General features: G+C 48.2%; 4 protein-coding genes, 1 long non-coding RNA gene and 2 pseudogenes across 21 annotated transcripts; 2 read left to right on the forward strand and 5 right to left on the reverse strand.

The window, feature by feature from the left end:
• Positions 1–5,851: 5,851 nt before the first annotated feature.
• On the reverse strand, positions 5,852–31,697 carry Patl1 (PAT1 homolog 1, processing body mRNA decay factor). 8 transcript variants are annotated; one of them, XM_013067499.3, is made up of 19 exons: positions 31,477–31,697; positions 29,337–29,448; positions 27,092–27,309; positions 26,573–26,653; positions 25,784–25,978; positions 24,772–24,873; positions 24,178–24,267; positions 23,762–23,979; positions 22,491–22,580; positions 20,265–20,445; positions 19,282–19,405; positions 18,775–18,872; positions 18,204–18,263; positions 16,755–16,864; positions 15,139–15,298; positions 11,636–11,791; positions 7,750–7,841; positions 7,519–7,668; positions 5,852–7,268 (listed from the first exon to the last, which is right to left on the reverse strand). In XM_013067499.3, exons 1-19 carry the CDS (start codon positions 31,489–31,491, stop codon positions 7,247–7,249), a joined length of 2,274 nt encoding a protein of 757 aa, XP_012922953.1. In that variant the 5' UTR covers positions 31,492–31,697; the 3' UTR covers positions 5,852–7,246. The 8 variants fall into 8 exon arrangements, with proteins under 8 accessions (XP_012922953.1, XP_004869779.1, XP_021103971.1 ...); XM_004869722.4 differs by having other exon boundaries at positions 16,716–16,864; positions 31,477–31,695; XM_021248312.2 differs by lacking the exon at positions 31,477–31,697 and adding an exon at positions 30,864–31,035 and having other exon boundaries at positions 16,716–16,864.
• Positions 31,698–39,452: 7,755 nt separating this feature from the next.
• On the reverse strand, positions 39,453–41,509 carry LOC101716958 (ADP-ribosylation factor-like protein 4A; annotated as a pseudogene).
• An 8,383-nt stretch (positions 41,510–49,892) lies between these two features.
• On the reverse strand, positions 49,893–50,920 carry Or10v1 (olfactory receptor family 10 subfamily V member 1). Its single transcript, XM_004869721.2, has one exon. It carries the CDS (start codon positions 50,918–50,920, stop codon positions 49,991–49,993), a length of 930 nt encoding a protein of 309 aa, XP_004869778.1. The 3' UTR covers positions 49,893–49,990.
• A 15,795-nt stretch (positions 50,921–66,715) lies between these two features.
• Positions 66,716–67,693, forward strand: LOC106008144 (olfactory receptor 10V1-like; annotated as a pseudogene).
• A 6,989-nt stretch (positions 67,694–74,682) lies between these two features.
• Positions 74,683–82,649, reverse strand: LOC147820769 (uncharacterized). The gene is made up of 2 exons (XR_015448262.1): positions 82,173–82,649; positions 74,683–75,014 (listed from the first exon to the last, which is right to left on the reverse strand). It is a non-coding gene; the product is annotated as an uncharacterized LOC147820769 (long non-coding RNA).
• Stx3 (syntaxin 3) lies at positions 77,985–116,984 on the forward strand. 10 transcript variants are annotated; one of them, XM_021248299.2, is made up of 11 exons: positions 77,986–78,119; positions 91,442–91,525; positions 98,964–99,063; positions 100,896–100,970; positions 102,658–102,725; positions 104,237–104,345; positions 105,189–105,262; positions 105,414–105,548; positions 107,214–107,324; positions 108,751–108,864; positions 111,802–113,681. In XM_021248299.2, exons 1-10 carry the CDS (start codon positions 78,090–78,092, stop codon positions 108,829–108,831), a joined length of 867 nt encoding a protein of 288 aa, XP_021103958.1. In that variant the 5' UTR covers positions 77,986–78,089; the 3' UTR covers positions 108,832–108,864; positions 111,802–113,681. The 10 variants fall into 10 exon arrangements, 7 of the variants coding, with proteins under 7 accessions (XP_021103963.1, XP_021103962.1, XP_012922957.1 ...); XM_021248300.2 differs by having other exon boundaries at positions 111,906–113,681; XM_021248304.2 differs by lacking the exons at positions 107,214–107,324; positions 108,751–108,864; positions 111,802–113,681 and adding exons at positions 107,425–107,535; positions 114,136–116,984 and having other exon boundaries at positions 77,985–78,119.
• A 130-nt stretch (positions 116,985–117,114) lies between these two features.
• Positions 117,115–121,547, reverse strand: Mrpl16 (mitochondrial ribosomal protein L16). Its single transcript, XM_004869714.4, has 4 exons — positions 120,924–121,547; positions 120,770–120,835; positions 118,828–118,976; positions 117,115–117,743 (listed from the first exon to the last, which is right to left on the reverse strand). Exons 1-4 carry the CDS (start codon positions 120,976–120,978, stop codon positions 117,258–117,260), a joined length of 756 nt encoding a protein of 251 aa, XP_004869771.1. The 5' UTR covers positions 120,979–121,547; the 3' UTR covers positions 117,115–117,257.
• Between the last annotated feature and the right edge of the window lie 349 nt (positions 121,548–121,896).

Consider the following 121,896-nt stretch of genomic DNA (forward strand, 5'->3'; position numbering starts at 1 on the left):
TGCCTTGCCTGCTGCTGCTCCTGGCCCCACAGAACTGCCCCAACGTGTCGCCGCTTCTCAGGCCACACAAACCCTCTTGCTTCACACCATGAGTGCTGCTGTGTAGGTCAGAGAGGAAGGAGGCTGCGGGTGAATTTCCCAAAGTTCGTAATAATTAGAGATGAGTCTCAGAGACACGGCTCCTGCCCTTTCCTCTCCAGGCTGTTTCTGTACTGCAGTTGGCTTTTTCTCCAAGGGGGCTGCCATAGCGCCAGTCATTGCAGCTGCCTTTCAGGCGGGAAGAGGTAAAGAGGGAGGACAAAGGGGTAGGCCCTGCCTTTTAACGAACATTCTTGGAACTCTCCCACGCCTTCTTACTCTCCTCTCGGGTGGAAATGAATGGGAAATGATTGTAATCCAGGTTTTCTTTTTCTGCCACTCATTGCAATCTTGGACAAATCATATGTGTTTTCACTCCTTTCCCTTCCTTTACATATAAACCTATTATATCTTCATTGAAAAATATTTAAAGTACACAGAAATATAAATACAAAAAATGGAAATTCCTCATAATCGCACCTTCCTGAATAACCATGGTTTTCAGTGTTTGGTAGATATTCTTCTACTGTGTTACAGAGTTTTAGAAATAATTTAAACATTTCAAAGTGATGAACTGTCTGATGCCTGCACTGTTAGTTTGCTGGTGCTGCGGTAACAAACCATGACCTGCGGTGACTTAAACAGAACGGGGCCTCACGCAGCCTGGAGGTGCGAGACCCGGAAGACCCCGTCTTCCCATACAGTCAGACCTGAAGGGCTGGCGCGAGGCCCTCAACACAAAAGGCTGTGCCGTAAACTACGCAGGATGCTGGGTCCCCGGAAGTTACAGAGATCAGCGGAAAGCGCGCGAGCCACCTCTCAGCCCAGAAGAGTGTGACCAGTTTCCTCCATGCGCCCCCAAGCTCACCTCTCTGAACGCTGCAGAGAACGGCTATGCTCTCTCCCTTCAGCTAAAGGATTCCCTCCACCACCTTGCGTTTCCGGGCCTGGCTGCGGGTTCCGATGGGGCCCTGCCTTGGGAGTGTGGCTGGTCCCTGCCCTGGTAGCCGAGGAATGGTGCTGAGAGAGTTTAAGATGTAATTAGGCTGTGGGGCCTCCACCCTCATGAAAGAATTAATGAAGCCTCCCGAAAGTGGGTTAGTTATCCCAAGAGCGTGCTGGTAGAAGATAGGTCAGCTCCTCTGGCCTCTCGTTTTTCCTTTTTCCAGTACCGGCAATCGAACTCAGGACCCGGTGCTGCCAAGGCAGGTGCAGGCCACTGAGCTACATCCCTGGCCCATGCTCCGGCCTCTTCTGCACACGCCTGCTCGAACGCTTCCCGTCAGGCTTGGGGGAGCACCTGGCCTTGCCCTGGGAGTCCAGAGCTGGGCACCAAAGTAACTTCTTTAGCAATTGCCTGGCCTCTGCTATTTTATTGGAGCCACGGAAAAGACGATTTCTGCCTCCACTCAGCACAGTGATTTCTAAGGGTGGGAATCGGGGTTGGGTTTGTGGTGAGGATAAATCCCTCCTGGGGCTGGGTGGCCACTCCGGCCCCTCCATAGCAGCGACAGTGACTTTGGGGCCCTCAGCGGCCTCTCTGTCCTGAACACTCAGGCAGCCGCCTCGAGGTCCAGGCCACAGAGCTCTCAGCCTGCCGAGTCTGTGCTCAGCACTCGAGCAGGACAGCGTCAGTTTGGGTCTGTGGCTGCCCCTCCCAGTGTAACCTGGGCCACAGCACCCCTCTGACTTAGTCACCAAACTGTTCCTGCCCCGTGGCTGTGATAAAATATGTGGCACTGTATTTTGAGATGGGCCTTGGGAAACAAACAGGCTTTGGCTGAATCAAGGTCGGGTCTCCGATAACCCCGCTAGGCTTTTGCTTTTTGTTTTTTGAGCCAGGGTCTCTCTGTTCTAGGCTGGCCTCACACTTACTGCAGAGCCCAGGCTGCATTCAGTCTTGTGACCTCCTACCTGAGCCCGGCAGAACAGTGGGGTTATGGGCACGCACTACCACAACCCGCTGAACCTCTGTTTCTTATAGTGTAACTATTTCATCACCAGCTGTTTGTCAGTTTCCTTCTGGGTGTCGACCCTGTGCTGGGTTTTGGGGAACAGCTGTGGCGAGACAGCTTCTGAATTTGGGGGCTCACATATCAGTACAGTGAATTAATGAGAGAATGCATCCCCTGTGACTGAATATATTTAATATGAAAAATGCATTTCAGAACAGTGGATGCTGGCATGGTGGTGCACCTCTTGTAATCCCAGTTACTTGGGAGGCTGAAGCAAGAGGATTGCAAGTTCGAGATCACCTTGGGCAACTCAGCAAGATCTTGTCTCTTTTCTTTCTTGGTACCAGGATTGAACTCAGGACCTTGCACTTTCGAGGAGGGGGCGGAACCACTGAGCTAAATCCCCAGCCCAGCAAGATCCTGTCTCAAAATAAAATAAAAATGGCCAGGGGTGTAACCCAGCCCTAGAGTCCTCGCTCAGTATTCATTCACAAGGCCCTCAACCCTTGTATCATAAAAACAAAGTAACATCAAAGAGCCATGGTGGGAAGGAGGAAGAGTGGAAGGAAGGAGCTGTTTCTTCTTTGGAAACATTTAAACGAAAGAGCCATACAGATGCTGCCCGCTGCACTAATGATTCTGATCATCCTGTGTTGCAATCAGTCCTGTAATTAACCGGAACTGCCCCTTTCCAACATTCCCGACAGGCAACTGCTTAATTCGCCTGCCAAAAGTGAAGAAATTAAAAGCCAATCAGAAGAGGTTGCAGATGTGGCCTTTACGGGTGTGAAGCTTTCTCAGCTGCTCCGACCAGAAGCCCGGGTCAGGGAACAGGAGGCTTCTAACCCTGACAGGAGACACGGAGCTGGAAGGCCAAGGCATAGAGACCAATTCTGGCCTCAGCAGCTGAGTGGTCGGCTGATCGGTTTTGGGGCTACAATTATAGGCGCTGTCCTAGTTCAGGTTATAGAGAGGATCTATGGGTGGAGGAAATGTTCCTGGTGCACAGCTCTGCAAGTTTACCTGTGTTTCCTGTTGGATGAACGCTGACTGAAGTTTGGACCCCATTATCTGGGGAGCAGTTTAAGTAAGTTATGGCACAGTGGCACCCTGTGGCTCCTGTGGAACCCCAAAAAGGACAGGGCTGCTCTCTATCTATATACTGATGTGTAGATCCATGATGTATTGGGGACCGATGTGTAATGCTACCCTCGGGTGCCTCTGCACAGGACAGCCACTTGGAGGACGACAAACTAAACTATCAGCAGTGCTTTTCCTCAGGGTGGAACTTGAGGTGATTTCCCTTGGTCCCATGCAGATTTCTCATTCTTTAGGCTGGTTAGTGTAAGAGAGTTTATATTCACCACTGGCAAGGTGCACACATCAGTGGTTTCCTAGCTCCTTCCTATTTTCCAGATCTTGGCTGATGCTGCTTTGGAGAATGAACATGCTCCATGGGGGCTGGAGAGTCGTGCTAAGTGGTGAACAAGGCCCTCAGCACAGCCTTGGTTTGCTAAATGGAGCCGAGCAGGCACAGTCTGTCACAGCTGTGCCTCTTCTGCAAGGTGACGCAACACCGCTACAGGTGATTTGACACTGAACCCTCAGATTAAAGACTGTAACGTGCTGACTTCTTAGGGATCACAGTATTAATCTACTCAATGCCCTTCCGCCGTCCTGCTTCTGCCTCGAGCACAATGGACCTCACCAAGCCCCAGAGCAGAATTCAGAACTTGGGTCTTGGACATCCCGATTTTTACCAGAGGAACTTGGGTGATGCAGTGGTTTAGAAAAATGCAGTAAGCGTCACCGTGGACGCTTCCTGGGTGGGAGCCAGGGCTCAGACTTGTGTGCGCTGGATGGTGATGAAGACAGCAGCCTCAGCAGAAGTGCCGCCCAGGGCTGACCAGCACCGTCAGCACCACACCAAGCTGTCAAGTCCAGCGCATCTGACCCAGAGCAGGTTTTCTGCCTGGAAATAGAGGGATGCTATTTGTAGCAGTTTTAGAGCATAACCGCCTCTTATGGTTGGAACACATGCTCCAGTGAGCACAAATTCGGAAATATGGACAGGAGGGGCAAGGACCTGGATGCAACCCAAGGCCTCCTGCGAAGGAAGGCCGCTCCCGCAGTCTGGTCACCCTCAATTCTTTTCCTGTTTTTCCTCCTCGATTGGCAGGCACACGTATAGAATCTTTTTTTACTTAACATATTCTTAGTACTTCCCCATGTAACTACACTCTTCAACAATATTTTTCAAGAATATTTTTCTAAGAACATAAGCAATGTATTTTCTCAGTGGAAAACCTGAAAGTTACTGAAAAGCAAAAGCATATTCCCCCAAATCCCGGCCCCCAGAGCAAGACAGCAGTAACTTTTAAGAGCGTGTCTTCCAATAATCCTTTCCTCACCACACAACTATTTTTCTTGTAAAAAATGGATTCAAAGCATATAGATACGCTTCTCACACCATGATTAAACAAAATTCTAGGGGCCGGGGATTTAGCTCAGTGGTTTCACCGCCTGCTGCGCAAGCGCAAGGACCCGAGTTCAATCCCTGGTACCAAAAAAACCCAAAAAAACCAAAACATTCTAGTTATCCATGCCACAGAGATGAGCATTTACTGTGATGTTGTACATTCACATTATGTCTAGCTTTTCTATTACAAAGCTGCAGTAAGTTCCTTTAAAAAACAGGATCTTGCTAAATGACAAGGCAGGCCTTGAACCTGCAGCCCTCCTGCCTCAGCCTCCCGAGTAGCTGGGATTCTAGGTGTGCCACACCTGCCTGGCTGCCATAAGTGTCTTTGCTTGGTCGTTTCCTTAGATTTCAAAAGCCAAAGGCCATGGAAAGTTCTTTACATTGCCAAAGAACTTTCCAGAAGAGTAATTTATTCTTATCAGTGAGTGGCAGCCCCAAATTCTTATTAGCATTGTTTTAAAATAATTTTATAAGCTAAAAAAATGACGAGGCTGGAGTGAATATTCACTTAGATTGCACTTGTGACCTGTACACACATCTTACGTCTTCCAAGACCTCTGAGGTTCACTGTCACCTGCCACTTGCCAGGGTCTCCTTACCTAAGGACACTGCATACCTTGATGTCAGTTCCTAACTAAGCCAACTGCTGTCAAGTTATTTTAGACAACTCAATGTGATTACTTTTGACATACATTTATTTAGTGGGGAAATTAATATTGCCTTTGTTACCAGGTCTTTAAGAAATGATTTTAAAGCACCTAGAACAAGAGCTAGTACATACTGCACAATGCTAGTGAGTGTCACGTGAACTGTGGTCACATTCATGGTGAAGTACTCAAGTTTTCGGAACCCAGGAACTTCACACTGAGCTACATCTCCAGCCCTTCTTTTGGAGCCGTCTTACTAAGGTGTCAGGACTGCACTTGAACTTGCAATCCTTCTGCCTCAGCCTCCTGAGTGCTAGGATCACATGTGTACGCCACCGTGCAGGCTGTGAGCCTTTTACTACAGGATACTTTTCTTACTCCTTAGCAGTCGCCTGGTGGGGTCCCTGCTGGTCTCCTCACCTCAGGACTTTCCATCAGGAAAACAAGCATTGTGCAAACAGTACCCCACGTTACAGGAGCTCCTGTACCAGTTTTCTGTCTACTTGTTTGCCTAATCTTTGACAGTGAGCATTTAAAATGAGTCTGAAACATACCTCAAATAAAGCAAAGCATCAGGCAGCTATATCCTTACCGTCCCCAGCATCAGGAGCTTTGCTGGAGCATTCGACCACGCCCGGGCCACATTAAAGGCCAGCTCAGGAATAACAGGAACATCAACAGGCTCTGGCTTCAAGTATACAATTTGTTTTTATTTACAATACCCTATAAAAATGTAAATTTAGAAACCTTTATTTTCATTAATTAAACCAAACAAGATAAAGTACAGTAAGGAAAATAACCATCAAGTGTTCACTTGATCGGCTGAGGGAGGCCGGGGTGGGGTCAGTAGATGACGTCGGGCGGGGACGCGGGGTGGGCGAGGGCAGACCCGGACAGCGACCCAGAGAGCGACCAGCGGCGTAGGGCTCCCGCTGTGCACACCGGATGCCAACCGGCCACTCGGAGACGCTGGAACAGAAGCGCCTCGGCCTGACGAACTACATTCGCAAAGGGCAGGGCAGCAAGAGTGGGGGCGGGAAGGCAATGCGGGTTTCAGTTTCTCCTCGGGCGGCAGCCGGCAGGATCCGATCCCATCCCAGCACGGGCTGCTGCACAAGGTGGGGGGAGCGACGCTCCAGGTCGAGGTCACTCAGCTGCCTGGGGTTAGGGTTAGGGCGGTGCCGGGCACTTGTGCGGGCCCAGCAGGGGAGCAGGGCCCGAAGTCCCCGTGGGGAGGGGGAGAAGGAAAGGGGAGAGGCGCACTCTCCAGCGTCCAGAGGAGCTCGCCGGGGGTGGACCCCGGGGTGTCCCCACCGACCCGTGCGCTTGGGACCGAAGGAGGGGGGCGGGGGGGGGAAGAGCCGCCCTCTCAGCCCAGAGCCCAAGCGGCCAGGTAAGAATTCGGATTTCATCCAAAGTGCTGCGTACCCTGTATTTACGCTTAAAACGAGGAGGACCCACCGCCACCGCCACAAAGACGACTCGGCGGAGGGCACAGGGCAAGGGCATGTCTGCTGGTCTGTGTGCAGGAGGTATGTGTCAACTGGGAATTTCTCAACCTCAGACTCCTTCTTTAAGGGCCCCCTGGGAAGCCAAGTCAGTGCACACCCAGGGGGGCGTGTGATTCATCAGCCCTCGAAAGCCAAGTTCATACGGGACAATGAAATCTTCAGCAGGATGAGGATGAGGATGGGGATGAGGAAGGACTCCTTTGGCAGGCTGCGATCTACTTTGAACTGCAGTAGTGTGGTGGAATAAAGGGAGATAACTATCTTTGTGGCTCTAGGGCAAAGAAAATGCAGAATTGGGAGGAACTGAGTGAAGGACATGCAGAAATGCAACACAGAGGGTGAAGAGGAGACCCGCAGGAGAATCACCCGGCCACACCACACATCCTGGAGCAGCAGGGAGGCCCCTGCCTTGGGATGCGACCCCACACGGCATGTGGGCTTGGGGACAGGCTGCCAGCCCCCTTTGCAACGACACTCCCTCGGTGTGCGTGCGACGGCATGGAGCAGTGCAGGCAGCATGGAGCAGTGCAGTGCAGGCGGCAGCCACAGGAGGTAGGGAAACAGCCAGAGGCCTCATCGGATCCCCTGAACCAGCCTGAGGGCAGAGACAGACAGAGTAAGCTGAGACAGAAGACAGTCTTCTCCATCTATGTCACACACCGGAAGAAGTCCGGTAACAAGACACCCCGGGGCCTCTGCCAGCCCTGCATGGCTTCTGGTGGGCACAGACTCCCAGTGCAGTGCTCCTACCAAACACGTGGTGAGCCTCTGCTCCTTCTCCACATTCAGCTTTCCCCACCCCCGCCACACTTCTAGCACAGAACTCTCTCCTGGACCGAACTTACTGCAGCTTTGTCTCCAGCAAGTTCAGTTTCTGCTGGTCAACGTAGCGAGAAAAAAGGGACACTAGGTTTGTGGGTATAGAGACGGGCTTGGCCAAGGCTGCTTGGGGAATCCGTAGAAGTTCTCGGGTGGCCATAAACATCACCTCTGTCCTGATGGGGAACAAAGCAACAGTGAGAAGAAACACCAGAGCGTGGACGATCTGCAGGGCTGGGGATCGGAGCCATACTGACCACTGGGCACTCTGCGAGGACTCTGTCAGAGGCTCCGAGCTCTGCAGATCTTCAACTCGGCTCAGGAGGGTGAAGAGCAGCGAGAGGCCGAACTGTGGAGACAGGGAAGCGGCCTCAATGCCTCGCCTCCTCCCCGCAGCCCAGGCACCTCCAGGGTCCCCTCCAGGGTTCCCTTCACACAGCAGCCGGGATGGCAGCCAGGAAGCGGCCTGGTGCCCAGTGCCCTCTCCACCCTCCCGGAGGGGAAAGCAGGAACTTGCCCTGCCGTAGAGACGTGGGCTGTTTCTGCTTTTCTCTTATTCGGAAGAACCAAAGAGATAAAAAAGGAAAGTCAAGAAAAAGTTCATGGAAAAAACATTAAATGAGAAAGATATTTAGAATGAAGAAAAAAAAAACAAAGATTTTAAGAACTGTAGGAAATATACCAAGAAAGGTAAAGGAAATGATCAGATCAGTATATAAAATGAGAAAAGAGGGATAAACATCCAAATACCATATCTACAATCATTAAAACTCAGCAGCATGATGTACAGACTGAAGTACATGAAAATTTGTTTTATTCAGTGGCAGTAATAGCAGTCTAAAGGGGCACAGAATGAAAATACAATTAGGGGCCTGGGATTTAGCTCAGTGGTTTCGACGCCTGCTGTGCAAGCGCAAAGACCCGAGTTCGATCCCCGTTACCAAAAAAAAAAAAAAGAAACTACAAATAGGGACAAGAAGCAACAGGTTAAATGTATGAGATCACATTTTTGGCAGTATTTTGAGATTCCAATCACCTTTCTGAGTTTACCTTCCTGAGGATAACCTTACCTTTCCACAAATTACCCTCATGAAAGAAAAATCAGCATCAATGCAATTAGAAAGGAAGAAGGTAAAATTACAACAGACACTGCCAAAATTCAGAGGATTACAGGAAACTATTTTGAAAATTTATATTCTAATAATTGGAAAACCTAGAAGAAATGGAGAAACTGCTACATGCACGACTTACCAAAACTGAACCATGAAGACACAAAACCCCTGAGTAGACCTCTGTAATAGGCAATGAGAAAGAGGTGGTAATAAAACCCCATCAACTAAGGAAAGCCCCAGAGCCCATGCACTCGTTGCAGAACTCGACCAGAAGTTCAGGGGAGACTTAGCACCCACACTCCCCAGCCTTGTCCCCCACACGGAAAGGGAAGGGGCACCGCCAAACTCAGTCTGGAAGCTACCGATACCGTGGCACCAAAACTGGACAAGGATTAACAAAAAAGAAAACGACAGACAAATCCCCTGAATGAATACATATGAAAAATTGTCAACAAGATACTGACAAACAGAATGGAGCAGATCATGGAAAGGTCATTCATCGTGACCAAGCTGGCTTCAACCCAGGGAGGCGAGTGGCTTAACATGCGTACGTTAATAAACTTAATACATTACATACAGACAAAGCCACAAAATCAGTGGTGCTCCCATATAACTAACAGTGAATCTTCTGAGGAAAAAAATGAGAATGATTCCACTCAGAATAGCTTCAAAAAAATTACATGCCTAATCAAGGAAGTAAAAGACCTGTATAACGAACACTATAAAATGCTGAAAAAAGACTGATGATGACATCAGAAAATGGAAAGCTGTCCCCTTTGCCTGGATGGGGAGAACCATTACAGTCAAAACGGCTATGTTCCAAAACATGATACACAGATTTAATGCAATCCCAATCAAAAGACCAACAGCATTCTTCAAAGAAAAAACTGTCCTAAAACTTACATGCAACTAAAAGAGGCCCAGAGTAGCAAAGGCATCTTGGACAAGATGCCAAACAAGAGCAAAGGAGCAGGCATCACAATCCTGGATTTCAAGTTACACTGCAAATCTGAGGTGATAAAAACAGCATGGTTCTGGCCCAAAACACACATGCAGATGGATGGAATAAAACAGAGGGAGCGGAAACAACCCCAGGCACATTCAGCATCTGTTCACTGACACAGGGGCCAACATATGCTGGACAGAAGTCAGCCTCTCTCGCAAATGGTGCTGGGAAAACTGGCTCTCCACATGAGAAGACTGAATCCAGACCGGTATCTCACCAGGTGCTAAACTAAAATCAAAATGGATCAAAGACCTAAGTGTAAAATAGAAACACTGAATCTGCTGGAAGATAACATAGGTGAAAGTCCTGCAGGTGCAGGGGCAGGCCAGGCCTCCCTGGACAGCACCGCAGCTGTGTGTAAGAGTACCAGCAAACAGCAGGCACCACGCCAGGCTTCTGCACTGCACCGCACCGCACTGCACCAGGGACCTGGCACAGAGTGCAGACGCAGCCTACACCCGGGGAGCACGTCTGCCAGCCCACCCTCCTGCACGGAGGGCCCATCTGTAGAATATGGAAGGGACTAAACATCTAGACCCACTCCCTCAGTGTAAGTCCCAATCAAAAAATGGACAACTGATGAACACACTTCTCAGAAGGGCAACGGAAGGCATGAACGCGTGCTCAGCACCTCTGGCCATTAGAGATGTACAAATCAGAACACCAGGATCCCGTCTTACTCTACCAAGACATCAAACAACGAATACAGCTGAGGCTGCAGGACAGAGGCGCCCTTTACATTCCCAGTGCTGGTGGAGTGTAAACTAGTACAACCACCATGGAAAGCAGTATGGAGACGCCTCAAAAAAGCAAGGCTAGAAATGCCATGTGACCCAGTTATTCCCCCTAGGTCTCTTCCTGAGAGTGAATGCGATCATATTACAGTGAGCTATGCACTCAGCGTCTACAGCAGAATTCCCAAGAACTAAATTATGGAAGCGGCCCATATGCCCATCAGCAGGTGAATGAATGGATAAGGAAAAGATGGTATTTACACACAGTGGAGCATTTGCTACTCAGTCATTATGAATAGATCTGAGTCATCTGTAGGAAAATGGATGCACTCTGAGACCATAATGCTACGTGAAATCAGACAAAGGTGGTCAAATACTGCACGGTTTTCTCTTATACAGTAATGGGTGGGGGGTTCCCGCCACATTAGCTGCAGGTAAAAAGCACCGGGCAGAACCATCTTGTCTGACCCCATGGTTTTCTCCTGCCTCTGCCGCATTTGAAACAGACTGAAGAGGATGCCGCATGGCTGGCGGCTCCACGGCTGCCCTGTCCCCAGGCGCCGCACTCCCGGTGCTGCCCTTCAGGCCGACTGCAAGGTGCCAGGGTTCAGGCGGCCCTTGGGGCACCCACTCCAAGCCGAGCCACCCACAGCCACCTCCTTACAGTGCTAGGTCAGCGGAGACTACATGGCAGAGCCAGAGCGGGAAACTGGCTCAGCAGGGCAAGGTCCAGACCGGACTGCAAGAGGGCAGGAAGGGCTGAGATCTACGGCAGTCACGCTCTCCTCCTCACTATGCTTCCTCGGTCTCTGGATCTTTAACCGGACGCGGATGATGCTGACAGGAGGTTCTACCAGCTCTGGCAGGCGCCTCCGGCCGCCTGTCTAACGTAACTGGCTCGACATGTGGAGACAGCGGGGTGAACTAAGCCTGCGGCTGCTGGGGCTCACGTGACCCAGTCCTGCACCGGCACGGAGAAGCTGGTGAGAACTCCCGCAAAGCTCCCAAGGAAGAGGACAGACACCCAGGCCACACTTTCTGACTTCTGCACCCCGAGTCAATCCTGGGTCTTAACACTCCACAACCATCTCGGACCGTGCAGGCAGCCGGATGGCTAAGCTGACGTAGAGGACAGGCGCTATCTGCCTCACATGACACGGAGGGCCCCGCTGTGTCGGAACCACTGGTACAGGAGCTCATCAGATCCTGAGCGAGACAGAGGCCTCTGTCACCAGGCAGTGCAGCCCAGCAGCACCGCTGCCCCGGGATCGGACAGGCAGGGGCAGCGCACCTTGTTCTGGAGCACAGCGGTGAGGTGAGGATTGCAGGGCGCTGGCGCGGCTGCACTCTGAGGTAGGTTCATCAGCTGCTGCAGGAGGCCTGTGACCGTCACCGGTGGAAGGTGATAGAGGAGCACGGAGAAGGGACGCAGTAAGCACGGCAGGACCTGCAGAGAAGAGCAGAGCATCACATCCTCGCTGCGCCTGCCCCACGTGCCCTGCCTTCCAGGGGCCTGGCAGGAAGGACTCAGCTGTCTGCGCCCTGCTTGGCACTGGCGGGCGCTAAGGGAGGAGGACGGGATAGACTGGCGGCCTGGTGGCCGACCCCAGTTTCTACTGAGACCTCGGTCTCCTCAGTGTGCACCGGAAACACCGCGACTCGTGCGAACCGAGCGTGAACTCCCTTCCCAAAGACCGAGGCTCACAAAAAGCAGTACTGCTCTGTCTCACTGCACAAATATTTCAAGGTCTGCAGCGCGCCAGGCACCGTCGGCAGGGAGGTGAAGTGCAGCGGGTAAGACTGGGAAGGAAACTGGCACCTTCACTAGACAGAGTGGTCTAAGGTGGACTTCAGAACGCTACACGATCACGAGCAGGATTTTCAGATCTCACTGTATCTGGTGTGTGCTTTATAAAGTTCAGTGAAGAAATGCAGAAACAACTGACAATTAGAGAAGCTCAGGAAGCAGCGCTACGTAGCTTCTAGCTAAAATCAGACGCTAAGGACGCTGGGTTGTGGCCTTCTGCTTTTACTCCTTTGTGTCACGTAGCCCAGACTAGAAAGCTAAATAAAGTAGAGAGACACTGGCGAAACTAGGCGATACAACATGCAGGAAGCCAGGCATGCTTCCGGGCTGCTCAATACCCATACTATGAAAAAGCTGACTAGTATTTTAAATGACATGCAGGGCTGGGGAGATCATTTTGTGGTCCACTCTAAGCAAATGTGCTTTCTATTAGCCATTTATAACAACGTGAAAAGGTCCAAGGTGACAGCTAATCCAACCCCAACAGCCGAATCACCAAGGTTCCCCCTCTCAGGAACCTACCTACGGTCCTCTTACAGCAGGTAAGATTCACCCAGATTACCGCAGTCTGTATCGCTGACACCTCTCACAAGGGCGTACCTCAGAAAATCAACAGTAACTCCTTAGCAGCCACTAATAGCTACTCCAAATTCCAATTTCTCCAACTGTGTCAAATACATCTTTTAGCAGTTGATTTGTCTGAATTATGATTCAAACAAGATCCACCCGATGCACTGGGCTGATAAGGCTTTCAAGACCCTAAGAGGTCTTCAGCCATTAGCCATCTCCTCTTCTCCTGCCTGTTTATCTGCTTAAGAAACTATGGGTCATTTGGTCCCTACTTTGGATCTGGCCAGCTACAGCTCTGTGGCTTCCATTCAACAGGTCTCTGGATCTGTTAGCTGCTGTCTGCAGCTATTTTCCCATTCACTGTGTGATCAGATTCAGGTTCTGTGGAGGGGAGGGCCGAGCTGTGTGCTTTCCCGAGCACCGTCAAGAAGCGCACAAAGTGCTTGGCTAACAGTAAAGTTTCCCATCCACTTCTTACCCAATGCTTCTTGTAGCCAGTAACGACTGCTGTCTAGATTATTTTTCCATTAAGGCTTACAATATGGTTATTTTCTATTTTTATTGTTTCCATGAGCTGAACTTCTTCTATCAAGAAGTCTGTATTACCAACCTGCTGAATACCATGACATCTGCTTACAGTGGAAAGGCGGGATAAATGCTTGACATTCTTTACCAGTTTTCAGGATGAGTAGATGGCTTACCAATCTCAAAGGTGATCAATGTATTTTTAATATCATTATGAATTCATTAAATTGAATACATTTATTTTAGGCCACTACTGTAATTTTCTTCTTGATGCAAATTACCCATTTTTGGTTAGCAGGACCCTGGTCAGATTAAACCAACTTTTGCTGGTGCCTCCCCAGGATCCTAATAATCTATTACTTAATTTGTTTGCCTTTTTTTTTTTTTTGCAGTACCGGAATTGAACTCAGGACCTTGAGCTTGCAAGGCAGGCAACAGCACTCCTGGCTTGCTTTTTTTTCAGGCTGGCCTTGAACTTGCAATGACCCTCCTGCCTCGGCCTCCTGAGTGCTGGGACGATGGGCGTATGCACCACATGCAGCTACTTCACTTGCTTTTGACATAAGATATTCCAGCGTTTTTCTGTACCTTTCAGGCCTCAGACCTGGAACCAGCTATACCTTCCAGAAATGCTTTTCAGAGATACATTCTACTTTCTTTAATGCACAAGGGTGGAAACTCGGCCTCTATATTTAACCTTGTTTTGCTTGCTGTAGGTGAGCTCCAGAAAGGAAGGCATTTTTGTGTTCCTGGCTTTTTGCACCAGAACAAGGTGCTCAATTTCGGAGTCGTGAACGAGAGCCTGGGACTAAGGAGTATGTATTCACATGATCTGCTCTAGAGTTGCTGTGAGTTTTCAATCTGGCCTTCTATTTTCCAGGATAAACCTCACCTTGTTAAATTTTCCTTTGACCTATTTTTTGTTCTTGGAATCTTTTAAAAATACACTTGTCTCATCCTACTCTCATTTTCTTTTTTTTTGGTACCGGGGATCGAACTCTGGTCCTTGCGATTGCAAGGCAGGCAGCGGAACCACTGAGCTAAATTCCTGGCCCCTCTCATTTTCTTATGATGAGACCTAAACTTACTTACTTTTCTGCTAAAATTTCAAGGGCCCGCAGAAGGAGCAATTTCCAACTCTTTCATTCCCCGCTTCTAAGGGACCCTGGCATCCTGCTTTTCTTCGGACTAATCACCCAGATGGTTACTACTCAGCTGTAGTGGACAGTAACAGATTTGCTCACATATATTTTATTATTCTGAATCTCTTGCTTGGTATTTGTCCTTTCCCCTACCTTTATCAATTTCTTGTTCTGAACTTCCTAAAAGTACTATAAAATTTGCTAGTTTTTCAAGAGATGTGTCAGGGATCAGCAGAGAGATTCGTAAACTTCATGATGGTCATGTTTTAAATGTCGATAATTTAAACTCCACAATTACTGAACCCTGGCCTGACCCCTGTGGGACACCTTTCCACTGGGGCTGCAGGCCCACTGACAAAGGCCCCTGAATAGCGCTTTGTACCCGTGAAGGAGACAAGACAAGGACCCAATTCAGCTGCAGACCTTGTTAGAAATACAAAAGCCCTGATTCATCGGCCACAACTCTGAGTCAGCGTTCTGAGGAAGGGCCACGTTACTTCGTTTCCCAAGCGGTTCTGTTAGCAGACTGCATCTCCACAACTGTGTCAGGCAGGGGGGAACTGTTACCTGCGCACGTTGAGGGACATGGTCTACTCAAGTAGATACAGAACTCAGAACAGCAGTCCTGGGAGATTAGGGGTCAAATCATATGGTGCAAGACCAGAGGGATGAGAGGAAGTCGTTTGCATCCTCGCAATCCCATCAGTTACGGAGCCAAGTCTGAGGAAAGATGTCCCACATGGTGCTCACCTCATCTTGGGAGTCCTTCTTGATAAGGAAAGGGAGGTTCCTAGCAGTCGTCAGGAGAATGTCAGCTGCCTGCTCTGTGGAGAGGAAGGGGAGGATGCGGGCGACCATTCTCTTCCCTTTCCGGATGCACATGATCTGCACGAAGTGGTCGTCACTCGGCCTGCGGGACAGAGGCTGAGCTCAGGCGAGCAGCGAGCAGCGAGCAGCGAGCAGCGGGAGCCGACTTCTCCCCTGGCTGCTGCGGGTGCAGTGTGCTCCTCCTCACGCGTCTCCTTCCTGCAGGCGACAGAGAGCTGCTCCTCCAGCTCCAAGCACCATCAAAGGTGAGCTCCCAAGCTGCACGAATGCGGCACTTATCATCACTTCGCCAGTCTCATGCCAAGCACACCTGGCCCAACCGCAAGCGTGGTTCCCAAGACTGACTTGCAAGTGACTTCCAAACAGGACAGGTTAATACGACAGGACCCAGAGATATAAAAGCAAAATACCACACCTTCACAGCCTGACCTGCGAGTTAATTTTAGAAGTGTTAACAGTTTGAAGAGCTTTTTTCTGCTGTGTATTACATATTTTTTCTTTCATAAAACAACAGGCCCACAGAGTTCTTATGGCTTTGTAACTTGAGGTTTTTTCATTAACTGTAAAAACTTTTGTGTTAAAAAATGTACTTCAATCATCCGGATCTAAAAGGCTGCAGACCGCGTCAACCTGTGGAGACCGCATTCGCTCCCCATGGGCCTACTCTACAGAGCAGGTGCGGAAAGTGCGTGCCTGGCCTCATGCTCTCAGGACGAGAAGGAGAGGGGTTTGGGCAAAGGAGTCCTCTTGTGTGCATTTAGGGTTTACAGAGCGGCCACCGTCAGCAGGTTTCTGCACCAGTATGGGGGGGAGAGACCACAGAAACACATAAAGTTAAAGGCACGGTCTCCATGGACACGGTCCCTGCGACGCACACATTCTATGGAAATCCGAAGGACAGAGAAATGCTGATAGTCCCCATCTTAGTAAGAAAGCAGATATATAAAGATTACAAGGCTGAGGAGCCGGCATGGTGGTGCACGCCTATAATCCTAGCACTTGGGAGGCTGAGGCAGGAGGATTGCTATGAGTTTGAGGCCAGCCTGAACTATACAGTGGGATCCTGTCTCGAAACACCAAAAAAGGGGGCTGGGGATTTAGCTCAGTGGTTCTGTCGTCTGCCTCACAAGCGCAAGGTCCTGAGGTTTGATCCCTGGCACCAAAAAAAAAAAAAAAAAAAAAAAAAATCCCACCAAAAAAAAAGGATCCCAAAGTTGAGCATAGTAGTAATCACAAACCAGACATAACTTAATAGCTCCAAAACAAATCCAACGACATTCCCTAATGCATCTCTGGCACCCAGCACAATCCCTGGCAGACTGTTTGTTGAATTCAGGAGAAAAAGTGTTTTCTCGCTCTGGCTGGGAAGGATCACAAAACCTTTCACGTGAAATGCCTCTTCAGCTTGGCCAAAACGTGCTTTCTGAGCTGAGAGGAAGCAAGGCAAGGCAGAGAAGGTGACATTCCACCCAGCGCTCTCCTCGGCGCTCAGTGCCCACCTGTCTTGCCCGGGCAGCTTGGCCCGCAAGTTGTCGTACATGCCACAGACTTTGTGCTTTCTCTCGTCCAGCAGGGCAGGCCGTTCCTCTTCCAGGCTCAGGAGGTAACGCCGTTCGTAGTCCTCCACGTCCAGGAGCAAGCTGTAGGTCTGAGGAGATGGGCACCCACAGCAGCAGGTCAGGCGAGCTGCCACAGAGCCTCAGGCCACAACGCAAGTAAACTCAAGTAAGGAAAAACTACTCTTTAAAATACAGGAAACTAGGAAGCAACGCAACCAACTCTTCAGGCACCATTCTCTGTTCCTCTCTGATTTAATCTAGCAGCTGAAGACAGTGAAATAATTACTTTCCAAATTGTCCAGCAGCAACACCAGCGCTGCAACTGTAACATTCTGCATTTCTGCACAAGGACTCCTGCATCTATGAAAATGTGAAGTGCTGCCTCTCCTGCGGGTGCTCACTGGGCAGCTGCTGCACCTCAGTGAGAAAAACACGGTCAGCACCTCCATTACAGACAGAAACAGAACGGCAAAGGAGCCAGCCCTCCCCATCCCTGAGTCAGGCCCTGCGGCATGCGGCTGGCTGGGTTCAAGCCTAGCCTGGACAGCCCAGCAAGACGCTGCCTTAAAAGAAAAAGTGGGGGGCCGGGGATGCAGCTCAGTGCCTCCACCGCCTGTCTCGCAAGTGCAAGGTTCTGAGTTTAATCCCCGGTACCAAAAAAAAAAAAAGGAAAAAAAAAATGGGCTGGGGTGTAGCTTGGGACGAAGGCCCTGGGTTCCATCCTCAGTGCCACAAAAGCAAGCAGCAAACAAACAAAATCAAAAACAATTGACCCCAAGTCACAGATTGACTTAGAAACAGAAAACAGGATTTGTATCCTGGACAGCTTGTGTTCTAATCGACTACATCCTATGGTTCTGCAACGTGGTATTTACGTTTTACAAACCAATTGTCAAGCTGGGTGTGGTGTTGCCACCTATAATCCCAGAGCTCTGGAGGCTTAGGCAGGAGTCTGAGCCAGCCTGGGCTACACAGCATGACCGTGTCTCGAAAAAAACAAAAAAACTCAAAACCCCAAACCAGCTGGCAATGTGTGTGTGTATTCTTTTTCCTCGGTACCAGGAATGTCCAATATATATCTGTGAACTGACTTAACTGACTTAATCAATGGGCAAAACAATGTAATTTTTAGTCCCATTTTACAGGCTTGGAAGCTGATCTTCCAGAGATGCTCAGCCCCTAACTGGACCGCGTCTGAACAGAGCCCCCACATCTCCAGCCTGAACCGCAGTGCTCTCCCCAGGACTCCACAGGCAAGGGGCACCACCGGCCTGTCCCAGTGTGCTTGGAACACAACCCGCACTTCCCAGGACCCTGTTCTTAAGGAAAATCAAGCTCTGCCGCTTCACTGCTTGCCCTTCACGTTTGGGAGCACGTACATTCCACAGCTCCTTATCTGAAACCCCACCAACAAATTCTAAAACTCACTTTCTCAATTATGACAAGTGTTTTTCTTCTCTTGTCTCGAACTTGTTTTTCTTTTGTCTCCTAAAAAAGACAAGAATAGTCAGTGTAAACTCTGTCCTTAAGAACAAATCACCAGCTATGCATCTGTAGGGTCAATTGTTAAAATACCAAGACGTGCAAATCATCCTGACTTTCTCAAACCCTAAGCAACACTCGCATGGACAAAGGTCAGAGTTCACTGGACCCAGGTGTTAAGAAACTATGAAAATGAACTCAGATGCTAACAGTGACTACCAAGTGTAGCAGAGAACGGAGCTATCATAGGAAAATCTGAAAACACACAGGAAACACAGCAGTAACGGTTTCTAGAGAGCAAACTGGAGTAACATGCTGTCTGTGGCCCAAGAGAACCAGTCTAAAGCCTGCCTCCACTCCAGGCCCCGACCAGCGGCCCTCATATCTGAGCACATCTGAGGAAAACCAGAGCGACAGGATGTGCCAGCTCCGCCACGCCTGAGCACACCCCACAGGCCCCAGAAGACCTGGCGACAGCTCCGATGCCCTTCAAAACACACGTCCGCAGCATACTTACATCGTCCTCACCCCGCGACGGCACCACCGCATCGATCATTTTTCGAGGGTTATTCACACTGGAGACAGTGAGCTTTCCCAGTGAGCCCTCAAACTGCACTGCAAGGACAAACATGGCAACAAGATAAAATGCAGCAATGCCAGAGGCCGCATTCAAAGATCATTACTTTCCTATTTTTTATTAGTGGCTTAATAATTTACCACGAAAAATCTATTATCAGAAAGTAACTTTTTTCATTTTTTAGTTGCAATAACTACAGAAAAAACTAAAATATCCCCCCTTATCTATTTCAGAGGTAGTTCAAATTGTAACAGGTTTAAGAAAATGATGGAATCTCAATAGAAAAGGACCCAAGGGGTCATGTGTCAAGCCACTCGGCCTCTGCTCCAATAAAGGCCGATCTCTGCAGCTCACTCTGCAAATCACCGCCAGCATCTCTGTCCCGCACAGTGCGAGGTGCTTCAGGCCCGCAACACCCACCCCTGCCCACCCCCGCCGGGCCCTCACCTGGCTTGTAGGCCTGCTCCAGCTTGGCCACCTGCGGGGTGATGAGCTTGGTGCGCTCCTTTTTAGGGCCATCACCTTGCATTTCTTCAGCAGCTGACAGTTTCTCCAGTTTCTCAAAGTAATTCTGCCACACGAGAAGACCATCAGTTTGGAAACACACACAGACCATGGCTGCTCGTTATCATCACGTGACTAATTTATACCACCGGCAGTAACACAACTTGAACCCTAAAAACGTGCACCTTTTCTGTACTATTTTGCAGGGCCAGGGATCAAACCCAGGGCCCTGTGCACAGGAGGCAGGTGCTCTACCACTGATTTAGAGTGCACTCTTCCATATTTTGGGTTCACGTACCCTGACAGTTCCTTATTGAAAACTCTGTCCCTATGATGACTGTTATCATTCTGTGTATCTAAAATGTAGCAATAAAAATATATACAGGAGGATGTTAGAAAAAACAAAACAAAACTCTAGCAACAAACTCTAAAATTCCAGCCCCATGTCTAGTTTTTGTTAGACTGCTGTAAATTCACTTTGTTAAAAAGTTCTAGGGCCAGGGATGTAGCTCAGTGGCACCGTGCCTGCCTCAAAAGTCCAAAGTTGAGAGTTCAATCTCCAGTACCAAAAAAAAAGCCTTTGGTCTGGGGGTATAAGTAGCTCAGTGTCAGCATGACGGAGGCCTCGGGTTCAAGTCACAGCGCTGCAGTCTTTCCTGTCAAAATACACAAAGGCACCCCCAACCCATGGCCTTCCAAACTGTTACTCAATGAAACTGGGTTAGTTAAGACTTGCTGATAACCTTAATGGGAAGAACTAGACTACTGACGCTAGAGGAACTGAAAATATAGCTTTGACAGCAGACAGCTCAAGAGTTTCTGCCTTAAAAAGATGGAATTTGCTAAGCCCCCCAGTATTTATGTGAACACCCTAATTAGCGCAAGGGGTCAAACTGTTATTCTCAAAACTGACACTGAGAACTCACCTGGTAATAAAAATCATCCAGGTAGGGGTCAGTGCTCTGCAGCTGCATCATCTGGATTTTAGAGACCCAATCCTTTTCCCGCTGCAACATGAGGTTGGCGTAGGGGTCCTTCCGGAGGTGATCCTGCTGACTGCATCGGTGACTTCCTCTGTCTCCAGCACCATTGAGGCTCCGATGCTGACTGAAAAACAAGGGGCACACGGACCATGCCGTTTCAGCAATACGGGAATAAAACAGGCCAGTGGAAAAAGCTCCCCATTGCTTTTGCTAAAGGAGGAGGGAAGAAGAACTGAATCTTCAGAGTTTAAGAGAAGAGAGGTCTACAATGACAATCAAGGAAATGAAACTAGGGTCTAAGGCCTGTGTGCTCTGCACTTGCATCTGCAGACTTCCATGCCAGCTCTAGCAAGCCCATGGCAGACAGTTTCCTTTGCTCCATTTGAAGGCAACAAACAGCAACCAATGGCAATCAGAGGCATCCTGGTGCAGAGTGGGATTTCATTACAGATATAACTGTGACATCTATGGAATTTTCCTCTAACTCACTGAAAATCATGAAATACCGACCCACTATCAAGGCTTAGTGGAGAAATCTGGCCACATTTGCTTGGCTTTTAGACAGTATTAAAGTAATAAGCTGTTACGCTGACGGTTCGCTGAAGGCCCTCTTGTACCCTCCAGACTGAAGTTTCCAGCTTCTTTACTTTCACTGCTGGGGATGGAAGCTAGGGTCTCACAGAGCTAGGAAAATGTTCTGCCACTGGGCTACCGCCTCACCCAGGTGCCTTCACAGCGCAACCACTATTCCGCCCATGATAGGGATCTTCCCCAAGAGGTAGTCACAGGCGGATTACTCATGTGTCTGTCTTTCTGCCGTGTGCGAATCCTCCCTGAAATGTTTTCGTGCCTGGATTACTCACGTACCTTTCACTATTATACATTATTTTTCTGTATGTCTTTAAATTTTACATAAATGGTAGTAGATGTAGTTCTGCTCCTTGCTTCTTTACTCAATATGATGCTTTTTATGTTTATTGATGTTTATAATATACCTTGACATACAATGAGAAGTGAAACTGCTAGGATGTGGCATAACCACATTTTCAACTTTTATTATCTATTGCCAACTTCTCAAGAAGTTGTACACTGCAGCCTTACCAAAAACAAGTGGTGAGACACCTGGTGTTTTGCCTGTCTGACGGTGAGTGCTTATCCAACCTTGAGGTGCATGTTTCCAACGTAAGTGAGCTTGAACACCTTTTCATCTTTAAGACCAACTGGGTTTCTCCCACCAGGAGTTACATGTCTGTATACAACTTTTGTTATGCAGAAGTTTAATAATTTTTGTTTGCTTTGTTTTTTTTTTCTGGTACCAGGTATTGAACTCGACCTTGAGCTTGCAAGGCAGGGGCAGTGCCACTGAGCTAAATCCCCGGCCCTGACATTTAAGATTTTAGTATATGTGCTGCCAAAGCGAGCATGAAGTTTAATATTTTAATGCAGTCAAATCCATTACTCTTCCCCTATGCAGTTTGTACTTTTTGAGTCTTGTATAAGACTCCACCTCCATGCTGGTTCTTCTTTTCCCCTGCAAATATAATTCCAAGATATTTCTGAAAGTGAGAAGGAATCACATAATACTCACAGAAAAATAAAATTGGCGGGTGAAGAAACCTCACAATTATGTTTAGGTTCCTTATTTGATATAGCTGCATAATTATAGAATGACTTTATATAGACCATGAAGGCAGAGGCTTTATCTGTCCTGTTCTTTTTTTAACCCTCACAACCTATCACGGTGTCTGTTACACAGCTGGGGCCACATATATAAATAAATGTTTATATTTCTGCAGTAAGGGTTACACAGTTTGAGGTAGAATAAAAGAATGACCGCTACAGGGTTCACATGACGCCTGAACTCAAGGATGGCTGCTGCATTTTAGGATCACCTCTGAGCTGAGAAGGCAACGTGACAAGGAGTAGAAAATGCTTTCTGAAGAAGAAAAATCAGCTCAACTATGATTCTGATCTATGATCAAAACAACTGTGATAGGCTGGAAACTCACTGATAACTTTTGATTAAAAAAACACAAAATGACAGTATTTATGGTATGAATTTATCAGCAAAACAAGCTCCATACTGAGGAAAGATACTAAGAAAATAAGCTAAGTGGATAGCGTCTCGCTGCTGTGTCAGAGAAACCGGAGGAGGGGGGTGGTACTCACTTCCGGCTCTGCTGCTGTCGCTGATGCAGGAGTCGCCGGTGCTGGGGGTGAAGGTGAGTTGTGTCTGCTCTAAACATTGGGGCCTGAGACCTAAGGAAAAGGAAACAGGGCTTCAGTTCCGTCATGCTGAGGATACGTAATTTTTAAATGTTGTCAGTATGGAGTAACTTTACCCAGGCTCATTCACGGGACTGGGCAGAGTCTATTCTAGACAGGCTTTCACAGCAAAAGACAGATAGATAATTTTTACACATCTTAAAAAGACCAGTTCTTAGCGTCTAAGAGGAAGGTCATGAAATTTCAGGGAATTAGTAGTAAACAGTATACAATTTTTGGGGGCGGCGGGAGAGGTGTCCCTGTTCAATAGAAATCTGTAAAAAGGTTTAATATACTTGGCTTTACATGAGAATGACAGAAAAAATATGTGGGTGAGGGTTAATTTCATGCTGGTCTGGCTATGCTACAGTACCATTACTTGACTGTTGCTGTGAAAGCATTTTATACACGTGATCAGTATTTATAATTAGCTGGGTTCAAGAGAAAGAGACCATCCTCCAAACCTCCAGTGTAGGTGGCCCTGGCCAATCAGGAAAAGGCTTTAAGATACACAAATTTCTCAAGGAAGACTCTGCACCAACTGGACCACAGAAGTCCTGCCGAGTCTGCAGCCTACACACTCAAGACTGCGACTTCACCTCTTACTAAGTGTTTGGCCTGGTGCCTGCCCTATGGATTTATGACTCGCCAGCCTTCGTAACCACCCAGCCAACTCCTTAAAATAAACTCTATTTATGTACCGTCCATTGGTTGTTTCTCTTGAGAACCCTTTTCAATATATACAACAAAACACAACTTCGCCAAAGCAGGAACTTGAACCCCTCACTACAAACCAGAGGGTAGAAGAAAGCAGCCTGGTTAGCACAGGGGTTAGCTAGGTTCTTTCTAAGCATCGCTTTCACAGCTCCTTGTTTATAGTCAAGAAGTGATCAGCACTGTGTATCCATCAGATGAACACTAAGGGGGACACACAACTCATTTTAAAAGAAGTATCAGGTAATTCACTTGCAATGTTCACAGGAAGCGTGAGACTCTTGGGGAAAATGTAAGAAAGCCTGCCGACTGTCAAACATTTTCCTGATTGCCAAGTTGAGGATCCAAAAGCGTCTTCAAACATTTCACTCAGCAAACACCAAGGGGCTTCTGTGTGAGAAAACGAAAGGGCCGGCCAAGAGACAGGCGCGCTTGTCCGTCCTCAGCTTGTGCGTCCTCACCGTAGGGTTTGCAGAGGTGGCCCTGGGCCGGGAGGGCGTGGCTGCGAAGGCGGTGTGGTGGGGGGCGGGCCACTGAAGAAGGCACGGAAGCCGGGGGCCGGGGGGAGCATCTGCCCAACTCGCCCTTGCAGCAGCTTGGGGTTCACGGCAGCAAGGGGGCTCCCAACGAACCCAGGAACTCGTGCAAACTGGCTGGGAGACATCCGTCCAGGCTGCAGCTGCAAACGGGACAAGATCTTAGAGCCAAGTAATCCGTAAGGCCCCCTGCTTTTGACCACGGCAAAGCGGAGACTGTTCCCGTCCATAGCTGTGTGGAAAAGGAAAAGAAACGAGACACAGGAGAGGTGAACCGCAAAGGGGCTCTCGTCCCGGGGGGACAGCATGGAGTCCCTTCCGGCGGGGCCGCCCAGGCTCACCTGAGCGCCTCCAAGAAGCTGTGCTCTCTGGAGGGGGCTGAGGACCGGAGGGACGCTGGGAGCAAACGGGTGACCCAGGAGGGAAGAGTTCTGCAACGAAAACCAACATTGTATCTGCGTTAGGAGAGGCAAATCAATGTGGACATAAAAACGCAAAGCAGGAAAGCTTCCCACGGAAGGAATATAAAAAAGTAATGCTAGAAATTATGACCATGAAACACGAAAAAGAAAGCAGAAGACTGAGGAACTGAAGTAGCAGGAAACAGGCTGACGAGAATGAGCTTTGTTGTTTTGTTTTTTTTCTCCCCGGTACCGGGGATCGAACTCTGGTCCTTCCGCTTTCGAGGCAGATGGTGGAAGCATTGAGCTAAATCTCTGGCCCCCGAGCTTTGTTCGTTTTAAAGAGGTGAGGTAAGGAACAAGTGAATGAGGTATTCTGACTCAGGGATGCAGAAATTCAAATACAGAGATTATTTTTTGAAAGGATAAATGACATTCAGGAGATGCCAGCGCTTCTGCACCCTAGCAGTGATCCCATGGGCAGTGACCGCACGATGGGCACTGCACGGTATGGTCAGGCTGTACGTGACATACCGGGACACTGCAGAGCTGGTTTGGAGACATCCTCTCGCCATAGGGAGCAGGATAACGTGGTGGCATCGGGGGCCGGACATGCACAGGCTTCGGACACAGAATCTGTCAGGACAAACACATATACAACTGCACTCAATAAAATCAGCTTTTCTTCACCTGCACGCCCCACCTCCAGCACTGGCAGACACAGAACTCAACGCAAAGCCCTACCTCTACGCAAACTGCTACGGCTATGAGTTCAGACACAGAACCTCCGGCCACTTCCTCTCACGTGTCGACCAAAGTGTCACTGTAACTGAGGAAGACGCAGCTAACTCTCCAGTTGTCCCCACCCTTCCATGCTACCTGAGGGAGGGACCAGCAGATGTTCTGACCTGTAGCTGCTCTGCAAGAGGATCTACTTGCTAGCAGTGGGGGAGAAGGAATGGTAAGAAAGCTGGAAGAGTAACTAGGTCCTATGCCGAGGCCTGTGATGTGGCCGCCATGCTCAGCACTGTCGTGATACGTGTGACTCCACCGGGTCACAGGCCAAGAGCCTGCCTAGGCCATTCCGACACCACCCTCCCCCCATACCTTCCAAATTGGCCTTCCTTTTCAGCTGCTGGTTTCAGGTGGAGGAAAGTCTATGGAACAGGACTGCACAGGCTCTAGGGAAAGCAGGGATATCTTAAAGGTAAAAAGGGGTGTGGACCATGCTGAGCGTTCCCACACCCCCCCGCTTTCACTCGTCTCTGCCAGCCTGGAGGGCAGCCGGAAAGACAGTTCACAAAGGCGGCTGCACAAACGTGGTAGCTGCCCTTTTCTCCCCCAGTGGAAAGGCGGCAGAACAGCAGTAGCAAGGGTACTAGGGACTGTGTCTCTCCGTACTAACTTCTCCTCTAATAGCTATTTTTCTTTCTAATCGAACGCCTACCCCAAACTTCCCCTCCTCCCACCCGGCATCAGCCATTCCCCGAATAATTGTGCGCAGACCCCCAGTGGCCTGGGCTGGGTGCCTGTTAGTGAGAGGTACCTGCTGGCTAAAGCTGGGTATGGCCATCTGCTTAGGTGGGGTGCCTATGGGCACAGCCCTCACGGGGGGGCTCCCGATGACAGGTGAAGTTGACCTCCGCGGCAGGGCGCGCTCAGAGAGATCCCGATCGTCCTCTGGGCCCTGCGGGGGCCTCTGCGGCAAGGCATATTCTAGCACAGACACTGTAGGCATTTCCTAATCACAGAAGTGGGTAAAGAGCCAAGTGAAAAATCAGCTACCTTGAAATGCTTTATTAATAATCTCTACAGATGTTGAAAATACCTTGAGTAATTATTCAAAAAATTTCTCTTAAATTTATGCTTGGTAAAATTCACTCTCTTTGGTACATAATTCTCTGAGTTTTGTTAAATACACAGAATAACATGAGTTCGATCCCCAGTAAAAAAAAAAAAAACCAACACAGAATAACAGACCTGCCGCCCAATGAAGACACGGAACAGTTTAACACTCGAAAAACGCCTTCGTATTGTCCCTCTACGGTCAACAACCTGTGCCACATCCAATCACTGGCAAACGCTTATCTCTTCTCTGCCCCTAGAGTTCTGTCAAGACTTTTTAAGTCATTCAAACCATATGCTGACAGATATGAGTTCTAGCCGCTCCCTTTCAACTCCTACCCGGGGGTTCAAGGAAGGGCACACCGAGTGCAGCTGTGTATGCGCTGCAGGCAGCAGTAGACACGGTGCTGGTGAGCGATTGAAACCCATGTATTCTTACCACAGGCACCAACTTAACATCTCCAGATAGTACAGAGAGCATGCATAATACCTGAGCAAGTAGTGGGCCTCGGATTCGCCTCAGAACTTCGGATCCATCCCAGATGCTGGAATTCAGACTTCCTGGTTGAGGCTACCAGGAAAGGAAAACATGCACACAAAGTCTGGAATCATGCAGCTCTCAGAACGACTCATTTGCTGGTGCGGATCACAGGTCCAAAAGAGGCTCAACTACTTTTTTTTTTTTGAGACAGCGTCTCACTCTGTAGTTCAGGATGGCCTTGAACTCACTACAGAGCCCAGGCTGGCCTTGAATTCAAGGCAATCCTCCTGCCTCAGCCTTCCAAGAGCTGAGATGACGGGAGTGTGCCCCCACACTTGGCTTTCAACTACTCCAGGAAGAAATTACAGGGCTCCAGGGCACACGATTCTCCAACTTTACCATCTAGGATTGCCATCGTCCGAAACTGTATTGTCAGTTTTCTGTGGCACGTGTAATTTGTAAAGACAAAGCTTAACAGCTGACTCTAATTGGTCTCTTACAGTTCTTAAACCAGGGTAACTTACTCACTTGCAAAACTGGCCTGGTCTGCACTGCTCTCATGATAGCTGGATCTTCTAGCTCATTCTCAATCACCATCTTGCTGAGCCTTTCAGCCAGATTCTCCTCGTGGTCACCGAGCAGGTCCATCTCGTCCCTCTCCCCATTGCCTGCTTGCTCATTAGCTGCCGCCGGTAGCTTCTCTTCCAACTCGGCCAGGCGCTCGTGCGCTTCCTGCCAGTCATCGTCTGTAACAGTGCAGCTCATGTCAGCAGCAGCGCACACTGAGCCCACAGAGGTTCCTGAAATCCTCCTGTTAAGCAAATGCACACTCCCAAGCCAGATGGGTAGAAAGCTCACTTTCCACTTAGAGACATGCATGAAGTAAGTTTAAACAGAGGGACAACAGAGTGGGCTTTTCAGTATTAAGAGCAAAAAAATATACCAGGAGAGGGCCAGGGATTTAGCTCAGTGGTTTCGCCGCCTGCTGTGCAAGCGCAAGGACCCGAGTTCGATCCCTGGTACCAAAAAAAACCACCAAAAAAACCAGGAGTAAAAGTGAAGCGTTTGGGTCAACAGGCCACAGCATTACCGCAGTGTTCCAGTTACAGGTGGAGCTGAGGTCTGAGCTGCTGACACACGTGTACACTACCATCGTGTTTGTAATTCTACTCCGCACACTTCTCCTTCGGTCTCCATGGAGAGCCCGTGGCATCCTGGATCCCATCACCCTGAACTATGGCTCTACCCCAAATCGTCTTTAACTCCCCCTGCAACGAGTCTAGCCTCTACTTTCAACATTTCTTTTGCTGCTCTCAGCGAGGACAGTGTTTCTTTTCTTTTCCAGTACCAGGGATCAAACTTAGGACCTTGCACCTGCAAGGCAGGCACAGTGCCACCGAATTACATCCCGGGCCCCATGAGGACAGTTTGAGTTCTCTATGGACCCTTCGCATCCCTGACAATGGTGAACATTTTCATCTTGGCCAGTCCATTCACCTCTGGGCAAGCTCAGTTAATAAAGGTAAGCGGTTTGCTCACTGCAAGCCAGTACCCATCAGAACACCTGCAGACACTGACTCGTTTTTGCTACTGAGCCTCTTGGGAGCACTCACGACGCCAGACCCCCCTTCTAGCTTATTAACTGGAGAACTGGCTGTGAGACGGAAGTGCTGCAATTTCAAGGGCATCTCACACACTCACACACCCCAGTAATCACTGAAGTTGCAGCTTTCCATGCTGAGTCAAAGCAGAACTATCTGCACTGACTCTTACCTAGTCATCTTTTGAAAAAGTACATTTTATTAGTTCACTTGCTCCAAAGTTGTTCGAAGTAAACCTGCTTTCCAATTTTACCACACAAAACTGCTCCTTCACTGAAGCTCTGGCTGTCAGCTCAATTTAGCTCTTTTACTCTTTTCAACTCCTATACTTTTCTGGGTGTAGGGATGGGAAAGATTTTGCCCGTAAGTCATGAAGACTTCCTAGCACAACAAATCTTGGTACAATAAGCTGTTTACTGAAGATACGCTAAGATAACAGCAAGGGCTATGCAATGCAGTATCAACAGGCGGAATTTTCAAACATACATGTCTACACACTAGAATCTGGATTTCCACTAGTTTGATAAAGTTGTGCACCCTGCTATTAAAATTTCTCCTCACCTAGGAATATCCCTTGTAAATGTCTACGTTCCTAAACATGAATTCCTTAATAGTGGCAACCAAATGGCATAGATCACATAGCTGAGAGGCACAGGACTTAGAGAAGAGGCCTCTAACCTTTCTGGTACCAGAGACCAGTTTCACAGAAGACAGTTTTTGGGGGTGGGGGTGGGGGATATGGTTTGGGATGTTCAAAGAAACGCGCAACCTACAGCTGTTGCACGAGAAGTTAGGGTAGGGTCAAGCTCCCTGAGAGTCTGATGCCACAGATCTGACAGGAGGTGGAGCTCAGGTGGTGACACAAGGATGCGAGCAGCTTTCCTGACACTCATTTCCTGCTGTGCTGCAGGCTTCCTAACAGGCCACTGACAGCTACCAGGGTCGGGGACCCTTGGCTTAAAGAAGTGGTTTTATTGCGGCAAAAGCAGCCCAGAGACGAAAGGCAGATGGATAAACTATTCTAAATGAAGGGTGTATTATTTTGCCCAAGATCAAAAGGGATCATGTTGTCAAAGGAATGAATGAGGTCACTCCCAAGACTTGAAAGACTCCAAAGCACCTGAAAAGAAGACAGGCCAAGGTGATACCATTAACAGAAAAATGTCACTTACCAATTGCACCTGACCCAAATGTATCATCGTTGAACTGATCAATCTCCTCATCTTCTTCTCCAAGGCCCTGAAATGCATCTTCATCTTCATCTAGAGGACAATCCTCCAAAGACTGAAACAAGAAAAAAAAAATTAGCTTTCATGAGTGAAATTCACATCCTCCTTTAAAAATATTCTAAAAATGTTCATCTTCCCTTCTCAATGAATGCAATAGTTTCATTATGATTTTTTAACAAACCTTTGTTTTTAAAAAGAGACAGGGTCTTACTGTTTCCCAGGCTAACCTCAAACTTCTGGGCTCAAGGATCCTCCTGCCTCAGCCTTCCAAGTGTGGAGACTACAGGTACATTATGTCACTGCCACCTAAATATTTTTTTCCCCAGTTCTAGGGATCAAACCTAGGTGTCCTAAGTGCCAGGCAAGCATTCTACCACTGAGCTTGCAACCCTAACCAGCTGACCTTCTGTAAAGATAACATTTTTTGCCACTCCCTAATGTCCCTGACCTTGGAAGTTTCTAGTAGCTTCTTTTGATTTCTATTTCCTATTCCTGACTTCACCCGCCCACCAAGCATTCCACTTCTCCAGTTTACCAAGAACCTATTGTCAGTATTTCCTCAGATCTCTAAGAAAAGAAGTGCAGCACAACATTCTTTACATCGCTGGTTGGAATAGTGATAGCAAGTAATACTAAACACTTACCACCTTATTTGAGTTTTATGCACCTTTAGCAACAATTCCCACTTTCCTAATTACATTCATGACATCTTTTCAGCTACTTCATGATTGTTTAAAGCTTTATTTTCCTTTCCCCGTTTCCTATAAACCTAAACTCTGGTGATAAAACAGCTAAATTTTCAACCACAATTAAGTGAACTCTAGAAAAGCTGTGATCTGTCAAGCGAAAGCTCTGGCTCCATCTTACAGGCAGTGTGAACTCAGGCAAGTCGCTTTTCTGATTAATAATTAAATATCTTTTGAGAACCTACTGTGGCTCAGACTCTAGGCCTCAATTTCTTAAATTGTGGCGCAGGGACAAATATCACTTCCCTCCAGTGTGTTGCGAGACTCAAACAAGGCAAAGATTGTCTTGCCTAACAAAAGCTAAGACACTGCCACTACATTTTAGGTGTGTTCTATTTTAACCCCCCCCCCCCATTTTATTCATCTGATTTATTTTCAAAGTTTTCTTTTCCTTTGGCAACTTCCGCCCACATTCATGTTTACATAAAGTCTGCTTGGTCGTGGAGCACTCTTACTGAGTGTACCTGTCCTCAATTTCCAAGGATTCAATCACAACTCCAGTCTATTCGTGGGTTCATTTGTGATCCACCTTGCCTGGCTACCTCTACCCATCCCTGCGGCCTCTCAAATTAACACAAAACAAGAAAGCAACTGCCTCCAAATCAGAGGTAACTTCCAGCGGTACTCGCTTCCAAATCACTAAGATCTACTTAGCCAAATCACTGCTTTTTACACTGCAGTGACCCTCGGGGATCACCTAGATCTTTTCTTTCATCTCACAAACCCAGAAAGTTCAGGTACAGATTTGAAGTCGCTCAAGGTCAACAGCGAGCTGGGGACGGGGTCAGGACGGCCTGGCTCGGCGCCCCGGCGGTCACCTAACCAAGTCCCGGCGCCGGTGCCGGTGCCGGTGCCGAGGGAACTTCTGCAAGACACACCCCCCCTCCGGCGCGGCCCTCCCGAGCCCAGGCCGGGCTGCGGGACCCGGGGCTGCCGGGTCGCGGGCGCCGGTGCAGCTGCGCGTGCGGGGGGGGGGCGGTTCCGGCCCAGGGCGGGAAACTCGTCTCGGGCTTTCCCGGGGCGCCGCTTCCTCAAGGCGAAGCACCGGGTCGGAGCAACGCGGAGCCCGGCGCAGCTCTGGGGCCGGGCCGGGCCGGGGAAGGTCACTCACGGCGCCTAACGGGTCCCCGCCCCCAACAGAGCCCCGCTCCCCGCCGCGTCCCAGGGCCCCAGAGGGGCCCCCGCAGCCCGCCCGCCGCCCTCGGGCGCCCCCCACCAGCCCAGCGCCCGGCCCGCTGCCCTCGGGCGCCCCCTCCCCCCAGGCGCGCGGGACCGGGGCAAGGGAGGAAGAGGGGGCGCGGGGCTGGGAGGGGTCACTTCCGGTCGCCGGGGCTCACCTCGTAGCGGAACATTCTCGGGGAGGGGGAGGGAGCGGGGAGGGGAGTGGGGAGGGAGGGAAGAGGCGCTGCGTCCCCGGGCTCCTCCGCGCGCGGGTCCTCCACCGGCTCGCGACCCCTGGCCGCCGCCGTACGCTGGAGCGTGCGTGCGAACGTGCGCAGGCGCGCCTTGGGCCGGCGGCTGCCCCGCTCAGCGCCCGGCGGCGGCGGCTGCGCGGGGACGGATTTGGCGTCCCGCTCCCTAGTCTCCGCGGCGGGAAGGAGGTCCCGTAGTGAGAGACTGCGCACGCGCCGCCCGTCGGGGTATTCGGAGCGGGCCGGAACCTGTAGCTCCGCCCCCGAGTCTGGGCTCCCTCCCAGCGCTCGGCTCCGAGCCCGGGACCCGGTCACGAGCTCGCGGCCGCGGCGCGGGGCGGAAGCCTCGTGACAGTCACGGGATGCGGCCCTCGAGACCCCCGGGCCGGCTCGCGTGGGGCTGGCGGAGGCCGCTCCTCCGGGCCTTTTCCACAGCCCGGTGCCGCTCGCGTTCCGTGAACCGGGAGAAAGGTCAAGTTCGGGCCCTGAAAAGGGGCCCGGCGCCCGCGGAGCGACGGCGACCTCAGGCTTGGGCGGCCCAGCGCGATGACGGCGCCCGTTGTTCTATTACTTATCATATTTTACTGGGGATTGAACCCAAGGCCTTTGTATGGAGATGATTTCCAGCTCTATTTATTACTTAATTTTATTTTGAGGCAGGGCCCTGGTAAGTTGCCTGGGCTGGGCTCCAAGGTGCGATCCTTCTGCCTCAGCCTCCCAGAATGCTAGGATTTACAGATGAGCGACACCATGCCCAGCTGGCGCCCGCTTTGCAATAAAACCCAGAGCTCGATCCGGGATGTTTAACGGGCGATCATATTTTCAGGCTCCAGGCGCCTCAGGCACGTGGAGCCTGCTGGAGAGCCCGAAAGGGAAGCCCAGCCAGGGCCTGGGTCACAGGCAGCTGCGAGGCCGCCGCCGCCGAGCCTGTCTGCACCGCTGGGCGACATCACTTCTGAGAGCACCAAGCCTAGAGCAGAATGAATTCCCCCTGTGAACCTCTGCAGCCTGGATCTGAAGTCTTGGTGGTCTGTTGCTCTTCCTTCTCTCCGTACCCGAGAGTCCCGTTTGAGGCCACGAACTCTATTTTTTCCTTTCAGGACCAAACCCGCACCAGGAAGCATTTATAGTCTTGTGGATTTCACAGCCCCTTTTTCTCTGTGTCCTAAAATGTGGCCTTGCCCGGGAACAGCCTGCTGTCAGTTCCTTGTGTGCTGGGAATGTTGGATTTGGAAATAGAGGGCTTAAGTGCTTCACGGGTTAGCTCCTGGAATCATTCCTTGTCTTCACCCATGGAGTTGGTATGTTACTTTCTGCACTTTATAGATGAAGAACTGGAGAGTTAGAGGCATGAATAACTTGCTTCATATCATCCAATCGCAAGCGGCAAAGTTGAAGCCCATCTTCTGAATCATGGTGTCAGAATAAGGAAAGCACATGCTTACGTGGCTCAGACTTCAGTTTAGAGAAGTGGAGGCTGGCCAGGGATGAGAAAATTGGTTCTCATGCATGCTTGAAATAGCATAAATCTTCGTGTACCAGGCAGCAGCGAATCATTCACCAGAGAATCGATGGCACATAGACCATGTGCTCTCAATAATGATGGCCCGCAGCTGAACTTGGGCAGCCACCCTGTTTTTGTAAGAAAAGTTTTAACTGAAATACAGCCACCTTCATTTCTTGACAAATTGTCTATGGTCACTTTGGGAACAATACGAAGAGATGGAGGAAGGGAGATGGGAGGGGTGAGGAAGGGGACACAAAAAGAAGATGCGTGGGGCCAGGGATTTAGCTCAGTGGTTTCACCGCCTGCTGCGCAAGCGGAAGGACCCGAGTTCAATCCCCGGTACCAAAAAAAAAAAAAAAAAGATGTGTTATGTACTTGTGCCCACTCCCCCCCATAATGTAATCATCATGTACTGCAAACATGGACTAATAAAAATAAAAGTTGACTGCAAAAATGTGAGATATTTATTCTGGTCCTCTATGGAAAGATTTTGCTGACCTCTGATGTTACAGATCATGTTTTCTGATCATTATAATAGAAATAAATAGGGCCGGGGATGTAGCTCCATGGTTCCGGTGCCTGCCTCACAAGCGCAAGGTCCCGAGTTCGACCCCCGGTACCAAAAAAAAAAAAAAGAAAGAAATAGATTAGAAAAAAATCTTAACATTTTCACAAATTAAAAAGAAAGCTCTTACCAGGCTGGAGGTCCAGCTCGGAGGTACAGTGCTTGGCTAGCGTGTACCAGGGTCTGGGTTTGAGCCCTAATGTTGCAGATAACAATGAAACACCCAGAACGAAACACACATGTACACAAAAACCCTAATATGTGTGTGTTTATATATTTATATATTTTAAGTTGCCTCATAGGCCCCTGAACATGGAGAGAGTACAAGTTCTTTCCATAAGTGATTTTGTTTTGTTATTTGTTTTGCAGTATTAGGAGTGAAATTCAGTACTTCACAAATGCCAGGCTAGTGCTCTACCACTGACATCCCAGTCCTCACAAGTGATTCTTTTTTTTTTTTTGGTACCAGGGATCGAACTCGGGTCCTTGCACTTGCAAGGCAGGCGCTGGAACCACTGAGCTAAATCCCCGGCCCCTCCCAAGTGATTCTTTAGACCAAATCTGACACCCCTGGAGAGTCCCTGAAGCATGTAGAACAGAGCTCCCTCCTTCATGCCAGTAGGTGGAAGGGGCATTTGAAAGCTGCAGGAAGATAGCATGTCAAGAAAGTCACTACCTGGGCTGGGGATTTAGCTCAGTGGTTTCGCAGCCTGCTGCGCAAGCGCAAGGACCTGAGTTCAATCCCTGGTACCAAAAAAAAAAAAAAGTCACCACCCTGGGTTTCTTTATCTGTGCTTTCTGCAGGAGTGATTGCTAATCTGTCACAGTACTTGCAGACTGTGTTAACTTTTTGTTACTGTGACAAAATACCTGAGAAAATATAAAAGGAAAAGTTTATTTTGGCTCAGGGTTTCACAGGTTTCAGTGGATGGTCAACTTTCAGGCCTGTGCTGAGGCAGGAACATCATGGTGAAAGGGTGTGTGGTGGAGGAAAACTGCTCACCTCTTGGCAGCCAAGAAGCAGAGAAAGCAATAGAGGAAGGGGCCTGGAAAAGGACAGTGTCCAAGGGCAAATAGCCACGACTCACTCCAGTAACTAGGCTCTGCCTCCTGGGGCTCTATCACCTTCCAATAATGCCATCAACTTAGGAATTCATCAGTGGACAAACCCACTGTCGAAGTTAGAATCCTCATGATCCAATCATCCGAACACAACACCACTGAACATTGCCATGCTGGGGACCAAATCTAATGCACTGGAGCCTTTTGGAATGTATTGTTGACTTCTTTGACTAAAGAAATGAGAAGAGATCTTGTGCTTTCTCTGTCTGGTCTTTAAGAAGATCTGTAATATAGTAAGATAGCTGGCCCCTTTGCTAAAGAGATTACATGGAGAGGAAGGGGTGCGGCTGTATTCAGCTTATCAGCCATGCCAGGAAAGACCAGGTAGGTGAATGAAGCTGTATTGGTTGCTCCACACCAGCTAGGCTGGCACCCAAATATTGAGCAACTCCACTGAGTGTCATATGGAGCAGAAGAATCACTCAGCCAAGCCTTTCCTAAATTCCTGACCCATAAAATCGTATATATAATACATTTTCAGGGTTTCACTTCCGCCCTGTGGAATCCAAGCCAGGGCTGCATGCTTGGTAGCCCAGTGCCCTACTGCTGACCTACACCCCTAGTCCTAAAAGGTTGTAGTTTTAAGCCATAAAATTTTGGATTAGTTCATTACTAGTAGATAACAAGTCGGTTTAGAATGGTAATACAATGCTTGAAATAGGGAAAAAGGATTTTTTGAGCCCTTTCAGTGTTGTAATGAGCATTACCTAACAAGTCTGCCTGAATATCATTTGAAGTTCTAGTGAGAGGTCGCTTTGTTTGACTTAATGAAGAGTCAGATTCTACTAAGTTAAATACTAATTTATAGATACAAGTCGCAAAATATTTGTTCAGAGAGTGGTTTCCTTTTCGTGGAAAAGATAATCTCAAAGGGGACAGTTTTATTACACTGCAAGACACTAAGCAATGTTATATTTAAGTCCTCAGTCTTATTACATAAAGCACTTTAGTTCTTAGTTTCTTGTATCCTCTCTGAATCAGCTTTCCCAGCTTGTGTTCTCTCAGTGAAATACGTAAATCTTTGATACATGCTTGTAATATATTTGAGAGAGAATCATGTTTTTAATTCTTTGGAAATTATATTTTAGCCAACTTGTTTATATCAAGCATTTTTGCAGGCTATTCAGTTCAGTACATATTTAAGAATTGAGTATGTGAAAGATTGAGAATCTTTTGGAAGAGGTCAGGAGCTAGGGCTGGGTCGTTTATTAGGGATGAGTGAAGTGCTGATCTGTGGTATATTAGTTTCCCATTACTGCTGTAACCAGTTGCCACACACTTAGTGACCAGAAGCATCACAGATGTATTCAATGATAGTTCTGGAGATCAGAAGTCTAAAATGGGTTGCAGTACTACATTCCTTCTGGAGACTCTAGAGAATGTTTTTCTTCTTTTTCTTCTTAGCTTTTTTTCTTTGCTTCTTTTTTCAAAGCTTCTAAAGGCTATTTACACTCCTTGGCTGGTGTCCCCGTCCTCTACCACCAAGGCCACCAGCGTACATCTTCCAAACTCTGCTTCTGTAGTCACATTTTCCCTCTCCTGCCCTCCTCTTTTCCTGTGATAACACTGGGTGTACCTGATAATTGAGGATGATCTTCTGTTGTGGTCAGGGTTTGCAAGGGAATAGATTTAATATAGGGCACAACCTTTATAGGATTATTTTTATAATAGTCACCCAAAAAGTCAAATGCAAAGGAGTGGAAGAGATCTAGCCTCACATTAGAGGCCCAAAGAATCCAGCCAAGCATCTGGATCCCACAGCAGTGTCCCACACAAGTCCAGCTGAAGGCCTAGAGTCCAAGGCAGTGTCCTCCACGAGTCCAACCAGAGGCCTAGAGCCCACGGCAGTGTCTCATGCTTGTCCATATGGAGGATCTGCTCCTGGAGGCCCAAAGGCCAGCGGTGGAAGCCAGAAAACCTGCGCTAGTGGGGTGAAGGATTTGTGCCACCAGGCTGAGGGATCTGCACTGGAGCCAGGAAGTGACACAGTGCAGATCAGAGGTCCCCTGAGGAGAACAGCAGCCATTCCCAGCAACAGCGAGGCCCTGAGCTCCTCCTCCGATGAGAACAGCCAAATTCGCATCTGGAAAACCAGCCGCAGCAAGCTTCTAGAAAATCAGCAGCCCCTGATCTTCCCCTCCAGGTCTCTTTTTATGCCATTGGCAACAATCCTCAGGTGGGTTTTCCGTGCTGAGACCACACTGACTCAGTTCAGCTGGGCGTTACAAGCTGACCATTAGTTAATCCACCTCATCCTTCCATCTCAGGATCCTTAGCTTGATTCCATTCTCAAAATCCCTTTTGCCATGTCAAGTGACACACTGTACATACAAATTCTGGGAATTAGGGTGTGGATATCTTTGGGGAGCTACCACATGTAGTAAGTATGAGTTATTAGGGTACTCAGAATGATTTTTGGTAGTATAATGAGAAAACATTTTAAAGTTGAAGTATTTGTTTATGTGCTACTTGAAAATGGAAAGTAGAGGATGTCATGAGATAAACTATGAGGGACAGCAGCAGTGTGAGCCCTGGATCTGCAGAAGAGGAACGCAGGCCTTCAGTAGAGTAAGTTGGAGGGATAGCCCTCTTGCATTATCATGCAGTTAGCTATCATGTGGAGGTAAGGAATACAGTGGTTTTCCAGGGTAGATCGTGGCATTAGAAGATAAAAGGAAAAAGCCAGTTTGCACATTTTTCTTTTACTGAACTGGCAAAAGAAGGGGAAGTTTTCAGTGCTTGAATTCTGTGAGAGTTCATGGCAGGGAAAGGGCATAGGGAACAAATCCACATTATTTTTACAACCCAGGAAAAGGTCAGTGGTCCCCTCCTCCTTGGCCTGTCTCAGTGAGAATAAGTGATTGAAGATAGGGAAAAAAAGTATACATTTCTCATTCATCATTTTATTTTCACCACTTTTGCACTTAAGACTAATTGTGTCAACATTTTTGCGTTGTTCTTTTAAGGATAAACCAATATATGAAACAGGAGTGACGAAAGAAATTACTACTTGTTCATAGCAAATACTGTTTCACTCACTAAACCTTGTCCATCAAGGTCCTCCTCAAGAACCCTTTAGCATTTCCTTACTTTGCTTTCTTGTGTTTTCAGAACAGAGTCAGAGTGGCAGAATACTATACAAAATGTATTCTTGCCCATTCGACTGGCAATACTGGTAGTTGCTGCTAAGGAAATGGTATGAGGGCAGAGAAACTAAGAAGGGTTGAGTAGTAAAGAATCCACACAGGATTTTAAACAGCCTCTACTGTCTAAAGCACTGTCAAATACAGTATCTTGGCCTAAGGCTTACTGGAGCGAGCGTGTTTGTGGCATTAGACTCCCGGGCTCACTCTTACCTAAGCGGAGAGCATAGTTTAGGTTCCAGTTTCTGGCCTTTTCTTGGGGCAACTGGGTGAAGCAGAGAGGTTGCTGGATAGAAGGGACCTTGACTCTGTCTCCCTTGGGCAACCTTAGCAGAAGGAACAGAGACTGGCTCAACAAAGTGAAAACTCGTCAAAATTCCACGACCAACTGTTAAAAGTCTAGAGACATCGTATGAATAGTGCAGCGGCCCTGTAAACTACAAAGGTGTTTAAGAACTGTGGTGGGGGTGGGGATGTAGCTGAGTGGTAGACACTGGTTCCTGGAGCTGCTGGGTATTGTGGGCAGCCTAGAGGAAGGGGCTTCTGGGCCACTGTTCCACCACTCCCAGTGGCACCAATAGCACCCCCCCTCCCAAAATGAGAAGACACATAAACAAGTCTCAAAACCAGACTTCCAGATCACCTACAGCAACCCCAAAGGGAAACGAGATGGAACACTCTATACTCAACCACCTGGACTCCCCGAAATGGGAACAAAAGGGGATCTGGGAAAAATGAAATCAGAAATAATTTCTCTGATAACAGCAGAGATTGTGCCCATAGTACAAGACATGATTAATAAATCTAGAGAGGGCACAGATAAAAAAATAGAGGAGCTGAGGAACACGATGGAATCCCAACATAGGAAACAAATGGAATCCATAAAACAGATGCAAATAGATTTCCAGGGGATTAAAAACTCCATTGAAAGTCTCCATGGCAGAATGAGCCAATGTGAGGACAGAATTTCAGATATAGAAGATAAGACTGCAATTAGTGACCAGGAAAAGAAAAATTGCTTCAAAATTGTAAGGGACCACAAGAAATCAATCCAGCAGCTGCTAGACGATTCAAAGAAGAATAACATAAGACTGATTGGAGTCAATGAAGAAACAGGAGACAGTGCAGATGACATAAAAACACTGTTCACAGAAGTGATGGCAGGGACCGGGGATTTAGCTCAGTGGTTTCGCCACCTGCTCCGCAAGCGCAAGGACCTGAGTTCAATCCCCAGTACTCCCCACAAAAAAGAAGTGATGGCAGAAAACTTCCCCAGCAGGGGAAAAGAACTTGCCATACAGATAAGTGAGGCATATAGGACTTCAAATAGCCTTGATAAAAAAAAAATGTACACATAGGCATATAATTGTTAAGATTCCAGAAACCCAACAGAAGAACAAAGTTCTACAATCAGTTAGAGAAAAGAAACAAATCAATACAAAGGAAAGCCCATCAGGATCATAGCAGACCTCTCAATACAAACCCTCAAGGCAAGAAGAGCTTGGAGTGACATATTCCAAGCCCTAAAGCAAAACAGCCTCCAACCCAGATTGATGTACCCTGCAAAACTATCTTTCAAAATTGATGGAGAAATAAGATACTTTCATGACAAAGAGCACCTCAGGAACTTCATGAATACCAAACCAGCACTCCAAAAAATTTTAGACAATACCCTAGGAAAAGACAATGAGGATCACAACCCCAGGAAGCACAGCAGAATGAACCCATCAGGTGTGACAAGAAATTAAATGTAAATGGGGAGAATCCAACAAAAGAAAAAGTCATGAACTTCATCTCCCTAATGAGTGTATAATTCAATCTTGTTATTGTACTGATTAGTATTTTTCTGATTCTAGTGTTGCACACCTTTCCTTGTGCTGAACTGACACTGGTTCCTAGTGTGTGTATGGCCTTGGGTTTGATTCCCAGCACCACTGGCCCGATTCTGGCGCTATTGTTTCCCTCATTTTTTTTTTCACTCTTCAGTGTTTTATTTCACTAACTTTAGGTTGCATTTCCACAATTCTCTTCTGGTCAATGTACTATCCTTGCTTGGCTTCCCAAAATGTAGTATGAAAAGATTTGTGGAGTAGGGAAAAGACACCACTTTAAAAAGCATTGCCTTTGCTCACCTTCCACAAGGCAGCAGAGCTGGGCATCTGATTGTTCAACAAAACAAAGCTTTCATCATATCCAGGAGGGCAAACAGGCAAACCAGGCTGCAGATACTCCTGCATTTGGCTGACTCAGACCAGAGAAAACCCACTCCACACAGATATATAAAGTACTGACATTCACCATCTCTTTTTCAGTTGCTGCAACATTTTTCTTCTTGGGATGATCATATCATGTAGTCTTTGAACTCTTCCCTTGAATCCATCTCCTGTGATTGCTCAGGTAGGCTGCAAATGCCAAGGAGTTGATGAGCTCTGTTCCCTCATTGCTAACAATTTCTCAATCTCTGTGAGTTCTTCAGATCTTGTTAGCGATAATGATAAGTACAGGAACTCCTTGATTTTCAGATATTCTAGTTATCTTATGATGTTCAGTTTTGGCTTCTTCCATCCCTTCAACATCAACTGAGTCCACAAAAAACACGAGGCCACCTGAGTCTCTGGTGTAGGACTTCCACACTGGCCTCAATTTCTCTTGCTCACCTACATCCCAGAAGTGAAAAGTGACTGTTTTAGGTTTTCCAAAGTCACTTTGCTTTTTTCATGGTAAAGGCTTTGGTAGGTACAACATTTAAAGATTCATTCAACTGCAACCTGTAGAAGGCGACAAGGGATGAGCCCCGCAGGTTCGAGAGATGGATGGCACCTGGCACCCAGCACCAAGCACTAAGGATGCTCGCCCCACCCCGCCCTCCCTGCCAGTTTCCCTCACTTATTGGCTGACATTTAAGGCAGGAACATTTTGATTGGAGGAGAGACATCGGTATCATGGTTTTATTTGATTTCTTCTCTATTCACTGAATTAGGATACCTATAATGTAAAATACAGCATAGTCAGAAATTTGATGTTTAATTTTGGGGGATTTGCACTTGTCTGCTGCACATAACAAACCATCCTGGATTTAGCAGATAAATTACAACAGTGATTTATTCCACTAATGCTTCTACAAATTAGCCCAGACAGAAGAGGATGGCTGCTCTCCACTCTAGGGGCCGTCAGCGGGAGGCTGAGCAGAGATGGGGCACTGACTGTAGAGCTTTCTCTAGACCATTAGAAATGAGTCAGGATGGAGTAGAACCTCAAAGAGCAACTAGAGAATTTAACACAACCAGGGTCTTGATTCAGGTGCTTTGTTTGTTCTGGCTCTCACACCGATGCTGATTCTAACAGCACCGTGGACAAAGTCACCTGAAGCCACATGCGTTTTGCTAATTACTGCTTGGACCTGGACCGAGCTTGTCCATACAAGAAGGGAGGTGGACATCAGTAGCATTTGAGGATTGTTTTTTTTTTTTTGGTACTGGGGATCAAACTTGGGTCCTTGCACTTGCGCAGCAGGCGGCGAAACCACTGAGCTAAATCCCCAGCCCGCATTTGAGGATTCTGAAAGACCCGAATTCATAAAATTAATTTTTCCCTGCCAACAAGAAAATGTACCCACCTCATGTGGAAATGTGTGCTACGATGCACTGGGGGCAGGATTGTAAATTAAGAGCATCGGATGTAAGATTCCTATATTTGTCAGTAATGTCTCACCGGATTTTATTTGCAAAAATCAATTTGGCTTCTCTTTCCATCCCTGAACTGGGAAAATTCTTTAGAGATCTGTTCCTGTGGGAAGATGAGAGTGACATGACCTGCTGAAGATGGTGGAGAGTGAACAGATGCCCAGCAGCAGCTCAAGGACAGTTTGTTACAGATGTCTCATGCTCTTTCAATGTGCATGCGTTATCGCATTTAATTTTCCTAAGCAGGTCAGCAGGTAAGAAGTTAGATATTATCTCCCTGTGCTGGGTGGGCACAGGGTTACCAACTCACCGATTGTCTCAGTGACTTAGAGGTGGAAGAGAGGCTAGCAGTTAGAGCTCTTTGTACCTGTCAGTGATCACCCAAACCTTGGCCTTACTCTGCTCACAGGACCACGAAGTAGCTGTGATCTGTCACCGACACACCTGCTGAACTCAGGACAAAACAACAAATGTCTCTCCCCAAGCTGAAGCCTTCGTGTATATGAAAGGAGGCCCAAAGGATGCCAGAAGAAAAGACAAAGGGAGCGCCACTTGGAACTCCTAGCTCAACCCCTGGATCTACAAGGTTCCTACTCTAAAAATACTACTGATTCAATTCAAAATTATGTGGATGAGACTCAGATGAGCCTATTAGGAGTTCAGATCTATTCATAATTAAAACTGAGTTTTATTATGCTGGCCAGCATTGTTCCCTGGCTGAATATATATATATATATTCATATGAATACATGTATATAGCCACCGCCTGGCTCCACTATTTACCAGCTGTGTGATCTCCACAACTTAATCTCTATGAACTTTGGCTTCCTCGACTTCACAGTGCAAATATTATTAATATCTGTGCCTTTAAGTTGTACAGACTCCATGAAGTAATGACTGTAAAATTATTTGCATAGGGCTGGGGATGTCGCTCAGTGGCACCATGCTTGCCTGGGAAGTGCAAGGTCCTGAATTCTATCCTCGGTACAAAAAAAAATATCTGTACAGTGTCTGGTGTTGGTAAGTGTTCATTAAAAGCCAGCTGATACCATCACTGATTTTCTAAATAGCTGTACTAATGCCCCTCTGTGTTCTTTTGATATAGTTTATAAAACCCCTGATGATCCCTGTACAGTAGCATGCCGTCCTGCAGTGGTTACCTCCACAGGGCAAAGTGTGTCTTACATCCTCACACCAGTCTCACAAGGGTGAGATTATTATTGCCATTTTCAGACGAGTCAGTAGAACATCACTCAGGCTGCAGAATGTGTTCAGCGTCCACAGTGCGTGAGCCTCAGCTGAAGTCTAGATTATTATGACTTGAAATCCTTGCTGTTTCATCTTAGTAAGCTGCTGTTGGTCGGGACTGTGATATAGTAATTGCTACTTCTCTTTACAGATATTGAGCTACAGTAATTTTGTTAGACCTTTCTAGTAATGTGCTCCCCCTCCCTTTGTCTTTTTCATCCTGAATATTTCTTGGTCATACATTTATAACTCATAGAGGGGATCATTTTCAGGGTTACATGGCTCATAAAATGTCTTTGTCATAATTAGTGAGATGCTCCTTTTTCAGTTTAAAAAATCAGATTTAGCAAGTTGTTTCTCAATAACAGAGCAACCATGAAGCCTTTTTGGGTCAAGTATACTGATCAAATTTTGAACATAAGTAATAGAAAAATGGAATTTTTAATAGTAATAAATATGAACTCAAGCTAACAGGAAATCAGTTTCTTATAAATCATTTACAAATTCTTGTTTTCATGAAAAGGAATTTTTATGAATATTTTACTGCATATCTGTTATAGTATTTCTTTCTTTCTTTTTTTTTTTTGGTACCAGGGATCGAACTCCAGTCTTTGCGCTTGCGCAGCAGGCGGCAAAACCACTGAGCTAAATCCCCAGCCCTTCAGTTATACATTTTTATAATGGCTATAGTCGTTCACTTTCTTTTTAATTTTTATAGTGTTTAGTATTTGCCACTATCATTGAATGCAATAGTTCTCCAATTTTTAAAAAGTCTGGGATCCTTTTGGAAATGTGATATTTACAAGAGCTTGACTATTCAGATAAGCACAGGCATGTAGGTAGCTGAGGAATTTTTATACAAGTTCAGAAGGTTCATGAAGCCCATCTTTGAACTCCAGGTTATAAACCCGTAGCAGGAAAAGGAAAAAATAAGCATGACTGTTTATTCCAGACTGAGGACTAGCAAAGCAGCTGTGAAAGAAGTGTAAAAATAGAGCATATTTCAAAAATCTCCATCCAGTTACCTACTCAACATCTCCACCATTTGGATACCGAGGGAAGTCAGTTTCCTCCTCCCACCCCTCGCCAGTTACTGGCGCTGCCACCTCCCTGCCCCTCAGTCCCTCGGCCAGCTGGCTCTCAGCTTTACCTCCATCATGCATTCTATGGCCGTCAGAGTCTCTTCCTCTCTCTTGCCGCCTGTTTAGTCCAGGCCGTGTGGACAGGTTGAGAGAATGCCTCAAAAAGAGATGACACAAAAACTGACCCTTGGAAAGGCATTTCAAAGTCATCCAGGTAAGCCTGCTGAGAGGCAGGGTGGCCTCAGCTCCGCACGCACGAAGCAGAATGGGCAGCGTGTCTGCAGTGGGCAGAGATCTTCCTCTCTTCTCTTCCTTTCCTTCCCTTCCTGAACAGTTCCGTCCCCAAGCCAGTAAGTGTCAGGAGCACGGTGCAGGGGAAAGTTGCTTGTTTGTTTGTTCATTTGTTTCACTTTAGCCTACTGATAGAAAGCTGAGTTTGATGACCACAAATAGTGGAGGAACTTTACATACAAAAATGGTCATTATTTTTATTATTTAAAAACTGGAAAAGCCTGAAATGTTTAGTTTGGGAGGTTTGATTGTCTCTATGAACAGCTCTCGCATGGTGCATAATAAACTAAGCCTAAACCCAGTAGCTTGAAAGCATTTATTTTTTATTTTATTTTTTATTTTTTTTGGTATCGGGGATTGAACTCGGGACCTTGTGCCTGCGAGGCAGGCACTGGAACCTCTGAGCTAAACCCCAGGCCCATTTCTTGTTTATTTATGTGCCTATTTATTCAGGTTATTTGCGTCAACAGGGGTGGCCTGGTCCTGGGCTGAGGGTTGGCTGGGCTTGGCTGCAGACTTCAGCTGTGCTCAGGTCTGCTGCGCGTGTCATTCCAGGGCCCCTCTGCAGGGTCAGCTGCTTCCTGGGTCATGCTGTTCTTTAGGTATGGAAGGAGAGTTACCCAACGAAGCAGCCACATCTGAAGCCTTGCTCTTGTTGTGTCAGGTCACATTCCACTGCTAAAAGAGAGGGAGTCCTGTGACCAAGGCCCACATGAATGAAGCTGGGCTGGGTACCCTGTACCCTCTGGGACTTTGGACGGTTACATGGCCAGAGGGAGAGAGTGAAGTATTGAGAACAACCATTGAAATTAATGGCACATTTTACAGTCACGTGATAGGGTGTTTTTCTTTTTTAAAACTCTTTTTATTGTAGATGATATCAAAATATTAAAGTAGGAAGAATAAATGAACCCCCATGTACCCAGCATTCAGCCTCAACCTTCAACAATTATTGACTCTTGGCTATGGGTCTTGCATCTGTCTTCCACTTACTCTCCTGAATTGGGTTCTCTCAAGCTCTAAATATCACATTCTTAAGGATTTATCTCTGTCACAGGTTATTTATTTATTTATTTGTTTTTGGTACCAGGGATCGAACTCGGGTCCTTGCGCTTGCACAGTAGGCAGCGAAACCACTGAGCTAAATCCCCGGCCCTGTCACAGGTCATTTTTTTAAAGCATAACCACAACTCCTTGAAGAAATAATTGTTTTGAGAAGACCATAACCAGCTGCCCAGTTATACAAACTATGTCAACAATTAACTTGTAATGACAGAGGAGATGAATACACATTCAAGTGAAAGAGGCGAGTATGACAACTACGTTAAAGACAGACCGTCCAAGAGATGAAGCAGAAATTTAACAAACTATTAATAATTTGCTCACTGATGATATTAGTAACAGTTGTTCATCGGTGCTGATTCCTGTTGCCAGCTCACCAGACAGGACACAGAAAGTAGACAGAGAGAGACATTTGCCATCAGAGGACGTCGGGGACGTTGTCCCAACCCACAGAAGCTAGGCATACTTCTCTGTCGCCAACTGTGGAAAATATAACACCAAGCTAGCATCATTTTGATTTTGAGACTCAAGTACTAAGAACAATATTTTGTAAATAAAAACTTACTACATAAATGTAAAATATTATTTCTTAGACCAGATTCTTATCTAGGACTTGAATGCTGATGACCATAGTGGGATGTTCTAGACAGCAGGCTGTGGGAAATTGTCCTGGTCTCTGGGTTCATACGGTCCTTTGGGAAGGCCATGGGGCTGAGCGATGACTTGGCTTCCAGTCTTGTGCTGCCTCTAGCTAGCCTTGTCCCAGGGTGCCTCCTGCTAACTTCTCTTCTCTCTTCTCTTCCTCCTCCTCTTCCTCCTCTTCTCTTCTTCTGCTCTATGTCTCTGTCTCTCTGTCTTTTCTCTCCTCCCTCCCTCCTTCCCTTCCTCCCCAAATACAGCAAAATAAAGATCTTAGGTTAGATCATCCTAAGGGCTCTCCATCTGTGACATCAGGAGGGCCATCCAGAGCACTGGAACCAGTAAGGGGGTTCTCACAGAAGTCGTAAGGCCACATTTGCTCACGGTCGCTAGACTGATTGGGTGAATATTCATGCAGTCTGTGCAAACCTACTGCAAGAAGGTGCATGGTTGAAATGTGAGATCTGAGTTTTCACTAAGCAGATGGCAGAGCAGGTCATGGGTTTCATACTGAGAACCATGTAGTTCACACAAACAGATACTTTGGAACACAGGCTGCCTTCAGCGTGAGCTGGACTTAATTAGAACATTTAAGAGTGAGTTGAAATTCTGCCTCTTGCCCTTACTAGCTGGATGACTTTGGGTAAATCCTCTAACCATGTTGATGCTCCATTTCCCAATCTGTATAGAGTGTGTATTATAATTTTAGTTTCATAGAGGTGCTGATGAAAATAGTAAAATGATAATGTTCTTGGACAAGCTTTGCATGTGTACACATGTGGCTTGTTATTACCTTGATGTCCAAGGGGCGTGTTGCCGAAGAAACACCATTGCCTGTTTCCCTTCATCTTAGTCAATGAAGCTGATAAAGGGAATTATCAAGGGGTATAGGTATTTTAAAAAGGAAACAAAAGAAATAATTAGTTTCAAAACTTAGACACTAGCCGGACATGGAGGCTGCGGTTTTGAATGTTGACATTGCAACAAGAGATTTGTCAAGAGACCACGCCTGAAGCATAAAGATCATCCACTCCACAGATGCATTACCTAGGGGCTTGTTACATGAAGCAAGTGCCTTTGGGGACATACATGAGGGCATGACATAATAATTCTCCACTGACAGTGTGTGGCCTTTAGGCATAATCGTGAGGCTCAAGAATAAAGCTGAACTTCTGTCAAGTTAATTCTAACAATAGGAACTCAGTAGACTGGAAACAAGAAGCATCCTTAAATAAAGGATGGCAGCTCTCAAATATTAGAGAAATTGCTAACATCAATAACACCAGCTTCAAAGCAAGAGCAAGTTAGAAATTTACAAAATTTTCCGAGTGAAGATGTATCTATTTTAAACAATTGAACGCGAGCCCTTCACAGTAAGCCACATCCCCAGCCCTTTTAATTTTTTTACTTTGAGACAGGGTCTCACTAAGTCACTTAGTTGTCCAGGTAGGGCTTGAACTTTGCATCCTCCTGCCTCAGCCTCCCTGAGCGCTGAGATTACAGGCATCCAGAAGCATTCCTGGCAGGAACATACAGTCTTTATGAGAAATAAGATGCATATTTCCTAAGAGGTAATGTATTTCTTGGTGATGGATCACCTGGGTCCATTAAGTGCTACCCACTGTTAAAGACATTCAGAGGTGAATGATGTAGTTTTCATTTCCAAAGCATTCACAACTAATAAAGCATTTCTTTTCCCTTCCAGGTGAAGGGCAGATACAAAGTACACATACAACTTTTACAGGGTTTCAAAACAGTAAGATAGCCATCTCAATTCTAACCCCTAGTAAAATTCTGGAGGATCTGAATGGTTAAGTTGATTAAACAGATAATTTGTAAGCATTTTGAAAAGACTAGCAATTACTAAGACTCCATATGAAGTGACCCATGCTAAATCATGTCAAATTCATCTCATTTTAAAAATAAGGCTCTTCATGGCTAGATTTCTAAAGTGCTGTAGTGTAATTTAGTTATATGAAAACATTTGTTTGGATGGTATCCTTATGGAAGAGATGGTTAATTATAGATTAGATGGTGGATCTGTTTATTGTTTCCTGCAAAATAAACGATTCTAAACAATGGCTTAAAATATCAGTCATTTATTTGCCCCGGATTCTGGTGTGGGGTGTGTTGGTCTTGCTGGAGTTACTACTATGGGTAAAGCTGTCTGGTACATGAGGTCCAGGTGGTCTTGAAAACATCAGCTTGGACTGCTTATCTTACTCTTTGGGATGTCATCCTTGCGGATACATCCTTCATGTATGACTGTGAGACATGACAGTCCCCAAGGTGGTGTGTGTAAAGCTATGCTTTGCTGATTCCCGTTGGTTGAAGCAAGTCACGTGGTCATCCCTAGAGGGATGGGAGGGGCTCGGTGAAGGCATAGGCATAAGGAGGTGGGACTTGGCGAGGGCTGTAATTCTCGAAATCCGCCATGGCATGAAGTGAACAGATATCTAATTGAACAATTCCTGAAGAGGAGGACTATAAGACACTCTGTCTTCATGCTGTCCCACTGCACACCTTGGTCAATGATTTGGCAAAAGAAATAAAATACAACTGTAATTTGATCATGATGTAAACTATGATGAATAAAACAGAGCCTCAGAATGACTTTTGCATTACTTGGCCTAAACCAGTAAAACTCAATTTATCAATGATAAATAAAGTCTTAAGTTTATGCTACTAAAAAATAAATTATGGTCAGATAGATCTAAAAGTAATGCAAAAACTGTATGGAGCTTCATTTGATACCAGATTTATGAGTGTAAAATAACAAGATGAATTAATAGAAATTCAGCTGATAGGTCTTGAAAAGTAACAGTTCCTCAGAACAAAATCTCAGCACGCTGTAGTTATTTCTGGGTGAAAGTTTGTAGAAAGTGATGAAATTAGAGGAAATCTAGAAGGTGGCTAGTGTGAGACCTCAAACAACCTCCCAGAGGAAGAGTTGGAGTTGCTCTAGAGGAGAGAGGGGCGAAGACGTGTAGAAGATATAAAGTCTGCCCTGATACGTTTGCAGAGCTGTCCTGAGGGTAAACTTGGGACCAAAGGAAAAAAATTGTTTGTAGATAGACTTTTGCTCAAGATAAGATGGAGTACTTCAACAGCTTGAATTATCCAGTAAGGAATGGAACATTTAAGAGTTAATAATTTCTTTCCTTGGAAGAGTCTCGCCTTGGGAGCTTATCCAAGTTACTACAGAAGACTCTTGGAAAATGTAAGATTCAGCGATGTCCACTTTATCTTCCCTGATTTCACTTATTAAATTAAATAACATTTCCTTTACTATTATCCTTTGTATCATAGGGATGCTCTTCAAAAGTTATGGACACTGCTGTGAGTTTTCATTTTGGTTAACAAAACAAGAAATGCTAAAGGAAAGTTCCCTTTCACATTGTACTGTAGTCTTTTTTTCTTTTCATTTTTTGCCACTTAGTACAGATTGGCCAATATTTTAGAACATAGCATTGTGACATTGAAATGATGACACGTAGAACCTTCTAGTTCAGCCTGGCCACTTCAGAAATGAGGAACTGGAGTGGAGAAGTGGAGGCTCGCCTGGGGTTCTGAACTATGCCAATGGCAGAATGAGTCTGTACCAGAAGATTGGTGGAGAGAGCTCGGTCTCCAGATTTCTAGGCACGGTGTGTTCTCATCCTGGACACAGCTTTTGTTAGCGATTTTAGTTTGCTTTTCTGAAAAATGAAGATGGTGATATTTACTATGGGTTATAAACTAGATAATCCATTTAAAGTGCCTAGTGTGTAGTAGCTCTCCCATAAACTTTGATTCTCCTCTTTTCATTCTTTTGTAGGACATCATATTGCCTTATGTGACATAGCTTTATTTTCAGGAAAACAATACTATTAGTTTTTTCTGATAGTCCCAAAATATCAGGTCACATATCTAAGTTTGCTCATTACATTCTTGTCTTATGCATGTCACCACAGCATAATTACTTTGATTTTTATTTACTTAAGTTTTTGAAGAGCTGGGATCAAACTCAGGACCTTGAACATTCTAGACCCTACATAGTTATGAATAACATGGCATTTCACCATCAGAAGGGCCTCCATTTCAGAAAATCACAGGATCTAGAACTTTCTCAGTGCTTTCTTTAGGGCCTCTTTCAGTTCCTTGTTCCTCATACTGTAGATCAAGGGGTTTAAAACGGGGGTGATAAAAGTGTAGACCACGGACACAAGCCGACCCATCTCAGGAGAGTAGCTGGAACGGGGGGACAAGTAGATAAAGCTGGTGCAGCCGTACTGCAGGAGGACCACTGAGAGGTGGGCAGAGCAGGTGGAGCAGGCGCGGTGGCGCCCTTCGGCCGAGCGCATCTGCACAATGGCTGCCATGATGAAGCCATAGGAGATGCAGATCAGCAGGAGAGGGATGCTCAGGGCGATGAAGCTGATGACATACAGGGCCATCATATGCACACGTGTGTCCGCACAAGCCAAGCGCATGACTGCAGGCATGTCGCAGTAGAAGTGGTAGATCTCATTGTTGTGGCAGAAGGGGAGGTGGAAGATTAAAATGGTCAGTGGCAGCGACAGCAGGAACCCGAGCACCAGGCACCCTGCCATCAGCTCCACACACAAGGACCAGTGCATGATGAGAGTGTATCTCAGTGGCTGGCAGATGGCGACCAACCGATCATACGCCATGACTGCCAGCAGGACACAATCTGCTCCTCCCAAGAAGACGAAGAAAAACATTTGGGTTCCACAGCCTGCGAGGGAAACAGGAGTTTTTCCCATCGAGAGAAGGTTTGCCAGGGCTAGAGGTGCGATGGAAGATGTGTAGAAGATTTCCAGAACTGCCAAGTTGGCTAGGAAGAAGTACATGGGGACGTGGAGGGAAGGGCTGGTCTGGACAACGACAGCAACCGTGGCATTGCCGCTAAGGCTGGTCAGGTACATCAGCAAGAAGGGCACAAAGATGGCCTTCTGCACCTCAGGGTCAGGTGAGAATGGACGAAAGAAGAATTGTACCTCTGCAGTTGCATTTACTGCCTCCATGGGTCGTTATTGGACCTACCAAGAAGGAAAATGACATGGGTCTCAAGGCACCTCACATTTAATGAGATGTTTTTCCAGTTCTTCTGTTCAATGTTAGAGCAGTTCCTGAAGGTCCTTGGCAATGACATATATAATTTCATTTTAGAAGTTATATAATATTAAAATTTATGCTTGCCACCCATTCATCTTTCCTCTCTTAGCCCCAAGTACCAAGGACTTAAAAGTCTTCGGCATGGTGGGGACTTCAGTAATTCTTGATTTAATCCCAATCCCTGAAGCAGAAGAGTTTCCAAGAAATATTTGCTAAGGAAATTGATGAATAATCAGCTTAAAATTTGATATAAAATGGACAAGATGGGGTACCAATTCATCATGTGAAACGCATATTAAGGAATTTATAATTGTGTAGGCAGCTGCAATAAAGAGAATTATTCTACTGGTGTTGCATATTATAACGTCATATCATAAACTCTGTTACATATCTCAAAACCTAGAGATCTTATTGACATATTCTACTTCTTCCCCCTTTTTTCAATTTGACCCTGAACACGGATAGTTCACCATTCAGAAAGGTTCCTGTGTCTTTTGCTTTGGTCCTTTTCCGGTGACTCAATCACTTCTACCTACTGCTATTTTACAAGTGGATTTCCGTGATAGTTTGCCATTTTCCTTCTCTTCCCTCTATAATCCACCCTGTTCTTTATTGTCACGTCACCCATCTTCTTAGAAATTTCCACTGACCTTCTAATGATTCAATTTCAATCTTCACAAAACTCTGCCAGTTAATCCCAGTCTTTCTTATTACATCTGCTTTTCAAATCTAATTCCACTATGGCACGCACTTGTCTGTGTTATGCACATGGTCTCTTCATTGGCCTCTCATCTAGATCCTCCTCCCTGCTTTGTAGACTTCTGCTTTTCCATCTATACAGATTGCCTCCTCTCTTTGCTTAGCCCAAATCCTAATCCATTTTCACATTCTAGGATATGGTCTTCTTTGTGAAATCTTCCTAAAACTCAGCTTAAATCTCTCCTTTCTCTGAAATTCTATACTGCTTGTCATGTTACGATTTTAAAGTACTATGTTTTACTGTATCTGTAAGTGCTGTCCCCATTATATTTTAGGTCCCTCAAAGATAGGCAGCGAGGCTCTGAGGGCAGGGACTCTCTCTCATGACAAATTATCATTTCTGTCGTGCCAAGTGTGAGGCATGATGAAAAGTGCTTTATTACTCATTAGCTGTCTTTATCTATAAACTTCTTTAATAAGCATGTCCTGACATCAACTCCATTTAACCAGTAAAGACACGTAGCTTAAAGGAATTAAGAACTTCTCAGAAGGCTCACAGTTGGAAAGTAAGTCAGGTTTGACTGCAGTCTGACTGCAGAATGTTTGTGTTCAACCTCAGTCTGTACTACACTGTTTCAGCCTACACTGTGTTTCTCTCCCAAATAGTTTTGCTCTGTGATTGATCACAGTCCAACCCTAGAGTGGACTCCAGGTGACCTGCTAGGCAAAGAACACCCAAGATCAGAGACTAGAAGTGTTGGGTTACGGTGTTTCCAGACTTGAGAGACACAATCACAACTGAACTGTGACTTACTTCGTAAATGCCTCTCCTGGCAGTGTAACAGCAACAATGACAAAAACCCTCCCTTCGCTTTTTTCTAAGGAGGAGTGGGGATGTGTGTGGCTAAATGCTTTGAGGCATTGGGTAGAGATAGAGGAGGGACAGTGGTTTTATCATCCATGAGAGAGAAAGGAAACCGAGAGAAGGCAGAATCCTCCATGACCAGCACCTGCAGTCCTGTGTGATGCCCCGAGGGAGTGCATGCGTGCCTGCAGTTTCAAGTTCCTGCTGACAGGTGGTCAAGAGTCTAGTCTCCAAATCAGGACAGTGTCCGGGGATTGAATCGAGCCTTTACAGTCAATGTACCCTGAGCACTCAATTCATGAGGATGCTGGGGATCAAAGTCTCAGAGGGACCTTCCGTCCATGTTCTCTTCAGGCTCTTCAGGCTCAGGAAGTCCACTCTGTGTGCTGGGCATAAATCCACCTCCTCTCAAAGGGATTGTTTCTCCATAGACTGAGTAGCTTTCATTTCACCTCAAGGCCAAATAAGAGAAGGAGAAATCAACCATGGACATGCAGCACATTGTGAAATTCAGGGTACCGTATAGGAAATTCAAAAGCTTCAGTGTCCTCTACCTGGAAGCTGTTTTAACTTTAACAGTGCTCTTGTTATTGCAAGGAACAAACCAACCAGACACAACCTTCAGGGGATGGCACAGAAAAGGCAGATAGAGAGTTCATCCTTATTTTGGCAAAATGAAGAACCAGATGTTATATATCCTGCAACCAAATAGCTACATGCTTTGCTGACTTCACTCTTCATATAAATCCAGGGGTGACAGTGGCTATTTGTTCCAGGGATGCTTCCTACACTCAAATGTGTGTATTCTAGAATTTAGAGGGCACAAAGCTATATCCTGGGAGAAAGTGAAGTTCCAGGGTCAAAACAGCATAGCTTTTGTAAGGGTCAATTTTGTTTTTTTTGTTTTTTGGTACTGGGGATCGATCTTGGGTCCTTGCGCTTGCGCAGCAGGGGGGCAAAACCACTAAGCTAAATCCCTAGCCCTGTAAGGGTCAATTTTAACTTGAAAGATTTGGGCTGTGTGTGGTGGTGCATGCCTGCAATCCCAGCACTCTGCCAGGCTGAGGCAGGAGGATTGCAAATTTGGGCTCAGCCTGGGAGACTTAGCGATTTAATGAGATCTCATCTCAAAATATAAAAGGGCTGGAGATATAGCTCAGTGTGGAGGCCCTAGGTTCAATCCCCAGTACACTAGAAGAAAAAAGAAAACTTTGGGGCCACAATTTAACATTGAAACAAACACGGAGACAGAACAGAGTTGGAAGAAGATTTTCTTGAATTCGGAGCAGGATAAAACATAAGATTTCAAAGAAATTTCTTCCTTATGGATGAACACTAAGCCCTTAGGAATATAAACTGTCTCTTGTTCTTATTGCAGTGCTTAAATAGAAAAGCTTTACATTCGTGGGTTTAGGCCATAGATTGGCTATTTCCCAGTGGAGAATATGGTTCCCTAGGGTTCCCAAGTCTAAGATCTTAATTTGAAACAGCTCACCTTGTTATTTCAAAGAAAACAACTAAAGTAGCAGGCAGTTTCTTCTAAGATAGGTGAGCCCAGAGAAAAACTCCCAGGAGACAATTTTCCTCAAGCAAAATGTCTTTGGACAGATAGTTGATCATCTTGAGGCTGCTTACCATCAGCTCGCAAGCGCAAGGCCCCACCAGTTCTTTGTCCCTCACTCAACCCCTGCACAGGCTGATGAGTGGCCTTAGAAGGACCCAGGTGCACAGTCGGAACTGTGCCAGGCTACCCCGACCACCTCTTCTACAGAGAGTACCTGATCTGTCCAAGGTTGCAAAAGTGGGTCGATTTTAAATTTGTGGCTTAAATATCCAAGGTACTTGGCGGGACTCAAAGGTGACTGAGATGCAGTCTACTCTGTGGAGTCAAAGGGAGGAGGCTGTCAGCCAGGTTTCCTTTGTTCTGGTTCTGTTTTCCACACCTTGGTCTGCTCCCCCCTCTCACCTTGCCAGTTTCTCTTAGTTTGAATTTGTGGACAACATTTAATCACAGGGAGACAAAGGTAAATTGCAAAGAATTCCAGTTTCCTAAGAACTGCAAAGAGAGGAGGGAATATCTGAGTGGATGCTTGGCTGAGTCAGCAACTGTCTTTGTGGTTATATAACCAGATTTTAGAGAATGTATATGTGTACACACATACGCACTCACACAAATGTGGGGACGGGATGCTTCTAAGAAAGACAGTACAAAGCAGGCTATGTTGGAATTAAATGATGTGTCTTCAAATTCCAGCTTTTCCACTTACTCGTGTATTCAGAATGACACCTCAAGATTGTGGTGAGGAGCAAATGATGTACAACATCCATGCAAGAATCTTTTAGAATTCCTAGCACTTATTAACTGCTCAATAAAGCATAGAGGTTAATTGATTCCTTTATTATTCATTCTGAGACTGCAAAGTATATCTGAGTGGATGGACTGTCTGGCAGTCCTGTTTAATATTTCCAGGAGAGATTTCAGGTCACATCTAGTTCTGCTACTGGTTTCCTACCTCACTTATACTTCAGAATCCCTCTTAAGTAGGCTGATGAACGAACACTCTTTAATCTACTTATAAAATGTCACTCTTGAAAGACAGAGTATATAAAACATCTTGACTGCAAACACATCTGCACGGCCTAACTGATCAACGCAGTATATCTTTGAGCATAAATCTGGAGTCACCTGAAGAGAGGAATGCAATCTTAACTGGGGGTTTTGCCTGTGGCCTGACAGAGGAGGAAGAACAATGCTACAACCATAATTCCCAAGGCACAGGCTCTGCCCCGAGCATAGGTGGTTGGGGTTTCTGGAATACTTACCCTGGCTCTTGCACAGTCGTGGAAGATCTGTTGATGTGATTCAGAGAACATGTTTCAGTACATTTGTATTCAAACACAAACACAATCTATTCTTGGATAGCATTTTATATATACCAAAAGAGTCTCTTCTGGATACTGGCTGGAAAAAACGCCTCTTACTTTTTTCGGCAGCAGCATCTAGCAAGAAGGAGAACCAAGGTTGAATCCATTTACCATTACTATGTTAAGTCACACGGAATTGGTCACTGAAGGTCTACAGTGATCACATATAGGCAAGTCACATGACTCAGCTGACACTTTGACGAGTGACCCGTGAGAAGGTCATATGAAACAGTCAGACATTTAACAAAGGTTATTGTCTTCCTATTACAATAATAATGGGTGATATGTGCAGGGTAACTAAGATCTGTACACTGCGCTGATCATTTTACAGGCATTATTTTACTTGAAATGGTCCTTCAATCCTATGTAACAGGTAGTTTTATTGTTAGTATTTTTAGATAAAAAAGAATTTTAAAATGCCCTATATGCCATCAAGAGATGAATGGATAAAGAAAATGTAGCATTTACACACAACAGAGTACTACTCTGCCGTAAAGAAGGACAAATTTGAGTTACTTATGGGAAAAAGGATGATTCTTGAGACCGTGATACTAAATGAAACGAGTCAGACACAGAAGGTTAAATATCACGTGGTTCCTCTAACATGCTAGACCCAAAAGAGAAATAATTTAAAGCGCAAATAAAAGAGACATGTTAAGCAACAGGGAAGTAGCCATTATAGAGGTGGAAAGGGACTCTGAGGAAGGAGGGAGAGGACAGCATGGGGAAGGGTGTGCAAACACAGTCAGGATGTGGTGCTTTTATGTATCCATCCTCCATGACAGCTGTGATCACCATGAATGGCAAACATAGGCTAACAAAACAATTTTAAAAAGAGTTTAATTAAGTTGCCCTGTTGGTAAATGACAGAGCAGGAATTAATTTCTAGGTCAGTCTGTCTCCAGCCCTAAAATCAAGCATATCGCACTTCGTCCTGTGCTATATGTGAGGCTGAATGAGAGGTGATCCGTGAAGACAGGACACTTTCATTCCAGTTGTCCTTCAGCCACTGTGTCACTGCGAAGCGATGTGCCCACACAGCCCTTCAGTCATTCCCGTCATCCGAGTGTACAATCTCGCTTTCGTGTTCTGCTTTTTCTCCGCTCATCCCCTATTCATTTAATCAACAGTACTTATTTTAATAAATCTCTCTTACAAATGCCAATAAGGCCTGGCTCTAGATTCTGGGAGAAGAGGGACAAGAATGGAAAATGAGAAAACTCAAAAGTGAATGAGAGATATAGTAATGAAAATAATGTAAGTCACATTCGGTTAAGTGCTGCCGTAAAAAGACAATGTGCTGAGTGACAGAGCCTCGGGGGTCAGTGGATGGGACCGTGTCTGCTCTTCCAGTCCCAGCAGGTGAGCAGTCACCTCCTGACTGACTGGGGTAGTAGAAAGGGTGGAGGCTGTAAAGAAGGGAGAATGGCGGCCTTCACTGCTTGCGGTTGTACCCTGGCCAGGTGCTCATTTCTCCAGATCTCCTGACCCCCGATCCCTCTCTGTGGTCACCCTTATACCTAGGAGTTGAGAGGACTTTCCCTGAGGTTGAGAGTGAGTGTGGCCATTATGGTTCCCTACTGAAGTCTTTGGGGCTCCAGCTGGTAGGAGTACTTCAGCCACTCCTTGCGGTCTGCAGCAGCCCCCAGGTCTCATTCCCCAAAGCTTGTTCTTTGGCGAAGGGACTTACCTGGTGAGCTGGAAGGAAGGAAAAATCCCTGGAGGCAGAGGCATCTCCAGTGAGATAGGCTTGGGAGAGAATACACCGATACAGCCCTCACTGCAGTCACTGAAAAGCTTCCTTCCAAACGTGCTTTCTCAGTAATTCTAAGGGTTTTATCTGACATCCTTACCAGAGACGTTCTGTGGATTTTCACATGCTTCGGGTGGGACTAGAAAGTGGGGATTTTACCATTTTCTTCTCCAGGAGAAAAGATAGTCGAGGAAATAAAAATGTACTATGTTAAAAAAAAAAAGACAGTGTGCTGGGGGAATACAGGGTTATCTCTCCTTTTGCAATACTGCCTTTTGAAAAATTTCTATCATTGCAATTATTTTTTAGTCTCTACTTCAGGGCTGGCTGGTATTGAGCTCATTTTATCTGATGTAGAAGGGGATCCTTTGGCCTTTTGAACAGATGCTTCTCCTTGGCTTGCATCAGTTTGAAGAGCATGGGTTTTATAGAATGTGTTCCCGAGGTCCTGTTAAGCCACCTAGTATAAACACTAGCTCTGAGTAGGAACTGGGCTCAACGCTTGGTCTGGAAAGTTCCATCCTTAGCCTCTGTTCCCTGGCCAATGTCTACCTCAAGTCTTGGCCTAAGTACACACACAAGATGTTTCTAATATTGAGATACGAGGTCTGGGAGGAGCTTCTTACCTTTGGATGGGCTCATGTGGACTTGAAGCCATGGCGGGCTTACTTGGATCCTTGGCTGAACAGGAGGGTTCCGGGGTCTGCCCCAGGGTTTACCATCCAGGAGTGGTGTCCAGGCCGGCATGCTGACCACTTCTAGACCACAGTTGTCACTGGTTCAGGGGACTTGGCTGAAATGCTTCTTAAGCCAGACCCGATCCTTATCATCAGAGCAACTCTTAGCCGAGGATAGGCTTTGTCCCACCCTTCTTTGTACAAGATGACAACTGGTTTTGACGTATCACATCTCTGCACCTTGGAACTTACCTCTGAAGTTGTGCTTGTAGTCAGACTGAAATTATTATCACAAAATGACATTCATAACTAACCTGGCTAAGGAAACATTTCGGTCCCTTGAGATGACGGAGTTCTGCTGAGGCAATATAAACCCACAAGATTAAATACAGTGTAGATAAGAGTTAAAATTGCATCAGGACTACTCCATTGGTGCATCCTCCCTAGGGACTGCATTTTAGTAACCCATTCATATTTTCAATGATGAGGTCAGTTGGGAGAAAGAAAAATAATTTTCACTTGATTTATATAGAAATAATTTTTAAAAAGAAAACTTCTACTTGCAATATTTTTTTGCATATTCCACAGTACCTGCTATTTTCTTTGCTTTGAGGAAATAATTTCCTCCAAATTTTTCTCCTGTCTCTCTGACATTCCTTTTTAGACTGTTTTCTGACTTTCTCTATTTCCCTAAGTTCTACCCAACCTAGATCTTGGTCCCAGATCTTGTTTTCTATTCACATATTTTTGCAGATGATTCAGTTTAGTTGTCTGTCTTTAAATGTAAGAATTAAGCATCATGATAACCCCCAAATGTTTGTCTCTTGACAGCTTAACTTCACCCCTAAACTCTAGACTTGTGTATGAACTTGTCGGACATATTCACTTGGGTCACTAATAAGTATTTCATAGGATTTATGGGACAGAATTAAGAGATCAAATGTTCAAGTTATTGATGCTCAAGAAGAAGTACAGTTAGAAAAAAAAAAAAGGAAGTACAGTTAGAAAAGGGAGTAGAAAGAGTATTTAAAGAAATAATAGCCAGACAGTTTGTGAACCTGGAGAAGATATAAATACCAGGTACAGGAAGGTCAGATTCAATCCAAACATGAGTATCTCAAGAAATATTATAATCAAACTTTCACAGATCAAAGATAAAGAGAGGATTTTGAAAGCAGCTTGAGGAAAGAGTCAAACAATAGCTGAAGAAGTTTCAAATACCTAGCAGAGCCTTCTCACCAGAAACCATATAGGCCAGGAGATAGTGGAATGATATATTCAAAATGCCGAAGGAAAAAAAAGAAGACTTCATCAATGAAGAAGACTGTACGTAGGAAAAACTTACATCAGAAATGAAAGAGAGATAAAGACTTTTCCAGACAAACAAATGCTGATGGAGTTCATCACCACCAGATCCGTCTTACAAGAAATGCCAAAGAAAGTTCATCAAGCCAAAAGCAGAGGAAGCTAATGAACAACATAAGTAATCTAAAAGCATAAAACTCACTGGTAAAACCATGTAATCAAATTTAACATAGTCTCATATTATATGAGTGGTATATAAATTAGATCTTTAATATAAAAGTTATAAGAAAGCCTTTAAAATAATCCTAACTACAATAATTTGTTAAATGATATGCAATATCCAAGGTGGAAACTGAGACATCAAAAATTCAAAATGTGGGAGGAAGAGTTGAGTGAAAATATAATATGTTTTTATAATTAAAGTTAACTTGTTAATAACTTAAAATAACCTGTTATAAGAGAATTATAGATACCTATAATAGATACACAAAAAATAAAAAACAAGGAATCTAAACATACTACCAGAGAAAAATCACAAAGGAAGAGAGTAAGAGAGAAATGAAGAAAAGTTCCACAAAGCTTTTAGAAAATAATTAAAAATTGTCAATAGTATGTTATTATCTGTTAATATTACCATCAGTATAAATGTATGAAATTCTCCAATCGAGACAGAATGGCGAAATGGATGAAAAAACAAGAACCCACTGTATGCTTCCTACAAGAGATCCACCTCACCTGTAAGGAAACACACAGGCCGATTAATGTCAGATAAAATAGACTTTAAATTGAAAGTTGAAAGAGAACTCAAAGATGGCCATTATATGATGATAAGAAGCCAGTTCATCAAGAGGAGATAACAATTATGAATATGAATATGTATAACAATTATGAAGGTGTATGCACTAGACATTGGATCACCTAAATGTGTAAAGCTAATATTAATATATCTGAAGGGAGCGACTAGAGTACAATAATATTAAAGGACTATCATTCCACTTTCAACAATAGACAGATCATCCAGAGGGAAAAATCAGACTTAAATTGTTCTCTATAGATCAACAAAATCTAACAAGACTGCACACAATGGCATACAGAACATTCCTCAGGATAGATCACATATTAGTCCATAAAACAAGTCTCATTGAAGACTTGAAGTCAAATCGAAGATTGACTTCTTAGTTGCTTTTCTTGTTGCTGAGACAAAATAACTGACACCTAAAGTTAAAGGAGGAAAGGTTTATCTAGCTCGCAGTTTGTAGAGGTTTCAGTTCATAGTTGGCTGCTCCAAGACAGAGTGGCACAGAAGAGGGGCATCACAGAGGAGAAACAGTTCATGGCAGGCAGAAGGCAGAAGTTGCAAGCAGTAAGTCCAAGCAACCTCAGTAGCGTCTTTCTGCCCCTTTTATATTCTATCTAGGCTATCAGGCTTAGGATGGTGCAAAACCAATCAGTAGACTGATTTAGTAATCACACTCCCTTAATCCCGGCATCACACATTCTAGATCCAGCCACCTCTGAAAAAGCTCCCCCATGACTGCATGGCCTTTGTGGGGGACATCTAGACACAAGGCATAACGTTCCACCTCTGGCCCCCTAAAGACTCGTGCATATTGCTTTATGCAAAGGGGATTTAGTCCATCTTTAAGAGTTAAAAGTGGCTTCCTTTAAAAAAAATTTCATAACAAAATCCTACCTTTTAAGAATGAACTTTATTGGGATGTGTTTGTGATACATAATAATGGCATTTGTTTAGGAGAATTGCTACACATATTGAATAAAATATTTATTACAGTAAAAGACACATTGCCATCAATCCTCCTCAGGATATTCCCTTTGCTTTGAACACATTTATCCTTGGCACTTTCTGAAGCATTTCTGAAGTCATCCTTTGTGAGTATTTTATGAGATGTGATAAAAGATATGGTGAATGTTTGTTTGCTTTTTTTTTTTTGGGTACCGGGGATCGAACTTGGGACCTTGTGCTTTCGAGGCAGGCACAGGAACCACTGCGCTAAATCCCTGGCCCTAAAATATGGTGAAGGTTGCTGCTGAGTGCCATCTTATGGAAAGGCAGGCTTGTAAAAACATTATTCTCCGAATCTAGCACCTTGTGACTTCTGGCCCTTCCTCAAAGTCACAATGACCATGAAAGGTCAACATTTTGAATCCATTCAGGACACTGAGGCAGCCACATCAGTGCACCTAAAGACTCTCACAAAAGAGGACTCCAGAACTGCTGCAGAAAGTGGCAAGAACGATGGGATAAATGTATTTAAAGCAAAGGAGGGGATATTTGAGGGAGATTCATGGCAATGTGTCTTTTACTGTAACACATTTTAAAACTTTAAAGTTACTGTATTCTTCATGACTGTCAGTGTCCTGCATGACCGCTTGCTACCCTTCCTCTCTAATTTCCTCTCCTCTCTCCCCATTGCTTATCCTCTACCAACATGGCGACTGCTGTGATTTGTTAAACTCTAGTCTCAGAACATTGCACAGGCTGGTTCCTCCCTTCAGAATACTTTCCTGGTCCTTATTTTACATTTTCAGGTCTCTGTTCAAAAGTCAATTCCCTACATGGATCTTCCTTCAACTAAAATTGCCCAAAGCCCACCCACATCATTGTCCATTTTATGACTCTGCTTTATTTCCCAACACAGCACTTATTCCCTAGAATGTCGTTATTCATTTATTTTGCTAATAATTGTCTGTTCTCTCTCACTAGAATGTAAACTCATCAGGTCAAAGACCTTTTCTGTCTTCTCTGTTTTATATTTACACCCCCAAGATGAATGCCAGGAACACAGGGTCAGTAGGTGTTCAATAAATAAAGTGGTTGAATTCAGTGGGAATTCCTATGAAGCGAAGATATGGATAATATCAGGCCCAGCATCCCTCAGAGAGAAGTTTCAGGAGACTCCTGGAACTCTGCCCCTGGCCCTGAGATGATACAGAATGTCTCCCAGCTCCGAGGAGCACGTGCTTGAGACATCATCTGATAACTTCACCTCCCCATGATTTTCAATCAGCCTGAGGTAAGGTTTGGATTTGTTTGGAAAAAACCTCTCTGATTATGGTTTTCCTTTTTAAAATTTTAATTTAGGCAGATAAATTTACAAAAAATGTTATAAAAATACATGTGAAGGTTCTTATTTCTCGTAACAGCGTATACTTACACCTGTCTATGATTTCCTATGACTTGGCCCAATTACAAAGATATTTCCCACTGTTGTGATTGTGGTTGGTAATAAGCCTTCCTTGCTTGTTTTTAAACTGACATTCCCATATTTATACTTCCACATTTTATCATTGTCTTCTGGCTTTTCTTAGTTTTTGCCTTTTAACCAATTACATTAACAAACTCTAGTGTTTAATTTTGACCGTTGGTTATTTCAGTTGCTATGGATTGAATATTGGCCTCTTCCTTCCAGATCTAGAAATGATGCTGCAAGACGGGACTCACAGACTGCCCTCTTGTTTCTTTAGAACCGATTCCCAGCTGTGGGAATACTAGGTACTTTAATTTCTCTGACTGAATTCTTTTTCCCAACTGGTAGGTGATGTGTTTTTTCATATAGATGAAACATGGTAAGTAATTATTCTCCTACAAGATCATATATGTAAGACCGACACTTGCAAAGGTGACAAACGTAGAGATGTGGCTATTTTGAGTCAATGTGGAGTAATGGGTATTAAGTATATGCGGTCTGCAATCTTTCGCTGGAGTTAGAATCTGTGTTTTGGTTTTCCCTTCCGTAACATGAAGATAATAATAGCATTTACTTCACATGTTTATGGTGAGCAGTGAGTTAGTTGGCAAACTGCTTAGAATAGTGCCTGACACCCAGTAAACACTGGGCATAACTCGTGATGCATGGAACATCAGCGAGAACCAATATAGCACCGCTGCTAGCATTCTTTCTCACCTTTTTTTCTATTTGCTTTTGTTGAGGTGGCATAACTATTAAAAGAAAGTGAAGTTGCGATTGCTTTATCCAAACTGTGTGTGAGTGTGTAGAAAGACAAAATGTAGAGGCTGTCTTCAAAGAAGCAGAAAGCATACAGCATAGCCAGGAAGGTGGATATGACAGGCATAACTCGGGAGTGAATGAAGCAGTGAAGGAGTGTGCTGACCGTGTCCGAGTGTGAAGCAGCTCTTCCGGCTTCCTGGTCTGCACTTTTCTGGTCTGAGGTGCTCATGCTTCTTTTTTTTGGTTCCAGCTATCGAACTCGGGACCTTGCGCTTGCAAGCAGCCAGCTGAAACACTGAGCTAAGTTCCCGGCCCCTCGTGCTTCTCTGTGTATGGTGGCTTTGGTGAAGCAGCATCCACAGAGCTGTCGATGGGTCCTTGTTCTGTAGTAGGCAAGGGGGAAGCAGTTGCTCAGAAAGCAAACTTCAGCTCCATTTCAGGGATGACTGATGATAAGTGAGGTGAATCAAGGACAAGCTGAACATTCATGCAATGACATTTCTCTTGTTGGAAATACAGTGATCCATTGCAATCTGATGAACATGCTTCTGAAAAGATCTGGGTAATTTGATGACTATGTTAGTTACCTTTCTCTCGTGGCTGAGACAAAATACCAGACGCTCAAAGTTAAAGGAGGAAAGGTTTATTTCGCCCACAGTTTGCAGAGGTCAGTCCATAATTGGCTGGCTCAAGGCAGGTGGCGCATGGAGGAGGAGCAATGGTTCATGGCCAGCAGAAGGCAGCAAAGGCAACAAGGGCTTCACAGAGTCTTTGGCCCCTTTTATTCTACCCAGACTACCAAGATTAGGATGGTGCCTAACCAGTCAGTGTGGTGGTGCAGTAATCACAGGCCCTTAACCCCAGCGTCACACACTCTAGATTCAGCCGCTGTGTGAGGCTTTTGGGGCACACGTAGACCCAAACCATAACGATAACCTTGATCTGAAAATTTGCAAAGTGCTATTTTTCACAGCCTGAGGACAACTTCTTGCTTCTCTTTTTACGTGCTCTATTTGTATGTAAAATCATAAAAATGTTGATATTTATTGAAGAAGACTGTACAAAACATAACAGGAAAAAATCTTCAAGGCTCATCATTCAAAATCTGGATCTTGTTTAATGGGGTGGAGATTATAATCTCTTCATTTGTTTTTTGTTTACTATTATACCATAAATATTCACGTTATTACATTGTTTCATAAATATAATTGTAAACACTTGTATATTATTTCATCAACTTGATCTAGCATTCTACATTAGGTTGTTTTCAGGATTCCCTATTAAAGTTATGTTGTGCTTTTTATCTCAGCTATAAGGCTTGTTTTGTTATATTTCACATTCATTTCTAAGCTTAGACTCCTGCGATGTAATTACTAAATTTAAAGTGAAAATGTTCACTTTTATTTTGGAAATCTCAAGCATACAGATGGCATAATGCATGCAATCACTACTCAGCTTGGAAAATTGTCAGTGTATTGATAAAATAAGACCATTTTAGACATTATTAAATTATCTCCCTAAAGTTTAAAGCCTTCCCCCTTTCTACCAACCAGTGTGTGAGCGCTGGTTTCTCCATAGCTTCACCACTACTGATGATTATTATTTTTAATTGACCCAAACAAAGCACAATATTAAAATTTGGCTTATTTGGCAAACGAACAAATGAAAGATGATGGTTGAATATTTTAACTTACATTTCTTGGCCCCAGTGCTCTATGTTAGCAGAATGGTGTTTTGGGCCCAGCCTGGGCTCTCAGTATCCTCTGAGAAGACGAAGGTAATGGCTAGTCTGACCGCACCCTTTGGCCGTTCGATCCTAACTGAAAAGATCAACCATACACACAGGAAGCACTGGTTGGCACGTGCAGGTGGCATCTGCAATGCATTCAAGCGCAGTGACATTTAAAGATCAGAGAAGATGTAGCTGGTGAGACAGGACCGTGAAGCATGTTCATTATTCTCAGCAAGTGGTGCTCCTTTCACTTATGAAATTGTCGTGTGAATCGGGCTGTAATAATTCAATGTGATACCACATGAATAAGAAACATTTAAAGGGCTTTTTAGTTTTTAAATTTATAGTCAAAGTGGAGGAACACAACTGAAGTGGCATTTAAGAGAAATGTGTCTAAATATAAGTTCAGTTGGGTTCATGAGAGGAAGCACATGAGAAGCATGAAAATTCAACCACGTGGGCACCACAGCGGTATAGATGAAGGGAAGGCAGACATGTGAAAGGAGGTGGAATAGGGTTAGGGTTAAGATTTGGTGCAACAAAGCAGAATGAAACCAGGTTGTTGAATGTTTAAGGAAAAAAAATAACCAAATTTCCAAATTGGAGGGATAGGGTTTGCAAGGGAATAGATTTAGTACAGGACATAATTTATAGGATTATTTTATAATAGTCACCCCAAAAGTCAAATGCAGAGGAGCGTGAGAGATCTGTCTGCACACTGGAGACCCGAATAATCCAGCTGAGGGCCTGGATCCCATGGCAACGTCCTGCACGAATCCAGCGGAAGGCCTAGAGCGCAAGGCCGTGTCTCATGCAAGTCTGTACTGAGGATCTGCACCTGGAAGGCCCACGGCCAATGGTGGAAGCTAGAAGTTTGCACCAGTGGGGTGAAGGCTTTGCACCCCCAGGCTGAGGGACCTGCCCTGGAGCCAGGAAGTGATGCTCTCGGTGAAGACCAGAGCTCCCCTGACAAGGACAGCAGCTGTCCCCAGCACAGCCTCCTCCAACGAGAACAGCTGAGTTCGCATCAGGATGACTAGCCTTGGCAAGCTTCTCCTAGAAAATCAACAGCAAATGATTTTTCCCTCCAGCTCTCTTTTTATGCCATTGGCAATAGTCCTCAGGTGGCTCTTCCATGCCCAGAACCACTCTGATTCAGTTCAGCTGGGTGTTCCAAGTTGACCATTAGTTAATCCACCTCAAAGAGTGAGAACTGCTTCACTTCCCCAGGCTTCGAGTTTCCGTGGTAAAATGGGTCACGGGACTGTCGGTGCTGCCCGTCTGCTGGTCTTGATATGAGAATCACAGGCCTTTTGTAGAAATAATTTTAAACTATTCTTGGGGGTGGGTATAAATCATAGTAATGAAGAATGGGAGCAGAGTGTCTGCTACCAAAACAAACAAACAAACAAACAAACGAAGATCAAGGAAAGAATGGAATCGGAAGGAAACGCTTATTGGGAACCTACATCATGCCTGGCCTTGGGCTTGGCGCTCTCAGACGTGGTGTCTCATTTAATTTTCACCACAGCTCTGAGGCATGTGCTACACTCTTCTGACTTTACAGGGAGAAACTTGAAGTTCATAGCTTCTCCGAGGTGCATGGCTGGTAGGTTAAACAGCGCAGGAGGCGAGACAACAGACCGAACATGCAGGAAGCCATGAAGACAGGCACTCAGTGATTACAGATCATGTCTGTGACAGAGCTGGTCCTGCTCCCGGCATGGCGACACATGAGAGTGACTTTGCCCATGACCTCTTCCTTGTACCAGGGCTAATGGAAGAGGAAAACCAGACAGGAGTGGCATACTTCCACTTCCGCTCCTTCCCGACACACCTGACAGGGGCTTCCCTTGTGTTTGTGGCATTCTTGTTGTGGTACCTTGGAAGCCTCGTTGGACACTTCCCCACTGGGCTCACAGTCTCCACACCCTGAGGTACGTCTTGGTTTTTGCCTTGGTTTTGCTGGAGATGGGGTACTCTGCCAACATTGCTCTGTTGCCTCTGGCCGGTGTCCTTTCCACGGGCAAGATGCTCATCTGTCTCCCTGGCTGTGGAGACCAGATGTTCTTCTTCGTCCTTCTGGGAGGATCTGGCTGTGTCCTGCTTGCTGTCGTGGCCCTTGACAGGTATGTGGCCATCTGTCATCTCCTGCATTGCAGCCTCATCTTGAGCTGGCAGCTCTGTGGACACCTGACTCTGGGTTCTCTGGGCCTGGGATTCCTATTGTTACTGCTGTTGACCATTTCATCTGCCACCTTCCATTCTGTGGCCAGAATGAAATCTACCACCTCTGTGACATGCCTGTGGTCTTGTGCCTGGCCTGCATGGACACCCACACGGACGGGGCAGCTCTCTTTGTCACCAGTGTGGCTTCAGAGGTCATCCCCTCCTCTCATCTGCTTCTCCTATCGTTGCATCGTGGCCGCCATCCTGAGGATGGATCCAGCAGAGGTAAGGTGCTGGGCCTTCCCAGCTGCTCCTCCCAGCTGCCTGTGGTTCTCCTGCAGCATGGGTCCTGTACCCTCATCTACCTTCGCTCCAGCTCTAGCTACTCCTCAGAAGAGGGCCCAGCAGCATCGGTTGTCTACACCTTCTCTCTCCAGTGCGGAATCCCTTGATCTACAGCACAAGGAGCCAGGAGGTGACTGATGCAGTCTAGGAACTTATGGCTAGAATGTTCTGGTTCAGGAAACCAGAAATATTCTTTCCTCTAAAAAATTCCCCAGGGCAGGACAAGGGACATGATGTGTAGGAGAGGTGGCTCAAAAGATGGAAGGAAGGATTGGTCAGCGACTCTCCTGGCCCAAGAAAGTCTGCTCAGCACTCATTTCTCCACTCTGTTAAAATCTGGAAGAAGACCTGGTCATTTCCCGCCATCGTAGCTGACTCCTGTCCTCCGTCCCAGAGGGCGGAGAGTGAGGATGGGCACAGGAAAGTCAGAGAAAGAGCAACAAATGGGTAAGAGGTTGGGCACAGTGGGTGACAGGGCAGATGCCATGTATTTCACCTCTTTTAGGCCATTTAGACACAGGGGATTTAATATCCAAATAGTTTTTTGGCCTTTCTCATGCCAAGGTCTGCTCAAGTCCCACTGTCCCAATAAAATCTGTCTGTCTCCTCTATCTGACAGAGATCTTTCTCTTTCCACTAAATCATACTTCTTTTACTTCAACAGAGTTCAGTATATTTTGTATTATTGCTATAGTAAGACTATAAGGCCCGCTGGGGCAGAAGAAGCAGCTTATTCTTGCTTTCTATTTTCTTGGGAGAGTTCAGGAAACTTTCCTTTCTGTTACAGGGAACAATAATACATAATGACAAATCTCCTACATCAAGGAATTGGAATGATAATCAAATGAGATAATGGGTATGCAAAAATATAATAGGAGAGTATACAGTAAGCCATTGTATGTATCTACATGTGTGTGTGTGTGTGTGTGTGTGTGTGTGTTCTCTGGATCCAGCTGAGGTGGTACACAACTCTAATTTCAGCAAGTTGGCAGGCTGAGCCAGGAAGATCACTTGAATCCAGGAGTTTGAGATCAGCCTGGGCAGCATTGAAAGACCTCACTCCCAAAAGAAAAGAATACCTGTTTCTCTGCAGTGCCCAGCCACTTGCAACTGAGTGGCTCTCACTGAATTTTCAGTCCCCCTTCCTCACGGTCACAGGAGCTTTCCCCACAGAACAGGGTCGGCTGCTTCTCATTGGTAGGTCATCGTGAGTCCTGGCTTGCTCGCTGGGAAATCCCAACCCATGGCAGGCAATGAGCAAGGCAGTTATGGAGCCTGGTGGGAGGACCAGAGGGGGCCTGGGGTGGGGAGGGAATCTTTCAAGGTACTTTTCTTGAAAAGTTAAGAAGTAACTTCTAAATAACATCTCTTCTTGATGTTGCAATACAGTGGAGTAGATAAGAGACGCCTAACCCCTCATCCTACTGTGCAGCCCGAGAGAAAGGGAGCACAGTGTGGAACCCAATCGCAAGAGTTCTGGGGTCCTCGGGGGGCCATAACCGTAAGCAGCACAGAGCTGCACAATCTCCATTAGTGCTAATGTGGAGGATCCAATAGATACTGCGCTGATAGCCATGGCATTTGTTGAAAGTAATAAACTGCTTCTTGATTATCTTTCTACAGATTTGAAGCAGCATACAGATAGATTTCATACAAAAATTAAACACAGAGTTCGTTCTCTTTATGTACAGGTATCCAGTACCCACAATGAATATGATCATTATGCACTGCAAACTTGTACTGAAAAATTAAAAAATAAAATAGCCAGACAAGGTGGTGCATCCTAGTTATCCCAGCACTTGCGAGGCAGAGGCAAGAGGATCGCCTTGAATTCGAGGCCAGCCTGGACTACATAGTGAGTTCAAGGCCATTCTGGAGTTCAGAGTAAGTTAAGAGATTGTTTCAAAAAGCAGCAAGAAGAAAATTACTTTTTCTTTTTTGAGACAAGGTCTCACTATGTCATCCAGGCTGGGCTCGACTTCAAGGCAATCCTCTTGCCTCTGCCTCCTGAGTGCTGAGATTATAGGCGCGCACCACCACGCCCAGCACAAAGTACTTATTTAAAAGTAATACAGAGCCAAGAAGATTGAGGCAAAGAAAAAGCTGTTTCAGGCAGGACTGTGAAGACTGCAGCAGTGAGGCTGTTGTGCAGAAGCGCTCCCTCTGGTCCCAACAGCGTCTGGGGGTCTGAGCTGCCCAGCAGCCAAGAGAAAGAATAAAACACCATTCATTTTGAAAAGTTCAGAGCTCGTTTAATAATACACAACTAATGGAGAAATCTAATACTTTTCTTCTTCAAGACTTAGACGTATGAGGATCTTTCCCCACATTTTTCAAAGGAGAATATAGTATATACAAGAACACACCAACAGTGACACTACCACTAGCTATCCTTCATGGAACCTTTGCGTATGCGCCAGATGTTGTTTTAACTGCTTCGTACGTGTTAACTCACTTGACTGCCACACAGTTGTACGGAGTAGGTGCTGTTACCCTCCTCATTTTACACATGAAAAACTGGGGCTCGCTAGGCTAATTTTCCTGAGCTCCTGTGGCTACTGAGTGTGCTCACAGTCTCGGTGCAGAGCCCTGTGTGGCCTTAGCCATTCTAAACGCACAGTGAGTGTGAGGTGCGTGTTCCAGGGCCATTCTCAGTCTGGCCCACGGTGTGACACTGCCTTGTACGACACTTCTAACAGCTCCAGGTGGCCTGTCGCAAGCCATAAATGGATGGGGCTCTTTGATTTTCTAAATTGACTTTAGGGAATAAATCTGAACTATCAGAGCCTGATTAAGCACCCTGTCTTTTGGGAAAGGCCCCACAAACACTATCTCATACAAGAGGGACTTGATAGGAATGGCGACGGAAAAGTTCCTGATCATAGCTTCCATCCACATATTCTGCAATAATAATGAGCTGAGATGTTTCATACTTAATTGTACAAGGTTTGGATGTGATTGTATTTTATTTCTTTCATTACATATCCATCAGGGTGCCCAAGTTTCATAATGGAATTACACTCGAGCAATGGAAAATAATGTAATTATGTTCTAATTTAATTTACTCATAAATAAAATTGTGGTTTAAGCCTGCTGGAGTAAGTTTCGGTGGCACTAGCTATGTGAAGAAAATGTTGCTGCTGCCTAACTAGTTTATAGAAGATAGCTATTTAAGAAAACTTTTAGTTTTTTTGAACTAAAAATGCAGGCAGGCTGTAACTGAGCGCTAGGGGAGTCCATATTAACACCCACGTCTCTTCTTGCTGGTCATCCACACTGATGAAGGAAGAAGAAATTCAAAGTCAGAAGTTGGGAGGTTAACCTCCCGGGGCTGGTGAGGTTTGCACAGCAGACATTCCCCTGCTGAGGATGAGAAGCGTGGGCTTGTCTCTCCCTAGAAATGTGATGATGTCCCAGGTTGCCTGAGAATGAGGAGGAAGTGTTGTCTTTGGTCCTCCACAGAAGCACACACTTTGTTGGGACACTCGGGCTGTAAGCAAAGCTGTTGCTAAGTTACACACTCAAAGGCTTTCCGAGGAAGGAGGAGTCCTGGTGGATGCGGGCCAAGTCTGTGGAGGTGGTGCAGCCCCACAAGAGAGCCTGCCAGAGAAGACACTGTTCCTGAGCATCCCTGTTCCGGGGAGAAGGAGACGCGGAGTTTACCCACCCCTCCCTGCAAGTAGTGAGGGATTTTGCAGCAGCAAAGGAAGCATAAAAAAGAACCCCACAAAGAAAGGAACAACTGACTCCTACAGATTCTCATGTTACTGTCACCCTCCTCCCCTTGAGAAGACCTCAGAGGAAGAATAACCCTGAGAGTGGGAAGTGGGGAGATTTCGTGTTTACTCATCAATGCCTTGTATAAAGACAAAAAAAGACAACAATATTTTCATTTGTGTAGTATGTTTATAATTTTTGAATGCTCTTGGAGAGTATCCTCTCATGAAACACTGATATCAAAGCCAACTGCATAGAATCAAAGACAAAAATTAAATAGAAGTGGAGATATCTGTTTAATTCAATTGGGGCTGAGAAGTACTTAACTCAGTATAAAGCTTAGTTTTGGGCTTCCTAGCAGCTAATGTAAAAAGAGAAACACGAGGGCCGGGGATTTAGCTCAGTGGTTCCGCCACCTGCCTCAAAAGTGCAAGGTCCTGAGTTGGATCCCCGGTACCAAAAACAAAAAAGAGAGAGAGAGAGAGAGAGAGAGAGAGAGAGAGAGAGAGAAACATGAACTATGCGGCAACCATGGTGAATGGGACGCTGTGTGTCCAACCACAGAGAAGCGTGTCCGGCAAGGCTGGGGCCCAATGCAGACTCTGAACGATGTGCTTTTTTATAAAAGTGAGCTCTGCAGGTTTTAAATGTTCCAGAGATGTGCTACACAGAGCCCTTTCTTGTTTAGAAACGGCTTCGTGGAGATCGACTCCGCGTACCAAGGTAGCTCTGGGCAGCAGTGACTCCCTCAGTGGATGACGGGGAGAAGCGGTTACTTACTGGAGCGGAGTTGGAATTCTTCACCAGCTCGCAAAAGGCTGGAAGCTGCAAAGGGTTCGTTTTGAGAAGAGGTGAAGGCAGAGACAGGAAGGAAGCAGGAGAAGGAAGGCAGTTATATAAAAGGCCAGTTACTGCGGAGAGCCAGGTATGAGGGAAAATGAGCAAATATATCAAGCATCTGGATCTGGCACCCCCGAGCCACCCTGTTATCCAGTGCAGAGATTTTGTGGCCGTGCCTGAGTCCTCATTCTGGCTTTCACAATCACCAGTTGTGGAACTACTGGGTTCTTAGGCCACTTCAGTTTGTAGCCTCAAGTGGAAATGAAAACGTCAGTAACATTTTTATAATTTAAAGAGACAAATGTTCTTTACATAAAATGCAAGAGAGAGAGAGAGAGAGAAGCATGAAGAAAACAACAGTCTCCTAATTCTCTCCACAACACTGTTAGGAGTTTATAGTCTCCCTGTGGAGTACTAACAGAGTTGACGTCACACCATGCAAAGCTCTCCCATCATTCAACATAAAGTCCTTTGTGAAGCCTCTTAAGTACAACAGTGTTAATTTGAAAGTACTAACCTTAACCCTGAACCTAATCTCCCAAAACTGCCTGGAATATTCCTTTTGTTACGTAGTTGTTTTGTTTTCTTTTAAAGAATTGTTAAACTCTACCGCACACAGATTTATCCATTGGTTCCATATTCCGGATCACTTCCTTAGAATACTTTCTTTAATTAACATGTTGAAATTCTTCTAGAATATTGCTGACTTTCTATCTGCAAAGGAAAGGTCCCCACAGCGTGGGAGTACTAAGATGAAGGTGATCTTTTCTCGCTGAAGGTGATGAATGTGAATCAGGGCCTCCAATTCTCATGCAGGCCGCCTCACTGTTCACATGGGCGCAAAGTTACACAGGCTGGGCATCATGGTCAGATGAGTCAGTGTGTCTTCACCTGGCTTCCGGTTATTAACAAGTGAGCACAGAGGAAGACAAATCACGGAGAGAGAGCCAGGGCCCTGTGGGAGACTCCACTTCTCTACAGCGCCAGGCTTCCCTCAGGTTCAGCTCATGAAGGTCAGGTCTCAGGCAGAGTCCTGATGGGAGCCCGAGGCAAAAGCCTTTGGGAAAGGAGAGGAAAGCTCTGCATGCCAAGTGGGCAGGGAGTCACATGCAAAAGGACTCATTTGTCGGACCTGAAAACACAGCAAGAGTTGAAGGGAAAACTGCAGACAGATCAGCAGGGACACCAAATGTGCTTTCCTCTCCTGCTGGAAAGCAACCATGTCCCTGTGTGATTGGTCGTGATGTCTCTGCAGACAGGAGCGTGGCAAAAATGAGCCAAACTCATTCCATGGGGGTGACCCTGCCCATCTGTGGGGTGACCCTTTTAACTACCTTCCGGCCCCTTGTGGGAGGCTTCACCAGCCGAGTGTCACCGTCCCACTCGGCTGCAGCTCCCCACCGGATGGCACCGAGCGTGGGCCGGGAGTCAGCCGGTTAGATGAGGTCACCGGAGCAGCCGTCTGGTCCAGGACAAGCAGGGCCTCGCCTGCAGCCTCTTGCACTGTAAGCCATGTGTCTGCTGTTCTGGCCACCCCTGCCAGGATCTTCCAAAGAGTGTCCCGATCCCACAGGACAGGCGTTTGCTCACACCTCAGCTGCGTCAGTGCCCCGCAGGGCATGCGTGCCGACTGTGTGTACGCTGTGTGTTTGCATGCACGGCTCCTGCATGTGGCTTTAGACACCGTGTAAACCGGCCGTGAAGTTCATCTCTACGGACTGTGAGCAGTGGGTAGAAAACTAGATAAAGAGATGCTAAAATAACCTGAAATACAAGATAGTTTACTTTTAATGTCACTTTCCGCTCCTCGTCTCAGGTTCCCCATTCTCCAAAATGGAGATGACAATGCCTCAGCTTGTAGATTCTGAGGGATCTGATCGTGAGGGTCGGAGGCAGGCGGAGCAACACTTTGTGGCTATTAAGAGACAAAGCGGTGAATGTTGGCGCCAGCCCAGCCGAACCCGGTGACGTCCAGGTACAGGGCTCGGGATGTCAGCAACGCACATGGGGATGGGGCCATGAAACCTGAGGTGAGCTGCAGATCAAGCTGGGAGCTGCCCAGCCACGCTCTCAGGATTCCCACGGGCTGAAAAATTACTAAACTTTCACTCTAGGATTTTTTTTTCAGGGATCAAGATGCTGGGAAAAAATTTGGACTTTAAGTTGTTTTTTTTTTAAGAGTAGGAAAAATGCATTGAGAGAACGATAGCTTCTAAGAGAGACAGAAGGGGGACCAGAAAATGGGTTTCCCTGGACTTTAAGTTCCGTAGTTTCTATTTTCTTACCTTCATGCTTGGAGCTGACCTGTCTTCATCTCAGTCTCTGGTTCTCTCTCTCTCTCTCCCTCTCTCCCTCTCTCTCCGTTACTCCCTACTTATGGGAAACTTGCTTGGTTTGTTGGGTGTCTCTGGTCCTCTGAGCTAGGAGAGGAGTAAGTTGACTCGACTCTAAACTCACACGGAGCAAGGCTGGTTTGTGAAGACACACGCTGGACACAGTGAGGCAGGGAAGTGCTCATTAATATGGCTTTTGACGTGATGGCGGTCATTTACCTGACCATCATTTGTCTCCAGGAAATGGTGTCAGAACACAGGTGTTTGCCATCTTTTCACAAGGCCTGGGACACTCCCTTCTCCACTCATGATGGTTTTGTGATTATTTACTCAATGACACTCAACGAGGAAACAACTGTTTATCAGAATCTACTGCTTGTGCACCAACTGTTGGTAACTGGAACAGGAAGCAGAAAGGGAAGAAGTAGGTCCTTCTCAAAGGAAATGTCCAGCGGGATTTGGGAACTCAGACCACGACCACGGCTTGGACCAGGTGGCCCTTGCTGTGTGACTTTGGTGGGGGCAGCCAGGGCACCAAGGCTGGTGTTTCGGGATCGGGACTTGGTCTGCACAGGGCCAGGCCTCTGGTCTCTGGAGCAGGAAGGGCATCTCTGAGGAGGGAAATGGAAAGGCATAGAATAGAATCTTCTCCCCACGTCTTTGTTTCCTTATCTGGAAAACATAAAAAGGGTAGCGTAAAAAACTTTTTTGAAACAGTTTGACAGGACTGAAAGGCAATAACTATGGCTGGGATTCACTTCCTCTGGAAATAAAAGTTTGCCTTCTCGGAGAGACAAGAACCCAGAAAGTGTCTCCCTGGTTCATTCACAGATGTGTGCTTCTTGTCTTTGTTCTGGTGCAGTCCTCAGCCAGGTCCTGTGTGGTCTGGCAGAGCCGTGGCCCCTGGATGTCAGGCCCTGGGGAGGAGTGTGCAGGGCACTGTGCTGGCCAGGGTCCTGCTGGTGGCCCACAGCAGGCCTGCTCGATGTCTGGAACATGGAGATGCACGGCTGTGGCACCCGGTGATGAAGGATGCGCACCATGTTTTCCAATTTCTTTTTTCCTTTGAGCCGCTTTGAACTGTGTCATTTTTGGGCCTCTTTCGAAATGTGCTTCAGCAGCTGATGCTGGCTTCGAACACCGAGAAGGTGATTTCACAAGGGCCTGAACCAGCCCGGCCGTGTCTCAGCTCCCCATGCAATTTGAGAAAGCACCCTGGGTCAGTCCTCATCACGGGAATGAGTGGCTTTCATAGGTGAACTTATCTTCAGAGCCCACGAGATGTGCATCCCTGATATCTCAGTTTGCAGATAAGGAAACTGAGGCAGGAGGCGATTAAACGAGTCTGAGGTCACAGAGGAGAAGTGAGATTTGACCGTGTGGTTTGGTCTCACGGCTCTAGCAGACCTTGTCAATATCACAGACAATCTGAGAAAAACCACCTTATTCTCCATCCTTAATCTATTCATAATGGAATGGCGCGATGTCTACTCGACCTGCCTCCCTAAGTTATTGGGAGGTACTGAGAAGCAAGAAAACTATAAAAATGCAGTGAAAGATTTTGCACCGTTATTCAAATGTCCAAAGGGAGGAATCCAAATGGTTTGGCCTTTTACTGAAAGTTCAGAGCTGTAATTATTCAGTGCCTTTCGCCTGTGCTTCCCTGTGATCACCCTGCAAAGGAGCAGCAAGAAACAGTCTCCTGCACTGCAGGACCTTCCGCCTGGGTGCACTTCCCTCCCAGACACTCTGGAGCAGCACCTTAGGCCTTACGGCTCCAGGGAGAGGGTTTGTATAAAAGCAAAAGTGCGGAATGAATAATCGACCTTGAAAACGCAGGCACCGGCATATGACATCTGCAGATTACTGCAAGGAAAGCATCCCAACAGCATGCTGTAAGAGAGCCTTCTAACTAAAGCACGTTATTGTAAATACAGCGCTCGATTTGGGGACGCAATTCATCCCTCAAGTGGTGTGGGGTTGCAACTGCATTGAGTTTTAGGAGCCAGGAGCCAGGAAAGAGCTTTCCTCAGGTACAGAGGAATAAGCCCGTGTGTGTGTGTGTGTGTGTGTGTGTGTGTGTGTGTGTGTGTGTCAATTAAAAAAAATTCATTCTCGGCAGCCATGGGAGATAGCCAGGAGGGAGTCGTGTAAGCAGTGAGGTAGAAGGCCACGTAGAGGGCACTGGGGAGCCCTGCCCGGGTTGCGGGGTGCCGCACAGAGCGGCTGGGGCCGTGACCCCGCGAGTGAGTGCAGGAGTGCGGACTGGTCAGACGTGACCTGGAAGGAGGACATGGCAGGCAGAGGGAGGGGACAGGAGACAGGATGGTCGGGGTGCAGCTGGGTGTCCCGGATGGCGGTGTCAAGGTCGGGCGTCGGGGCAGGGCCTGGAGGCCGTTGGGTTGGTTCCGAGGAAGGGCTGCCCTGTCTTTGTAGCAGAAGCCACTGCTGGGGTTTTAGAAAGAAGAGACGAGAGCGCCACCCCTATTTCTGGAACAGTATTTAGTAAACTGACTGCGCGTTTCCGAGGGCCTGGTGCGCGCGGGTGCTCTGCTCAGGGCTGGGCCGCTGCCTTCCCAGCCTCGCAGTGTGGGAGGCCGGTGGCCAGGTACTCGTGTAACGCTCTGGGGTCGGGCGAGGAGCGGAGGTGTCGGGGACGCTACTCCTCTCACTGTCGGAGGGAAGCGCTTTCCCTTGAAGGCCTCCCCCGACGCCGGGGCGGTGTCCGGGCTGCACACAGGGCAGTGGAGAGACGCGAAGGAGGCAGCCATCCGGCCGTCTGGCTGTGCTTCTGCTTCGGGTTCTTCTCGGGCCAAGCCTCGCTCCTTATGGTTCCTCACCGCTCAGGCGCTAGGAAATAAACTGGTGCGGGTTCGCTTTCCGTCTGCACGACGCCGTGGTTCTGGAGAGGCATAGAGTCCAGGCAGGGGCCCCGCGCGAGCGAGGCGCAAGGGATCCCTCGCTCCTCGGTCGGGCGGCCTCAGCGAGCCCAGGGTGCCCCGGTGGGCCAGGCGGGCGCTGCTTTCCCACTCGCCGCCAGGGGGCGCCTGTGGCTCGGGGCCCAGTGCAGCGGCAGGGAGCCCGGCCGGCGGGGTGAGGTCGGCTGCTCCTCTCTGCGAACCTGGGCGCGAACCTAGGGCCCCACGCTGCTCGGGGGTCGGCGCTGCCCGGAGACGCGGGGCGGGAGGGCCGGGGACCCCGCGGCCGCGCTGCAGCGGGCGAGCCCGGGTCTGCCCTCGGCCAGGTCCTCGCCCGCCTGGTCTGTGGCGCCCTGCTCGTCCCCGAGGGCGGCGCGCGTCGGCTGCGGCCGGCACTGTCGTCCCCTGGAAGCGAGGCTGGGCCCTGGACGGGCCGGGCACCGACCTGCGGCCCCGGCCCCTCCGTCGCCGTCTTCCCCCGCCCTCCCTTTTCCCTCAGCTCCTTTTCCGGTCCTGGGCTTGGAGCTCAGGGCCTCTGGGCCGAGCCACAGCCTCTGCCCCTTCCTTCGAGGCAGGGTTTCGCTAAGTGGCCGCGGGGCCCAGGCTGGGCTCGAACCCGCGACACTCCTGCCTCGGCTTCCCCGGGGCCCTGCCGGTCCCAGCCTGGAGCCTCTGCACTTCGGGGGGCGCTCGCGGTCCGGGAGGCGGAGCGGGAGCCCGCGGGCCCTTTAAGGCAGGCGGGCGGGGCGCAGGTGCGGCGGGCGGGGCGCATTTCGGGCGCGGCGCCGGCAGAACCGCGGGACTGCAGCTCCGGGCTGCCCGCGCCAGCATGAAGGACCGGCTGGAGCAGCTGAGGGCGGTGAGTCCGCGGCCGGCTCCACTCCGCAGTCGGGCAGCTCGGCGGCCGGCTGGACCCGGGCGGCGTCGGGTGACCGCGGCTGGGAGCGCGGGGCCGCTTCCGGGCCGGGCAGTCGCGGGCTGGCCACGCAGGGCGCTGCCCCTCGCCGAGGTCGCGTCCCTGGAAGCGCAGCCCGGGAGCCTGTGAGCCCCGGGACCCCAGCGGGGTGGCGACCGCCGGCTCAAGCTCGGGAAGACGCCGCTTCCCGCCCTTGCCGGGGACCTCGGCGCCCCTCGCGTGCGCCCGCGGCCTGGGGCCGGGAGCCTGGAGCCGGGAAGCCGCTCCCTGCGGGCCGAGCCTCGAGGCCCCACAGCCCGGCTTCGTCACGAGCCCCGGGGCGTCCCGCTTACGGAAGGGCAGGATTTATGGCCCTGCTTTATGGAGGACAGGCGGGAGCTGACCCCGGGTGGGGAGAGGGCGACGCCCGGGCCACAGGGTCGGCCCGGCCTCCCTATCTCCTGCCTTGGACGCAGGCGGGTCGGGAGCTTCGGAGACCGGTGTCGGCCCCCAGCAGCCATCCGAAAGCCCGGGACAGAACCGCAGACCGGGCGGCTCCCCGCCCAGGCCAGGAAATCCGTCACCAGAGGAGACTCCGAGGCCCATTCAGGCGTTATCCGCTCGGCAGTCTTAACTGAGCTTGGAGCCCAAGGATAAATGGGGTTCGCGGGAGCCGCAGCTGTCCCTTTACCCTAGCGCCTCATCTTCCTGCCCTCGCTCGGTGGGGAGGCCGGGCTGTCGTTACAGGCGCTGTTCTGAAACCTCAGGTGGCGGGCGTGCGGACCGGCTTCCTGCTCAAAGGCTTCTAGTCGGGGCCTGCCACCCGCTGGCGGTGTCCCTTCCCCGCTGGCGGCGCCCCTGGCCCATACTTCGTCTCCCATCTCAGCAGCCCCTCTGGTGGTATCAGTGGTTTCTGGGAAGGAAATCAGCTCTGCTCTAAGAAGTGCCGTCTTCCCCTGCAATTCCTCTTATCAGTGAAAAGCATTTGTTAACCTGCACGAAACAGACTTCACACTGAGCAGCTTCTTTCTGAAACCAGGGGAAGGGAGCCGATAACTGCCGTCAGAGTTGGAGGACTGTCCTGCGGATGCCAGTCTCTCCGTGGGGACAGGAGGGGCCACGGGCCACGGTGCCGGACAGGCCAAGGAAGGCGTCCGTGGGGCCCAGAGCTGGCCCAGGGCGGGTGGTGAGGTCTCCAGGAGAGAGGCAGGCAGGACGCCTGTGGGCGGTGAGTGTGCTAGGGACTTCAGCCCCCCTGTGAGGGGGGGAGGTGAGCTCGAAGACTGCAGGCCTCCGTTCTGAGCGCCTCCTGTGAGTCTGCTCTTGTTCCCGAGCTTTTCCTCAGGCCTTGGAGGCCCCAGAGTCCGCCGTCCCCAGGGTGAGGGGAGCTCTCCGCCTTGGCCTGCACCCAGCCTCTCCGGAGCCGAGCCGACCCAATCCGCTGAGTCTGTGTAGTTGCCCGGCCCCTTTCCGTTCGTCAGACAAGCCCTGAGTAGCTGCCATGTGCTGGGCTCTGCCAGGGTCCTGGGTGGTGGTGAGCTGCTCCTGTCCCTTGGGAAGTTCGCGATCGGGTAGGAGACTGCTAGGAGCCAGGCTCGGTGATAAAGGTGACCCGGGAGGACCCTGAGGGCCGGCCTTGGAGCAGAAGGTGGGGCCCCCAGAGGTAGCGTGGTGGCCCCGGCAGGGCCCTCCCAGACCTCTGCAGATGTGTCTGTGCTCAGGTTTCCTCAGCCACGCTCCCATGGTGAGGCTTCACGTGCAGCCATCAAGGCATAAGAAGTGCCCAGGGCGTCCACAGAGGTGTGGATCACTGTGGCCCGCGTGTTTTGAGCCCCAGGTGCCCTGCATGTAACAGAATTATTACATAAAGTCTTGGCCGTAAGAGTACACAGCTGCATAGGGAAACAGATGTGAATTTCATGAAAAGACAACACCGCCACCTACCACAGCAAAAACCCAGCGGTAAATAATGGCGGGGCAGGAGCCAGCGATGTGTGGGATAGGGAGGACTTGGGGCCCTCTTGGAGACTGAGCCAGGGAGGACGGGAAGTGACGCGGGTGTCCCAGACCCCCAGGACCAGCACCAACAGGGACGCTGATGAGGCAGTGGCTGGGCTCTGAGGGCAACCTCCCCTTGCTCCGTGGCCTGCCTGTGTCGTGCTCGCCCTCCTCACCCTCTGCACGTGTCTGTGGGGTCAGAGCCCCTCAGGGTGGCTTATATCGTGACCCGATCCCCAGGGGGAGTTGTGCTGCCTTCTCCCTTCCGGCTTGAATCAGTCAGTAAATGTTCACTGTGTCCATGCCCTCGCCAGACCTCAGGAAGACGCCATCCTCCTTTAAACGAGACATCTTGTTCGTCAGGGCTACTTCGCGCCTCCTGCCTGGGCTGTGAAGACCCGTGTCTCAGGAAGGCCGCTGTTCTGCTGTGGGCAGACAGGAGCAGAGGGTGGGGGGCCGAGCAGGGATTACAGCCCCATCAGCCGGAGGAGGCCGGAGAGGAGAGGCTTGGGAGAGAGGGGATTAATTTTATTTTTATTCCTGTGAGTGCAGGGGAGGCTGGGGACCAGCAGGATTTGTTCACTCAGTCTCTCTCTTCCTCCCAACTTGTGCTAAAATTCCTACCCATGTTCCCAGACTCCTCCTTTCCCAGGAGTTAGAATGCTCTCCGCCAGTCCTGCAGCTTGCATGAGCTGAATGTGCTGCTTCTCTCTCTGCTAAGTCGTCAGGGTCTTTTTCTTCATTATCACGGGTGGGCTTGAAACCGCCTGGCACTTGTCTTCTGTGAGCTGGACTCTGTCTGTGTGCGATTGTGTTTCAGATCTGTGTTCTAATACTTGTCACCATATCGAGCGCAGGGCCATGGACTGGGCCTTTGGTACTGGACAGACCTGCGCGTGGTGCCTTGTGCACCTGTGTCTCGTCCTCTCGGTCCCTCAGCATAGGGAGGCTTCCCTTCCAGGCCACAGCAGCCGCCCTTCACGGAACCCTCAGCCTGCGTTTGCTCATCTGTAAGAATGGCCAGCTTGGTATTGCCGCTGAAGGGGCTGCTTGTCCTGTCAGGCCTGGGCTCTGGGAGAGCGCAGACCGAAAGTACCTCACTGCCTCCTGCATTTCCAGCCCAGCCTGAGAAGCCGAGAACTGAGCCGTTCAGTGGACGAACGGGCTGTGCTTTATTTTGCCAGTGTGTGCACCTGCAGGTCCTGCGGCCCCTCGTCTCCAGCCCCTTACAGATGGCCTCTCTGCAGCTTCGGGCCTCCCTCCCACCTCCCCTGCCAGGCAGGCTGCTTTCGGGCATTGAGCTGTTTCCACAGCAACGCTCCCTGGCCTCTCAGTGGAGGAGTCTGAACTTCAGCCTCCCTGAAGCTGTGGACTTGGAGTGTGTACTGTCTGCTTGTGACCGGTGGTCTGGTTAAGGCAGCTTGCTATGGCATCAGGATGTGTTTTAGAATAACTAAACTTTGGATTACTTTTAGATTTATAGAGAAGTTGCAGTGATGGTCAGGGAGTCCCATCCACCCCTCACCCACTTAACCATTACCAACATCTGGTAGTGCACAGTGACACTTAGGAAAACTGCGGAAGTGCTACTGGGTGCATTGCCACCCACTAAATACCAGGGGTGGCGGGGAGTTTGCGTTAGTCCTCTAGGGTCCTTTCTGTCCTGGGATCAGTGCAGCGCGCACTGCATTCAGCTATCAGCGCGGGGCTTCCCCCTTGTTCTCCCAGGCAGCCAGGGCCTGTGCTGTGCTCCAGCAGGGCTGGTGTTCTAGAGGGACCCTCCCTGGGGGGACAGTGTGCGGGACACACACAGGCTGAGAGGAAGGGCCGAGGAGGCAGGGGGACAGTCCTAGCTCCTCTCCTCCTGTCCACAGCCTTGAGCACTGACTGCTGCGGAGCGCTTGAGGGGCCTGGCTGGGACGGAGGGTGGAGGAGCGAGGAAGTCTGAGAGGGAAGAAATGGGGGCCGAGCAGGAGGACCTAAGGGGGAGCCCTCTGCAAGGAGGAAGACGGGGGTTACCGGAACGTCCTTGAGGGCGAAAGCAGGCCTTCTCACGCCAGGCCAGTGGCCTTCCTGGAGCTTTCCTTTGGGTAAATCCGCTCAGGCTTCAGCAGGCTTCCATCTGCTCCAGGCGCTCCCTTGCACCCTTTCTCCTGGGTGGGTACTCCCGAGCTAAGTGCTGTCCCCGCTCACCACGGGGGGCGTCATGGCCTGTGTGCCTGGGTGGCTGCATCTGAGGCTGAGACCCCAGTGAGCTGGAGAGGCCCGTTTGCCCTGTGACTCTCTGGCGCTGGCAGATGTTGGATGATCCAAAAGTACTGTGGGTGAATGATGACCCCATGACTCCAGTGAGAAGGGGAAGGCCTGGCAGGCTGCTGGCTTACGAGACCTTGAGGCTGTCTCTCCGTCAGTGCAGTAGAGAACCTTGGGTTGGGCAGCAGAGCGGATCAGAGCTGGCTCTGCTCCTGATCAGGTCTGGAGCACAAGCAGGTAGGAAAGAACATGACTCGTGGGCATGGAATCTTGAGGATGTCTGTATCCAGCCAGCAAAATACAAAACACACAGGAGTTTAGGAAATACTGAACCTGTATGATGACACAGGAGACGTCAAACACCACTGAGTATGAGTTGTCTTGGCCACGTCCCTGACAGTGATGTAACCTGGAAATGACCGGTACACCAGTAGTCCACCCAGGCTTACTCACGTTGAGATTTAACATACCTTTTCAAGTAACTCTTGGCTTAAAACAGAAGTGACAGAAAACACAAGTGAATAATAACTAGAGCAGTGAATATCAAAATTTGTGAGAAGGTTGCTGAAGCAGGATTTAGAGGGGAGTTTATTTCTTTGAGGCATAGAGTAGAAAAGTGACAGATTTATAATAAATGAAGTAAATCCTGTGTCTGTGAAATCTGCTATTCCTCAGAAACCTGAAAACTGGCCTGAGAGCCTCATCTTTTTACTAATACATAGATTAATGCATTAACACCTGCTGGTTACATTCATCGTGCAGAGCTGGGACATCTACATAACCCACCTTAATTCTTTTATTTTTATTTCCTCCCCCCTCCCCCGCAGAAACTCTCTAAATCCCCCGATGCTCTACTTTACAGAGTGTGGTCTTGGGCATGTGTCCAGTGTTGCTGCGAGCCTCTCACATGTAATAGCTCAGGAGGCCTTACAGCGATTCTGTGAGCAGATTATTCTGGTCATATTACAAACGAGGAAACTGAGGCTCAGAGGAGTTCAGTGTGTGTTCGAGATCACATAGCTGTAAGTGGCAGAGCTGGGTGTCCAGTGCAGAGCCGGGTGTCCAGTGCAGTGTTTCTGTACCTCCACACATGCGCACCTCAGAAGGATTGCAGGTGCTGCTGGCTTCTCCTTCCTGCACCATACATACGTTAATCCAGCTTAGATTTGTGGTCATTGCAGTGTCCCCTAAAATAAATAAGGGTGTGTCCCCGGGACAGCACAGGAATGCGGCTTCAGCGGGCCTGTAGAGGGCCCAGGCAGGGCCTCTGGGATCCCGCAGACCTGCTTTTGGGGCCTAATGATGCCCTGTGGTAGCTGACTCACTGGATGAATGAACCCAGTGCAGCAGCTGCCTCATGTGTCAATGGGGAAAGTACTACTTGTCTTGAATAGGCCTGATGTGGGAATGAAATATGTGGAAACATAAGATGCCTGTGACAAAATACACACGTGCTTACTGTCTGCCGTTACTGTGATGGCGAACGTATTATCTACTCTGCTCATGTCCAGTCGTCCACTGTCTCGCCGGCTTTGCCCTAATCTGATAATGGGTCTATTCCTCAGTGTTGGCTTCCTTTGCACAGTGCCAGTGTTTGCTGTGGTCGCTTAGCTAGAACTTCATCTTGAAAGTAAAAGCAGTAGGCTCACTGAGGCGTCAGTACCTGCTGATTTCCTCTCCTCCGCCTGACAAGGGTGCTGCGGAAGATGCGTTCAGCCCAGCAGCGAAGTGTCCCTGTGTCGGGTTTCAGTGGTAGGCACAGCTCAGTGCACTGGGGAGAATGGGGCATTGGAGAAGGGAGCTGACCCTAAATGGGGAACAGCGCACCAGTGCCTTCTGAGTGCCACGTACTCACCCAGACCTTCTGCTCTTCAAATCCAAGAAGAGGGATGGAGAACTTCGGTGCCGGGCGCGTGGGCGTGGACGCGTGTCCCAAGCGAGTGGATGGTGGTCCTGTCTGTGGGAACCCACAGGTCCTGCTGAGGAGGGCGCAGGCTGGGGGCATGGGCGGCAGGTGGAAGACCAACCGGATGCCACTGTCTCTAGGAAGCAGAGGTAGGGGGAGGCAGTCGGGGCTATCAAAGAGGGGTCTGTGGACAGCCATGCGGCGTCGAGGACCAGATGTCTGTCCCAGCTTGCTCCTGCTGCTCGCTCCACCTGGAAACTGCTTCCTGGGTGCTCCTGGGTATTCTGGCTTGCCCTGGGCCCTCTCACTGGGGGAGTTTGGTCCCTCGCGAAGGAGTGAGGCAGACAGCTGCTGAACTGAGTGCTCTTCATTTGGGATGACTTCCTTTTTCTTTCTTCATCTCTTTCCTTTCTACTCTAATTTGTGAGAGGCTTATGGAAATTTAAGTTACTGATTTAAACTTAAGTTGCTCCATGCTTTTACTTAGATGGGAACAAGGAACTCATCTTTTCTTCCACTTTTTCGTAGGAGGTCTCTTAGTTACTTTTCTTGTTGTTGAGACAAAATGCCCAACACCCAAAGTTAAAGGAGGAAAGGTTTATTTTGCTCAGTTTGTAGTGGTTTCAGTGCATAGTTGGCTGGCTCCATGGCAGAGGGGCATCGTGGAGGAGAAACAGTCCATGGCAAAGCAGGGCAGGCAGAAAGCAGCAAGCTATAAGCAGCAAGCAGCAGCCCTCTTTCTGTCTCTTATATTTTATCTGGGGTTGGTAGCACTCATACCCTTAATGACAGCATCCCACCGTGAATCAATCCCAGCATCACATCCTCGATCCCAGCATCACACATCCTAGATCCAGCCACCTCTGAAAAGGCCCAGCTATGACCGGGTAAGGCTTTGGAGGGATATCTAGGTATAAGCCACGACAGGAAGCATCTTATTCATCTGCCTCTGTGGTTTCCTTCCCTCCTTTTTCCCCTCCCCTTTTTCCTTTTTGATAGTAGGACTTTGTTGTGCCAGGGCAGGAGCCCAGAGCCTTGTACATGCCAAGCTACCATGTAGCTATACCCCTACCCCTAGCCCTAGGACTCTTTCTTCAAATGCAGTCGTCTGTTCAGCTCCAGTGATTAAAGGAGGTAACAGTGAGGCTCTGCAGATGAAAGGAGGTGACGTCTGACTGCCTGGGTGGTTTCTGAGGCACCGTTGAGGTATCCTGGGGTTTCCCCAAACCACAGGTGAAAGCTAAGCTCCTAACTTGGTGAGAAAACCAACGTTTGACAAAGACAAGTGTTGTCCTGGGCCGATAGCTCCTCCTTCCTGGCTAGGGTGCTTTCTGCAGAGCTGGCAGCTGCTGTCTTGGCCCCTGGCTGCCCTAGGTGAGATGCTTTCTGGCCAGGCCCAAGGCAGCTTAGGGTTTGGGACAGAGGACCTGTGGCTGGGCCCTCACTCTGCAAGGCAGGAGCTGGCAGACTGTACATAACTTATCATTTCTCTGGCCTGTGGTTTCTCAGCAGCAGATCTGAATGGGACTCATTGCCATGGTGTCCAAAGAGCAGCTAGGGCACAGTGACCACCATGTGCCTTACGGGGCCTCAGCTGTGTGTGTGAATCACATGAGCTGTGCAGGGGACCTGTGCTCAGATGGACAGAGTGCGAGAAGGTCAGTGAGGGACGCTGGGCACGCAGGAGGAGGAGTCCCAGGCTGAGCTGCTCCAGGCTGAGTTCTGGGCCCCTCCGCGCTCCTGCTCTGCCCAGAGTGGAGGCTGAAGCTCCGCTGTCCTTTCTAGATCTGGGGTATGTTTAAGGCTGGGTCAACCTGGTTGTCATTCGGTGTTGCCTATGTCATCAGCAGCCTCTCCCATCTCCTGGCGTGAGAAGCATCAGAGGGCCGGGCAGAAGGAAGTGGGGGCTGCTGGGGCTTGAGGTTCATTTTCCTGTAGCTGATCTTGCAGCCACTGTAACCGTCCTATTACCGCACGGCTTGATTCTCTGATAACGATGCTGAAGTGCTCTTCTCAGCTGAGGGCGGTCATGTGAGCCAGGGACAAAGGGCATTGTATGCTTTCCTGCCCTTGGTCCCTGAAGGCCCTTGGACTTCAAGCGCTGCCTGTGTGGGAAGGAAGGGAGCCCCTGAGCTGGATCTGGTAGAGGCTGCCGTCGGGAAGCCTGGGGCGGCTCCAGGTTGACGAAAGGGCAGATGGCAGAGAGGCTGGCTCTGCCTTGGATTTTCTGACCCACACGAGACGTTGTTGCTGTTATTTTATCCTCTGGAGACAGCCTGCTACATGGGGAAAAACTGCACAGGAAGATGGAAGCTCAGAGACCTGGGCTCTAGTTGAGTCTGTGGCAGTGACTCATTACGTGGTCTTGGGGTCTGGTGTCTGTGTATCTAAGTGAAGGGACTCAATAGCAAAGTTCTTAAGGTTGCATTTAGTTCTACAAGTCCTGTGTCCCCTCCCCACACTTTCCCTGCTTTTAGCTTAAAGACAGCTCAGATCTAGGATAAAGGAATGAGGAACTGACGTAACAAGATTTTTTTTTTTTGGTACCCGGGATCAAACTCAGGAACTTGCGCTTGTGGGGTAGGTGTGGTGCCACTGAGCTAAATCCCTGGCCCGAGGAGATCTTATGTATGGTTACTTTCCTGAGTTCTGACTGTGTGTCATGCACTGTGAAAGGAAGTTTAAAATTTTATCTTATTTAATCTTCACATCAGCCTTAGCTAACTCTGTCTCTTTCTCTGATATATGTCTATATGCATACATCTGCATGTGTATCTGTATGAAATATACATACATAGACAGAATGACAGAGACGCTCTTCTGTATGTATGCAGTTGGCCATGGTGATATTCGCCTGTAATCCCCACACTGTGGGAAACTGAGGTGGGAAGATTGCAAGTTTGAGCCTGATGTGGGAAACTTAGCAACTTGCTGGACCCTGTCTCAAAAGAAAAAAGGCGGGAATATAGCTCCTTGAGAAGGCCCTGGATTGAATCCTAAGAGTGAAGATTTCTGTAACACAGCGCCATTTCTGTGCATACGTTAGAAATGCTACATGTGTGTCAGACTTGGGTAGAGGAAGGTGGCGGGGGGAGGGTGCACTTTCAGGATTTTCCTGTTGTGAAGCGGGTGGGGCGAAGTCTGCCAGTGTTGGTCAGCCTGCTGCCACGAAGTGTGTGACAGGCAGATTTGTCGAGTGACACCTGCTCCCTCCTGATGTGCCCAGCGCTGGGCCAGGTTCCCTGCAAGTGCTGCGACTTATGAGCTATTATTGATTCCTGGCCACAACTTGCTTAAAATGGAGCTGAGGAGCTGACAGCAGAACTCATAAAACTGTCAGATAACAGTGAAGGGAGGTGAAGCGGGGCCAGGGGTCGGTTTGAGGGTCGAGTGTGTGTGGGGGATCAGGGTCCCCAGGGCTAACGAAGCCCAGAGCAGGAATAAAGGTGATGGGTGAGAAGGCGGGCGCAGCCAGGTTGATGGGAGCAGAAGGTGCAGAAGTCTTGCCAGGCAGGCTTTGCATTTACGCAGCAGGGGATGGGAACGTGGTCTCGTCATCTCAGGATCTAGGGAAATGGGGGTGGCCTGGGGCTGCAGCAGAGTTGGAGCAGAGTCGAGTGGGAGGGCTGTTGCGGTGGTGCAGATAGGGCCTCCTCTCAAGCATGGTCGGGCGTGGAGGAAATCAAGAGTCAGAGCCCTTAAACCTTTATGCCTTTAGGCTCCATGACAAGCATGTGATGAGGCCCGATGTCCTCTGCCCTCGTGACGTGACGTGGGGAGCTGACCCATTCCTTATCTTTTAGGGAGGAGGAAGGAGAAGGAGGAGGGGTGGAGAGGTGAGGGACTGTTTCTTTACACCCACATCTTTATGGCTTCGCTTTAAAGGCCGAGTGACCAGGCCCGGTGGCCCACGCCTGTAGTCCCAGCTGATAGGAAACTGACATGTATTAGGCACTGGTGTGTGAGCCCTGTATCGTGCTAAGAGCTTTCCATACGTGACGTCTCCTGCCTCATGAAACTCGGAGGTGGGTGGTGCTCAGCCCTTCACAGGCAGAGTCCTTGGTGGGGGTCTTGCAGCTAGTAGTTGCTGACAGCAGCCTCGCACCCAGGCTTCTCCTCCCCTGGCCATCTTCTAGCTGAAGGTGGACCAGGTCGCCTGGCTAGGACCTGGGCATGGGGTCTCTGTACAAACTGTAGGGGTCTGAAAACCTCCCGTCGCAGTGCAGAGCTGGTGCCTGCCTGCCTTCCCAGCCTCTGTAGACCCCTTACTCTGTGCACGGTGACAGCCCCTCCCACCTCCTGAGCGCGAGTGCACGCTGAGCTCATGTCACGTGAGTGCACTGTGGGCGTGCATGTGCGTGTGTGCCCATATTCTAAGGGTCCCTGCCTCAGTGTGGTCTCCAGGCCAGCCCCGAGGAAGGGCACCCATCACCGAAGCTGATTAACTTGCCTCTCGAGGAAGACTGGGCTCCTGCTTTCTGATGAGGATGACAGAGATCTTCTGCAGAGGCTGCCGGGAGGCCTGTGTGTTATGGATGCTTGACCTAGGGTTACTGTGTTTCATGCTTTAGAAACTGCTGGCTGGGTCCAGGCCTCTGGTCTCTGTGAAAGCAGGTTATTTACTTAGCTACAATGGATTCAGTTTCTGTTATATGCCTAGTTCATCGTAAGCACTCAGGAAACGGGTGGAATACATCGATGACAGGCACAGTGCCAAATTTTATTGCACCTGATGAAGCCGATTCTGGCGAAATGAAGGACACTGTTGGACTCATTGAAAGACCACTGGAAGGAGCCACAGGACCTGGCCAAACCCAAGGAGGGCTCCGGGGGGCAGGCAGGAGGGCACTGTGACTGACAGTGGCCTGCCATGGGAGGACTTGGCTCCTCCCACTCAGACGCCTGTCACAGTTCCCAGTCCTCCTGGGGCTTGGGTTGTGATTGGTATTATCCCCAGAATCATGTGGGGAAGGAGCCCTGGGCAGGGAGATAGACAGACGGACAGACAGACACACCCTCATAAAGAATCCATGCTATCACCTTGTAATCCCGGCACTCCGGGAGGCTGAGGCAGGAGGACTGCAAGTTTGAGCCTAGTCTGGGCAATTTAGTGGCCTAATGAGACCCTGTCTCAAAATTTAAAGAGAGCCAGGAATGTAGTTCAGTGTGAAGGCCCTGAGTTCAAGCCCCATTCCACCTGCCCTTCGATCTAGTCTAGTAGATCTACAGGTACCCTGGAGCCTCCGAAAGGGTCTAGTCAGTGGGAGAGACTGATAAATACAGGACTAACGTTCACGGTCGGGGATTTAGCACAGTGGTGCCGCCGCCTGCTTCGCAAGCACAAGGTCCTGAGTTCCATCCCCAGTACAAAAAAAAAAAGAGGAAGGACTAACGTCCAGTAGTGGGCTGTGGGGTGGCTGTAGAAGGTCCTATGGGCCAGTGGGAGCTTAGGGAGGTTTTACATTTTGCTTGGGAAAAGTGTGAGTTAGGTAAGGTATCCAAAGGCTCCCTGAGCTTGATTTTAAAGTAAGTAATGCTAGGCATGGTGGCGCAGGCCTGTAATCCCAGCACCTGGGAGGCCAGGAGAGATGGTCGCTGGGAGTTTGAGGCCAGCCTGTGCTACACAGCACAGCCTGAACTACATGGTGAGATCCTGTCTCAAAAACAAAACAGTCTGAGTAGACTTTTGCTGGTTGGAGAAGAGCTTTTCAGGAAGTAGCCCCTGTGCAGTGCCAGCATGATGTGCCCGGGACGTGGGAGGGGGCCCACGGCTTGGTGCAGGGAGAGCCCCTCAGAGGGAGGAGTAGGGAGGGTGGGTCTGAGGGAGCCCAGGTGCTTGTGAGGCCCGGGGGCGCCAACCCTAGGAGGGGAGCCTTCACCCCAGGGCCCTAGGTGGCAAAGGGTCAGAGTGGTGGTGGAGGCCGCCCTGCCCGCAGGTCCCGTCATTCTGAACACAGCTGCTCAGTGCAGGGTGTTGACTGTTTCGGACCAGACGGTGAGGGGCTGGGGGAGCCAGGCAAGACTCCCCGTTTGGCTGGAGGAGCCCGGATGTCCATGGCGGACCCAGCACCTCCTCCTCGCGTGAACCGGGAGATGGCAGCGGCGAGGGAGGGGCCGGTCCAGTGCCCCGCTGTGGAGCCGTGAGGGTCTGGGAGTGGCACGTTGTGGGCCACTGCAGGGCACGGAGAAGTCCCCCGACACCCTGCACACTCTTCCTTCTGTGCGCCTGGAAATCAGTGGCGCGCAGCCCCCGGGAGCCTTGCTGCTGGGCTGGGAGGCGCCGGCTGCTGCCAGAAGCCAGTGGGTGGCGCTGCGCAGGAGGGAGAGAGACCGAGGAAGCTGGGGTCGGTCCCCGAAGGGTGCCGGCCGGTGGGGAGGCTTCCTGTCCCCTAAACAGGAGCAGCACAGAGCATTTCCTCCCTAATAGGTGGTTTCTAAAGACAGGAGGGCCTTTGCCCGCGCTGCGAGCTCTGCCGGGGCTCTGTCTGGAACTCATTTGAATGGCGTGCAGAGGAGGCGCACGTCCAACAGTCGGCCTGCACTCGGCCGGTCCCCACGGCTAGCTGCGTGACTCTGGCTGAGTGCCTACATCTCCCCAAGTTTTACTTTCCTCAGCTAGAGTCAGGTGTGGTGTCATGACCACCAACAGCAACAAGACTGGCCTTGGGCTGGGGGTGGAGCTCAGGAGCAGTGCTTGCCTGCTTGCTTAGCCTGTGAGACGTCAGGTTCCATCGCACCCCACCCCACCCCACCCCAGCCCTGGGATTTACTAAATGCTATGGTGGGCCAGGCCCCGTGCGAAAATCGTTTATATTCATTCTCTCATCTGTTCCTTAAATAGCTCTATGAAGGAGGTAGTTATTGTCAGCATTTAATGGACACAAAAATTTAGGTCCAGCAAGATTAGTAACTTGCTCGCCCCTCCCTTCCTGTCCTGTCCCCCTCTGTAAAAAGCCAGGGGGTGCCAGAGCTTGGGTTTAATTTCAGACAATACAACAGCAGAATCTGATACATCACAGAGCTGTTATGACTTTGAAAGGAAATCATGTGTAAAAGACTTACAGCTCCCGGAACTCAGTGAGCATTCAGTAAGGTCAGCTTTTATGCTCTGCTCCTTTGTGTCTTACAGAAGCAGCTGACACAGGATGATGATACTGATGAGGTTGAGATCTCGATCGACAACACAGCCTTCATGGATGAATTCTTCTCTGAGGTGGGCAGCCTTCCTGTATTTTGTTCTGAATGTACATAAGGAAACACAGCTTCCTTTGTAAGAATACAAAAACCTCGTGTCTCCTCAGACAGAGGGAGAGGCAGAGGAAGGTCACAGCCTTCAGGTGGGGGGCTGGTTGAAGACATTACCGGGAGGTCATCTTTTCAGTTCTTCCTTAATTGTATTATGAAAGTCAGCAGAGGGGAAATTATATGTAATTAAAGTCTTATGCTACTTGGCAGCATTTTAATGATATTCCTTCTGGCCTAAAGAATATAATTTCAATACACAATTAACCATAGGTAGATAGCCAGAAGTGTAAAAAATGGTTGCATCTTTAGGCTTGTGATTCAGATAGGTCAACTTTGTTGTTTCCGAACATTTTTAGAGTCCCTTTGCCTTAATACTAGTGGTAACAGAGAAACCAGGAACCACCAGTTTAGTTTTGTAGTTTAACAAGGGCAAGTTGTCCTTGTGGGACTACACATTCATCCACTCTAATGTTCAAGGTCCTTGTGGGACATAGGTTGGTGGAAAGTAGTGGAGGCAAGAGTATATCAGGCACACAAATGCGGCTTTGGTCTTGAATCTCAGCCTGTTTCTGACCAGCTGATGACTTTTGTTAATGTTCCTTAACCCGCTGAGCACTGGTTTCCCTCATCTGTAAACTGGGTTTCCCCATAGACTTACTCTAAGAATTGAGACAGTGCTCATCAAACAGCACTGAACAACAAGAAACAGACCCGGAAGCTTATTACTGTTGCTGAAGTTTCTGCCACTGTACTATGTTTTATTTAGTTTTTATTTTCTAGGGGGTTAAAAACCAGGAGGCATTGTCTTCTTTCTGCAGAGAGAATTTGGGCCCTCCCCACCCTCTGGGGTGCAGATGTGGAAAAGTAGCCCCCCGCCCCGCCATCTCTAAGCGGAGTGGAACGGGGCTTGACCGTTCATGCCCTTTATCGAGAGTTGTAGCCTGCGTGTGCCCTGCTGACTGGGGAGTTGGGCACACACCACCCAGGTTGTGGGTGGGTCTTCCTTTTGGTCCCGGTACCAGGTACCATCGTGGAATCAGGCAGTGCTTGGCTTTATGAGGCCAGGGTTCATCCACTGTGGGTTTTGGAAGGAGTCTCCTGTTCAGTGGTGGGTGGCCTTGAGGAGATGTTTGAAGACACTTATCTCTTGTCCCTGCAGTCTTACCCTGGAGAACCATATGCATTAGAGGACCTCTGCCCTAAGATAAAAGAGGAATCTTCTCCGATAACTGAGTTCTCCTTCTCCTAATCCAGCAGGAGGGTTCCTGAAAAGCAGATTCCCATGAGGTGGGAAGATGGTGGGCTTCATGGCTTGATTTCTTCTTCTAGCATTTCAAGGCAGTGTAACTTTGGTCAAATTACTCACGCTACCTGAGCTTTGATTTCCTGCTCTGGAATTGGGGATGTTAGTCCTCACCTTTCAGGGCTTGTTGTAAGAATCACAAGAGCTCACATGTTTTCAGAGATTTAGTAAATCTCCTGGCTGCTTTATTGTCTTACTGCTTTCTCTTTGTTAACGGCCCCTGCAAACCCTTTCACGTTAAGGGTGGAGAAGGGGACAGCATGGCAAGGTGGAAGAAGTGTGGTCTTTGAAGAGAAATTCCGTATCTGCCACTGACCTTGTGACCGTGGCCATATCCCTTAGCTGTCTGAGTGTGTGCGCCTGTGAACAGGGAGAAACATTCATTCACTCAGAGATTTGTGAAGGGAAGAGCTTGCTGTGGGTGGGGCAATGTGAGCTTCCTCCTTCCTCATCTGAGGGGACCCAGAGAGGAGAGAATCTGGTGGCACAGAGGGTGAGGAAGAACTCATCAGAAGGGTCCTGGGGGCTGGGGCTGCAGACCTTGGTCTGAATCTTAGCTTTGCCCACTGCGCATGGTGTAACTTTGGAAGACTTGTGTAGCTACTCTGAATGCCAGTTTTCTCAAGCAGGCACAGTGCTGGAGCCTGCTGGTTACTTTGACTATAAAATGATAAAGATATGGGTGCACCTTGCATGGTGCTGACAGATCGTAACTATGCTCTCAGAGAGTTTCAGTTCTCATTGCCATTGTCCCCAGTTGTATGTGTGCATAAGTAGATTGCAAAGTTTATTCTATAGAATGTGGCTGGAAATACTCTTGAAATTGGGTAAAGTACTTTGCACGTCATAGGGATTGGGGGAAATGAAGAAGTTTTTCTCTCTGTGCCCAGGGAACACGCGTCCCCTGTAGGATATTGCTACACAGATCTTTTGGGATGGCATTCCCATGATACAGCTTGCCGTTTGGACTGGTTCCAGCGGTCTCCTTGATCCTCTGCTGAGAACTGGGAGTGTGAATCATAGCTTGGTCCTGGAGGTATTTGAGAGATACAGACAAAGTCCCAGGACCAGTATATTTCCAGAGCTTGAGCTGAACTGTGAAGTCGGAGTGGTTACTCCATCTTCTCACTTGTTAGAGAATGGAATTGGCGTTTGCATTTTGAGGCCACGTTCATCCATCAAGCCTGGCAAATGATGAACTCTGAATTTTTTTTTTTGTCTGATTTACAGTCATTTACTATATATTTCTTCATCATTAGTTGGCAGAGAGAAGAAAATTTTTGAGGAAACAAACCTAGCTTTGGAAGCAGAAACAGGGGTTTATTATAATAAATAATAAACAGGGGTTTATTATTCTGTGTTCAGTCATTCATCTGTTAAAAAATGTCTGAGAGCTTACTACTGTCTTCCAGACTGCATGTGAGATACATGTCGGGATGCAACGCTGTGTGTGACAGGGTCCTTGTCCTGTGTCTCCTGGCCTGGTAAGGGTGACGGAGATTTTTAGGAGTTATCCTGTGAGGATAGGAACACGGAGAAGGCGCTAAGTCCCACCCAGAGAAAGAGGGTTTCCTTGCCCTCAGCTAGGCTCGCCTATCAGTCAGGTGCCCCTGGAGCTGGTCTGTATGCAGGCCTGGGTCAGAGACGCCAGGCAGCCCGGACTTGGGTTTTTCAGAAGTTTTTCCAGATGCTTTCATGACCGACCTGCGCCAGTGAGGAGCCACTGCAAAATGGTGGAGGGTCTAAAATCAGTCTATGGCAGTTTGTAGAGGGGAGGAGAGGCCACAAATGAGAGGCCAGCAGGTGGGCTGCAGCAGCATCCCCAGCAGAGGACGGTGAGCATTCTGATGGGGTCTGAGCCCCTCGGCCCCAGGGTGCCTGCTTTAGGGATGCTCTGGAGTAACGGTGTGGAGTTAGGAGTGCGTGGGAGGTGTTAGGGCATGAGCCAGCATCTCGAGGATCCTCTGGCCTTTTCCGGAAGGACTGAGACTGAGGCTGTCCTGGCTATCTGTTGTTGTGTAATGAGCTACTTAGCAAAGGGCAACAAGCCTTTTGTTATGCTGATCGGTCCTTTATATTAGGAATTTGGATGGGGCTCAGTGAGGGTGGTTTATCTGTCTCACCTGCACCATTTCTGACCTTGGTTGGGAAGTTGAGTAGCCAGAGGTTAGAATCTCTGTTAGAGACTTCTGAATTCCAGCACCCGGGGCGGGGACCTGACCGGCAGGAGAGTGTGCAGAGAGACTCAGTCACAGCAGCTGCACTTGGCCTTTTTCGTGCTTGGACTTTGCACAGCACGGCTTTACCCAGGGCCTTTGGATTTTATTTTATTTTTGGGCGGATCCCTGCTATGTGTTTTGTATTCTTTTCATTTTATTACTGTGACATACATTCGAGATACACAATAATTGTACTCAGGGTTGCTTGGGGAATTGGTGCACTTATATTTTGTCTTAATCACTTTGATCCCCTTTTGTCCTCATTTTCACTCCTTCTTTGTTCCCGAAAGTCAGCCCCTGTTTCCTACTATCTCTCCTTTATTGTTATATTTATATTGGGCTTCTCATACAAGAGAAACTATGTGATATTTAACCTCCTGTGTGTGACTTATTTCACTCATCACTATGGTCTCAAGATGCATCTATTTTCCTACACATGGGTCAAAGTTTTCCTTTTTATGGCCAAATATATTTATATCATAAATGTATCATATATATGTGCCTCCTTGTCTTTAGGACAATGTCTGGGTGGAAGGGCATCCGCGCTGTCTCCATTGTACAGCTCTTGTGAACTGAGTATGTGTGTATAACTGTGCAGAGTTAAAGTTACAGTGTAGCAATGCATGCAGACCCATGTTTGTAGCAGCACAGTTCTGCTGTGCTGTATCATGGAAGCGGCCACAAGCTGCAGATTCCAGACAGAAGAACAAGAGTCCCACCTCTTAATGGGAAGAACATCAAAAAATTTGTGCCCGTTGTCAGATGAGACCGCCACAGAGTTAGAGTTCCATTTGGCACCACCTTGCACCAGCATTACCAGCCTTCAGACTAGGAGCAGTGAGAAAATCCCCTGGTCCTTTTACCAGGGAGGGAAAACACCCATTCTCCCGGGCGACATCCCGGCCCCTGGACTGAGTAGCTTGGTCATGCCCACCCCCAGCTGGAAGGGACACCAGGGAAGTGGCTACTTATTAGAGGGACCAGATTGCCAGGATGGCTGTAGAAGCAATCACGATCCATCCTCTGGGGCTGCTAGGACCAAGTTTGGAAGGGCAGGGTGGGGGGAGGCTGTTTAGTGAGTCAGTCCAAGTGCTTGTCAGGGAGGGCAGCCAGAGATACAGAAAACCTTCTGTCATCAGAAGGTTGGAGAAATTCCTGCTTTCCTATAGAAATTGAAAATGCACATTACCCCATTAAAGTCCAAAGAAGTCCTGTAGTAACGAAATTTGCTTAATGTGGATATCCCAGCATTTAGTTCTCGCAGACCTTTCTGACACGGAACTTCTGTAAATGAGGATGAGTGGGATAGATACACTTTGGAAAGTGCTATTGATGTATAAAGCCAGAGTCTTCTTTTTAGGGTTCTCTCTTAATGTGGGCTGCTACTTCAGATACTAGAGAGTGGGGTATTTATAAAAATAGATGCTTATTTTCCACCATTCTGGAGCCTGGGAGGCTTGATCGGGCTCTGGTGGGGACCCTTCTCCATACAGACTGCTAACTTCTCCTTTCGTCCTTGCAAGGTAGCAAGAGAGTTAAGCTAGCTTTCTGGCCTCTTCTTATAAGGCACTAATCCCATTGATGAGGCTCCACCCCCATGACCTAATCACCTACCAAAGACCTAACTATAAATACCATCTCGTTGGGAATCAGGCATCAACCTATCAGTTCGGGTGTGGAGAGACACAAACATTGAGGTCACAACAGCAGTTAAGCAAATCTGACTCTATTTTGTGGTGGTGTGTGAAGCATGTTTGTCTCTTTTTTCCCCAGTACCAGGGATGGAACTCAGGAGCTCAGGACCTTGTGCTTGTGAGGCAGGAGCCGTGCCACTGAGCTAAATCCCTGGCCCGTTTGTGTCTTGAAGTTACTTGTGTTCATTCATTTCTCAACCAACATCTACTGAGTGACACCACGTGCTTGAAACAATAGTGGTTGTCAAGTAGTCTAGGACAAGAAGGCCAGTCCCAGCCCTTTAACAGATCTGAGTCAGGCCTGGAGAGCGTGGAGAGGAACTACAAGGCGGTCTTTCTTGGGACACAGGGATTTGGTAGGCAGGCTTGACTTTTGCAGACCTGCAGCCCTCAAGGTGAATGTGACTTGGAAGTATAGCATGAGGTTGCACCAGCGCAGGTTAAATACTTCTTAGCTCTGTAAGCGTAAGCAGCATATCTGGATAACAAGGACTTACTGCTTGAGCTGGTAGACTGCATTTCCGGGGTCTTCCAATAAGGCAGGCAGGAAGCCTTGGCCACTCATTGGCTCTGCAGTCCCTTCCTGTCCTTCCTGTGCTCTGTGAACTGTCGGCTGGCCTTTGGAATGCTCGACCAAGGGCAGTGCTGTGGGACATGATTGATGGTACCCTCACCCCAATCATCCATTGGAGCTTAATCCAGATCTGGAACTTCCCACTATGGGCTGCTGTTTAAGCCATCCAATCTCAGCCTTCAATGCATGGGCCCCGCCCGCCCTGCGTGATGACAGCACTGTGCTCTGGCTGTCTGCTGGTGACCCCACCTTGTCCCCTTGTCCCTCCACCTGCTGCTGCTCTCTTCAAAATACCTCACTGCCCTCAGGCTGTGCTCCTGGCCCCTTCATTCCTTTGTAAGAAATTCCACTGTATTGTGTTGCTTTGGTCAAAATAACTAGATAAGCTTCTGTTTCCCCCGCTAAATTTTAAGTGATCCAAAGCCCCAGGCACACTTAACTAATTGGAAAATTTTTTTTTTTTTGGTACCAGGGATTGAACTTGGTTCCTTGCACTTGTGAGGCAGGCGGCGGAACCACTGAGCTACAAACCACTGAGCTACATCCCTGCCCGAAATCAGGTTTTTAAAAAGAGGTGACTCATCCTTTGGAAGAAAGGGATGGTACGCTGGTCAGAAAGCTGCACGCCCATGGGGTTATTTTTTTCACTGCATCCCAGATGTCAAGACCCTGCTGCTGTCTGGCTGGTCAGGGCTTCTGTTGTTAGGGGTGGCAGCGCTTTGTATGCTCACTTTGCCATGAGGCGGGTAGGCACTGTGGGGCATGGAAGGCTCTTCTCTCGATGCTGCCCGTGTCTCTGCCACCACTGCAGCGGGGCCATGGTGCTGGGCATGAAGGTTGCACTCACTGCTAATGCAACAGTGCCTTGGGGTGGTGCCCGATTTGGGAACGAAATGCTGCCAGAAATCTCTCTTTTTTTTTTTTTTGGTACCGGGGATGGAACTCGGTCCTTGCGCTTGCGCAGCAGGCGGTGAATCCACTGAGCTAAATCCCCGGCCCCCAGAAATATCATTTGACACTCCCACCCTGTACAGTTAGGAACCTTAACACACATAGAAATGGTCCATGGCTCTAGCTCCTGCAGGAATCAACTGAACACATGTCCAGGAGAGGCGCGGCTGTGTCCTGAAGTGGCCCAGTATCTTTCCTTCTGTCTGTCATCTTACTTCTTCCTCTCATTCTTTGCTTTTCACTCCCAGGTCTGTTCTCTTCCCTTGCACTTCTTTCCTTTCTTCTTTTGCCTTTCTCTCCATCTTCACTCTCTTCTGTTTTCGCATTTGGGGCTGAAGGATCTGCCCAGTAGGGTTTGGTGGCACCTCATTTCTGATAATTCTTCTTGGTTTCTTGACTTTCTTGACTGTGGCCTGACTCTCCCGTTCAGGATGGGCAAATGTGTTCCTGCGCAGGGAGAAGGGTGATGGAGTTGAGTGACTACTCCGCTGAGATTATGAAAAGGGTGACTATGGAAAGGGTGCTCACTGGGCAGCCGAAGACTTTTAAACCTTCATCTTCTTTCCCAAAGCCAGAAGGTGGGTGGCTTTCACCAGGAAGCTCTGCTAAGCAATGGATGTGTTCTTCCTCTTTGATGATAAGGATTATTGATTTTCTGATTATAGATTGAGGAAACTCGACTCAACATTGACAAGATCTCGGAGCACGTGGAGGAGGCAAAGAAACTCTACAGTATCATTCTCTCTGCACCCATTCCGGAGCCAAGTGAGTGTTTGCTCAGTGGAGTCAGTTGCCCGGCCCGGCGATGCCCCTTTGCACCGGGGCAGAGCCAGTCTTGGTTTCCTTGCTCTGGGCGTGGCAGGGAGTGTACACGTCACCAGCTGGTGCTAACGTCCACACGCACTGCCTCCTTACAGCTGCCACCATCAGCTCCTCTGTTCATGGTGCACTCCATCTACCCGGCCAGTTCTCTGCTCTCTCTTGTGACTTGCAGATTCTCTCTGCTTCTCCCTACTCCATTCTGTCCCAGTCCTGTGCCTTTGTTTACCATTTCTCCAGACTCAGTACTTTTCTCAGGCTCCTTTCCAAATGTTACCATTCAGGTCCACTTTTTCCTCAACAAAGTGTTCTGAGGTGCTTCAAATGTGCAGGGTCCTTCTTTTCTCTAAATCCGCATTTCTGAGGCCAACAGTGTTTTCGCTAATTGTGCCACATGTTGACCGTAGAGTTTTAGGCTGTATTTTCTGTTCCTTTAGGACAAGGAATAAGAGCAATCCTGTGATTTTGCTCTTTACTTTCTTCAGGGGCTCTTTATTTCTTAAAGATTAAGGAAGTCTGTGTGCGTGTGAGATACTGGGGACTGAACCCACGGCCTTCACACTGAGCTACATGCTCAAAACCTTTTTTTGTTTTTTCCCTTTCTTTTTTGAGACAGGGTCTCACTATGTAGTTCAGGCTGGCCTTGAACTCGTGGCATTCCTCCTGCCTCAGCCTCCACAGTGCTGGGACTACAGGCATGTGGCACCACGCCTGGCTTGATTTGACTTTGAGATGGGGTCTCCCTAACTCACCGAATTGCCCGGGCAGGACTCAGGACTCAGGACTCGTCCTGTCTCAGCTCCGCAGTGCTGGGATTAGAGGTGTTCCCTACCACACCTGGCTTAAAGGAGTATTTCAGCAGAGGTATGGGAATGGTCTTGGTCACATTCCCTCTTTCTCTCCACCTGTTTCTCCTGTCCATATTACCTGTCCTGCAGTTGTACTGAATCTGGGTGTTCCCTCTGACTTGGAGCCTCATTCCTTTTCCATGTTGCTCCTCCTCCCTGGGACAGCAGCTCTTAAGTGTCCTCTGCTGCCTGGTTAACCTTACTCCTTCGTTGACCAGCCTGTTTCTGTCTACACAAGCTTCCTGGCCTCCAGCCTGTGCTCAGGGGCCCTTTGTAACTGCCCTGTGCACACCTTGACCTTAACTCGAACTTTGCTCCACACTGCTTACTTTAACTGCTGTTTTATTTCTCCCTCATCCCCATTGGACTTTGAATACCTTGATTACAAAGTTTGTATCTTCTCTCCAATTCCTTGGTTCCTAGCTCAGTTCTGAGCTTACAGTAGATGTTGAAGGATTGTTTTTGAATGGACTGCAGCAAATACTTATGTTGTGCCAAGCAGTCTAGGACAGCTCTGGGGATATTGTAGGTGTATCAGAAATATGTGCTTCATTTGAAGCTGAAAAGCCCTGGAACCTGTAGATGTGCCCAGAGCACCTTCTACCTTCTGAGATGAAGCCTTCAGGGTGAGTTCCTTCTAAAAGCAAGGCTCTCAAAACTTTGTTTGTATACTGGAAAATTAGGTAGGAAGGCTTCTTAAAAAGGCCGATTTTAGGGCTCTTTTTATTCTATAGTTTGGGATTGAATGCCTAGAACATGCCTTTTAAAAATCGGCTCTCTGTGACTCCAGGGGCCTTTTCTGGGGAGCACACTGGGAGAAGCACTGCTGTGAGCTTGGGTGCCCGGGCAGCTCCTCTCCTCTGCTGACTGAAGTAACTTACAAAGCAGTTAGTCCTATCTTCTCTGATTTTATCTCCTTTGTTTACGCAGAAACCAAGGATGACCTCGAACAGCTCACCGTGGACATCAAGAAAAGGGCCAACAGTGTCCGGAACAAACTCAAGAGTAAGAGGGGAAGAAGGGAGCAAAGGGAACAACAGCCCCCACCCTGCAGTTTTCCGGGCCACTTCCTCTGAACTGACACTTACCTGGGCCAGGCTGATGCCCTTCTAACAGCTTGTGGTTTGGGCAGTGTTCCTGGAATGAGCTGCTTTAGTCCCAGGAATTTACCTTCTCTTGAAACCTGACTAAAAGTTGAAATACTCTAGAACTGAACTTAAGAGAGGGGAGTTCAAAGGTCCTTTCAGCTACTGACTTGGTACTTTACCTTAGTCTCTGTTTCCTTACTGGTCCTGTTTTCCTGGCACCTACATTTAGTTGAATGGTAATTTTGAGATCTACATTTGCGGGGTGATTACTTAGCCTGCTGACCTTCTTAGCGGACTAGGTATCTCCTGGTGGGCATCTTCCTGTTACCACCCTTTGGTCCCCACTTGAGAACATACTTCACTGAAGATGTTGTCACAGGTTCCGTTCTCTTAGGGACTCAGAAGGTCTGCTTAGTTCCATGGATACTGTCTTTGTTTTTGAGTCTTGGGGATGCAACCCAGGGCCTTCACGCTGAGCTACTTCCCCTCCCCTCAAGTCCCCTTAATTTTTTTTTTCTGGTACTGGGCATCAAACTCAGGACCTTGGACTTGCAAGGCAGGCATGGTGCCACTGAGCTAAATTCCTGCCCCCCCCCCCCCCATCAAATGTTTAAACTTTGAGACAAGGTCTTGCTAAGTGGTTAGGCTGGGCTCAAACTCTCAGTTCTCCTGTCTCAAGAGTGCTGGGGTTATAGGCCTGCACCACAACACCCAGTTAGTCTGTATCCTTGCCCAGAGTAATTAATGAGTGCGTGCTCTTGGTCAGGGAGAGCAGTTTTGCTGAGCGTAGCTTATCATTTATCCCCACCCCTGTTACTGTCACAGCTTTCATGGGTGGGGAGAGTAGGGTCCTCCCTGGCCCCTTCCAATACTGATGCGTGCTGTGCCTGCCAGGGGCACTGTGCTCATCTAATCTTCCCATTGGTATTCTGAGCCAGGCACGGCAGGAACATCCCTAACCTGAGGTCGGAAATCCCAAGTGCTTTGAAATCTCAAGCGTGCTCAACACTGACGAGATGCCAGAAGTAGAAAATTACCCACCTTGACCTCATATGACAGATTTCAGTCAAGAAACAGGAGCACTAAAAAATATGGCACAAATGGACGTTCCGTGTATGTTTAAGGAGAATATAAAGCATAACTGAATTTGGGGTCCTGTCCCCAAGATACCTCATTATGTCCATGCAGATATTCCAAAATCTGAAACACCTCTAACTTCAAAACGCTTTGGTCCCCAGCATCTCTGGCGAGGACATTCAGCTGGTGCCGTTACTGTGCCATGTTACAGACAGGAGAGCAGAACGTTAGGAGAGGCTGCGTGGTGTTCTCCAGGTCACAGCCCAGCCAGTGGTGCACGGGGATTTGGGCCTGCGTCTCCTGGTCACCGAGCAGCCACCCTCTTCACCCTGTGCTAGACTTGGGAATAAATAACGAAGGCTGAGAACAGCAAGGCTGGCTCTGTGAGCTGACCTTCGAGACCGTGCCTACTGTTGTTCCAGCCCCTGGCTTCTGCGTGTGTGAGTGACTGAGGAGGTCTGCGTGGAACAGTGTTTCTTGGGAGGGAGAGCAGATGTGCTGCTAGAATAATCCTCCTCTCACTCCAGGTATGGAGAGGCACATTGAGGAAGATGAGGCCCGGTCGTCAGCTGACCTTCGCATTCGGAAATCCCAGGTACGTTTATCCTCCTTGGTCTACCAGTCAGCTCCAGTCCTTTAATATTTTTTCCCTCAGCTTTAGAATCCTTCCCTTCTTCTTTCCCTTGTTCCTTTTTTAACTGGAACTCAATTTGAAGAACGGTAAAGGGAAGTGTTCAGGTTGAAGCGGGATCAGGGCTAGGGTTTAGCCTTTAGGCTCTTCCCTCACAGCCTCCTTCTCTAAGGCGGTCCGGGTCACTTCCTGAGGCTCCCCAGAGCACAGTTCACTGTCTGCTTATACTCGCTTCCCTTCCGTTTTCTCTCTTCTCTTCTCTTTCCATCCACCCATCATTCATTTTTGGTGGTACTGAGGATTGGACCTAGGGCCCTGTGCAGTCTCCTCCTTTTACGGGCAAGGAAATTGATGCTGTCTCTCTAAAGAGTGAGTCATTAGTTGCCTATTTTGGAACGAGGCATTTTAGGGATCATCAAAGCTAGGATCCTTGACCTCACAGAACTAGTGTGACATCCAGGTGGCATAGGGAACTATTTCCTATGGGCCACACAATAGTGTGATAAGACATAACTAAACATGTGGTGCTCTTAGCACTCAGCAATCTTGGGGAAACCGGGTTGGCCAGGGTGCCTGTGTGGACAGGCTCAGGAGGGTTTCCCCCTCACACATGCGTGTGTGTGGGCAGCCGCAATGGTGGTGATGGACAGTGACATGAAGAGGACAGTATGTCTGGAGAAAAAGGTTTGCTGTGGGACAGCAATGCTGAATGGTAGATAATGCAGTGGCACACTCCAGAGGCCTTTGGGTACCAGTCTGGGGCACTGGATCTGACCCAGTAGCCTGTTCCAGGACAGTACATTAGGACATTGTGGTGGCTGTTTGAAAGGTGGGTAGGAATGGGGAAGGGACAGGAGGCTGTAGGTCTCTTAAGTTTTTTGCAAAAGTTTGGTCTGAATTTGCATGGCAGAGGTAGGTTTGGAAGAAGAATAGATGCTGATGCTTTCTGGAAAGGAGAAATGAGCAGGGCTTGGTGCTGGGAGGCAGGCAGGTAATGCAAAGTATTACGAAGCTTTGAGCGTAGGCATCCAGGGCTGTTGAGAGAATAACTGCCTGTAAGCAAGAAAAGCTGGGCAGATCAGCGAGGAACTCAAAGGTCTTTGCCAGACATGGTACGTAAGAAGGGGGGTGCCAGCTTAGCAAGCAAGCCAGGGGCTGTGGCAGAAAACACTACTAGTCAAAGTGGGTGCAGGCAGGGCCTTGAGAGCCTCACATTAGCTCCTTTTTCCTCAGTGACCATGTGAGGTCAGCAGAGCAGGTGGGGATGCTGACGCCATGTTTTGGAATTGGCAGTGGACTCTCGGTGGCACAAAACCAGGAGATCAAAAGGTTGGGTCTGCTGGGTGGTCTCCTGCTTCCACACTCGGTGCTGCTGTCGACCAGGCCATGTGGGGTGGGGAAGGGATTTTATGGCAGTCGTAGACCTTCCTCTTCTTACCTGCTGGGGACTTACTCACTTAACATTGTTCCTGTAGCACTCTGTCCTCTCCCGGAAGTTTGTGGAGGTGATGACCAAATACAATGAGGCACAGGTGGACTTCCGTGAACGCAGCAAAGGGCGAATCCAGCGGCAGCTTGAAATTAGTATGTGTTTGAGATTTGGCGTGCGGCCCTCCTCTCCTTTTTCCTACCATGTCATTGTCCATCCCTGGCTGGGAGGCTCTGGGAGAAGCAGCAGCAACACTGCTTATGGTTTCCATGTACTACTCTGGGCCCAATTCTAGAACAGATGTTAACATTGGCACATCCTGAGTGCTGCATCTTAGGCTGGAAAGTGGCACAGGGTCTGTCAGGCCTGAGTCACTTTATTCTGATGGAATGTGGCACTTCCTCATGGCTAGAAGGGAGACACCTGTCTCCTGTGGCTTCATTTCATCTTTCTGCTGTGTGTTAGATGGCACATTTAAGAAATGAAAGGCGTGCAGCTAGTTGCTGTGAGGAATAAGGAAACCAATGAAGCCATGGCCTCTAGGAGTTTAATAATACGGAAGGCAAGGCCTTGTAGGCCAAGTGTACTTTAAGTGGGAGGGACTGTGTGACAAGGATGTAACCAAGAAAGAGCAAGTGTGCTTAGGAGTGGCAGTTTGTCCAGAGTCTGGGAACAGGGTATGTGGAGCTGCTGGTCAGGTCCAGGGGGGTTGAGGGAGGGCTTGCCCACGAACTGCTTTGTTACGTGGGCAGAGCACATGGGGCAAAGAAATAGCCTGAGCTGGGAGACAGTGGAAATCACTGTGGTAAGCAGTTTCGGAAGGGAACTCCTGACACTGTTCAGGATGAGTTGGATTAGGGGAGAACTCGGAAGAAAAACGAGTCTGGAGGCTGGGGAGTGTGTGTGGGTCCTGGTCCTCACCTATTCTTAGTTGCTGGGACCTGTTAAAATGGGAAGTGCTTTGACCTTGTATTTGATGTTCTACTTTTGTTAAAAAGCTGGGAAAAAGACTACAGATGAGGAGCTGGAGGAGATGTTGGAGAGTGGCAATCCTGCCATCTTCACTTCCGGGGTGAGTGACTTGGGCACCTGGCCTTGCGGGTACAGGGTAAGCAGCGTCACAGGGAGGTGGGCGGTGGGGAGTTCAGTGGGAATGGGGGGTGCTGCGGAGAGGCAGTGTTTGCTGCAGGGTGCCGATGTCCTGTGTGTGTGTCCGGTTGCAGATCATTGACTCGCAGATTTCCAGGCAAGCCCTCAGTGAGATTGAGGGTCGGCATAAGGACATTGTAAGGCTGGAGAGCAGCATCAAGGAGCTCCATGACATGTTCATGGACATCGCCATGCTGGTGGAGAACCAGGTAAGTGGCAGTGAGAAGAAGGGCCAGGATCTCGCAAGAGCAGAAGAAAGGGATGTGGGAAGTCCGGTGAGGTGGGGTGGGACGGACAGGGAATGTGCATATGGAATAAAGGAATCCCAGCACCCTAGCTGTGCATTCTTAGCAAATGCTGACCCTCTGGGCTCTCTCACCCTTGCCTTTCCTGCCTGTTACTGTGGCCTTGCAATCTTTTCTGGTTCATACAGTTTTGATGTGTTGTGCAGTACCTTGTCCGCTCAGCCCAGGGACCAATTTTCTTCCTTCCTTTTCATTTTTTAAAAATTAGAGATAACAGGTTTGTAATGATGCTTTAAAACAGTCTCCTGATATGGTTTCACTGGTGACACTGAAAACCTGTGATCTCTTCTCAGTTCAAGGTGAAAATTTAGTGCAACTTAGTCTGGAGGTTTTTATTCTTTTCCATTTTAATTTTTTTAAAAATTTCTAAAAATTTTGTCACTTTTTGGTATGGAACAAGAGCTGACAAAGAAATAGTAGAAGAATATTTACAGATGACCTGGAAAGACTCCAGGTGCTTAGTGGGATGGGTGTTCACCCTAGCATCCTTACTCAGGCATACTCTGCCCTCAGATGGTGCTGATTTCATGTAGTCAGATGGCTCCTATCTCTTACAGTGCTACGGGGCCATAGGGCTGTGCCATGTTTACCAGGCACTTCAGCTGCTCTGACCCCCGGATAGGACTGGAAACTGCTTCCTTAGTAGACAGGTGGCAAAGCCTAGAAACCCGGGCATTGCTTGACTGGTGTTTCTCTGCTATGGGCCACAGAGCCTTCCCCAACCCTTTCCTACCCTGTGAGATCATTTCTCAAGTCTCTCCATCCCGAATCTTCTCTTTTCCCCCTACACTGCCTTGCTGAGGAACTGGTTTGGGAGTCAAGTGATGGTAAGTCCCTCGCTGTGCTTACAGAGCCACTATGTGATGGGATTAGATCAAGGAAGGCTGGAGGGGATGAGGGGATCCCCATCGTCAGATACCTGCGAGTTAATTGCAGTGACCAGACTTCCCTGTCAGGGGATAACAGCTGGAGAATGGTTGGGAATCTTATTAAGAGGCCACTGTTTAAGGAAGAAGATAACCAAATAGCTTAAGTAAGTCTCATATCTGTCACTTAAGGGGCCTGGGAATTTCTCTTGGACAAAGCATATGTTCCCAACCTCAGACATGGATTGAAAACCTACCGTGTGCCGTGTACTGTTCTACAGTAGTGAACACACCTCATGAGGCTGAGTGAACTTGGTTTGGTCCTGAATGACCAGGAGAGGCCAGCATCCTGGTGATGCTCAAACAGCAGCAGCAGCAGTAGCAGCAGCAAAGAACAAACACAAGATATTCTGATGTTTGTCCCTCTCCATATGCTTAAGTTAAAAAAAAATGGGAGTGGGAATCCCTCCGAATATATTCATGCATGGTCACCAGGCTTCTAGCTAGTCTGCTTCAGATGCCTACCCAATGGGGCTGGTCACAGAGTTTCATGAGGAGTCACCACCAAGGACTGGGGACCTTGAATGTATACAGGAGCCCTACAGTCTCAGCTGCTTCTATGACTGTAAGACAGTCCCTTCCCACATTAGCTCAGGCTGCTCTGGTGGGTTTCCTGGGTGTGACGCCTCTCTGTTCTTTGCAGGGTGAGATGTTAGATAACATAGAATTGAATGTCATGCACACAGTTGACCATGTGGAGAAGGCACGAGAAGAAACTAAAAGAGCTGTGAAATATCAGGGTCAGGCCCGGAAGGTGAGATTTTCCTGCTGTCTTCAAAGAGAGTCCATGTCTGCTGTCTCTGTCTCTCTGTCTCTCTGTCTCTGCCGCCACTGCCTCTTCCATCTGGGTAAAGGGAGCCATGATTGACCGTATTGAGAACAACATGGACCAGTCAGTGGGCTTCGTGGAGCGGGCTGTCGCAGATACCAAAAAGGCGGTCAAGTATCAGAGTGAAGCCCGGAGGGTGAGCGCCTTCGTCTTAGTTGGCCCTGCGTGCCTCCTCCCCCCGTCACCCCACCTGTGCCTCTGGGCCCCGTGCCTTCCCTCTCTGTCCTGTGCAGCATCACCCAGAGCCTTTCCTAGAGCCTGGCCTCCTGCCCTTCCTCCCCAGGGTGTCCTGCATGGATCTGGCTCACATGCTTTCTATCAAGAACCCACACGTGAAAGGCAGCTCTGCAGGATGAATGCACAGCCAGGGCTCACTGCTGATTTTCTGGCGGGCAGCTCACGAGCCTTCTAGGTGGCACATGGGACTCCGTCCTTCCGAACACCCCTCTTCACTGTCTTTCACTATGCTAGCCCAAGCCCTGCCCTGAGTATCTTCTCTGTTCTTGTACGTAGCACTGTGCTAAATGCTATGTAAACAGTTTATCTAGGGAAGCACCTATTTTTTTCTACTTTTAGATAAAACAGTTGAGGGTTAGAGGTTAAGTAGCTGGCTCCAATCCACCTAATAGCAGAGGTAGGATTCAAACACAGGTCCTAATCATGTTCTTCCCACAACACCACTGTGTCTGTCCACCCTGGTCTCTCTGTTGCTCAAGGATGTCTAAGCTTCTCTACTCACTCACTGGGGGGCCGGCTCTGGTGGCTTCTGCCTTTTACTGTTCTTATTTGATTATTTCTCTTGGTCTCTAAGAGTTTTGTTCTTTAGTTCTTTGTTTTTCTTTTCCCTGTGCCTGTGGCTTATGCAGGTATTTAGGGAGGTGGGGAGTTATTTTACACCATGAGTCCATGCTGAACCATACTACCTGACTCCCATTCAGTATTCTGGGTCTGATAGGTTCAACTGGGCTTTAGGGGAAAGATGAACAGAAGATGGAAATTAGGATAGCATAAAAAATGTCTGTACACTTCCTCTTGGAAAGGGAAACCTTTTGTTTATAACGGCCAGTGTCTGCTTGGAGACCCCATGACAGTGGCTCTTACTGTGTCTCTTCATATACACAAGACAACTGTGAGTGAGTGCTGAGAAAAAGCTCCGTACTTCCATCTGCTGGCACTGCTAGCTAAGAAGTAATTTAAGAAGTAAAATACCCTTAAAGAATATCTTTATGGAGATGTAAACTCCTTTCTTGGAATGATAAGATGCCTTCTATGCAGAGCAGCAGGGTAGGGTTTTAGATGAGTTATTTTTGTAATAATGATCTGTTTTTACTTGTCTTATTCCTTCTTCCAGAGACTGATAATTATCATTGTGGTAATAGTTGTGTTGCTGGGCATTTTAGCATTGATTATCGGACTTTCCGTTGGGCTGTAATAAGAACGGCCTAAGGGGCTGCTGCGCTGAAATGTAAGTAAATGACTGGCTCTTCGGGACTGGGGATTGGCTTCTCACGAGGAGGCGAACCTGGGAGTTCAAATTCTACTTCTTTTCTCTAATGATTGGCCCTGGGCACAATGAGCATTCTAAGACTTGTTAGTTGTTGGGTTTTTTTCATCTCCTTAAAATTCTGTTCTCAGGTTCTGGCTGTAGTACATGGGTCAGGTCTCCTGCTTGTTCTTGGCCTGTGCATTTGGTCACTCTTCTGTTGTCATCGATCCTGTCACCTCTCCTGGAAAACTCAACTCTCCTTGCCAAGGAAGGATGGGTGGAAGTTGGGTATAACCTATGTCTTGGATCTGGGGTCTGTCTTCTGAATTCTTAGAGGCTTTGCTTTATATCCTTTCGGTCTAAAGGAAGCTTTGAGTTGGGGGCTGGGCTCCTTAGAATTTTATTTGTAGCTAACTGGTTGGAATTTGAATGAGGTAATAACATTTTTGAGTGCTGAGTTGTACCTGGCAATCTACTAAGTACTGTAAACACATACCACTGAATGGTCACAACACCCTTATGGGAGAGGTAGTAGTAGTATGCACATTTTACAGATAGAGGAACTTAAGTCTTTTTGTGTGTGTGTGACAGGGTCTCCCTATGCAGTTGAGGCTGGCCTCAAACTTGGGGCAATCTTCCAGCTGCCTCCTTCTCTGTCTCCTGAGTGCTAGGATTACAGGGATGTGCCACTATGCCCAGCATGGAGGAATTTAGTCTTAAAGAGAAGTTAAGTAAAAGGGCCAAGTTCACAGAGCCAATAGTGTACTTAGGAAATTTCTCCACTATATCTTAGCTTCTCTTTGTAAAATAAGGAAGGCATTTATCATTGTCTACAGAGTCTAGAGAACCTTGGAGAACAGAGGTTTTAAAATTTAGGCTATTTTCTTTAAACTTTGTTTAACAAGATAGTGCTGACCATATCAGGCTTATTAATAGCAGTTGGCATGGCTATTAGACAATAATCTAGTTACTGGGATACTAAGACTTTTGAAATATTTTTTCCCGAATATAGCATGTGTTGCTAAAAGACCTATAAAATACAAAAAAATCTAGCTTAACTTTTAATATCATTGCTGATAACCTTGTGACACATTCTCTCACCCACTCATAGTTTAGCTAGCGCAGACTATATCATCTATAGTTTTTTTCCAGTTACAAAATCATAAGATTATTCCACATCACTAAAATCTTTTTAAATCTGGTTTTAAGCATGCAGCTGTGGAGACCCTCTCGAATGTTCATACTCTTTCAGTGCTGGAGTTTAATGGTGTGACTAACCTTATGCAGTATTTTTCTTATTTTAATTTTCTCTATTATGGATTCATCGGAGTTGGGTTACTGAGGTAACATACACACATTAAGTCCTGAGAGCTGATCCATCCTTGTACAATTTTCTTCTTTCTTTTTTCCCATGTCTTCTCTCTCTCTCTCTCCCTGTTTTTGAGACAAGGTCTCCTTTTGTCGTGCAAGCTGGCTTTCAACTTGCAGAGCTCCTCCTGCCTCAGCCTCCCAAGTGCTGGGATTACAGGTGTGTGCCGCCACCCCGGCTCCTTCGCTTTATTCTATTTTGGTACTGGGGATCTAGCTCAGGACCTTGAGCTTGTGAGGCAGGTGGTGGCACCCCTGAGCTAAACGCCCTGCCCTGCCTTCATTGTATTTTTGCCTAATGTGTCTCTTCATTCTTTCTCTTTTCTTGTAATGGCCGAGTCTGAAAGTCAGATTATTATTCAGCTTGCTTTGAGAGAAGAGCAGTGAGGTGACTCTCCTTTAGGAGGCACTTAGTTGTAGGCTCTTTTTCTTCTCTTTCTTCTTCTTCCCTTTTTGGTACCAGGGATCAGACTCAGGACCTTGCACTGCGGTGCAGCTGAGGTGCAGTGCCACTGAGCTACACCCTTGGTCTGAAAGTGTAGCTCTTGAAAGTTTTTGATCATCAAAATTTGAGTTTTATTCTGAGTTTTAACCATCTTCTTAGAAAAGATGTTAAGATAAAAAATGGTATAATACTTGTTAGCTTTCCATAATGGTCGAAAGAAATCCTGTATATTCATGGTGCCCTTTAACATTCGTTCCTAATTCCAGAATGTAAATGAAAGAGACTAATGTTTTTAGGTAACCCAGGACTTTAAAATGCTAAGTTGCTGAGCAGTTAAGATGCTTGTCCTAGTGTATTCTGTATGCTCTAATAAGGTCCAGACTGATACTGCCTAGGTCTGGGCCCCCCCCCCCCCATCCCCCTGTCACCCAGTTTTCTGAACTGAGGAAAGGGAGGTAATCATGTTTACACTCTCCAGTGGTATGCCAGTTTTAGGGTATTATCTGTACACCCAATTTACAGATGGGGAAGCTCTCTGATTTGCAGTCTATTTAAGAAATTTAGCTGGGTGTGGCTGGGTGTGGTGGTGCATCCCTGTAAGCCCAGGCTGAGACAGAAGGATCAGAAGGATCACCATGAGTTCAAGGCCAGCCTGGGCTACATGGTGAGTTTAAGGCCAGCCTGAACTACATAGTGAGACCCTGTCTCAAAACCAAACCCCAAAACAAAACCAAACCAAACAAAATCTTGCCCAGGCTTACAGTGGAATAGCCATAATGTGACCTTCGGAACCTCTCCATACCCTGAATTGTGCCTTTCAGAAGAGTAGGTTCACGGAGAAGACTGGAATATCAGAAAGCTTCCTAAGCTTGTATTCAAAGGAGGAAGCTTTCAGCCAAGTGATTGTTCCCCTGCCCAAGTGCTCAAATAGGTGTGCGACATCCCATGTCACACAGGCTTCCAAAAGGCCTAGTTTTGTCTGTTCTCCCCTCTCGTAATTGGGATCTGTGTTCTTTAACAGTGGAGTATTAACTCCTGGTCCTGTCTTACGTTTGTCTGCGGCATGGTTTGGTGCTGATTTTTCCATTGTTCTCCTTTTGCAGTTGTTTCTGATCTCTCCTTTCTACTTCCTGGGTTTGTGGCTGAATTCTCCAGTTGTTCACCATCCTGAACACTGACGAGCACTTCTTCTTCCTGCCTCTCCCAGAACTTGGTTCCACTGCAGCCTGGTGTGGCCACCCTTGTCTTCAGATGGGAGTGGAATCTGATTGGCCTTCCTGAGAGCCAGGGGGACCCATCCCTTTCTTTCCTTGTAACCTTCCTTGGACCTGACTCAGCAGCCCTGGAGGAAGCTCATCTACCTGATGGCAGCCCTGAGGTCTCCTCAAAGCCCCATCTTGCCTGAGCAACCAAAGTGCCTTCCCTCCCGGACTGCCTGAACCCACCCAGCTTGCTCCTTCCCTGTGTCAGGTTGTGCCCTGTACCTTGGGAAGCCATGTGAGACTGTCCCCAGGTACTACATGTTCTACCTCATGGAGTATTCTGTACCCAGAACTTGCGATGTACTTTCTAAGGGGAGTGTCTTAACAAAGCAGAGGGTCTCCTGTAGCTTTGGCAACAACAGGGCTTGGCTCAGTCTTCAACCTGGCAGGAGGCCAGTTTTCAGACTGTTGTCCTTATGTCCTGGAAACAGGAGGGACCAGCAGATGCCATTTTGGTTTGGAAAGTTGACTGCTTTGAAATTAAGCTCTTACTAAGCTCAACTTGGGGGCCAGGTTCCCCTTCCTGTGTTGTATTCTTTCATGTTTACTCAGAGGAATCAGGATGATACAGTCATCTGAGGCTATCTTTTGCAAAGGTGGAGGGAATGGGATGTTTCCCTATCCGAGTCTTGGAAAGTCAGTGCTCACTGTTAGAAAGTGCTTCTTTGTGAAGCCTTTGATGCGAGGCCAAAAATAACCATGGATTTAAAATTGGACTGGAGACAGGTGCTAGTCTGAGGCTCTGGAATGTTTAATGAGACTGTGTGAGTACTGAGTCACTTAGGTGTTTCAGGTGTACTTTTATAACTGTGTGAGACTCATGTACCTATGTGTGTCTCTCTCTCAGGAAGTAGGAAAGTAGAAGTGACCTCAAAAAACCCAACCAATCAAACACAAAAAGTCACTTTGAACTAGGCTAAAAATTAGGTAAGAAACATTTGCTTTCCTCCAAATGTCACTGTAGGACGAGGATCTCCCATGTTACCAAGGAACTTGTTTTCTAGATGAGTACTGGGACAATCCAGTGGCCTCTTTGGAGCGAGGACTGAGTTGGTGCCCAGACATTTTTCTGCGTAGCAGACGGAGGGTGTAATGTTTGGCACCTCCCTGCAGCTGCTGCTTGAGGCTTGTCTGGAGACTGTCCACAGCAATCTGGCATTATGGACAGGACCTTTGGGATGTCCTCTCTCTGGGGCTCAGGCAGCTGGGACAGACCAGACTGCAGAGTGGCTCTTCCTGCTCTGGGTGAATGAGATTTATAGGTTCTTCGTTTCCTCCAGTTCTTATCACAGGGGAAGCAACAGCCAGGAAATCCCGTGGTGACTGCTCATGCTCTGGCGGGCCCCTCGGGTCCTTGCTGGTCTCATCCAGTCTCCCCAATTTAGGTGCGAGCTGTATTTCAGCGCTGACTTTAATGGTCTCCAGGACCGGGCGAGTACTGCCCACCAGCTTCCTTTGCAAAGGTTCCTCATTCCCGGCACTCAGACAGAGCCACAGGGGTGCCCTCCTCTCCGTGGTTATGATGTCTGACAGGGACTGGTCCAGCAACAAGGAGGGAGACAAACTAATCCCAGGCCTTGGCTCCCTTCTGAGATGAGGCCTGGTGCTTAAAGTTTGGAACACGGCATGTGAAGGGTTTTTCTTGTTTGTATTTTTTTAAATGTAAACTTGATTATTTTATTGCTAATTTAAAAATAAATGACTTTATATTGATTGTGAAATGGCTCTACCTCCCGTCCTAACACATGGTGGTTTGGTGCCACGGTGTGGTGATTTTTGTTCAGGTTTTGGATTGGGGTTAAATCCTTCCGCAACGATGGTCCTAAGGTTCAAGTTCTTGGAAATGGCTTAATTTCCCAAATGCGCCTTAACTGTATTGGAGTCTCAGAGCTGAGGTGCTGGCCTTGAAAGAATCTGGTCCACGCACTGAGAGTGCCTTACGTAGCAGAAGTGGGAGGGAGACCTATGGTGTCATCTGCCGGAAGGCAGGACAGCAGCAACAGCCACAGATCTCTCACCTGAGACATCTCTGGAGTCTGGGTTCTGGAAGCCAGATCCATGTCCTGTCCTTTTCGCTGCTCCCCCACTTCACTCCCGTGCCTGTGTCTGTCGGGACCCTGTGTCTATGTCAGTGCCGTTTCTCATGTGGGTTTTCTTTCCCTGTCTGGAGAGCAGAAGAAGGTGATGATCATGATCTGCTGTGTAGTCCTTGTGATCATCCTGGCGTCTACGATTGGGGGCGTACTCGCCTAAAAAGGTGAGCTGTGTGTGGGGAGGGCCGCGCCTGCTTCCCACTCGGCTGCTCCCCAGAATCTGAGTAACTAAAGGGGTGTTTCAGGGAGAAAAAGGAGTTTAGAATGAGTTAGAGGCAGGTGGTCTGAGGAATAGAAAGGAGACAGAAGGCAGCTATCCGCCTGCCTGGCATAGCTGAACCTGGTAGCAGAATACAGCACTTTGAAGAGGGTGAAGGTGCAAAATTTAGGCCTTGGGATCTGAAAATGGGAAAGGAGCAAGAATTAGTTTTATGGATTAGGTAGACCCTGAACTGTTTAGAAGAGAGCCACGGTAAGTATCTTCCCTTCCAAGGTCAGGGTAAGTTAGCACAGCCTGAGGAAAAGGGGTGTGATCCTGGCCAGGAACCTCACGGTGACTCCACCCCAATGCCCTGCCCTTCTGCCCTCACAGATGGACCCTCGACTGGCACTTCTAGTCCTCCTTTCACCTCGGTGGTGCCATCGCTTCTCCACTGCAGACTTCTCATCAGCCATGCCTTCTTCCATTAGGAAACATCTTATGACACTGGGCACAGATAAATTGCTTATTACAAGTTAGGCAAAGGGAGAACCAATTTATGAAAATATGGAATCGAGATGGGTGGGGGTGAGGGAACAGCACAGCAGTACACAGCTGTTCAGGCTGAGGTCCGAGGGAAGGGCCTGCAGGGCAGAGCGCAAACACACCGGTGTGTTGAGGTCCCACTTGAACCTGTGAGTTGGGCGCTGCAGCTCACCCAGTCCGGCAGGGTCTTCCAAGAACTGCCACTAAGATCAGGACACTTGCTGCTCCTGCTCTCTGGTCTTTCAGGTCTCACACTCGACCAATCAGGCATCTGCTTCCTTCATCAGGGACCCACAGTAGTCCTCAAGATGAGGCTCATCCAAGGGTGGGCATCTCGCCTGTCTCGTTCACTGTGTTCCCCCTGCCTGGCACAGTGCCTGCCACTCACAGGTGGTCAAATATTTGCTGACTGAATGACCTACAGTCAGGCTGTGATTTCATTCATGGATGAGTCCCTGGGTTTGACTTTTATCTATAAGACATCAATGGGAACAGGGTGTGTTGCTATCAGAGGCTACGGGCTGATCCATTTGTAAAAATATTACAATGGGTGCCCTCAATCACAGCAGATGCTATGCAGGCTGTCTCTGGGCGGAAGTGGTGGAGCCCTATCAGTACCTTCCATCCCACGGACAAGATCATCAAGATCATCGCAGGTGGGTGGCTCAGTACTAAATCCAGATTGCCAGCTAAGGAAGTTCTAGGCTGAATTCCCAACCATCAACAGTAGCATTCTAATCCACAACATGGAGATATTAGCCTTTTTTGTTTAAAGGCTAGTGTCTCCTTTATTCAGAAAATAAATACCTTGAACACCCTTTGAATCAACATATTTCAAATCACATTAAACGGAAAGGGAATACTTCGGGAACTGTGAACAAGTGTAGGAAAGTATGTTCCTGACAATGGGGATGAAGTGTCTCCAGCAGCTGAATTCATGACCCAGCAAGGCCTCTCACCAGGTGGAGCTACACACCAATCTTAGGACACACACACACACACACACACACGCGCGCATGCGTGCGTGTGCGCGCATACACGGACACACATGGACACGGTGACGGGCAGCACTGCCTGCAGATGTGCTGCTAGGCCAGGTGCATGGGTAGCTCCCCTCTTTAGCCTCCAAGCCTTCCTTTGACCTGATGCATTCTTCCTGGTGGACCCTGGGGATGCATCTGGTCGGGCTCGCCAGGGCCACACTCCTCCAGTCAGGGCAGAGAATTTCCTCTTCTTCGGATGCAAGAACCGCTGTTTCCGTGACTTCCACAGTTGACTTCCTGCCTCACGCTGTTACCTGCCTCTCAACCATGTGCACCATGCACTGGTGCTGTTGCCAGCACTGTCTGAGCACAAAAGCACTCAAGGCCCAGTCCCCAAGCCAAGATCCAGTGTGTGCAGCTGTAACCAGCTGTGTGTGCATTAGCCTCAGTCTACTGTGATTATACTGCAAGAGGGTCACTAGAAATACATTTAAAAATTGCAGACTGTAGTGCTCGAGGGCCATCCAACTGTTACATTTGTAGTTTTCAACTAAATTTTGCTTATGTGTGATACCAGGGATTGAACCCAGGGGTGCTCTAGCGCTAGGCTCCATTCCCCAGGCCTTCGTCTATCTTCAGACAGGCTCTAAATTGCCTAGATTGGCCTTGAACTTGAGACCCTCCTGTTTCAGCTTCCCAAATGGCTGGGACCACAGGCACGTGCCAGCACTCAGCACAAGTGGTCTTGTATCTCTATTCATCTGCATTTTCTGTAGTTTGAAGAGGGGACAGAGACTACAGCTGGCTGGCTCTCATCTTGTTATGGCCACAGGGGACTGGCATTGGTGCTGAGAGTCATGGCCGCCGCTCCTCTCACAGTGGTATCTGTGCGCTGCACGGCACAGGGCACCGTACAGACCCTGCAGGGACAGAGGTAGCGCCGGCACCCTCCCTCCTGCCGCCAGGACAGCAGCACAGAAGCCAGCTTTGCCATCAGTCCCTTGCCTGCGAGCTGCGTTCCTTGTCACGGTGTCCACTGTCTCCTCTTCCAAGACTGAGGGAAGCTGGGTAGCTGGGCACTAGTACACACCTGTTGAACCCATTAGCTTCTGTTCTGTCATCTTTCCCTGTCTGGGACTAGGAGAATATCACAGAAGCCAGCCCCTGCAGTGTGGACACGGAGGCGGCAGTGCAGGCCTTGAGCCAGGCTTGCACCAGTGGTGTGAATGCCTGAATACCATTATCTTACAATCCAGGAGAAGCCAGAGCTCTCACCAATCATCCCTAATCTCCTGAGGGATGAAGGTGACCAATGAGAAGTCATACCCTGAGGTGATGCTCAAACTTTATTAAAAGATCAGTAGATTACAGAGCTTCTCAGACATTACTTAGGTACAAACCAGGAGCCACTCAGAGGCTTCCAGGGGAAGCAGATCCCTTCTCAGTGGCCGAGGCACGCGTTTTCCTGCGCTCTCACTACACACGTTGGGGCAGGTAGAACTTGCCCCAGTACCGCCCCTTCTGGGTCAAGTCGTAGGGGCTCAGCACCTTGCGTATCCCCAGCATGTTGGCAGTGGCTATGCGCTCAAAAGTCCAGGGGTTTTGGTTGTTCCGTTCTCTCTCCTCCTGATCTTTCCGCATCTTCTCCAGTGTTTCACGGCTCACAGCCTTTGCCGGGAAGGGTAACTTGTGGGCAACCTGGTTCAGGAAACCTTGCACCTCTCTGAACTCACAACGTCCACCTAACTCTACCACGAGGCGGCCAGTCTTCACAGGTGTCACGTAGTGATCGATGGCACCTTTGCCTCCCCCCATGCGCTGCCCAACACTTTTGCGGGTGATGGGCTTGAAAGGGGCTGGTACTCGCCATATGGCGAACATGTTCTTGGCGTCCATAGACCGGTTGATTGTCATGCGGATCATTTCAAAATGGCCCCAACGGAGGTAACCACCTCCAAGTGCCTAAAAGTAAGAGAATCAGAAATGCATGGGGAGCTGGGTATCTTGTATGGTCTTTGTTATTATATCCCTTTATAGCAACCGTGGCCTTAATGATACACACGAATATAAACGTAAGTTCTCCTAAGTGGCATGGAGGAAAAGCCTAGGGTAGCAGTAAGAAAGGAGAGCAAGGGTGGACCCACTCCAATGAGAGTCAGGGAAGGCTTCTTGAGAAGGTGACATTTAAGCTGAGGATGGCAATAAGAAACAGCCAAGGGAAAAGAGAGGACAGTTCCAGGCAGAGAAACAGCTATGGGAAGGTCTGCAAAGAGCGAAGGGCTTGGTAAGTCTGAGTAGAGAGCAGCATGGCTGGAGCGAGGTGCACAGAGAGCAGGCACGAGGTTCCACAGGGTCAGAAAGGGCAGATTGTGCAGCCCAGGGATGAGGACTTTACAGTCACTCTGGCTGCCTGATGGGAAATAAACCCTAGTGCACAGCTATTTGTGTAGCTACTCATGCTAAGTCTTCATGGAACCCTTTCAACGAGTTAGGAAATAGCTGCCCCATACCCGAGTCGTGGAGACTTTTATTTTTACCAGGAGGCTTGAAGCCATCTCATGGTGAGGGCAGATTAGGGAGCCTCTTTCTTCTCTTCTGCATTAGGACCACCCACCTGTTTTATTTTCTGTGGTTTCACGTATGAGTGGTCAACCATGTTCTACACTTGACCTTAGCCAAGAGGCCGAGAAGTGATGAATCATGTTCTGAATATATTAAATGGAAAATCCTGAAATAATTCACAATTTTTAAGCTGCACACCGTACTCAGTAGTGCACTTGAATTTCACTTCTGATTCTGCTCCACTTCCCCTGGGATGTGAATCATCGCTGTCCAGTGTACCTACACTACCTGCCTCTTACTCAGCGCCCATCTAGGTTATTAGACTGACCATCACAGTATCACACTGCTTGTACACATCTAGCACTATCCTCAGTCTCAAGTATCCAGTGGAAAACTTGGAATGTAGCCCCTGTGGATACTACTATATTATTAAAAACAAACAAACACCCCCGCCCCCCCAGCATCCCTAGCTTTCATCACTCACCAAAATCCCAAAACTGCCTTCTGTGAACTCAGTAGCTTCAGTAGAAGGTCCCCGTATGTCACTCAAGTTTTTAGGTTCTCTTCTTACTTTTGGTACAAGTGGTGCCCTTTCAACAAATTTAAGCCTGGGCCTTTCGGGAATGGAAACACCTAAAGGAGCATAGACAAGCAAAAATAAAAATCACACATCTCAAAGGATCTAGTTTCTTCCTGGGAAGATCAGTAACACTCAAGTGAGTCTCACAAGAAAGTTACCACTGAACAATTAATTCCAAAGATCTGTTACACTCTTCTTGCCAATACTTCCAGTGACACTGGAATCTGTCGGTTAAGACAATAAAGTAATAAAAGTTCTTTTTAAACCTTTGGAAACAGTGAAATTTTAACCTTCAAACCCAAATGCACTTACTAAACCCCTACTCTGTAACATCCGTAACAGGGACTGTTTGAAGATCATTATTTCATTTAATCTTTAAAACAACTTTATAGCCTTGGCATATTTTTTAGGATTTCCTTTTTAAAATTAGATGTTTCACACACACACATCAAAGGGCCCAAACCAGTCAATTATTAGAAAGGGAATACATGAACATACATCGATCACAGGCTAGGAAACAGAACGCTGGGTGGGTTGTATTTTTAATGTCTATTTTATGGAAGCACCTAAGGCCTAGCAGCAGCTATAATTTGGTCTAGGCTATCCAGTTAAACAAGCAAAGCCAGACAGCATGATTCCTTTTAAAAAATTAGTTCACTGCCTCTGGATGTTATTGGAGGCAGTGGAGAACTCTACATTGTACATAAAAATATTTAAGTTCTCCAGCTCTATCACATTTTTCTTGGGAAACTTACAACCCAGGAATCTTCTGACCAATGTTCTCTCTGTTATGTATGCAGATTTTTTAGCTGAGCTCTGTACAGTTCCTATAACGTGCAGCAGTGTGCCTGCTGGGTGAGGGTGGGTGGACACAACTACAGGCCACACATGTGGCATCTTTATCAACTCTGATGATTTGGGAAAAAAATGCTAACTTTTCATTGAAAAAAATTTCTACAGGGCCAGAGATTTAGCTCAGTGGTTTCGCCCCCGGCTGTGTAAGCACAAGGACCTGAGTTTGATCCCTGGTACCAAAAAAAAAAAAAAAAAAAAAAAAAAAAAAGAAAAAAAGAAAAGAAAAAAAAATCTACAGTGAAAGAAGCATGGTTCCATGATGAAAATAGAAATAGGAGACTACAGAGAAACAGTGGAAATATAAAGTTACTATGTTTCAAGTCACAAAAACTACTCCCTCCCCCCAGCATCTATGTCCACTATAAATTTATTAACTTTTTTGGTCTATAAGTCAGTATGTCCTTCCAGAGAACATATAACTTAATTACGTGTAGAATGCCACCAGGTGTCCATCCAGGCCCCTTCCATTTTTTCAAGGTTTTCAATATATTAAAAGGACGGTAAGCTAGATTTACAAAATTGTGGCTACTTTAAATGTTTGTTTAATAAGCTGATGCTTTGCACATGATGATTGTTAAGTGGCTCAATGAAGTAAAAAGTCCAAGCGGGAGGTCGGTTGGCTGGGCTCGAGAGGACACACACCGGCGGGTGGCGGGAGGCGGTAGGGGACCCGACCCATCCGACCTGAGCTCCCGGAGGCCAGGGCTCACAGCTTCTTGCCTTGCTTGGCAGAAATTACGCCTTCGGCGGGGCCTGGTGCTAACCGCAGCCCTCGGGGGGGGCTGAGGCAGGAGGGTCGCAGGTTCGAGCCCAGCCTGGGGAGCTCCAAAGTGCCCAGCACGGAAGGGCTAGGCGTGCAGGTTCACGCACTGTGCGGTGCGTCCACTGGGCCTTCGGCACGCAGGTTCTGAAGGTTCGCAAGGGGGCGGCAGGCACCAGGCGGGGCGCCGTTTCCGGGCCGCCCTCAGCCAGGAGCGGCACCCAGTCTCACCTTCGAAAGTTGGCACCGGAAGCAGCGTCTTCAGCCCGGCGCCGGTGGCAGGCGCTGCCCGAGGACCTGCAAAGACAGTTCTGGTCAAGCGGGGCGGCCACGAGGCCGGGGCGGGAAGCGCGGGAGGCCCCCGACGCCCGAGGCGGCTTCCGACCTGACAGAGGTGCCCGCAGGAACGGCGCACGGGCGCGCGCCGGCAGCCCCCACATGCTCGCGCGCCCAGGTTCTCCCGCGGTGAGCGAGACGCTCCGAGGCCGGGCTGGGAAGGGACTCGGACTGCACAGCGCCAGACCGGAAGTCGTGCTCACTCGGGTCCGTTCCTCAGAGTCCCGGCAGAAGCGGAAGAAGCTCGAGCCAGGGAGCTTGGTTCCGGCCGCGTGTGCGGGTCGCGCTGCGCCGGACCTGGCGTCCTGTGTGCCATCTGCGCCTTTTGTTTCGCCGTCGGGTCACAGCGCCAAGGCGTGGGGGCTGCTCAGCACGCCAGCCCTTTGTCCGCGGCCTTACGTCCCTTCCCGGGGGGACTCCGCTTGGCCGGAGCTCGCAGGATGTGCGGAGGTGGCCTCCGCCCCCGAGTGTCGAGTCGCGTGGCGGTTCCCCGAGGGCAGCGGGCGCTCAGGCCACACCGCGGGGACTGGGCAGCCCGCGGCCGGAGACCTCGCCAGCGCGCCGAGCCGGGAGCAGCTGCCGCATCTCAGGCGTCAGGTTCAGGCGGGAGCCCCCCCGGCCAACGCGCGGCTCCCTCGACCCTCGGGATGCTGACCCGGCGCCGCGAAGAACGAGCGCGGGCGAAGTTTAGCGCAACGCAAGGCGGGGCATTTGGGGGAAGGCGGATAGACAGCGCCCGGGCGGCAGGGGCTGCAGGGCCTAAAGCCCAGGAGCTCGGGCCCTGGCTGCTTCCCCGGTGGCCTCGCCGCCGCCCGGCCTGTGGGCCTGGAGCCTCGGGTCCTGACCCATGCCTTCTGGGCGTTCGGCTCCGTTCGTCCTTTGTCGTGAACAAGTGAAGGTGGCTTCCTAACGGTGAAGTAAGGGGACACGTGTACACGCGTGCACCCTGTCAGTGCTGTGCTGCTGTCACAGTGAGAACACACGTACCTGAGTGTGTGCGTGTGTGTGTTCCTTACCTATGA

The sequence above is a fragment of the Heterocephalus glaber genome, unplaced genomic scaffold, assembly GCF_053883595.1.
Source record: "Heterocephalus glaber isolate CG9 unplaced genomic scaffold, H.glaber_assembly_v1.0 deba00001805, whole genome shotgun sequence".
NCBI classification, from domain to species: domain Eukaryota; kingdom Metazoa; phylum Chordata; class Mammalia; order Rodentia; family Bathyergidae; genus Heterocephalus; species Heterocephalus glaber.

Coding starts and splice junctions, on each gene's coding strand:
- Or10v1 (XM_004869721.2), bottom strand. CDS start 50,920: ATGGAGGCAGTAAATGCAACTGCAGAGGTACAATTCTTCTTTCGTCCA.
- Mrpl16 (XM_004869714.4), bottom strand. CDS start 120,978: ATGTGGGGGCTGCCGGCGCGCGCCCGTGCGCCGTTCCTGCGGGCACCT. Junction 118,977..120,769: donor TCCGGTGCCAACTTTCGAAG/GTGAGACTGGGT, acceptor ATGCTCCTTTAG/GTGTTTCCATTCCCGAAAGG. Junction 117,744..118,827: donor AAGGCAGTTTTGGGATTTTG/GTGAGTGATGAA, acceptor TCTTACTTTTAG/GCACTTGGAGGTGGTTACCT.
- Stx3 (XM_013067503.3), top strand. CDS start 78,090: ATGAAGGACCGGCTGGAGCAGCTGAGGGCG. Junction 104,346..105,188: donor CCAGCGGCAGCTTGAAATTA/GTATGTGTTTGA, acceptor TTTGTTAAAAAG/CTGGGAAAAAGACTACAGAT. Junction 105,549..107,424: donor CCATGCTGGTGGAGAACCAG/GTAAGTGGCAGT, acceptor ATCTGGGTAAAG/GGAGCCATGATTGACCGTAT.
- Patl1 (XM_004869722.4), bottom strand. Junction 24,268..24,771: donor ACCAGCTCTGCAGTGTCCCG/GTATGTCACGTA, acceptor TTTTCGTTGCAG/AACTCTTCCCTCCTGGGTCA. Junction 22,581..23,761: donor CCACCTCTGCAAACCCTACG/GTGAGGACGCAC, acceptor CCTTTTCCTTAG/GTCTCAGGCCCCAATGTTTA.